Genomic DNA, 144179 nt, shown 5'->3' on the forward strand with positions numbered 1-144179 from the left:
AGGAGAAGGATTTTGGAGGACCAGTTATTATTTAGCCTCCTCTTTCTAATCCATTGGCTTTTGACAGCTTGTAGTTAACACCTCCTGGATCACTTCCCACCTCAGCCCCCGCCGCTTCATTTCAATTCACATATGTAGGCTCCGAGACGAAGGTGTCTGTCACTGCCATTAATAATGAAATGTGCAAAGCAGGCAGGACTGAGACAAATCTCACAGGATCAAAAAGCCTCCTGATGTGCAGAATAAAAGATGTCTTTCCTGCCTTGAATGATTGTAGCTTGGTATCAGACAGAAAGCAGAACATATACTTGTGTTCCTCTGTCATCTTCACCTGCAGAGTACTCACACTGACTCCTATATGTTTCCAGTGTTTGAGGATGCTTCAGCTCTCTCTCTGTCTCTCTGTCTCTCTCTGTCTGTTATTTTATTCTGGAGGTGGGTGGGATGTGGGATGCTTTGACGCCGCTTTTGATTTTTGTCTCTTTTGTTTTTGTGTTGCTCTACAGGAAATATTTCCAAAATGACACCAATAGAAAGGGATCCATTAAAAAGGAAGTGTCAGTTTTGCAACCCTCGTTGACGAATGTAATTGTTAGCTTTAGCGGCACTGCTGTCGGGTAACTACAACCAAATATTTATACAAATACTCCAGAATGATCTTATTTCAGGCCAAACTATTGCACTTTCAGATTACAGTCCATAACCGAGTTTACAGCGTTCATGAATCCGTGCCCAAAGTTTATGCCTTGGTTCACAATACACCCATTAAATCAGCAGGTTTCCTGCCATGGGAGTCAAATACAGTCAAACACAAGATGCCTCCTAACATGCAGGTTTATTACAAGTAACCACACTTGAGGATAACCATAACAAATCAATGTGTTTGAGTTAAGAGGAGGCGGTGGTTGCCAGAATTTCACCGTAATAAATACCAGTAGAACTTTTCTCTGCTATTACAGTAAAAGGATATTAGTACTGCTGATTTTGATTCCATATCATATTCTGACGTATAAATACCAGTTTTTACCATAGAAAGAAACACTGTTATGCCATATAATTAACATGAAACACGTTGTTACCATCGTTCGTAGCTATACCTACGAAAAGTAATGCAGTTGTAACTCAAATATATCTCACAAATCAATTTGTATGTAATCATGTAATCGTGAACCAGGAAGTATAAAGAGCAAACAAACGGCGCATAGGGAGCAAGCCCCCAGGAAGAGCGCCGGTCGTCGATCCCAACTTTCGTAGTGGCCAAACGGCGGTACTACAACTTCTGTGTCCGTCACGTGATGCATTGGGCCCAAAAACACTTTTTCTCGTAGACTTGCATTGGGTAAAGAGACGTCTGTAACTCAGCGGATAATTTTGTTTGAGGTGAATCAACTTCCCAATATGAACACTCTCATAGCCCTTATTTAAAAAATGTAGTTTTTAAAGTTTTAAAATGCACTAATAGCTGAATCCAGAGTTATTTCCCTTCCTCCGTTCATGTGAATGAGACCCAGACCGAGGCTGGAGCGTAAGCCGTGATGACGGCGTGACGTTGGGACCCCGTGACCGAGTCATTTGTTTATTTTGAAAAGAGTGGAGCGAAAACTGACGTATTGCTGGATATAAGTAGGAAAATGTACAAAAAATGAGGAATCACTTTACGTAAGATATCATAGGAACTGTTGCATGGGGATACATTTCATAAAAATGCCATACGAATAGCGTATAAATGGAGTTCCTCCCATGAAATGAGATGGTGTTTTACTGCGTTTATGGTGTACGAGAGGTTTGGTTTGATCATTTATGGCAGATGCAGGTTTTTCTGTCTAGTCTAAAATATCAGAACTTTATGTTTTCACCAGACTATCCAGCTCAAACAGGTGTTTTTACTAACTATGGTCAACTTTGCTGTTGCTTAAAGCTGCTCCCCACCCAACTATTCACATTTCCATCTGAATGTAGTGCAATTTTAAACTGGAGAAAATGCTAATTAACGTGCGTTTCCACCCACTCCTGCTATTCAAATACCAGGAGCTGGTCCATTGCGATAAACAGCTGGTGGACGCTAATTAAAAGAGCGACAGTCAAACCTCAAACAGAGGAAGAACATGTAGGAAACGTGATGATGTTTCATGTATTAATGTGAGGAAGGTGACAGTCTCCTCGTGTTTTCAGTCTCTTCTGTGGACGTTAAATTCACATGCTTTATGTATATCATCATTTATTCACTAAGTCTGTTTCCATTGCACTTTGTTGCATTTTGCTTTTCCTCAGCTAAGTGTAAAAACGTTTTCAATATTTTGAGTTTTTTAGAAATTGAAAATGCAAAAATCCACAACAAATGCACCGAATGTAAAGCAAGGGACGGTTTCAACCCACGACGGTCTTGAACTTGTGGGAAATTGCATCCATGAAGGCTGCTAAAAACAGAAATATTAAACAGTAATGGCCACTAAAAGAAAGAAGAAGAAGAAAAAAACAAAAGGAATGATGAGATTATTGTTTAAGAAGTCAAGCTAGCGTCTGCGGCTGAGTGTGAAGTTACTGTAAACCGATGATGCGGCGCTCTGTTCTCGCGGCAAAGACCCTGACGGCCAAAAGCTCATGTTCTGCTGCAGCTTAAAGAGATAAAGCTGAAATAACCCATCGCTGCACTCATGAGCTGGGCTGAGACGAGGACGAGGAGGGAAAGACAAAGATGGAGGAGAGGAAGTGAAAGACGTGGAGAGACAGAAGCGAGTGTTGGACTGAAGGAGACAGACAGACTGAGAGTTGAACTGCAGGGAGAATGAAGGAGGTAGAGCTACAGAGAGAGATAAGAAGAGGATCAGGCAGAGAAAGCCTGGCAGCGGTTTGGGTCTGTATATATGTTTCGCTCTCTAACTCCACATGTCAAATGGGTTGGACCTGCTCTTCCCTCCCAGGGCCCAGAGTTTGCCTTTCTTTACGCCCCTCAATTTCCAGCAGAGCGGAGTGTGTTTTTCCACTTCGCATTAGGGGATGATTCACTGGGTCTGCTGCGGTTTACCCTCAGCAGGATTAGAGCTGGAAGGCTTCTTATTATCCTCTACCGTTTGAGCTCCTTCGACTGTTAGAAAGAGCAGTGGAGCTTAAGACAAAATTACCCCCCCAGTGCCTTTTCGGATGGCAACGCTCCGGCCTGGAAATGGCCCTGGGAGGAGGCTGGCAACTGGGCGAAATGGGAAGGAGAAGGTTGTGATGGGGCGTCGGTGTGTGTGTGAGGGGTTGTTAGGATTAAATTTACTGTATGCAGCGGGACGGGGCAAAGTAGGGAAGGGCACTGAGGAGGAAAGAGACTGCAGGACATGAGCTCTATATGCTGACAAATGCTCGGGACAAGAGATTTATGGTGAGGAGTGACGGGAATAAGGTCACAGCCAGCGCAGATCCTTCTTGTGGAGTAGAACAGTTTGGTAACCTAGAATATAATAAAACCCTCAAACTGAACTATTTTTTTTCTTTATGAACTGAAAGACTTTAAGTTTTTGTTCAGAAAATAATAAGACTTTGGACTCTGAGAAACGGTCGCATAATTTTCTAGCAAGTTTTGTGTCACAATCCAGGTTTGGATAAAGGAGGGGAGATGACATAGAAGTTGTAACTTAAAGAGAAATTATACTAAAGACAAAGCAAAACTAAGCAGGTGAAAGTCTGAGGAAAAAGAGGGAAACTCGACTGAAAATAATCCAGACTTGCAGCCATAGTTATGAGCAGAAATTTACAGCAAATGCATGTCCTTGCAGTTCTGAATATCCATGAATTGCAGGGTAGTTTTAAAATAAATATTTGCTATTATTTGGATTTTTATGCCTCCGTGTCGGCAACAGCCGTGTACAGAGATATTATATGTTTACGGGTTGTCTGTCCATCCGTATGCGTGTTCTTCTCGCAATATCTCAGGAGCCTCCTGGAGGGAATTTCATCGAAATTTGTCAAACATATTCACCTTGAACTGATTAGATTTTGGTGGTCAAAGGTCAAAGGTCACTGTGATGTATTTCTGTCCCATTTTGGTGATATCTTGGGATCACCTTAAGCAAATGTCTTCAAATTTAGCGCATATATGTCATTATTTTGTGTTGTTAATTGAGTTCTAATAATAAATATATACATACATTTGCATAAGCAGCATATTTGTCCACTCCCATGTTGTTAAGAGTATTAAATACTTGACTAATCTCTCTTTAAGGTACATTTTGAACAGATAAAAAATTAGCGATTAATCACGACTAACTAAGGACAATCATTTAATCGATTAAGAGCCCTACTTAATACATTAATTGAATCCTTAATTAAGTTAAAATAGTCAAATTAAAGCTGCATAAAGCCATTTTTGACCAGTAGAGGGCAGAAAGACAAGCCGCTCCTCACCCTAAAGAACATCCAATAATAGTGTTGCCTGATGAGACGAGGTCGGAGGTTAGAGAGCGTTTCTCTAAACTACTGATGAGGAAACTTTGATCTGACGCAAGATGGAGAAACACAACGATTTGTGAGGCCTTTGCGGACTGTTGAATGTTAAAATAAAGAGAGACAAATTAGAGGAGAATTCCCCGGTGTGTAATTGAAGTGTTCTGCTCAGCATGCCGAGGATACGAAAGTGAAAATGTAAATCCTGGGAATATTACTAGGCTCATCTCCTGTGCAATTTCACTGTTGAATGCCACCCAGCAGGTAAGCCGGAGCTTCTTTTCTTTCTTATTTGTTTTCCTTGTTATCTTTCTTTTCTTTACATTTTCCTTTCATCTTTCCTGTTGCCTTTTTCCTGTGCTCACTTTGATTGACACAGGCAATTAAATCGAGATGCCTGTTTTGTAATTGATTGATCCCCATCCATTCGCTCATAAATGTTACAGTGAAAGCAATCAAATGGAACGATTTCTGCGAGTTGCTACCGAGGCTCGAGGCTCAGGTACAGCCGGCAGCGTGTGTGTGTGTGTGTGTGTGTGCGTGTGTGTGTGTGTGTGTGTGGGATGAGCTTTTAATCAATGCTTGGAATTATCGCTGCAAAACAAAATAAATCGAGCAAATGAAGCACTTTGAGGGGAAAACTGTAATGAAAAGTGAATCAGCTGCAATAACACTTTGGAGGACAATTCGGCGTGTGATTGCAAATTTAAATAGCTGCTTTATCTTTTGAAGGACTTACATTCCTGCCACGCTCCAGGGGGTTGCATAACGCTCTTATAGCCACCAAAAGAAGCAGTTCATTATTACAAACTACTCTGAAATGTTTGCCACCCAGATGTTCAGAAAGTATCATTTCTTTTCTTGCATCTCGAGGAAATTTAGTGACAGAAGAGAAGTTATTTTTTCCTTTTTATTACCAAGAATACAAAAAATATCTACATTCACATACCACTTACTGCAGCATGACTGACCACAGAGATTTCAAGTAAACTTCAAATTATCAAAATGTACCTTCACTTCTTTCCCACTTTGTAAAATCCTTTTTTAATCTTTTGGTGTTTGTGTTTTGCTGATTTTTTTTCATCCAAAATGTCTTTTTTTTTGTACATTTGGCACTTAACGCAGATTATTAATGTCTCTGAAGTCCACAGGAATCGGAGCCACGTTCGTGTGGTGGCAGCAGAGAAGCAACACAGCGTCTCCTGCAGGACGGATCGAGCCTCGGTGCCGCCGGACTCTGGTTTGGCACGGCGGTGGATCCGTAACGAAAGGCGACTCGGTCATGTGCTCGTCCAGGTGAGTGACGTTTGACCGCCTGCTGGGATGTGTCCTCTTCCCCCCCAAAAAACAATATCTTCCCTCGTGTCCTCATGAATGAACTGCTTCATGTTTTTGGGAACAAAAACAGAGTTACGATACAAATAGCTAAAAAAAATAATAATACGATAAACCTGGAAACCCCACATGGGATTACAGCATCGCCATCTCCTGTGCACGTCATGTGACATTTAGACGGGAAACAAGAACTTTTACATCATGTATGTTACAACGTATATATGTGATCTTTTAAAGACTTCCTTACATAGCGGCAGTTTAAGTACAGTGTTGGTTCGAAGTACCCAAATAAGTTAGCAAAAAATATAAATACAGCACATGGAACGAAGAAATAAATTAAGACCTGCCACGGATGAAACAGAAATTGCAGCTATGACTTTCGTGGCTCGGGTCGTATAAAAGCTCAGAACAGTGGATCAGCATTTCAGAGTTAGTCTCCTGTGCTGCTGCGAGTATTCGGTCTCTCTCTCGGTTTCATCTCTGGCATGAATCGCTCAACACTTTGAACCAAAGGGGCTCTGCCTGTGGCTGGGTCAGGCAGGGGAGTAACATGTGCTTTGAAGCCGTTCCTTCGCAAGGGCCTCGCAAGGCTGCCAATCCAGCCTCCAGTCTCTAAGGGGAGATTTAAAACCAGCTCACACTGCTGCTGCTGCTGCTGCTGTGGGCATCTCAGGCCTTCAAGGCTGTGGAGAATCGAGGCTTCGGCAGGAATTCAAGTGCTGACAGTCATGGATATGGTCGCGAGCACATCCAGGCTTTGTTGTGCACACGTTTGTGTCACTTCTCTGATGGTTTTGTCTCTTTTTGTTGGTGTAATTTATCTCAGATTAAAAAGGCAAAACGGTTCTGCTGCTCTACCACATCGGAGGAGTGTTTGTCTCCAGCACGCCGTACATCTCGGCCAGCTTTTTAAAGCGAGGCCCCCAGTCGTTGAGATAGTCGTACTCGTGGTCCGTGTTGGACGTCCCCGACTGGAGCGAGCTGAGCGACTCTGCCACCGAGCCTTCCCCCTCGTAGGCGTAGGTCTGCAGGGAGTCGTAAGGCGGGGCGCACGGGTCCATGTCGGCGTCCAGGAGCTTTGCCAGCACGTATCCGTGAACGTTGCTGTCCCCGCTGCCGCCGCCCATGACGCACGCCTGAGGGACGTAACGCGACAGGCTCTCGATCTCCGGCAGCATGTCCTGCCTCATCTTGCCCAGGTGGTGGTGCGCCTCACGCGGGTTCCACATGGCGGCGATGTCGAAGGCCTCGGTGTCCTCCTCGCCGCCGCCTTCGTCGTCGTAGCGCACGATGTTCTCGTGGACGTTCTCCTCCTCGTCGCACAGGTAGGGCTTCTTGCGGTGGGTGCGCAGGGAGAGCATGAGCAGAATCATCACTGGTCAAAGGAAGAGATTAGAAACAGTCAGCAGAGAGACAGACAGGATGGATGTCAAGCTTCTTTAATTTGTACTTTCAACAAGAAGCAACACAGAAGCACACATTTACTAATCGTGAAACTGTCAAAAATGTCATGTAGTTTGCCATTAACTTGAATTTCCAGCCAGGAAACATTTTCCTGGTCAGACTGGATTTTAAACTTTTGTAGCAGAATGTAAACGTCCTAACCGAGGGCGAGCCTCGGGGCGGCAGCAGGCCCGGATTAAAATCACTGCAGCACTTTGTTTTACACCTTGACATTTTGAGTATTCCTCATACCTCCACTAGAGTCAAATAATCAACATTGAAGAGGAATATGTTTCACTTTAACCACATAAAAATAAGATGGAAAAGGGGAGTGTAGCACACTTTGGTTTGTCTCAAAGCAGAAAGTCTCAGTAGAAAGTCTCTGTTTGTAAAAGGAGATACCGCGGGAGCATTAAGGCATCTCCCAGTGTGACATCATCCGTGCCGGATTAAATATGGGTTTCTTTCTGCATCCTGGCAAAACGTCTAGCGTTCATTAGCACCAGCTGCCCTGTAGCATCGCACCGTCTCCTCCCCAGGAGGCCGATATGGGCCCGCTTTATCTCTCCCTGCAGACCTGTAAATGTGAGCGGAAGGGCTCAGCTGGTGGACTCACGCTGCTCCACCGGGAGGCAGCGACACATTTAGTTAAAACATCTTTGCTCACTTCAAGGGTGAGCTCATCGTTTTGAATAGACGAAAGATTTCATCCATTATTCAGTGGTCTTTGTTATATCATAATATATCAAATGTGCAATTATGTGGTGATTATTCATGCTTTTTTATGTGTTTAATAAGCTGATAACTTATAACAGAAAACCTTAGCACTTTTTAAAAAACAAGGAACCGTTTGTAGTTTTTTCGGGGGATCTATTAGCAGAAATGAAATATAATATTCAGAACTATGTTTTCATTAGTGTCTAATCACCTGAAACTGAGAATCATTGTGTTTTTGTTAGCTTATAATGAGCTCTTCATATCTACATAGGGAGCGGGTCGTCTTCACAGAGTCCGCCATGTTGCGTTACCACGTTTTTACGTTACCTGAAGTTACCCGTAGTTTTCCTACATGCTTGTGAAACTGCGGTAACGAGCAAAACCGTGGTACCGCCAGCCGCCATCTGACTTCCGTTGCTCCCAAAGTAGTGTTATTACGGTAAGGATGGCCTCTGAGCAAGGAGAACAGCGTTACCACGGTTTTGCACTCAGCGGCTCACGTTACCGCAGTCTTGGAAAGGGAGGAGTGAGCGGAGGGGTACTCAGTTGGTTGCAATCTGCAACCACACCACTAGATGTCGCCAAATCCTACACACTGTCCCTTTAAGATGCTGTTGTAGTTAAATGGTGGAGATTATCTTGCTGAACAAAATGTGTAAGTATCATGAATGTTTGTTTGCCACCGAGCTGATTTTCTGCAATAATCCAAAACCCAATGGAACAATCCCATTGGCTGTTTGTCGAGGGAACCCAGGGCGATGCTAACTTCCTGGTTGGCCTATAAAAATCCGTCATCCCTACAGCACTCTATAGGTTTATATGTTGTATTTCGTCTTTTGTAAAGAGTTTCTTGATGTTTGTTCTTGATATTTTTTCTGTTGTGTGTTAAAAAATAGTATTAAATCTGCCACCGTTATCATGATATAACAGAACGCCACTGACTCCTCTCTGCAGAGACCTCACAGCAGCAGCAGGTCGTAACTCACCCAGCAGGACGAAGATGCAGGCCAGGATGGCGATGAGCGCCCCTCTGCTGAGGCTCGCGGGCAGACTGTACGCCTCGGCGTTGCACGACATGACATTGCCCTCGTGGTCGCAGCTGCACACGCGGATGGTCAGCGTGCTGGTGCTGGTCTGGACCGGCTGCTCGCCGTCGGAGATGAAGATGGGCAGGTAGAAGATGGTCTGGTCCTGCTGCGACCAGCCTCCTCGCCGCGTCAGGATCCACGCTGTGTTGTCTGGAAGGAGACAGAGAGGTCAAAGACGGGTTAAACAGATTACAGGGGTTAGGGCAGGTACAGGACAGAGTCACGGGAGTCGGGGGCGATGGTGAGAATTGAAGATTTATACAGCTGTGAAGATGAAGATGAAGGTGCTATCAGTGGCAATTTAACACCAGTTAGTCATCGCTTGTTATTCTGAGACATAATTATTACTGTCAACATATAAAACCAGAGTTGAGAAGACTGACTGTCTGTCTGCTGGTATCTGGTGCAAAAATACTGAATCCTTTTAAAAAATGTGTTAATTAATTTGAGTTTTTAGTTTTTAGTCACAAAATATCAAGATCAGTTATCAGTTATATTATTCCAGAGCATTTCAGTTGAAGCTTTAAGGGCTTTTCGCCACTTGAACATCAGTCATGAGAGATAAAGTGATGATTATGTCACATTTTAGTACCAGTACTGTTTCTATATGGAGGTCAAATTACTTCTGTGTGCTGTATTTACAGGGTTGAGGTGGAAGACTGAAGTACAAGAGGCGGTATAATGAACAGCTAATGTGGTAGGTTTCTATATTTAAAGAGATGAAACTGATCCCCGCCTGGGTGAAAACCAGGAATCTCAACCACTAGACCATATGATCTTATATAGGAAAGGAAAATATATCAAGAGAAATGTGCAAACACAGAGGACTAGGATTGTGTTTTATAGAAAGCTGACTTCACTTTAAGATTCTGTGAGAATCATAATTAATTGAAGAAACAAATCACCGGCACTCACAGATAAAGAGTCTTTTTTAGTTTATTTTGGGCAAACAAACTAACGCGTTTCAGCTTTAAGCCGTCATCAGCGTCTTATAGCTGAAACGAGAACGTTTGTTTACCCAAAATAAACCAAAAAAGACTCTTTATCTGTGAGTGTCGGTGATTTGTTTCTTCTGTTCTTACCACTACCTGGCACCTGATACTGTTCAAGATTGGAGACGTGCTCACTGCTATTTTCTATTTTAGAATCCTAATTAATTCCAAAACATACAGAAGTGAAGATTCACGTTTTCACGTCGGCCACCGTAGTTCTCCTACATGCTTTGTACAAATTTCAGTTGGTTGCAGTCTGCAACCTCACCGCTAGATGCCGCCAAACCCTGCACACTGCACCTTTTAAAGTCTTGGTTGTATTTTACTCTACTTAAGTAAAAGTAACAATACCACACTGTGAACAAACTAAAGTCCTGCTTTGAAAATAAAATACAGTATGTAAAATGTATCAGAAGTAAAAGTACTTGAAAAATGACCCCTGCGAGTGTAACATTAAAAAACTTAAATTTAACAAACTTAACACGGGGTAGAGCGGTCATCCTCCGACCGCAAGGTCAACGGTTAAATGCAAAGGTCAAATTTCATGCATGTACCTGTACGTGACAAATCTAATAAAGTAAAAATAAAACCTGGGTGAAAACCAGGAATCTTAACCGATACACAATATGTGAGATATTTCTCGTACAGTCAGTCAGATTTGGAGGAAATCAGCTGTATGTTTTCCAGTTTAAAACAGCAACAGGGTGCTGTACTTTCAGAACAAACGGAGCTAAAGCTTTCAGAGTCTCTGGTGATGGAAGATCACCCTCTTCCTTAAGAGCAGTGCTATAATCAAACTGGGTATGTATGTGCTACTGTACAGGCCAGTAAAACACAACTATATCCGGCTCCTTACAGTCCAGCTGGACATCAGTACACTAACGTTTGACAGAACAAACCTTGGTTGTCTCTCAGGGTGAAGTTGGGGTTGTTGGCGGCCTCTGGAGCCAGACTGTAGTAGAAGTGTTGTCCACCCAGCGGCTCATCTGGATCCACTGCCGTCACCGTCTGGATCAGCTGGATTACATCACATAGAGTCAGATCCCAGCGGAGGAAAGACACTGAATACATCTTTTATAGCTTTTTATATGTCAGATAAATGTAGTGGAGTAAAAAGTTTAGTATCTTCCTCTGGAGTTTGGTGGAGTAGAAGTATAAAGCAGCATAAAATGTGCCTCAAACTGTTGTCATATCAGATGTTTCTCACCTGTCCTGCTTTGGCGTTCTCACACACATAAGCCTCCAAGTAGTGCGTCAGCGAGGGGGGATTATCGTTGACGTCGAGGACCCTCACAGCCACCGACACACTGGAGATCTGTGTGGGGTTATCTGCAGGAACACACACACATACACTCATTGGTCAGGAGCTGTATAAGATGCATTGATGGACTCAGATAAATGAGCGTGTGAGGATCCTGCTGAGCTCAGTTTGTGTCTCCCTTAATCTTCCCCTCATTTACAACGAGCCCGCGGGCGGCACATTAGGCCTCCTCACGCTCAGATTACAATTCTATTATTCTCCATTACCAATCGGCCATTTGCATATCTTAACCAGCTGTGTAATAGGCAATAGAAACCCAATTAGTGGGCAGTAACTACTTTCTCAGGTTTCATCACATGATCGATCAATCAATGGCGTGACTTTGGCTCTGGAGGTCGAAGCGGGTGCGTTCACTGTACAGTATATAGTAGAAGCACTTAAACATCCAGCTCGAGTCAAAGTGGTGTAACTTTGCTGACGTTTTTTTTACGGGAGGGAAGTGAAACCAGCGGTGTGAAAATCTATTTGAGTTAAAGTACAGAACGAAGCAGCTCAATTAAAATGTGAATATTGATTCAGCTGCTTTCACATTGAGAGTTTTGTTCCAAATGAGCTTCCACAAAGAAGGTGAGGGAGGAGAGAAGAGAGTTTCAACTGGGATTATTCACTAATCCTCATAATAACACACAATAAATGATGACTTTGCATTGCAATATAATGCCTTTTTTTCATCAAAATATGCTCATTATTATGACTTAATTCTCATTATATGACTTTTTTACATAAAATCTCAGTTTTGAAGTATTTTATAATATATATCGCAGAATTACTGGATAGTTTTCTCATAATTAGGAGATGTGAATCTTCTAATAATGAGATTTCTGAGATTACGATATCATTTTTTTCTTTGGTAAATGCAATGTGCTTGTGTAATATCGTAATATGACTCTTGTAAAATAACTATATTATGGAATTCAGATTAAATTCTCATATTATGAATTTTGTTGTAAAATTTCAACTTAATGTCATAATATAATGACATTTTTAGATTTAATACTGTGACTTTTCGTGTAGAATTATAATCCCCATATATATAGAAATTAAATAAATAAATAAATAAATAAATAAATAAATAGTGAGTTTATTCTAAAAATGTCTAATTTCTCAGAAATTGCATCTTTGTTCTCAAAGTCTGTGGTGCAAACACACTGAATGCAAAAAGCCACTCAGTCCTATCTAAAAGTGAAAGAAAGTGAAGAGAACAGAGTAACCTGAGCGGTAACGAGTGAACAGAATAACTTTTGTTTAGTTTCAAATCAATCAGCTTCATTTTGTCGCTCTTCTTTCTCTCCGTACCTTCCGACCTGTGCCCTCTCTCCTCGCCCTCTCCGTCTCCGTCACATCTTTAATTAGCCGCCATGCGAAAACTTATTTAATTAGTCATTAATTCAATTACCGTGTGTCTACCAAACAAAGAGACAAAGAGACAAACAAAGCAGAGGGGCATGAAGGTGACTTTCGGTGCTACCAGCTGTGTGCAGATCTGCAGGGCAGCTCCTGCTCTACATAACACAACCAACTCTGCAGGAGTTGTTTTCCTAAATCACTGCTTCTGTGTTTGTGTTGGTTTGTATTCACCCATCTGGTTATCCATGAGTCTCATTGTTATCATGTCACTTTTGTCTGTAACTGAAGACCTTTTTTCAGTGGAAATCCTTGAACTTTTGTACTAATTTGGTCCAAACTGTAATCACCAAAATAAGTTTAGTTTAATCAAAAGTACCTCCTAGTGGGAACCAGTGCTGACAAATAGATTCTACTTGCTGAGTAGCCTCCAAAATGTTAAAAGTTGTAAAGAAACAGTCGTCTTTAATCTCATTTAAACGGCACATAACCAACTCTATGCCAGCTTGTGGAAAAAGGGATAAAAAACACTTCTTGTATCTTTGTTCAAAAGAGTTTACAGGGCGATGACGAGCTCAAATTTACACAAATATATCCAAAAGACTTTATTCTTTATTAAGAAAATGGAAAAATATGCTCAATAGTTGCAGTATTATTGTATTTTCTGTATGTTTGTGGACAAAATGTGCATAGAATTCAATTTTCAGTTATACTTTAAAGCCTCTCTTTCTTAAATAAAGTGATAAAACCAGACAGCGTAGAAACTTATTCCTAAAATCAAGCTTATTTTTCTCGATTCAAATGCAGCTACGTGCCATATTTTTCCCTATATATAGACAATCTATCTATATATCTATCTAACCATCCATCCATCCATCCATCACTTGCACTGGCATGAAATAAAGACAAACACGATTGTTAGATTTTGCATGAGAAAGCCTGTGCGTGCGTGCGTCCGTGCGTGTGTGACGTACTCATCTCCATGGCGAGGACGGTGATGTTGTGCCAGCCGATCTCCTCTCGGTCCAGCGAACGCACCGTCATCAGCGACCCGGAAGTGATTTCGATGTAGAAGAACTTCTCTGGGTCACTGGATCTCTCGATGGAATACCTGGCGAGACACAAAAAATGACACGTGCCATGTGAAGTATATCAGTGCACCTTTGTGTGTTTCTGGGAGCTTGTAATCCTGCCTGGAGGGGGAGAAGCGCACACACACACACACAATCCAGCATGTGCACCATGTGTGTATCTGTGCGATAAGGCGTCAGGCTGGCAGCTTCTGAAGGCACAAGAAGAAGAAGAAGAAGAATGGGCTCCAGATAAGGCTTAATCACAGTATCTGGCTCCTCTGCCAAACTGACGCCGGGGATACACAGACCTGCAGCACTGGCTCGTCTCCTGCCAACACTCTTCTGAGAGCCACATGCAACACACACACACACATACAGAGGAGCACGTAGAGCACACATCCTCTTCCAGGCTGTGGAGCAGATACCGGTTTATGCAACCGTGAGGTGTCCCGTGTGTTCACACATGGACTCAATCCACCTGTAGCTGCTTCACTCTGCAAGAAGTCAAATCACTTCCAAGAGGAGAATGATTAGTGGATTGATTAGAGAATAACAGCCCGTTCTTATTCCCAGGGCGTCAAATACTGACGCATTTGATACCGCCGCACAAGGCGCCCTTTAAACAGTAAACAGTAAACGCTCAGGGAAAGGGCTGTGGTGACGTAGTTTAAAGAGCAAAAGAGACACACTGCGTGGGCGGGAGGCTTTGCTGTTTGTGTCCCTTGTGTTAGGTTTTACTTTTGATAAGTCCATTTCTGACAAGAGGACTTTCTAATCGGCTGGTTTTCTCCAGCTCCTGCTCAGGCCCTTGAACTCTCCTCTCACTCTGCAGACCTGCCATTCTCCAACTGTCCACTAGAGGTCCTCACACTCTCTTGCCAGTTCTGGTCACCTGACATCCACTCCCAGTTGCACACCTGTTTCCACTTCCTCTAATTAGCCCTGCAGTACTGGCCCTTTCCCACCATGTTTCCCAGACAGGCTGAGTGGACTGGTTGTACTGGGACCAGAGAGGCAGAGTGGACTGGTTCTGCTGGGACCAGAAAGTAGACTTTCCATTGGGAATGAATGAGCAGAGGAGCTGAACCTGGATCCCACTGAGGAGGACTTCAGGTGTACAAGAGTGGCCTTCAGACTGGTGAGTACAACAACACACTGTGATATGATGGTTGATGGAGCGTTGTATGTGTGCACACACTAGTGTTTTTGCTGTGATATGTGTAATATGTTGATAGCTGCAGCTGCTGTGGAGCTGATATTGTTTCTCTGTGCTGTCTTGTTGGTGATGTTTCATTCTGCTGTTGATTCAAGTGGCAGGTTGTTTAATTTCTATCTCTTCATAACGCTGCACATTAACATAATGCTGCTTGTTGTTGCACCCGCAGCGGTGTCCAGCTGTTATTTATTGTTGGTTATTTTTTATTTAATTGTCTGCGTTTTGTCTCTTTTCTGGTTAATTCTTGTGACGAAGGCTGTTGTTTATTTATTATTGATAATCAGCTGTATGCACAGGCTGCAGAAATGGAATTAATTGTCGGTTTAAACATCAGGGCTCTGTGGTGTGATGTGTTATAATGTTAATGTACCGTATTTTGTAGCCTAATTGTCATCTTAAATTAAATAGTTTGCCATATATTACATATATTTTTAACCCCTCCAGTCTCCCTTTCACTTTTTACCTTCTGACAAGATTTTACTTGAAGGGAAAACCTGAACTGAACTGCCTGTAAATGACCAAATTAATCGTTTAATAAAATTCTGGTAACTTTAGCAGTTGTGTGTGTGTGTGTGTGTGTAGGGTTGTTTGCAGTGTGTGTGTTTCGGACTGTGTGTCATGACTGGCACATCCACAGCTGCCAAAGATCTCCCTGAAGGATCTCTATTAATATCACTCCTCCACAGCCGTGAGGAGGGGCTGCTGTGTGTGTGTATGTGTGTGTGTGTGTGTGGATGTGTCAGATAGCAGGTGAAAGTGTGTGTGTGTGTGTGTTCAGATCTATCTGCCAGTCATGCTGCCGTCTGTAAAGGACAGAAAGATGTAAAATGGAAATGAGACAGACACAGAGAGACTGAAGGTCACCTGCTGCTTGTTGTTATCTGTCATCTGATGTTGCTGCAGTATCTCAGCTCCTCACTGTCACCCTGAACTGATTCCTCCACTATCTGCTGCTGCTGCTGGGACTCTCCTCCAGCTCCAAATCTGCGTTTCTTTTTTTTTGTTTAAATCTCTCTTCACTGATTCACCGCCAGAATACAGTGCCAGCTCTGGGGATTTAGCTGCATCAGTGCTCTGATTCTCTCTCTCTCTCTTCAGGAATGAGAGAGTTGTTGGTTTATTGTCATGAGTGGAGCTCCTCGAGCATCAGAGGGTTCAGAGCGGCGAGTTCCAGCCTCGGGGTTGTCCCAGTTTTCTAGTCTAAGGGGTCAAGAGATATTAATGTGATTGGAGGAGGAGTTGAGCTGGACTCTCTGGAGGCGGTGACAGAGAAGAGGTTGGTTACTTGGACCGAGCGGCGCAGGAGATCATTCCTGCTGGTGGCCAGAAAACGTATTAACAGTGTGGACATCATGTGGACTGGGAGGCTGCTGAGGTCTTACTGGACTCACAATTACATCTTCTGTAACGTCTGACACAGTGCAATACATCTATTTAACTTATAATAACATCCAGTTACTGTCATTTGTGCACTTGGATGCATGCACATGCTTAAAGGGCATACTTTTTAACTTTTTAACTCTTATGTTATAGGCAAACTTGTGTTTGACATTTGTTTTTTCCGTGTTTGCATTGTGCTGCTGTGACGTGCAAATTTCTAGTGTTGCTCCCTCTTAGACGATTAGTTGTCGTTTTGGTCTTAGTCGACTAAGATTTCTTTGGTCGATTTGTCATTTTTTTATGCTTCTTTCATGCTGAAAGACTTATGTCCAAGAAACTCCCCCTTTGGGATATATAAAGTATCTATCTATCTTAAGGTGGCAGAGAATAGGGACAGACGAGTGCATTTTCTTCCTCATAAAACATTTGCAAAGCAGATTAGTATTTTAAATCCATCATTGTTTGCATCCATGGTTACTGTCTTGCAGTCTCCTTCTTCTCTGACTTTGCTGGTGCATTGCTGCACATCTTGGTGCGTTACCGCCACCTGTTGATCAGTGGAATAGTGTGTACTCGCACCACCATGCTATTAAGTCAATATATAGTATGTCAAATGTATTTTTCAGTATGCAAGCCAGCATGCTTTTCTGGCTATTCTGACCCACAATCATCTGTACAGAGGATGTATGAGCAAGAGTGTCAAAGTTCAAGGCGCAATGTTATGATGAAGATGTGTGTCCCAACTGTAGGCATACTGCATGCAACAGTACGTTCTTTGTGAGGACAGCTGCAGTATGTAGTAAAAGTGTGCCACTAGAGGTCAAAAACTCCCCGGGGAATCTTTAAGTGTCCAACTTCCAAGTGTTTCGTCCTCAAAAGTCCTCACAATGTAGTGTCCATAGCATGTGGAAATCCCATAATGCAACAGTTTGCTTTTAGATGTGCAAATTACAGTGATGTGACCTGTCAGCGAAGGGGAAATGATGAAGTGTGTAAAATCTCAATTTCCTGCTCACTATTGACTGTTTGTTGAATAGTGAATGAGGAGGAAATTCCGGACACAGCACTTCTAGATAAACTGCTGAGTGTCCGAGCAGACGAGCAGCCACCGTGCCATCATCCACATCCTCATCATCCTCATCCCGCGGACCACTCTTAGCCCCTAATGGAGGCTGTAGAGCGGACAGCTGGGACGGGGTGCAGCCCGTTGCCATGTGAAACACTCATTTACTGCCGCGGTCATTGATTCCTTCGGATGATTAATAGCCTAATTAAAGGCTTTATGTCTAATTAGTTTATGAGAGGTGCAGTCTGGACAGTAAACCCACCACGCAACATCTGTTCTGTTAGAGCACAAAAACATACTCTCCAATCATTGAGAGGAGTGAAAGTCCTCAGCCTCTCGTGTCTCTGGGTGTTGACTGATTGCTGGACGGTGGAGCGTTGTTATTAACATTATTATGTTTGTCCTCCGTCAGTAGTATTTGTCCAGACTGGGGAGCTCACATGGTGATGAATGAAACCTCGGTCATATGTGCAGTTGTAGCCTCCTGTGAGGAGTCATGATGTGATGCTGCTCTCTGCTGGTGATCAGGTTACATTACATCTACTGTACAGAGCCAGAAAAAAACTGTCAGCCAACCCACAGTAAATTACTCTTGATTGATAAATCAGATGAATGTAATGCTCTAATAACGGTTAATTAGCTTCACAGCCTGTCCCAGCATGCATCTGGAGTAATACAGGAAAACATCATTCATTTTATTTGGATATTGATGATGCATATTCTGCAATCAGCTATTATTATTATAGTGACATTTCAGATTGTTTTGTTGTTACTGGCATTTTTAATTGAAGGAGCAAATCAATATGTTTTCATGAGCTCTTTATTTAATTTGTTTGTCACTTTAATTTCATTTTCGGACAACTTACAGGTGCAGAAGCTCATGAATGCATCATTGTCAGGCAGTCAACTCTTATCTCTGAGATTTCAGAGCCTCTAAGCTGCACTTGAATTCACCATAAGTTATTAAAAGATGTTTGAGATACTTTTTCTACTGCATTTATAAAATACAATATATATGTACTGTGATGGTTTAGCTAGATAAAGTAGGTTTCCATGCTGTACCAAAATAAATAGAAAAATTGTCTGTAGTAATGTAACGTATATGAGACTTTTGGGGCTTAACATGCAAAAAAAACAACAAAAAAACAGTTTGATCCTGTAAAACTGATAAAATAAAACAGACTTTTGGTGGTTGATAGCGGCGTTCTCCTATTAGACTTTTGAATACAACTAATACGGAACACAACTGTGTAATTTTCATGATTTATACTTTGCTGAACAATTCATTAAGACCATCCCCACACCTGACAGGAGTTGTGCTTTTGAAGTTAATTTCTTTGGTGTATTTATTGGCCTGGTTTGGACTATAAACTCGCAAAACTGAAGCCAAATGTGGAATCATGTTTCTCTCTATTGTCTCTGTGGAAGCAACAAGGAGGTTGAAAACGAGGAGAGAAGCTGTAAAAACCACATGAAGCCACGAAGGTGTTGTTGTTGCCACGTCTTCCTCACCTCACAGTGTTGTTGGCAGCATCAGGGTCCCTCGCCGACACCGTCCTCAACACCGTCCCGATCTCGGTGTCCTCCGACAGCTCGATGTAGTACGCCGGCGAGTCAAACAGCGGGGGCTCGTCCACGTCGTCCACGCTCACGTGCACGATGGTGACGTCCTTGAAGGTCCCGCGGAGAGCAGGGTCCAGGTGTGTGTTGGCACCCTCCACCTTCAGAGTGTAACTGGGCTTGCTCTCAAAGTCCAGTGGCTGGAGGGGGAACATGCATAAATGAATCATAATGAACGTTGGCTGCAGTTTTAAACACAAGTTGACACTTTTTGCAGTCAGAATTCGCCTTTAAAAGAACTCTCAACTGTAATTCCTTCAAGAAACACTTGAGTTTGTGCCAGTTTGATGGTTAAAAAGAGACTCTCCTGCAGAACTGTACGTACAGTAGAAGTGCAGCTCTGCATTCAGAGAGGAGGTAACCAGTTATGCCAGGACAGACTGATGAAGAAGGCTCCGTAACGGCAGAAAGGTTGAGAGATCAAGACAAGTGTTTCTTCAAAAAAGTGAAAGCACTGATCAGTAAAAGCATTGTTTTTACACACTGACACTGAACCTGGATCAGACTGAGGAAGACTTGAGGTGTACAAGAGTGACCTTCAGACTGGTGAGTACAACAACACACTGTGTTATGATAGTTGATGGAGCGTTGTATGTGCACACACTAGTGTTTTTGCTGTGATATGTGTAATATGTTGATAGCTGCAGCTGCTGTGGAGCTGATATTGTTTCTGACACTAAGAACCAAGAATTTGTTGCAGACAGCACTTTACAAGTTATGTAATGTTTCTACCTCTCAAGGCAAAATTAAATTTCCAGATTTTTAAAGGGGGTCTTGTGACTTTCTCCCTGTATGACCAAGGAGCTTTACAAACCCAGGCTATCTCTCCTTCTTTCATGAAATTTATCATAAATCACAAGTTCTATTAGTTAAACATGCCTCAAAGTGAGATGAATGCATGATTTGTTTTCTGATAAGAGGAATAATGCTATTAGTTCGTCTGTGTACCTTTTTCACTGTGATGATGCCGAAGAGGTTGGTGGGGTCGGTGCTGATGTCAAAGGTGTCCCTCCCATCTCCGTCGATGATGCTGTACTTCATCTCGGCGTTGACCCCGATGTCCCTGTCCTTCGCCCAGATGCGACCCACCACTGAACCCACAGGAGCCGACTCTGGGATGCTCATCTGATACAGTCCTGAGGAAATGAATGAATGAGCAGGGTTATCATCCATGTCATACCTCTTCTATCCTCTAGAGAGAGCCAAACCTCTTCCATCACCTCTACAGCCGCTCTCTCCCCCTCAAAAATCACATCTCAGACAGCTTAAAATAAATGGCTCCATAAACGCCTCACAATTGGGTTGTATACTGTCTCGTGGGCCGGCTTCAATTTCATCTACCGTTTAACCTCAAAGAAGAGGTGACAGCTGCCCAATTTGTGGCGCTCCCTGCAGTCCAAAGTGAAATGCCTGCACATTGTGCTTGACAGAGGGGAATCCCTGAAGCTCTTCACAACCGATCAAAGTTTCATCGAAGTGATGGCGTTAATTGGTGGGGGACTAGTGATGGAGGTGGGCGGTGGGTGTTTGCTTTGTCTCGGAGCGGAGCCACCCGTCGGCCAGGAAGAGATGACCGCGGACAGCTATAGACAACCCCTGACCTCAGGAGGACGGTAATGAGAGGAGCAGAAATGAGGATAATCAAAGAGACAGCATGGGGCGACTGGTGGCTGAGAGAGGATGGGGAGGGAGCGGAGGCCAGGGGGTAAATGGACAGGGACTGGTGGCCAGGAGTGGACAGAGGGAGGAGGGCAGAGGGGCGAACGGCTTGGATGCTCCAGAGAGACAAATGAGGTGTCTAGATGTGGAGATGTGAGGTCGGTTAGAGGGCTGATTCTCACCCATACAAAACAGTAAACTCTCACTTTGGATAGCAGCGTTCACACATTACACAGGCAGACATTTGCAGCTGAAACAAGCTGACATGTCAAACCACAAGTCGAGTATCAGCCCTGAAACAAAACAGACGGATGCTTTTGAAATTACAGTGCAGTTCAGTGTCATTTGAGGGCTTCGGCTTGAGGTTTGTGGTGCGTTTTGAAGCCTCGTGTAGGGTTAGAGATCTAACAATGCATGGTACAATATACAATACAGGGTTCACTGTACACTCATGATCACTTTAAAGGAATACTCATGATATTTTTGAATGAAAACAAACTGATTATTTAAATTAAGTATTTAAAGTGCACATTTTTCTTTTGGTGCAAGATGCAAATACAAGAATCCCTTACATACATGTAAAAATAGAGCAGCTACTTTACAATCAGAACTTTATCTGCATAATGCTAAACTGAATAATAAAATATATACATAATGAGAATGTCCTCATGAGGATCAAACATCTCAACTTTTTCCAAACACTACAGGTGGCTTTCTTTAAGACTATAAACTGATATTCGATTCGTCCTTTAAGTAATTTTTCAAGCAAAAATGCCAAAAATTCAGCGAGGATTCGCTGCTTTTCTGTTTTTTTTTTCTCGTTGTCAGCTCAATATTTTTGGGTTTTGAACTGTTGTTCAGACAAAATAAGATATTTGAAGATATCACCTCGGACTCTGGGAAACTGTGATTGACATATTTGACAAAAAATAAATAATCTGCAGATTAATCGTTAGTTGCAGCCCTCATGCAAACAATAATATGTAACTTTTAGGAGTCTGATCAGATTTAGTAAATATTGAGATCCATTTTTTCAGCTCCATGATGCATTTAATCACATTTTTGTACAGTATTGTGATATATTATGTTACGATATAACCCTGGCTGCCCTGTTTCTCTCCTGTTGAGAGAAACTTTCTAAAACTTTTACATTTAGCTTCTTTTATCAGCTGTAAGAGTATCAGGAGGGATTAGAGGAAGGTGATGTGGGTTCAGGTAGAGCGGGAGCAAAGTGAATCGGGGAAAAGAGAGAAGAGAATAATAGGACAGTTGTGCAGTAAAGAGGAACTGTTAGTCCGTCTCTTACTCTGGTCAAACATGGGCGGGTTGTCGTTGATGTCGCCGAGCGTGATGTTGACGGTGGTGGTACCGGCGAGCCCCCCCAGCTGGCCGCCCATGTCTTTGGCCTGGATGGAGACAGTATAGTTTTCTCTGGTCTCCCTGTCCATGTCTGCCAGGGACACCCGGACCACGCCTGAGGAGAGAGGAGGGGGAGAAGGAGGGTAAGAAAGGGCAAACACAGACACATGAGGTGACTCAAAGGTCAGCAACACAGAGCTGGTGACTCAGATTAGGGTCATGTGTCCGAGCGATGGCGTCCTGGAATGTCACGCTCTCGACGGACCGGACAAAGAGGCTGCATGAGTGATTCATAATTAAACTTGTCGTTCTATTCTACTTTTAAAGTAATGATTTTAATCACATGGTTTAAAGCTGTAATGGACAATATGGTTTAAACACAACTTCATTATCGGGCTGCAAAAGAGAAAAAACATCTCATCCAAACTGAATGTCATGTATTTTATCACACTTTATGCTACTTTTGTCCAAAGAAATGTAAATTTTTCTGCACAACATACAATGACATCGGGAGTTATTAGGGCAGTTATCTTGTTTGAGTCCACTTCTTTTGTTTAAAATAGTTAAAATAGAAGCATTTCTGCAGGTAAAACCATGATTATATAAACGGTATCGAGTGGACATGAGTTAACGTGTGCATATGTGCATGACAAAAGGTACATGCTTGCATCCAAAATAAGTGAATCCAAACTTTGACTTGACAAACTTTGCTTCTAGACGACTAAATAGTTCTCATGAAATAACGGCACACTTCATAACGAAGCTATTGCTGTGGATGTAACCTGCCTTAACTTATCGTCTCGTGATACCAGCCAATCAGAGATGTCTGCCTACCTGTCTGGGAATCAGGTCGTGTCAAAATGCCAAAATTGAGGCTTCAAAACGGCAGTCCACAAACCAATGGGTGAAGTCACATTGACTACGTCCTTCTTATATACAAAGTTGTTGCTAGAATGGCGAGAACAGCCGCTCTCAAACCTCTGTGCATGTGTTTCTGCTACGACCAGCACATGGCTTCTCCTAAAGACTTGGATTGGTTCTGCTGTGCAGGTTTTTCTTTAAACTCTACACTTGTTTCCATCCAGTTTTAGCAACGAGACCAGGGAGATTGTCTTCAGTCTCTATTAAGCAAAGGGTTTAGAGACTGACTTGTGAGTCTAAACCTGAACCTGGTGCTTAACCTTCAAGGATGTGTGCTTTCAGTTTGCTCTCCCTGTTGCCCGGGTCCCATCTGTGCACCATCATCACCAGTGTATTATTACCAAACACATCCAGACATAGCCAGTTTTACACAGATGCAGCAGAATCCAACCAAGGTCAAGTGATGCTTTGTGCTGAGGAGTAAGAAAAAGGAGTGCATGTGTGGGTCTGAGCAATATGTGTTAACGGTTTTACATTGTGTTCACACCAATAAAATTCCAGTGCTGTGCTCATCGGCGAGTCAGGGAGGCTGATTGATAGCTGTAGAGCCACTAGTGTTTCTGTGATGGATGAAGCTACGGCAGCAGCAGTCTGACTGGCTGCTGATGGGCAGCGCAGCCCGAGAGCTTTGGCAACAGATTTCTGTGCTGACAAACAAGGAAATGAGGCAGCTGTGGTAAAAAATGGCCAGTGGCTCTCTGCTTTCAGGAATCTAATGGATTTATGGAAGTGCTAGGTTGAGTTATGAACGCTGTTGCCCGTGTGTGTGCTGCAAAGTCGCAGTTCAAGCTTGAGGAGTTTAAGCTACTTATTTACAAGTTTTGTATACTTTATTTTTTATTGCTCTAATCTTACTTGATTTTTTTCATATACACTATATGGCCAAAAGTATATGGACACATACACATTAGAAATATATATATATACTGGTCTATCTGTAGAATATGTTACGGAGATGAAAAAAAGTAAAGTTAAGTAAACTTGTTTTTAAATCAACACTTCCTGCTTTCATTTCAAAATAAAAGCCCTCAGGTGTTTTTTCTATAGACAGAATCCCTTCATTTGTTAACATGAGGCTTTTATTCTGAAATATGAGCAGTCAGTGCTGTGGAACACGCAGTCACTTTGAGAGCTCCAAGAATTGATAAAGTTTGGGGTTTAAATCAACACTTCCTGCTTTCATTTCAAAATAAAAGCCCTAAAGCGGGTTTTCTTTGCACAGAATTCCTTCATTTGTTAACACAAGGCTTTTATTCTGAAATATGTGTCGGACAGTGATGTGGAACAAGCAGTGACTTGGAAAGCATCATAAATGAATACAGTACGGAGTTTTAACTGTGGATTATTACTATTATTTACTAATTACCACACGTTTCTGAACCTTTCTCTGTCTAAAATAAATATAAATTATATTTATCATGAAGTTAAATGGCCATTAAAAGGCAAACTCTATGCAGAAAGAAAGGGCTGACAGCAGCAGCAGAAACACAGCTGACAGGCAGCTGACACGCAGCCGACAAGCGTCTAGTGTGAACACAAGACTCCTGCATCACGCAGCCACCACGCGACGCAAACGCCACGTGCTCCTGATGCGGGTAGTGTGCCCACGGCTTTAGCTGACAAGATTGATACCACTCTCATGTTTGTGCATTACTGTAAGTATGAAGCTAGAGACGAGAGTTTGGTTAGATCTAGGAAAAGATCATGGTTTGCATTAAAATTAGTACGTTAATCACGGAAGTTATCTCAGGGTGTGTATCTTGTACTAAAGTAGGTGTGACCCTTCTCACCGGTTCCATCTCAGCATTTAAAGGGAATGTATGTACGTTTTTACACGTATAAATGTTTTTTAGTCATTCTTTATTGCCAATGTGTGAACAGCTTGTAACCTATAACCTAAAAAATTTGACTTTCCGTGACTCTCTGGGTTTCCTCTATCAGCCTGTAGGCTGCTTTTAATGTGAAGAATGCGGAATGTTTTTTCAACGAATGTGACGTCATGTGCACTCGCGAATGCCTTTAGTCTCATCAGCTCTGCTACAGGGCTATCAGTGTGCAACCATAGCTAACGTTAGGTTAGAAATGGAGTACGTTAACGCCAACAAACGACCGGCCCCCACCACAACTCAGACTCCAACACAAACTCAAGTTAAGCACAAAAAAAAAAGTTAGATTTTGCAAAACAGGAATGTGATCGATGTCGTGGGGGGAAAACTAGGATCAACATCGGCCGGTCCTTTGATACACGGATGGACCTTTTGTTTGGTTTTGGGTATCAAAACGGACTCCGTAAGCTGACTTTACCGCCATGCATGTGAAATATGTAGTGATATTGTGGTTTTAGCTGGCTAATCAGTGTTGTGTGTGTTGCCTCATTGGTTTGACCGATGGTCGCCCGCGTCTACGTAATGTGAGCACATGTGAGTTGACTTAACGGCCACAGGTGTCACTGTTAACAAGCAATTTCTGATTCCTACATAGAGCCCCTTTAATGTAGAGTGTTGTATCAATCTGCTCGTCTAACTCAACAAGATGAAAACATTAGTAATGATATATGTTTTGAATTACTAGAATAGTAAATTACTATAGCATTGTTTGGCAGCAATGTGAAGTATATTCGATTTGTCGTAAACAGACATAAAACTTGCAAAATCATTGTCGTGGTCCTTCAATGACAGACGGATCTATTTTTAGGGGATTAAACCTGTTGTTGAACCACTCTGTCACATCACCGCGAGGGCCTGCCTGTCTCATTCTGTCCTCATTTCCATCAGAGAAGTCAGTTTGAGTTTAGCACATCTTTCCATGTTGAGTGCCACGAATTTGAGTTATTGCGAGTTACAACAAAAGAGCGCCGTGTTTCAGACGAGTGTTCGGTAGTCTCGTAGCAACAACGGGAGGCATGCTGAGCTTCCCACATTCAGAGCCGGTTGGTATACACAGGGGCTTAAAGTGTGGACTGCTAAAATCAGACTGTGGTGCAATTACAGTGTTAGAAACGAGGTGGGGGGAATTAGCAGGAGCTGTCAGCAGAGTGTTAGTAAATCCTGACCCGTCGGTGCTACTGTCGTTTGTCGACATTATCGGGTCATCTGACATCATTCACACTTATTACAAATTCATGTGGAGCTCATGAAATAGTTAGTGAAGTTTGAAATCCATCAGACTCGACATGTAATGGATCAAAACGGCGGTTGCCGTGGTTACAGATTGAGAAGTCGTACCAGTCTTGGCGTCCACCGAGAAGTACGGCTGGCCCTCCAGGATGCTGTAGACCACACGAGCGCTGTTGCCATACGTGGGGTCGTCGGCGTCTGTGGCGGTCAGCTGGATCACAGATGTTCCTGGGAGAACAAAGGAGGCGAAGATGAAGAGGGAGAAAAGGAAGACGCCAGTCATCTACACCAATATCAACATGAAAATCAAAAGAAATCATTTTGGGTGGAGTTTTTCCATCTGTGGCTGGAGCAGCTCCAGGAATTAACTATGCTCATTTACTTCAGAGTAACCACAAAAAAGTTGGTTTATGAATAGTGAATGAAGCAGATGGAGACGAGCCTGTCGGAACAAGCGACAACTCTGCAGGGCTGTTATGTACTCTGGTATTGTTCACCAGCCACTCCCTTTGAATACAAACACCGCAGACATGCACAAGCAACAGTTTAGTTCCTGTCTCCATCCATCTGGCTGCCTTCATCCCCCCCCTGCTTACCTATATTGGACATTTCGGGTACAGACGCCTGGTATGGCCCATCCAGGAACTTCGGCTCGTTGTCGTTGATGTCCTGGATCTTCACGATGAACTGGGACTCGGGCTCCAGAGGCCTGTCCGTCAGGCGGTTGCGGGCCTGGGCGCGGAGGACGTACTGGGCCCTCACCTCCCGGTCCAGCCTCTGGATGGCGTGGATGTCCCCCGTGCTGTCGTCGATGGTGAAGGTGGTGCCCGCGCCCTCACCCGTCAGAATGTACTTAATGGACCCGTCGCCTTTATCCATGTCTGAGTGGAGCTGTTAACAAAGATAGAGGCAAAAACATTTTATTCCACAATGCATATTCTCTAGGAAAAGATCCACTTTTCTTTGTTGTTTCTCCGGCGTTTTGTGAGTAGCATGGGACAAATAAAAATGTTCAAATCTGTACCCAAACTCCTAGTAAAGAGAATGCAAGGGGATCAGTGACTCTGCCAACAAAATGCACAGAAATGGCGAGATATTTGCGACACGTTTGCATGTGCATGACGCTGCCTCGCATATCCTACGTTTGTTTGGAGCGCTCGTTGTGTGCGTTTACTTGTCCAAAGGATCCGTCCTTTCCACACTTCCCATCCATTATCAGACAGTGTGAAAGTGAAAGCGTTTGTCCAATCAGGTGCTGAGTGCCTATAGTGGCAGCCGCGTCCAAAAATGCGTCTGTGGACACGTACCCTTAGTCAGAAATGAACGCAACGCATATACGACGTGAACGCGTGGCTAAAAAGCAGAGTATCTCCGGCCTAAGTGTGACAGTGATCACAAGTTGAAACAACAGGAATATAACACATGTGCAGCAGTCCTAAAGTATTAGTACAGCGACATGATTTTGAGGACATTTAATTAGGTCACATCCCCTAATTTTAGAACAATGCAGCAGCACAGTGATCCAAAACATCCAGACAAGACTACCAGTGGAAAGTTCTTCTGTCTGTCCAAGTCAATCACATGATCTCAATCCAACTGAACATGTGTCGGTGACGTTGGTCGCGATGCAGGCCCCGTAGAGCATTATACCGAGCTGATTGCTGTCGATGGTCAACAGAAAATGAATCTACAATTTATGATATTTGTCAACAAAAATGCAAAGCAATCTTTGGTTCAGTGTGAGGATGCTGCTTTTATATAACTGTAAATTGATCATCTTTAGGTTTTGGACAGTTGATGAAGACAGACAGACATTAGTATGCATAACAACTTTCTGTTTAAAGGTGCAGTGTGTAGGATTTGGCGGCATCTAGTGGTGAGGTTGCAGATTGAAACCAATTGAAACTCCTCCCGTGTGCCAAACGTGTAGGACAACTATGGTAACACAACAATTCCTACTTCATGTTCATCCGATGTGGATATGAATACCCTCAAATTAAAGCTGAACGTCACCAATTAAACCTCCACAGCAATTTCTTTTTTCAATTCACTGTGTCTCACTGTTCCTAATACTTTCCATTTAGCCGTTCAACATGCTACAACGCAGAGTTTCCATTTCAAATGTAAGATTCTTTTCAAATGCTAAATTGGACGAAAGTACGTGCACATGACAATGTTGTCAACATATTCATTCTAGTCTTATTAAACCAGTGGGTAAATTAACTGTCGACCTCTGCGGGTGGTGTGCGGTTATAAGCGTACCTTTAATACTGTAGCTGTAAGGACACATCTAATCACAGCTTCTAGCCTGTTTTGTTGCCATGGGCCCTGCAGTGCAATCAGGAGCCTTTTGTGGCCTGTGAGTGCAAATGCCAACGTGTTGATGTGCAATCACTCCGTACTTTGTACTTAAAGGGTCTCTGCATATGATGAGTACTTACTGCCATCACACTGGCAAGAGCGGAATTAAATGCCCCCATTGACGTCTGTCTGGTATATAATCAACCCACAGCACTGACAACACCCCCCCCCCCCCACACCCCCGTTGACTCTAAAAACACTCTTTTTCAAGATACTCGGCCTTTACGTCGTCTGAGACCACTAAGTGAAATGACCAAGCCGAGGCTGTCGAAACTGCTCAAAGTTTTGCAGCTACAGCACTCGTTGTTGTTATTCCGCTGATAGTTCAGCATGCAATCTTCACAATACCTATCATTCCCCGAGCAGCCAGACTATACAGGCTTCTCCTATCTCTTCGGACAACGTGCCCACCTGCACTCTCTCCCTGGAAAGCGCCGCGCATGCCGAGCTCGGCCCAGAATATATTTTTTAATCAACACCCCATTGTGGGCTTCAGCCTCGTGTCTCGCGGTGATATATCTCAGGCCGGTGCCTTGCCTCCGCCTCGTCCGCCTTCTCCTGCACTGATCCGTCCTCACCGCTCAAACCTATGAAAGGAGTTTGACACTCAGGCTATCAATTACCTGCTCCGTCTCAAACCTCCAAGCCCAAACCTCCGACATCACCGCGTCTCTGAATACTAAAGCTCCTCGACAGAGGAGTGGCAAGGTAGGCTGAGCTGAGGAGAGAAAAAAAACCCTACAGTACATGTTTCCTCTGCTTTGTCACATCCTACAATGCCTTTTTGCCTTGAGTGGCTCTCTGGGAATCAGCCCGGCTTGACAGAATCACTTATTTCATTCAGCAGGAAAAAATCAGGGTGGGCAGCTTTAAAAAAGAACCAGAGAGGAAACTGTGAATGGGAACGAAGAAGAAGATGGAAGTGAATATGCTGCAGCGACTGTGAGCAGATACAGTACAGCACGCGTGATACCCTCTCGGGACTTGTTACTCCTCTATCTGGTCGGACTTTTTGGAATCTGGTATTCCCAGGCGGTGGAGGGGAAGTTATTCCAGAACACTAATTAGGAAGGTTTGCATCATTTCCAAAGGGACATTTTTCGGAGGATGTGCAGCGTTTTTAAATGTCGACGAGGAATACCCCAAATTCCCTCAAAGGTCTGGAATCAGTGTTTTAAGATCAGGGCTGCATATTTTCAGGACTTTGGGACTAGTGAGTATTTTAATGAATCCACATACGAGCACAGGGAGATACGTTCTGATAGAACGCTTTGCAGGAATCACGCTTTATTCACTCAGGTGCCGTTTTCAATTTGCATTATCTGAATTCCCAATTTATGAATGACTGAATGATTGAATGAGGGGAAGGCGTATAAATAGCCCAACATTATAAGGATATTCCGCTTGTCATGATAACGCCTTTTAGGCTTTTTGCTTGTCATTTCACGCCACAGGGTTAACATTGTGAAACGGCTTTTTTTGCGTTATTTAACACCACTTTGTTTCTGTGAAACGGTCGCGGTTATGTTTAGGCAACAAAACCACTTGGTTAAGTTTAGGAAAAACAACGTGGTCGGGCTTAAAATAAGTACGTAAACGCTGTTAAATACTTACGTAAACAACGTAACAGAAGTACAGAAAACACGTCAATAATGTTACTTCAAAAAAGTCAAGCAGTCAATCTCACTATCTATTCTACATCACTAGCTCTGAGCGTAGCATATTTACACGGATGCGTTTGCATTGCAGTCAGTACAGACTACATGGTGTGAAATGACACGCCAAAAGCAAGAACGGCGTTGTGATTGCGCCAAAAATTACTTACAATTTGCTGTGTCATTCATTGTGTCACAGTGTCACACACTTTATAACTGTGTTTTGAAAGGTGCTTTATAAATAAAGTTTATTATCAGGGCTGTCAATCGATTCAAATATGTAATTGTGATTAATCCAATGATTGTCCGTAGTTAATCAAATTTTTTTTTGGTTGAAAATGTACCTTAAAGGGACTGTAATTAGGTTTTTACACGTTTAAACGTGTTTTAATCCTTTTTATACCAATTTGTGAACAGGTTGTAACTTAACCTAAAAGAACGAGACCTTCCGCATCTTTCTGGGTCTCCTCTATCAGCCTGTAGACGGCTTTCAATGTGAAGAATGGGGGACATTTTTAATTTTTCTTGCTGTAAAATTCAACGGATGTGATGCCATGCACGCTCGAGAGTGTCTTTTAATTTCAGCTCCACTTACAGGGCTAACAGTGTGCAACCATAGCTAACGTTCGGTTAGAAATGGAGTCCGTTAACACCAACAAACAACCAGCCTCCACCAGAACTCAGACTCCAATACAAACTCCACGGATATACGTGTAAAAACTTACATACAGTCCCTTTTAAAGGGAGATTTGTCAAGTATTTAATCCTCTTATCAACATGGGAGTGGACAAATATGCTGCTTTATGCAAATGTATGTATATATTTATTATTGGAAATCAATTAACAACACAAAACAATGACAGATATTGTCCAGAAACCCTCACAGGTACTGCATTTAGCATAAAACAATATATGCTCAAGCCAACAGGCGACAACAGCTGTCAGTGTGCTGACTTGACTATGACTTGCCCCAAACTGCATGTGATTATCATAAAGTGGGCATGTCTGTAAAGGGGAGACTTGTGGGTACCCATAGAACCCATTTACATTCACATATCTGGAGGTCATAGGTCAAGGGACCCCTTTGAAAAATGGCCATGCCGGTTTTTCCTCGCCAAAATGTAGCATAAGTTTGGAGCGTTATTTAACTTCTTTCATGACCAGCTAGACTGACAAGACAAATAGTAATGGATTCTTTAAGTTTTTTAGTTTCATTTGATACCAGTATCTTCACTCTAGCTTTAAAACTGAGCCCGCCACAACCTAAAAATCACAAGTTGCGTTAATGCGTGAAAGAAATTAGTAGAAACCAATTCACTGTCACTCACATTTAGTGAGCTTTAGTACCGGGACACTTTTTAAATATATTCATAATTTTCAAAAATAATCATAATTCAAACGGGATATTTTTGCCGTGGCGCTTTCAGGCTCGAACACCGTACACATGTGATTTAAAAAGCTTCACCAAAACCCACTCTTTTTAGTGATGTAGTTTAGTTTCCAATTCCAACGATTGTTGTCTCCCTGCTGATGATGCCTGGCCTTACAACTATTGATCAAATGTTCAATTCACTTTAGCGACCGAGCGATCAAAGTGCTCCTTTGTCAGTATTACCCCCCCCCCCCCCCCCCCCCCGTCTGCTCTTTTCAGAGACCGTCAGTTGTGTTGCAGACGTTGCCGTCCACTTCTGTGGAGCCGGGGGCTGACCGACTGAAGCCTCGGTTCGAGTCAATTAACTCAATCACTGCTGTCTGGCTCTGGTTCAAAGTGGACAGAGGAGAGGCTGTCTTATGGACGCAGTGCATCCAGGGATTAAATTGCATTTTTTGTTGTTGTGTGCAGCGGTTGAAGAGGTTTGCCTCTGCCCACCCATGATCTTCTCTTTTGCATTCATGCGTTCGTCTTCTGTCAGCAGATGACCTCCAGGCTGCTGATCTCCCCTGTAGATCTCTTAGTTTCTAAGTTACTGGTTGAAATCTCTTTGAAACACCTACACCGAGGCAGCCGCCAAGTGGAAAGGTCATGCAGAAACACTGCCCCCCCCGTACCAGGCCAGAAGCCTCTACACTTTGCATCTCTCCAGGTTATACAGTACCTTTATGTGTGTGCATATTCATACAGTCCATCATGTAGGCAACACTGACCTTTCCAATATAAAGCGGTTCCAGTCCGGTGTACTCCTCCAGGACAAAGAACTGGTTCCACACCCAGCCTCTCTTCACCCTCTGGAGCAGCGCCGAGCTTCCAGCGTTTTCCTCCTCCGCCGGCTTACCCAGAAGGCCTTGAGGCAGAAGGGTCAAAATGCAGAGTACCGCGGGGAGCAAGGTGCCGACAACTGCTGGAAGATGCAATCGGTCTCCCATTGTTAAACACGGAGTTGTATTTGAAAATCCTCTTTCTTCACGAGTGCGGTTGTTTCCTGGTTCTTTCTGGCTACTGTTGCCGTCCTGGAAGAGAAAAAAAAGAAGACAGATTAGTCTCAGATTTGTCCTTTTGGACAACGCCGTCCTTTTGTCGCATACTGAGCCCCAGTCTGTGTTGCACTGTGGGATACCTGCGGATGACACATATTCGTCTTTTCTCCTGCCTCCAGATTAGCCCTCTACTACTGAGTTTTTGTTGAGTTATAATGAGCCTCCCGGCTGAATGAGGGGGCTCCTCTTATGCTGCCGACGAGGCCACGTGGAGGAGGAGAAGAGGTAATGTCAGAGAAGAAGAAGAAGAAAGGGACAATAGGTACGCGACAAAACATTCACTCGCTATTACAGGCCTCCTCACAAACCAGAGAGGTATAAATATAAAGGAGAAGACTGAGGATATCAAGGGTGTGTGTAACTGTTACATCCCCGGTGAGGCAATTAGCTTAGTTTGGAATATGTGGCGGCAATTTGTGGTTTTAACGGGGAGTTATGTGCTGTAACTATTTCTTGGTGAACAACAGCGAGGAGTCTTGTCGCCCCCCCACGAGGTAACCAGGCAACCAACCAAACAGACAACATGCGTAGTGCTAATTAGTTTGGTTTATTTTGGTCATTTTCAACTTGTACAACTCACGGATAAAAAACAAATAACATGTTTGAAAAGGTGTAGGCTGAAGCCTTTTTACATTAATATTAAAATTAAATTTCACAAATCTAATGAAGTGTATACACTGAAAAATAAAAGAAACATAATAATTATATATATTATTATATATCTGAGAAGTGAAGCCAATGCTGAAGTGCTTTAAACTTGCATTCTCTCTAACAGCCAGCAGGGGGCGACTCCTCTGGTTGCAAAAAGAAGTCTGATTGTATAGAAGTCTATGAGAAAATGAGCCTACTTCTCACTTGATTTATTACCTCAGTAAACATCGTAAACATGAGTTTATGGTCTCAATCACTAGTTTCAAGTCTTCTTCAATACAGCATGATGTTCATTTAGTAAATTATGGTCCCATTTAGAGTCAAATAGACCATAAAGCAGGGGATGCTTTAGGGCGTGGCGTGGCTCCACCCTCCCGTGTCACTTCTGGTTGCAAAAAAACAAGACGGCGACGGCCAAAATGCTGAACTTGAGGCTTCAAAACCGTAGTCCACAAACCAACGGGTGACGTCACGGTGACTACGTTCACTTCTTACAGTCCATGGTTGATAGGTATAAACTTTGGAGACAGCCGAGGTAGCCGTTTCCCCCTGCTTTCAGTCTGTATGCTAAGCTAGGTAACAGAGTATTCGTATCAATCTTCTCAAGAAACTCTCCGCAAGAAAACAAAAGTATATTTCCAAACATTTTTTGATATCCGAGGTAGTTGTTGACAAAAAGCTTGCATCAACAACATCCTGTTGCCAAATCTCCAGAAAAATTTCCATAAAACTTTGTAATGGAAACATAACTTATGTCACTTCTCGGAAGCCTGCAGGAGAAAACAGAAATGATTGCGAGCTTTTTAAAAGCACCAGCCTCTGCCTCTTTTTCCCTCCAGCTCGGGACAATCAGGCTTTTCACAAAAAAGAAAAAGAAAGAATAGAGAAGTGACACCACAGTCTTTCCCTTCCTCCTTCCTGTTGCTGTCATGAGGAGAGGCGAGCTCCTCCACACCTCCTGTAAAAGGCCCGGGGGTGTGATGTTCTCAGATTGTAGTGTTTCTGTTAACACCCCTGCTCAGCTTTACTCACACCATGTTCTACAAGTTCCCTTCAGCGCTGCACACCGCTCATTACAAGTGTTCTGTGTTTCTTTCTTTCTATATCTCAGGTTTTTGGAAGGCCTCTATGGTATTGCCTGGTTAGATTTCATGCCTCTAAATACTACCTCCGCTGCATCGATCGTTTTAATATGAACGTTAGAGGGACCTTTAAGATCAGCGAGGTCAAATCCACGAATTTCTTGCAGGAGATGCTTTTTTAAGGTATTGATTTGGAGCTAATCAATACCTCTTCACATGCAGCGCATGGCCTCCTCTTTCCATCTGCATCTTGTTTTTTATGTATTAGGAGGACGGACGCATCTGCCCGCTCTTCCTGCATTAACGAGCTCGGGCGGGGGGGGGGAAATAGGCAGATTTATGGTGAAAAGGCAGAGAGAAAGGAAAAGAAAAGCTGTGGGGCTGTTAGCAGGGGGGAGGCGGAAAGTTTTCGGGCTGAAAATAAAAAGCAGCGGAAGAAAGAGAGACTGTTTGACTCATGAGCTGACTCCATTATGTTTTGTAAGAGAGAGTGCATTGTGCTGCTGTAGACTCTGAATCGCCAAACTCAGTTAATCATTGTTGAAGAGGCACAAAAGGCATGGAAGGGTGGGGGGGCGTGGCCGCTTTGTCAGCGGGAGGCTGGGCCGAGTGTGTGTGTGTGTGTGTGTGTGTGTGTGTGTGTGTGTGTGTGTGTGTGTGTGTGTGTGCGTGTGCAGGCATGTGTGTTTGTGGGCCTCCTCCTCTGCTGCTGCTTGGCAGGACGGGTGACACTTGACCTCGCTGCTCCCCTCTTTTCTGCCTATTCAAGCCGCCTGGTTGCCATTATGAAGTAAAATTAGCTCCCTGTTCTTCGCTCACAAACCCCTCGGCCTCGCCTCTCAGCTCCCCCCTCCACCCCCCAAAAGGTCACGGCTTGCACCCGAGCATTTTGCTCCATTTTGTCGTCCCTAATGAGGTGACATGCGACGTAATTGTGCTGGCAAAACATTTCACACATCTCTCTCTTATGGCATTTCACTTGTTTAAAGAGAAAGCAGCTGGCGTTTGCCTCACAAGCTGTGAATGGGAGAGACGAGGGGATGAGGAGCGAGGCGGAGGGTGGAGGAGCAATCATATGACAAAGCCTAAGGCGAAGACTTAAGGTATTTTCCCACCGAGCTGAAACACTCTGCCCAGTGGAAAATCTGTTTTTGGATTCAAAAAGAAAATAACACAATTTAGAGCTTTTAGTGTGCGACAGTAAAAGAGGAAATAAACTGAGAACGAAGAGGAACATCTGATTTTTATGTTTGTTTTGAAAACCCCTGAAAGGAAAGATGTTTGAGAGGGAGGAGGAGGAGATTGAGTGATGGAGGAAGCGATGGTGATTGTCAGGAGGGAGCAGCTGGATGAAAATGACGGACCATATTGTTGTATCATCTTACTCCAAATCCACCTGCTGCTCCATTAACTGCAACAACAGACTCCATCAAACTGCTCCTATATGACAAACTGCTACAGTACGACTGACTGACCACCACTGAGCTGAGGCGGCATGTAGTATAATCCCACTATAAACTCCACCTGCTCAGATTAATGAGTCAGTAAACGTATTCCATCCCTGTGCAATAACTTAAAGAAACACTCTTGGATGTAGACTACAGACTGTTATGTGTTAAAAGTTTGGATTGGATGCTTCATCAGACTCTTCAGATAGTTCCTGATTCAAATCGTGCAATCATTTTTCTAATTTTAGACTTTTATTTTGGTTGCTTGTGTTCAATTAAAATTAAAAACTGATGCATTTGAGAAGCTCAGCTAGTTTTGGGAATTTAAGCGTTTTTGTAGGAAACGCCACATTCCTCAAAGTAAATATTGAAAAAAGTATTGGTTTTGTACCCGTAGCCATGTATCTGTGTCAAAAGATTCTTCATGATCGATACCCATACCTAATATTTAAAGGTGCTCTCAACATGGCGATGGCTGACCTCCGCTAACGGTGCTAACAGTGCAAACAACGCTAACAGTGCTAACAACGCTTACACGACCACACCGTCGGTCGGGACGGCGTTATCAGCTGTAACCTCCGTATAAGTGCAGTGCAGAGCGGCGCCAATTAGCTCGCCAGTGGGGCACGCTCACATGCACAATCATGCACTAAAAGGAGCGACTTCGTCCTCTGCTCAGGTAGACATTATTCCATTATATTTTTACTTAGCAAATAGGTGTCTGCAGCTTTGCCATGCTCTGGATATCGTATAGAAAATCTTTAAATAATAATAATACAAAATGAAATATTGCAAAACACGTAATAGAACTGTTATTTAGAGCTGGACAATCAGTGAATTAATCAAAAATGCAACTTTTCTTCATAATCTTTTCCAGCAAAAATGCCGCAAATGACCTAGTTTCAGCTTCTCACATGTTAGGATGTGCTGCTTTTCTTTGGTTTATGTGAAAGTAAACTTTATATATTTGGGTTTTGGACAGTAAAAAATTGCATTTTATAGACCAACTGGTTAATTGATGAGGGAAAATCTGGAAAATAATCGTTAGTTCCAGTCTTAATGTTATCAAAAACCTCCCCCAGACCTTTTGGTCCCATTCACTGAGCGAGGTTACCAAGGGCCAACTCAGTGTGTGGTGCATTAGTGTGGGTTCGCCCTGTTTAAGTGCTATGTGGAGCATTATTAAGTGTTAATTTCACAGTGGCCATGTCTGTGCTCCCCTCACCTCGGCTCTAAAAAGGAGGCCTCCCAGACTGTGGAAAAGGTCCTTAAAAACTGGGTGGACCCATGAAAAGGGTTCCACCCACCCTGGCAGGGCCAAACGTCACGGCCAATTTGTTAACCACAATTGATTCTGCACGCCGGATGCCACCGCGAAGGAAGGCTCCGTGTATCTCCGACCCATGCAGGCAGAGAGAGGCTGCACATCGACGCACTTTGACTTATAGATGCAGAAGCGGCGGCGTGAGAAAGTGTCTTTCAATAAGCCGAGCACAATAAGCCGAGCGGGGTGCTGTTGCAAAAATGTAGAAGAATCTAATTTTCGCTTCCCGGGCCCGAGTGCCGAGCGTGACGAGCCGCATTCCTCAACCGAGGGTACATTTCTGAATGTTTATTTACTTATTTACACGTAATTAAACTCTGCTGCTGCACCAACTTTTAATAAGCAGGCCATCCCCGCAATGTGGCCTCTGGGTGTTTTGTGTGTGTGTATAAAGACGGAATAAAGTGACCAGGTCTTCTAAAGCAAAGGGGTCTCTATACCGTCAGCGCCTGCAGCGGCGACCAGATCCTCAGCCTCCTCTCGGGGAGAGATGGCAGCCTTCAAAGGCAGAGCCGGGATCAGGGAGGTGTGCATTCTGGCCAAACTCTCTCAAGATCACACAGTTGTTTGTGTGTGGGTATGAATACGAGTTCTCTGTGGATGCACAGCATGCCTATGTATGTGTGTGTGTGTGTCAGTGCTACCCTCTATTCGTCCTCATTCCTCCAACCCCGTCCCCCCCTCAGGACAGAGACGCTGGCATGGGGCAGGCTTTGAACCTGCTTCTGTCGTGCTCTCTAATTGTGGGGAGCTCCCCGGGCCTCGGCATGTGCAGCTGTGTGCGCCGCCACCGCTGTGCCGTGACAAGCGCCTCCCTCCCTGCGGCTCGCTTACTGTAAGGTGTTTTTAATTACTCGTTCCTCCCTCCACTCTCTATCTTTGCCTTTGTGTGCCGGGTTGAGCTTCAGAAGTTTAGGGGTTTCTGCACCCTACATTCTCACCCCTCCTCTATTTTCTTTTCTGTGTTATTGTATCATTCAAACACTTATTTTTAGTTCTTCTTCCTCTCGTCCTGGACCTCCTCCTCCTCCCCGATGCACATTTAGTTCATTCATCGCTCGGTGCAGGCCGTAAAAGGAGCCTTGTCATTTATGGAGAAATCAAATCACACAAACTGGCATTCATCCCAGCCACTGGTGCATGGAAATGATGTCACCATGCATAAGCGTCATCTGGAAAAGTTTGCAATCAGTGTCACTCCGCCGCAATTAAACAGCGGTGTCTTGAGGATAGATCCTTTCAAATTAATATCCTAATCTCTTTTGAATTTTTTTTTGTCTAGAAGGAGAATTGGATGCTCAGTTTTTATCCGCCACGTGGCTGCAGCTCCTCCATTTGACTCTTTCCTGCGCTGGAATTTGTGATATCTCATCCCATCACAGAAACCTGAAAGGTGTTGTTAATACGGAGGCTTCTTCACCGCCTCTCGGCTGACACCGATAATGGTTAGAAAAGTCTTGCTGCCCCAGCGACAGCGCGCCAATCTAGTGTCTTATTTGTCGGCTGGAGCTTACAAGACAGGCGATAGCTTAATGGGTTTTATAAGGGGAAAAAAAAATGAATCTGTTCTCATCTTGAGAAACTAGAACCTTGGCTGAGGAATGAGGTCTGAATGCCAAACAGAGGTCCATAAAAAGCAGATAGGCATTCCTCTCCTTCAGCATGACTTGTTTGAAGTAGCGACAGTGCAGACGTGCTGAGAATTGGAGCCACGCTTTTGAGTCTGCAGCTCGTGTTCACAAAAGTTTTAAATGTGCCACCAAACCCCCCCCCCCTCCTCCCGGCTGAGGCGGAGGCTCTCCAAAATATTCACCGTGACCTACTTTTGACAGCCGGATATGTTTGTTCCTCTAAACACTGTTTATCAATTAACACAGAAAAATGAGCCATCGATTCAGTCGCAGTAATGAAACACTTCTAAACCCTAAACCCACCTCGTGTCTTATTCATCTCAGCACCCGGAGACGTTTCAACGCTCAGTTACAGCTGACAAATCCCCAGTCACCCTTAAATCATCCTCGCCATTCACTGTTTACAGCTTGAAAGTATTATTGGCGTTTCCTCATTGGTACTATACTGTGTTTCAAAACATGACCGGTGAAAGTCAAGGATTTTCTTCTTTTTTTTTTTAGCAAAAAATTCCACGCCTTACCTTTTTCAACTTTATTCCTCTTTCTCAGTCCTCCTTCTGTGGAAAATGCTCTTCTTCTCTTATCTCTTTGTTCTTCTTCTCCCTGCACGCTCCCTAAATTTCCCTTGTAAAAGTTGTGAAAGCCTGCAGTGCATCAGTTTCCTTAAAGTCACCTTGAGTCCGTGCGCTCTCTAACTGTCCTCTTTGTAAAAGTTTCCCCCCCTCTCTCCATCTATATATAAGTAGGCTGTATCTTCTCTTGCTGCCTTCACCGCTGCCTCTCATAGCTGTGTCTGCACACTCTCATCCCCGGTGTTGCCTATCTGGGGACCCAATCAGACTAAAGGACCAATTGTCCCTCTCTTTACAATCAGTGGGACGGCCTCCCCCCGGCTCCAGTGTAATCCAGCCATCTACAACCTCAAGCATGGGAAGGAGCAAAGAGGTGGAGAAAGAGGAAGAGGAGGGAGTCGTAGGGGGGTAGATTGACAGCGGGATAGGGGTGAAATTACAGCGAGAGAGAGGCGGGGGGGTTGGAAATCAAAAGAGGTGGAGTGAAATCAGGCAAAGCAAAAGGATGGAGGAATGAGGAGAGGGAGACATGAGGTGGTAAGATAGAGAGCAGTGGAGGGAAATGCTTCCTGAACGCACCCACTAAAGCATCTCAGCGTATTTGCAAGTGAAAAAAGTGACCAGCGCGGTCGGGAGTGTGTGACGGCTCCGAGTGTGTGGAGATTGCTGCTAGTTCAGGGTCCTTGGATCACTGACCAGCGAAGTAGAAAACGCAAAGGATAAGGAGGACGGGGGGTTTGGAAATCACCTTCACTCTCACGGCGGCCAACCTGCCCTAATGTATTTTAATGAGTCGGCGTTGTACGCGGCTGGATATGTAGAGGGATTTATGGGCATAAAAGATGAAGCTTTAAAGTGCATTATATTCCGCTGCTCGCCCAGTCAGAGTCAAAGCAATTAGTTTTCCAAATTGGCAAAAAGATCCTGAAAAATTAGGCGCACGCCAATACACACAAAGAGCGCGGCGGAAGATTAGTCATGGTCACGGAGATCTGATTCCTGTTTAGCACTGAGCGAGGAAATAGCAGTGTTTCATTTAAGCAATCACGGAATTAATGCAGCAAAAAGAGGTTTTCAGAGTCGAGTCTCTCGCATAGTTCTCCTCATGAGGGAGAAGGACTGGGAAAGTGAAATCATATTGGAGATGTACTCAACCATGTTTAAACAGAAATGAGAATATATTACAGAGAAACAAGAAGTGTTCTAGGCGGCTGCTCGGCTTCTTATTTTGTATTTTTTCATTACATAGTCTGAGCTGTTTTCATATTATATTTATAGACAAAATAAAGTGATGGAGCTCCAGATATCAGCTCGCAAACTTTTTGAGTTTCCCCACTATTCATAGCCAATTGGGACGACTATGCTCTTTTTTTTTTATTTCCCTCCACTCGACAGCCCTTTGACTCTCCTTAATCTTCCTGACAGAGTAATTTAGTTTGTTGTCGAGCTCTAAAAATACAGATGAAGGCTGTTGTCACCCGGCGAGCCAGATGGTCAAAAGGTTGTACTTCTCCATCGGTTCAATATGTTTTTTCTTTCTCCCACTCTGTCCCTTTCAATATGTCTTCTTTCACATTTGGCAGGTCATTCTTCTTCACCACTGCCCCCCCTGTTCTCCTCCCTTCCCCTTCCCCTTCACCGTCTTTGTCTCTTTGAAGACCTGACTGGTTAGCGCCCCAGCCAATCTGTCAGCGAATGCTTGACTGGACCCCCAGAAAAAAAAAAAAAAGGGCAGGGGGCTCCCTCTTTGTCGGGGCGGGCCGCAGCGAGGGTGGCATTCAGGCCCATTGAACAACACCTTCCATCACTTGTGGCAGAGCTGAGGATAATAATTGGCAGAACAAATTGAACCTATAGGGCTTATGGAAGGGCCTCTGTCCGTCTTTAAAAGTCTGTTACGGTGGTAGACGTCTGGAAAACAAGTCCCTCAGGGTCCCTTCACAAAGGCCCAGATCCGCCGTAGAAATAGATTGGATACAGTTATGTTCTGCGTGTTGCCGGACTTTGGTTTTGGGATAATATGCAGGACGTCGTAGGGACACGGTGCTTTCACGCATCGGATCGAGTCCGCCTCCTCTTAAGGTTGAGGGCTGTAAGTTTATAAAGGCCGTGACTTGTTCTTGTCACCTCAGAGTACCTTTTACCAAACAGACTGTTCTGGTCTTTCATTAGGAAAGCAGATTTCATGGTTGTTAGAGTTACATTTCCTCTCTGGACGAGCATCCTCTCAATTACCATTTTGGTACCACTCCATTAGTCTTACATATTAGCTGCTTTTCCCCCTTAAGCAGTCATTTGTGACTGAAGTATCCACCTGCTCTGATACATAGGCAGTGGTACAGTTATCAAGTACACAGAATTCACTTTATATAAAGACAATAAGGTGGGTATCTTAATATAGGAATGTGATAAAGGCAATGTAGAGTCACATTTTCCACAATGCAAGCTAAAGGTCAACACACACCAGCAGCGCCCTGTTGTTAATATAAGCCCACACACTGTAGTGGCACTAACAATGACTTTTTATTATCTTTTCATGGATTTATTTTATAGCCTATACTGTTGAGTTTATTTTAGTTTAGTTTAATTTCCCAGAGCATCCAAGGCGACGTCTTCAAATGTCTCCAAACCAACAATCCAAAACCCAAAGGTATTTAAATTACTGTAATAGAAACGCAGCAAATCCTCACAACTGAGAAGCTGGAACCAGAGAAAGATTAACCGTAAACCAAAGACTGTCTATGGTAGAAACGATAACATCGCTGCTGTATTAATGCCTAGATGACGTTATTTAAGTGTTGATAGAGCAGCTACAATGTTAGCAAAGCCTATCCCCGATCGATCCAAACTCCATTCAGAAAACAAACATTTAAAAGTTGTTTACTTGTCGTCTTGCGGACAGACCCGACAAAGCATGAATTACGACTTTTTTAAAAATCTTCATCACGATGTAGTTATTTCAGCATCATTTTGATCCGGTTATTGCAATTAAATCACAGTGAAATTCTGTATTTTGGGTTCGTACTGTTGTAGTAAACTATTAATTCAGCCGACGAGTGCTTTACTGATGGATTACGTTATGAGCCCAGACACGATGGCGGTTGGTTTTCCGACGTATCGGGGACTTCAACAACGCATGTACAAAGCAGCAATAGTGGTTATTTTGGCCACGGTTGATGACACGTTGTTGGTGTCTACATGTACGTTCCTCTCCGGCGCATCTCAAATGGTCAAACTCACGCGAGTAGAGCTTGGCGAGGAGTTTGGCAGGCTGGCATTTGCAAGCTAGTTTAAGTTAAGCTGACGTGTTACTGTAGCTGCGTTACCGTAAAGTCAGTGATTTCTATGTTTCTACAACTTTCTTAAGAGAAACGAGACATTTAACTAGATATGTTATATATTATAAGACGATTTTATTGGCATGATTGAAGGCCATAACACACCGGAGCGTTTTTTTTTTCGTGCAGTTAATTCACACGTCAATATATTTTTTCTAACTGTTGTTTTAGTCCTGAATACTTTCACACAGAACACAAATATTGCGCAGCGGAAAAGCAACGTATTTTTTTTTCCCGTGTCGTTGTGTAAAGGTCTTTATAGCAGTTATTAAGTTGATCATGCCTCAGCGATTGATGGAGTTTCCTCCTCTCCTCGTCCCTTTCACCCACAATATCTTTTTATTTAATAATCAGGAGCAGCACAAACTTTTCCTGATGGCTTCAAAAGCACCCTCAACTGAAAACACGCTCCCTAAGCTATGACTAACGTTTCAGATGGTCCAATCAGTCTAAAATCTGCACAACTTGATAAAAACACCAACTTCAGAACCACCAAAAAAAGCCTCGCATTGGTTCATCTGTGTAGATGGCCATTCAACACTGACATTTCAAAGGTCTGTGAGAGCAGAGGATCCTCCAAAGAATAAACAGTCCTGACCCTCTCTACCAAGATTGAAAGTTAAATAAGCTCTTAAAAGTGCTGTGCCTCCAATAGGCAATTAAAAATAATGACAACAGCGAGGACTTGATGAAAAACACAGCCCAGGAAGGTAACACCCCCTACTCGCCGTGTGCCATTCTTTACCCTCACTTTATCACGTCACAGCCTTCAGACGGAATAACCTAAACAAAATTCAGCCGGTCTTATCGAGCGTGCCACTATGCCACCCCGACCACCACTCCGGGAAAGCATGAAAGAGGGTTGGGTTTCAGAAGATCAAGATGAGAGAGCGCCAGAGAGAGGGAGCAAAGCCTCCATGTCATCTAAGATGAGAGAAGCAGCTCTCTTCCCTTCTGCCTGAGATTAAAAATGGCATGGAGCAGAACAAGCCCGAGTACAAAGAGCTTCTTCTGTGTCTTCGGGGGTGCGCAGTCGAGCCTTTTCATGTCTGATTTTTGGCTACAGGTTCGAAACAAAGAGAAATTAGACTGCGGAAGTTATTGTTTCTTTGCTGAGGGAGAGAAAAGAAGGTATTTGTATACACAAGCCAAGTTCACAACTGAAGCAGTAACCTTTACAGTAATTGGTGGAAAAGACAAAAATAAGATGTTTGGCCTTAATTGTGAGACGGCAAGAATTGGCACAGGGTTGAAAGAGTGAACCGTGACATTAACTGGCTGCCTGGCATCATCTGGATCCCTGCTTTCTGCGTGCTGTTGTCTCAGACAAGCTCTGTCTTTCAAGATCCCATTTTCCTGGTGACCTTTTCACCGCCCCCCGCCCCCTTCCTACCCTCTGGTGTCTGAGCTACGGCACCTCGGCAGGGTATTGACTTTCACTCCGCCGTGTTAAACTTTGCCATCCACGTGCGGCTCGTTGCGGAGCCTCCGCTGTGACAAGAGGCGGCATTCTGTTTGGGATAAAAGGCTCCCCGGGCTGTTTGATGCGGTATTCCAGCGGGGATAGGGAGGGACTTGGCCTTGATGAGCTGACAGGAGCTGAGGAGACGTGGGGCCTCGGAGCAGCAGGACCACAAACCTCAGGCACATGTGTGCCTTGCTCTGATATTTACCCCTCCCTGTTCTGTCACTCCCTATAACCCCCCTGTACTCTCTGCTCTGTCCCGGCGACCCTGCCTGTGCTGCTGAATGTGAAATGAAAGACTAAAGTAACTTTTGAAGTAGCAATTAAAGGGGGGGGGGGCACATACGTCGTGACTGGTGCAAGCTACAAACACAACATGAAATGCCTGAATTATGAATGTATTCTGTCTGGGATGTGATTCCTGCTTAATTATTTACATGTAGCCAACAAAAATGACTGTGGAAAAAAGAAAGGAAAACATGTTTCTACAAATGAAAAATAACATTCCAGAGTATTTTAACTCGGCAAGTTTTTTTTGTAACTTGAGCATTAAACGTAATCAAACAAGATATGAGGTTCAAAGGGCCGGGTAGTGAGTGCACGCGTCTCGTATCAGCAGGTTTGCAGTCTAGGTCTCTAACCCCGCTTCCCAGAGTCAATAGAATAACAAGTAGGGGGGAACGTGCGCGCTCCATTACACAGTTGGTATGCGGGGGGTGTGTGTGTGTGTGTGCACAGGCAGCCACGTCTAACCAGAAACAAACACACACAGGATAAATGTCTCCTTTGTTGGTTTCCGTGTGTTTATAGTTCCACACTGATCCAGTGATCAGAGGAAGAAATAGTTCAGCGGGGGTTTAAACAACACCGTCCGCCACTCGCCTCCCACCTCCAGACAAACCTGGCTTATCACAGTGGAAAAACCAGCGGTTCCTTTCAAAAAAGTTTTTCTTTTCCAACTACATAAACAGAATAAACGTAAACAGAGGAAAGGAACGGGAGTTACAGCAGGAAGAGAGGACGCGGTATTTACTCCATTAAAGTCCTAACTCGTGCTACACTGTAGATGAAGCCGTTGCCCAATCTTGGCCAATTACTCGTTAACTGCTGGTGCATGAAAAAAATCAATTAGGATAGTTATGAAGTCCTCCTTCCATCTGGAGTCTTACTCCCAAGGTCTGCAGCAGCATGCTCGGTTGAATTGTGCGGGGTAAAATCATTTTTTTTTCTCTGTCACCTGGCAACTAAAAGCTTCAAAGGACCCGTTCATCTCAGAAGGTCTTAGATCCACAAAACCTTTGCTTTGCCGGTTTCATTCAGACAAACCCACCATCTGGGGGTCGAAATATCTTGGACTGTAGACCGTGAACCCTTTTACCAAAGAGCATGACTTCCTCCTCTGTGCACTTACAGTGATTATGTTGAAGACTCCCATGTTGGTGGCTTCACAATGTGCTGCAAGCATAAAAGGTGCATGTGTTTGTTTCATGTGTGGCTTTGTAAGCAGCAGTAGTCAGTCAATGTGAGCGTACGCCCGGACAAAGAAGAGAGCATTAGCATTAACACTCCCGTATGAACACAAGAGGATGGAGGAGGGATGACAAGTCAGAGGCAGAGGTAGGTTACAATAAACTGTGTATTATATCATGGTTTTAAAAAATCTGAACGCTTAAATGAAACAAAACTGATCAGTTATGACCATTGATTGTATATAAGAAGTGAACGTAGTCTTGTGATTGAAAGGTCATGATTGAAGGTCGTGACATCACCCGTTGGTTTGTGGACTACGGTTTTGAAGCCTTGAGTTTGGCACTATATTGTTGTTATTGTTGTTGCAACCAGAAGTGACCCCAGAGGTTGGAGCTAAGTACAACCGAACGCTGAATAAGACTTTTAGGCGATAAAACCGGACAACTCCGGTAGCGACCTTTCAATCACAAGGTAGCCCCGCCCTAAAGCATCCCCTGCTTTATGGTCCATTTGACTCTAAATGGGACCATAATGTACTAAATGAACATCATGCTGTATTGAAGAAGACTTGAAACTAGAGATTGAGACCATAAACTCATGTTTACAATGTTTACTGAGGTAATAAATCAAGTGAGAAGTAGGCTCATTTTCTCATAGACTTCTATACAATCAGACTTCTTTTTGTAACCAGAGGAGTCGCCCCCTGCTGGCTGTTAGAAATAATGCAGGTTTAAGGCACCTCAGATTTGGCTTCACTTTTCAGAACTGGATGCAGTCGCCTGGTTATGATTCCCAAAAAGCACCAATTTCAGTTTGCAATCATCAAATGTCAGAGGGTTTCTCTGGTCTTAAGACATTTTGAATTACTCTTATGCAGACATTTCTTTACTTCAGTTTTGCTCAATGCAGATAAAGTATCTGTACTGAGTCACAGCAATGCTTGGAGCTTAATGCTAACATTAGCATGCAGGTATTTGGTCAAGCTTTACAATTCATCATCAGGGGACCATGAATGTCTCAAACTAATTTCTTGGTAACCCATTTACATTTTTTTTTTTTTTTACATATTTCACTTCAAACCACAAATATCAACCTCATGGTGGCGCTGGAGTAAAAATCAGGGTATCACCAAAGTCATAAGGACTCATCCTCTGGGGACCTTCAACATACCAAAGCTGAAGGCAATCCGTGCAATAGTTGCTGAGATATTTCAGTCCAGACCATTCTTATTCCGAGAAAAAAGAAGTCCTTGTCCTACTCAGAAATCTGAACTCAATTTGGGTTTTACAAGGACACTCTTTGATACACATTATTCACAGAGTTTAACAGATAAATCTGCTTGTACAAAAGCACCCTTATTATTTAATTAAGAGATTCTATTATTTTCATTTTCAAACCAAACCTTTAAAAATGTGAAACTTTAAATCCGATTTCTTATACGTAAGACAGCCACAGCTTGTTTTCAATCCTACTTTATCAAAATATCCCAAGTGTATGGAGCTATGAACTCCTTATGTTGTATCTTATCGCATCATGAGCTGATTGTGTTGTTACGCTGCTGCTGGAGAGACCGATCTCGAGAAAAGGAGACAGAGAGGGGAGCAGGATGAAAAGATGCTCTAAGTGGGTGCTTGATTCAGAGTAAAATCTGGCACCTGTTTTTCTAGCTGATTTAATAATGATCCCATTAACGCTACGCTGGGGTTGCAACACAGGGGTTGGTGACACACTGATCTGAAATCATCTCTCTCTGACTGCTCTAACGACGCCACTGCTGTGCTCAGCCCCACGGTGGAGCAGCGTCCTGGGCTGCTGGAATCCGGAGGCGTCTGAGAAACATCGCCATCACTTATTCCTAAAAGAGAGTCATTTGTGTGCCGGATAGACAGCCACGGAAAGCAACGGAGGATTTTAATACCTCATTTACGGAGCTGACAAAAACTATCCCAAGAATGTGGAAACATTTGGTATTGACGAAAGTAGAAGAAAGCAGGCCAGCGCTCCTAAAGTCAGAATTAATTGCCATCACCGCCGCCGCTGCTGCTGCTGTGAATGAGGTTTTGAAGATGTGACACTTCTGGGACTGATCTGGGCATTAACCGCAGGAAAATAAAATCAGAATTCATTCCCCATGCACAAAATAGGATAATGTGACACCTCCACATTCACCGAATCGACATCTACGAATGTAGTGGAGACGCTGTAGCCAGGGAGCCAGAGTGACATGATATATTAGGAGCAGAATATCCGTTTGTGTCAGAGTATTTTAGTTCACGGCTGGAAGAAGTGACCCGGTGTAACTTATAGTGCGCGCTGCAAACAAACCCCTATTCCTACCGCAGTATGGGTACATTTCATTACGGAAGACAAATGAAGTTTTTATTCTGCAATGGAGCGATTTTCATTAAAGGTGCAATGTGTAGGATTTGGCGGCATCTAGCGGTGAGGTTGCAGATTGCAACAAACTGAAACTTCTGCCTTGTGCCAAGCACGTAAGAGAACTACGTGAATGTCCCTATCTATAGGCGATGTTTGGTTTGTAGTTACATGTTCATTTCACAAAGACAAAGTTAAAGTTGATCTCTTTCTTTACTTTGGGTCGCCGCGGCATATCCTGTTTTGGTTGTTTTGTGTAGTTTATCACACGCACGTACACACATACAGTAGGTTGCACGTTGGCATCCATGCATCCATCGACAGAACTACTGGCTGGACATCTAACCGTGAGTAACCTGATGAATGAGCGGAACTTCATTTAATACAAGCCTTGTTGTTGCACGTTTCTTGGTGATAGAAATATGGCTTAAAGGAAAGAAGAAGAAGGAGGAAGCCATATATATATATATTCTATTTCTGCTGATGGATCACCTGAAATGCTACACATTGTTCCTTTAAAAAGCAACTAAACAGCAGCAAAATATCTTGTTTTTTTGCTCTTTTCTGTTGGTTCAATTTACCTTTCTGAAGTGATGTAGAAGTGTACTCCAGGGTGTGGTCAGTACGCTATGACATCACTGTTAAAGGACAAGTCCAGTTTGATAAAACTTGTATTAGATTTTCCTAGCTTTGGTTATAAAAAGGTCGTGCCCATCAAGGTGACCTCGCTATGAAGTCCTAACAAACTCTTAACAAAGTCAGTTGGAGTAAGAAACACAAGCTCAGTTCAGACAGATTATCTAAACCACTCTGTTTGGAGGTAAAACTGAAAGTGAGTACACCCCAAATATTGTAATAGTCCGTTGTTTCACAGGAAAACTTTGTTGCGTACGGTAGATCAAAGTTTAACCAAGAAATTGTCTGTAATTTTTTCCATCTGCCTTCATTTGTTTTGTCTAAATAAGTCTGTCTATCCTAGATGTTTGTTTAAAACACACATTTTTTATTTTCCATAAATTTATTTTCCTTTAGTGAAATGACCACACAGTAAACCTGGGATCGGGTATTGTTCCAGCATGGAAAAGGCCTACACATCGTCCCTGGTCTGCCTAGCAGGTTAATCCAGGAACAGTCTCTGCTCTCTAATAGATGACACGGTTGAGTTTTTTCAAATGTCATTTTTAAATTCTGTGAAGACAACAAACCTCCTCATTGTACTGAGATGGTACCAGAAATGTCTGTTTAGAATCTGCCTGGAATTACCTGCATGGCTACCTACCACTAGAGGTAAGTAAGCTGTTGTGTTTGAAATGATCTTCCATCTACATGTAGTCCATCTGCACCTCCTCCACCATTCACCCCTTCCTGCTGAACATTCTGTTCCCGGACGTTTCGTTGCAAGTTAATGAGGCTAACGAACGTAGCGATCGGCCCCTTTGACAACTAATCGTCTCATGGAGGCTGACGGCCCGAGGTGCAACACACACATCAACTTAATGTAACTCAGATCAAATCCATACCGTCTATTTCTCGCTGTCAGGTCCACATATACGTACGCACGCGTGCAGAGTGCAGAGTGTGGCGTGCATCTGCAGAGCGCTTTAAAGCCTGACTAAATATCTTCTGAAGAAGTGGAGGAGCTCTCCTGGGATGCAGCAGCCTGGCCCTGCCACTAAAGGTAATAGGGTCAGACAGCTGCATATTAGCCGTGGATCATCTCCTTTGACACAGCCGTTGATCTCAGTGGCGGCAGCAGCACAGAGCCCATACCTGTACCTGCAGGCATATCTGTGCACACTGCAGAGAGAGGAGGTGGAGGGGGGGAGGAGGACGGTATGTTAAAGCAGCGGGCAGTGAGTGGAGCGCCTTTTCCCTCCTCGCTTCCCAGGTACACTTCACGCCTCACATACTCTCCGCGCAGCGCTTCCCTTTCGAAGACATCCTCAGTCTCTGCATGTGAAGGATGGCAGGTTTGTTTCTTGCAGAAATGCACTGAAGCAGGTGTGCACACACTCTTATCGTCGGCTACACTCACTCTAATATTCAACACCTCCCTCTCCTTTCCTTGCATTTTGTTAGAGGAGGATAAATCCTGGGAAGATGGGGAGGTCAGGCCATTCATTTCACAGAACAAGAACAGATCAGACTGAGAGAGCTGCGTCTCCCCAAGACCCCTCATATGAACAAGACAAACACAAGGTCGGTAATTAAAGATGTAACAAAAGCTCTGTCAATTGTTCCTCCTTGTCTCCGCCGGCACATTGCCTTGCATTACGGCACAAAGCTTAGTCTGGCGTGCTAAAAAACTCCGTCGCCCCTTTGAGAGAGAAAACAGCACTACGGCTTCGGTGTTGTCCTTTTGTTTCAGGCTTCACGATATCAGCGATGGAGATAATAAAATCCCTCAAAGCGCGTAGTGATTCATATTGCATGACTGAACAGGTTGGGATTTGAAGTCTCGCTCAAGGACACTTTGACAGTGCACATGGCTGCTGATGGACGTGTGCTGGCTGTAGAGGAAATTGAACCTGTGAGCAGATTTCAGTTCTTTGCTACAAACATTTTTTCTGAGATGGAGCTGCTCTGGAGGCGGAAATAATCTCATTGATTACGTTAAACCTCAGTGGGCAGAGCCAAAGACCGGCGGTGTTTCATAGCGTGTTGATGTTACTCACAAAAGACTGGTCAGAATGATTTTTTATGTTGGAATTTATTTAGTAGTTCTATCTTCTCTCACCTTCACTTTTTAGACATTTAGGATTTGTGCAATTAATATCTACTGGCGTTAGTGCCGATATGTTCCTTTAAAATGTTGATGACTGAAGGACAGTATGTTACTGCACTCTTCTTAATCCATCATCCTTCACTTACAGTACCTCTCATTAAATAACAACGGATGTGTTTTTGACATCTCTCAAATGCTCATGCGAACAGATTTTATTTCATGCACTTTGCTCTATCAATCCTTATCACCCCTAGGTGTTAGTGGGAAACATTGATACCTGGCTGAGAAAGTCTGTTGCGCCTGTAACCAAATTTAAAGGATAATCCCGATTTATTACAATTTAGATACTTTACTTTTGTAGGCTAAGATTAACCAGGCGGCAACCTCCGGGGTCTGAAAAGTGAAGCCAATGCTGAAGTGCCTTAAACTTGCATTCTTTCTAACAGCCAGCAGGGGGCGACTCCTCTGGTTGCAAGAAGAAGTCTGATTGTATAGAAGTCTATGAGAAAATGAGCCTACTTCTCACTTGATTTATTACCTCAGTAAACATTGTAAACATGAGTTTATGGTCTCAATCACTAGTTTCAAGTCTTCTTCAATACAACATGATGTTCATTTAGTAAATTATGGTCCCATTTAGAGTCAAATAGACCATAAAGCAGGGGATGCTTTAGGGCGGGGCTACCTTGTATTTGACATGTCGCTCTACCACAGCGTTTTACGGTCTGGGAGTTGTCCGCGTTTTCGTCTTAACTTAATTGTAATGTTTTGGTCACTTAAAGATTTCTTGTTCAGCGTTCAATTGAAGTTAGCTCCACCCTCTTGTATCACTTCTGGTTGCAGAAAACCAAGATGGCTTCGGCCAAAATGTCAGACTTGAGGCTTCAAAACTGTAGTCCACAAACCAATGGGTGACGTCACGGCGACTACATCCTCTTCTTATATGATTAATTGTTGTTTTCTGGCCACTTTGGGGCACCGTAGAAAGCTTGAAACACAACAGTGACATTTATCATGTTTTCATTTTGATACGGCGTCTGAACAAAGATGCAGAAATAGATAACTGCAGAGCGGGTGGGAATACAAATAGTAGTTGTGGTGAAAAACATGCACACATGTTCTTGGTAGTATGTCTTTCTGTTGCCACAGTGATAGCAGTCTTTCTCTTTCACGTTGGGTCATTGTCTCCTCTCTGCTAGATCTTGTTTCGTTGCCTTTTCACTGAGCCGCATTGAAAACCAGTGACACACAAAGAAGCATTGTCAGAAGTCCTTCCCTCAGTCCCTCCTGCTCGATGGAACAAGAGGTGTCTGTGTCGAGATCTTGTTACGGGAGTTATGATCTATTCATAACAGCCTGCACCCCCCGATGTGCTTCTCAGGTAGATTTTCTGCTTGTGGCGACGGATAAGTGGGCTGCCTTTGAGCACAAGTAACCACATATCGAGCCCTGAAGTGGTGTAAAGTTAGATATTAGGGTGCTTCTTAGAAAAGAGGAGAAGGTTGTAACGGACTCCTCTTGGGTAGATTTCATGTTCCTTTTTACAGTATGTCAGGAAGTGTAGGACTTTCAACTTACACATGGTCGACATCACGCCCATTTCAACTGTGGTTTGACAGACATCTACAGTTATCTTCTATGAAACTGCTCACGTTTCATGTGTCTAACTGTAACCTCAAGCAAACACGTGACTATATTAGAGCTGACAAAAGACTTCCGAGTGCGGCTTTCTCCAAGTACAAGATGTTACTGTACATGCAGCTTGCCAATGTGTACTACTTCCTTCCTGGAAGATTTTTTACGATATCGATATATATTATAATGTGGCAAATGAAGGCAAAATCACACAGAAAACAGACTGAAGTTCAAAACAAATCTCTGAATCATTAGTTTGGATGATGGAAATGTGTATAAAGATGACTCTATATGGTCATATTGTCATTGTTATGGATTGGATGTCATTTATTTTGCACATGGCACGCTGCATCCGCTATGTGACATCACTATTCTTTAATCATTTTGGTATCTGTAACAAAACTCAGACATCATATTAGCACAAAACTGATAGAAAATGTGGAAAAGATAACCATCCCCGAACATTAAACAATTTCACGTGTATACACGTCTTTAAACTCTATTATTGGTGAATAATATTGATGATAGCCCTGGTTCGTAGTGGCCTAGTGATCACTTCAGAAATCCTCAAATCCCACAAATGTCTTTTTCAACTCGCTCGTTACTCTGCTCATTAATGAGAAAGATGTTGACAGGATTTTAGAGAGACTTAATTGGTGTGATGGGAAAGTGAAAGCTATTAATATCCCATGAAGTTATCTAAGATGAATTAGTCAACGTGTTGATGAAGATGTTGCCATGGAAACCTTCTGAACACACCAGCTAAATTTTTGGACAGATGTTAAAGAACCAGTCCAGCCGAAAAGAGGCATCACATCCTTTGTCTCACTCCCAACTCGTCACATACTGCTGTTGATTAGGCAGCTCCCCTCGGCATCAGAAACCGACCCGTGGAGGCACCCGTTAGGTCGACAGTCGGAGGAAGTGACGTAGTATTAATAGCGTGAGTGCACTCAGGGTGGGCAGGCGGGAGGGTTAGAGGTGGATGGGTCAAACAAACACAAGACTTTCAACCAGGAGGCCGGTGTTCGTGACCCATGTGAAACTAAAAGTAACGTTGACTTATTTAGTCACGTGAGTCGTTAGTCAGTGAATTTGACGTCAACCCCGACCGTTTCCTAACCCTAACCTTAAGTGGTTGTGTTGCCTAAACCTAACTTCCTGTGAAAATGGAAGTTTATTTTGAAAGGATACTATGCAACGAACGTATATTGACATGCCGTCCCCGGTCCATCCAAAAGCGTTGATCTCCGATACCGAGGGACACTGACCAAGCGACAACCATTCACAACTACGGGCAATTTAGAGTCAACAATTAAAGTAACCTGCATGTCTTTGGACTGTGGGAGGAAGCTGGAGAGCCTGGAGAAAACCCACGTAACACGAGGAAAACATGCAAAACTGCACACAGAAGGACCTGCTACCCTCTTGCTGTGAGATGACGGTGCTAACCGCCGTGCCGCCTCTTCATTCATTCATTCATTCATTCATTCAGCCGGTAAATTCTCAGTCGTAAGTTGCTGATAAACAACAACCACGAGGTCCCTTTGAGCAACACTCCTCATCCCTGCTGCTGCTCAGTAGTCAGCAGGAGAGGACTGTATTTGCAGTTGCCAGCTCCTGGATATGAATGTAACTGTGAAAAGGCTATAGTCTGGCCAGCAATGTTGTGGTAACCTTCTCAAAAATAGTACAAAAAAAATCTCATGGGCTTGAAATTTCACTGAGAATGAATAGGATTTTGTAAAGTCTCAAATAATATGCGTGCACAATATCGACATGTATTATATTATTGGTTTAAAATGTATTTAGAACGCCTTATTAGCTAAATGTCTTGTGATAAATTGAGAAAAAACACAAACAAAATGAGGATAATAACATGAGGAACATCAGAGATATGACTAAAGCGACGGAGTAGCAGGGGCCAGAGTATTGTTCTAAGTGGATCCACAGTGTCCAGAACACAGTGCAGAGGGGACGAATGAAAACAAGCGACGGCAATAACAGCAGATTTAGAATTTTAGCTAAAGGTGATTGGATATTTTCTAATTCGTTGGTTTTAGTATAATCTAATGCGGGCTCTGAGAGTAATAAGCAATTACCGTGTGTTTATCCCCACAACTCAGAGAGAACTAATCTGCACTCAACAGCCAGGGCCAAAAATAATGAAATTAATTACGAGCATTAAGGCTATGCAACTGCCAGAGAAAGGTAGAAATGTAATTATCCACATTTGAGACAGAAACCTCCCTGTGTTTCCCTTCGCTCTCCGTCTCATTGTGTGAGTCTGTCTAACTATTATGCTTCCTTTCTTTCTTGCTCTTTAGTTCTTTCTTGATGGGCAACATCACCCACTGGTGCACAAAACAAAGAACGAGAACTGTATTTCGGTTTTGGAAAACACCCATCTCGTAATTTTAATGGTTTCTAAAACAAATTTTAGCCTTGAGTCAATTTATAACAGTTTAGAAAATTCTCATAACAAGCAAAACGGCTTTAGAAACTAATACAATTATGATTGTATTCATTATGATATCACCCAAAGGGCAAGGCATTTTTTACCTGGTTTTAGGAAAACAAGATTATAAGACTCAATTAAAACTAAATTACTTGCTTATAATGGGATTATAATGTGGTGTCCTGCAAGCGGGTTATGCCACATTGCACTATGATGCGGTCGTGTATCATCAGGTGGAGAGTAAAACCATTGAAAATCAGTTTATATAATATTTTCGTTGCACCAAAGTGAAGTCCACAAACATTTCTGGTCCAAAAAAAATCTATATCAAGTGAGTTTACTTTGCTGATATTAAGTTTTTATCTTTTGTGACATAAAATCAATCTCTATAAGATGCAATTATACGTTTTGTTTGCCAATAAGTTCTCATATCAAAGCAATATGCCAGACTTCCTTATTGAACCGACGGAGTGAGTCATCAGCTTTAAAGAGCACCAAACCATGAATAGAAGTTGACTGAAAGTTTTAATAAGCTGTTCTCTCCTGATGAGAGTTTACTCTGGAGGAAACTGACTTCATGTGATGATTTTTGCTTAAAGGAAGAGTGTGTAGGATCTGGCGGTATATACACTCACTGGCCACTTTATTAGGCACAACTGTTCAATTGCTTGTTAACACAGATAGCTAATCAGCCAATCACATGGCAGCAACTCAATGCATTACGTCATCTAGACGTGGTGAAGACGACTTGCTGAAGTTCAAACCGAGCATCAGAATGGGGAAGAAAGGGGACTTTGAACGTGGCATGGTTGTTGGTGCCAGACGGGCTGGTCTGAGTATTTCAAAAACTGCTGATCTACTGGGATTTTCACGCACAACCATCTCTAGGGTTTACAGAGAATGGTCCGAACAAGAGAACATATCCAGTGAGCGGCAGTTGTGTGGACGGAAATGCCTTGTTGATGTCAGAGGTCAGAGGAGAATGGGCAGAGTGGTTCGAGATGATAGAAAGGCAACGGTAACTCAAATAACCACTCGTTACAACCAAGGTATGCAGAATACCATCTCTGAACGCACAACACGTCCAACCTTGAAGCAGATGAAGACCACCCGGTACTAGCAAGGTGTACCTAATAAAGTGGCCGGCGAGTGTGTATCGCCTTGTTAAGTTGACCGTTATCATTCTTTTGGAGTCACGTTTGTGTCCACCTAATGAATGGAAGTCCAGCATCCGCTCTCCTTTTAGCTTTGGTTTGGTCTCCACCAACTTTAGTCGCCAACTTTACTACTTACAAGCGACCCCTTTCACAAGTTTGATTGTTAATATAAAACATACTGATAACAGGGTTGCCATCTTTGGTTACCTGGCTAAATTGCAAGTGCATCACATTTGCAAGTCATTTTGCACACAATAAGAACGACGTTCTTGCCTTTGCTGCGTCGTTTGTACGTCATATAGTCTGCATTGACAGCAATATAAACACATCCACGTAAATATGCTACGCTCAGAGCTAGTGACGTAGAATGATTAGTGAAAAAGAGTTTATGGCGGGCGGGGAGGTGGTCAAACAAACACAGGACTTTCAACCAGGAAACAGTTTTGTTGCGTGGCGTAAAAAAATGACACTGGAAAAGAGGTGTCAGTGATGGCATGATTTGGCGTGAGTTTGGGTCTGTTTCATTGTTAATATAAAATATAAGATTCAATGCATTAATATTGATTTGTGGAGTTTTAAACATAGATAAAAAAGATACTGCAGCGACATTATAGAAACATTAGGCCTTTAAAAAACAACATATTGACCTAAATCTAATTGTAATGTCAAACTAATGAAAACCGTGAGTCCTTTTAACGGGAAACTTAAATTCTAAAAGTCACCTTTGTTTGTTGTAGCTTTTTTTGGTCTTGTCAAAAGGAGGTTGTTGTGTTCCTCCATGACATCACAAGTCGCTGTGGTCAGGTTAACACCAGAGAGGACAAACCCTCTCCTGTTACCAACCGGTCCCTGGAGCGTAGGGCTTGGTTGTCATGGGAGACAGGATGTAGCGGCCTTGTATTACAGCGGGCAGCAATTGTGCTGAAACATGACTCTGCCTTCGACGGCTATTGTTCTCATTCCTCACACCTTGCTCTAGTGGGAGCGGAGCGCCTCGGGGAAGTGGATTCTACTTTCACCGGTGCACCAGTTCTCAGGGATATAGCAGCTACTGCCTGTATGGCCTGAAATGAACATCCACTCTCCCACTCACATTCACTCACACACTTTACCTGCTCACTTACTCATTTCGACTCACAAAAAAAGTGCGCTCACACTCACAAATCACACGCTTCTCTGATCTCTGCACATCTACCTCCGGGCCGTTGTGATCTTCACAGACAACTAATTTTCCCTGCGCATATTTCACACCTGCCTGACAAGAAATCTGATGCTAACTCATTTGCAGAGGCTACACCTCCTCCATCCCTCCCTCCATTCTCCTCCTCCTCCTCCCTCCAAGCCTGCTTCTCCATCTCACACTGTCTTTTTTCGAGGCGATGTGGAGCGTGGCGCGGCGGAGTAATCGCTGCCTACTTGACCCTGACGGACGTAGTCTGGGGCTGGTTTGTGGTGTTAATGGTTTCTCAAACAGTGTGAGGGCAATGAGCAGCGCTAATGGTGCTATCTCACATGGTTTACGCTCCACAGACGCACACTCAGACGCACACTCAGACGTATATACACTTCACAGTCTTTTACCTCTCAGCCGCCAGCCTTTCATAATGTCCCAGGTCTCAGAGTTAATAACTGGGGGGGTAGAAGTGTAAAGAGGGTCTCAACATGCAATGTAAAGATCTGTGTGCACAGATAATGGTGTGTGTTTAATGCCATGGGCTGTATTGTGAGCCCCCCTTGTGTAACTGCACAGAATCAGATGCAGGCTTGTTATTGACTGGTTAAATAAAGAGAAAGGGCAGGCTGCTTTGAGAGAAATTGTGAATGCAGTTTCCCATTAACTTGCTTGTGTGAATGCATCCCCACACCGGGAGGAAAAGCTCACTGCTGTGTGTTTTTTCTGCTGCTTTTCTTTCAGAGGACAGGGAGAAGGGGGGAGAGTGAGAGTGAGTGGGTGATTGAATTAATTATGTTTTATCACCTTTTAGCTGATTGAAGTCTACCTTACTCCCTTCAGACAGCTTGTGTTTGTGTCTTCGCCGGCGCCAAATGGATCGGGCCTGTCACCCAATGCAGGCGCTGCCATCTCTGTTGTCAGAGACTTGGACTTTCAGATCTGAGCGTCGAGGCTGTGTTGTCAGTTGGTGTCTCTGCTGCTTTTGTGTTGTTGTTGTTGTTGGTGTTTTTTTTTTTGTCTTCCATTCTTTTGTTTCTCTCTCAGTAATTCATCTCCACCAAAAAATGAGTGCCGGGCCCTGCTGTTCATTACACACACACAATGATTTGTGGGAAGGATTTCAGGGTTTGCCTTGTGTAAAGCCTTGTGTGTCTGTCTATATAGGTGTGCTGCATGATCTGATGTTGTTTACAGAACCAGGTGTCTGTCATCTAACCAAAAAACAAACACAAAACAATATACCTTTTGACTGGGGCTGTAACTAGTGATTATTTTTACCATTGACTAATCTGTCAATTGTTTCTTTTTGGATTAATCGTCACCCAGAAGTGCCCAAAGTGAGGTCCTAAAGTGATGATTTATTCTTACAAACAGTCCAAAATCCAAATATTTTCAATTTCTAATGACATAAAACTGAGAAAAGCAGCAAATCACCACAATTGCGAAGCCAAAACGAGAAAATGTTCAGCACTTTTGGCTTGATGAATGACAAACGATTGATCGTTGAACGAAATTTGTTTTTGCCTTTTTGTCGGTCAAATAATCGATTAATTGTTTCAGCATTACTTTTGACTTCCAGCTGAACAAAATAAATAAAAAAACACATTGACTGGCTGTATGCATAGATAGAAACATGAATATGTATATAGAGTATTTCAATAAATAGCTAGATAAATAAATACAGTAGAGTATGTACTAGTAGTTGAGTGCAAACATTTGAGAAGATACCTGCTTCAGTGCTTTCAAAAGCCTTTTGAAAAGCCTCAAAAGCTAGTAAGTGGACCTTGAGATACATTTTTTGAATCTCAATCTATGCTAGTAATTTATTTGTCACAATTTCAAATAGTGTCGCTACACCAGCTAAGTCAAATTAGTCACAAGGACAAAATAAGATCTGATACTAAAGGCAAGATGAGAACCAATATACCAAAAATGTTAATAAAAATACCAATAAATCATTTAACAATTCATTTAAACTTTTAAATACTATTGCATTGAGCATAGCTTGACTTTCAGAGCATTGTTCCATATTCATCAACATGACAATCCATCAGCCTCCCTCTGCCTGTGTTCTCTGCGGCACAGTGATAAACACATGTCGAGACTTCTGCGCGTCGATGCGATCGATCGGCTGATGGATCACGCCTGGGGATGAATTACACACCGCTCACAATAGCCGGCAATTAGCTTAACGAGGAGAGGATCGATGTATGAACAGCTAACCAGAGAGAGGCGGGGAGGAGGAGTAAGTAAAGGAAACCTGATGAGTGACTGTACAGACAGAAGAAAAGTTCCACAGAGAAGGAGTTACTTAGATGTATTGGGTGCAGCGGAGGGTGATGGGGGGAAGCAGGAAGCTACCCTCGTAGCTGACATATCCTTAACTCAGGATCACAATTCCTCAGTGCGCCAGTCAGTATGTATGCTAATGTTTGACATATAAGTTCCTGGAAGATATTGTTTACAGAAAGCTGCAGGGAGCCGGTGTCTGCATGCTGCAGAATTCAAACTTGGGGATATTCTCCCTTTACATACAGCTCATAGGATTTGCCTGTTTCATGTGTCTCACTGCACTTAAGCAAATAACAACTTCTCAGTAATTACACACCTGCTGTATGTGCATAGCTTTGTCCTAATTCTCTACTGCATACTCATACTAAGCAGGCTATATATGTTTATGCATGACTCTAAAGATGTCAGTTTGCAGACTCAATCTGCCTGATTTTAGCTGCACATTTATGACACTTTGTCGCCTCTTCATTCAGACAGGAGTGCAATTGAAAACGTATATGCTGTGGTCATGGAAACGCTCTGATTAGCAAATTAGTATGCAGTACAAACTGTACACTATCAGTATGTAGCGCGGAATTGGGACACACTTCATGACTTTTAAAGCGCCTGAAAACTTGATTTAAAATCTTGTGTGTGTTTCTCTATGACATTTAATATTCATGGCTATAGGCTACAATCGATAAGCAAAGCTTCCTTGGCTATTATTTTATAAGAGTTTGAGAGGGGACACCCCAGGCAAAAACATGCATTAGTCAATTATGAGATTTTAGGCTATTTTACTTCCATAACATGTCTTATGTCCGACTAGTGGAAAGAAAACATCCAAAATACACATTTAGGTATTTATTTGTGTCTTTAGATTTCAGAAATGACACCAGACGGTGGAGCTAAGTACAACCGAACGCTGAATAACGCTCTGTCCACACAGGGAATGTCAGCAGCCACACAGCCAGCGTGAGCAGTGTGGCTCGGCTGCGTGGCTCGGCTGCGTGGCTCGGCTGCGTGTCAGCTGCGTCTCTTCTCTTCTATTTTTACTGTGAGCCGCTTGCGGTTCACAGCAACAACATACAGTGAAAGTGATCTTTTGACAGTATATTGACATAATGTCAGCAACATTACTACGGTTTCAATGTCTGTATCTGTAGAATATGTCAACACTTCCTGCTTTCATTTCAAAATACAAGTAAAGAAATAAAGTTTTCTGTAGACAGAATTCGTTTGTTAACACAAGGCTGTTATTCTGAAATATGTGCAGAACAGTGTTGTAGAACATGCAGTGACTTGCAGGGCTCCATGAATGAATAAAGTACCAGTTTCTAACATGTTTCTTTACCTTTTTCTGTCTAAAATGCCACCTGAGCCAGACCTTTTTTAGAGCTCTGTGGAGATACAGTATGTCTGGCAAGACTAGATTGACAGTGGCCAAGCAACTTAAACAAACAACCTCACAACTGTCATCACATTTTGGTTCAAATGTTGCTAAATTCGGATTGGTGCACAAAGGTATGTGACATCACTATTTCCTAAACCGAACCCCGCCCATTTCAAATCAGTGAGAAAAGCACAGACAGAATGTCTTTCTCCAGGAAAGCGTGTGTTCATGTCGAATCCCGTCACTTACAGAAAATAAGCTGACTGAGAAAATATATTTCAAGGGCCTTTAATGGATGTTTGTCCTTAACTTTCCACACAGAACTTTTCATACACGAGCTGTTAACTGCTCTATAAAAGTCATCCTCCCCCTGAGGATGTTCTTCACTCAGATGACTCGGTGCTGCCCACCTCTCGCCGCATCTGCGTGGCACTCGTAATCACAGGAAAGCGAAGCCTCCCGGGTATTATTATGACAATGACATTTTGCCAATAGAAGGGCAGGCAATCACAATAGATGTTTCCATTGCAGTAAAAATGATTTATAGCAGCTCTCATAGAAATGATGATCCAGAGAGGGCATGTTAGCGAAGGAGGATAATGGCACCCCCGTGCACGACTCCGTCCCCTCCACTATGGAGGTGGTGCACAGCCTTGACTGGCTCACAAACCCCTGCTCCCCCCCCGGATGACTGAGCCTCCTGGCCTTCACATAGTCTATTTCTCCCTCAGATAAACGCATGCTATAAATAAAAAGAGTACAAAGCCAATCACCTCTCTGTTTAAAGAGAAGTGCCACCTTCCCACACACGAGCTCGTTTGTTTGATCTAATCTCCCTAGTTTGGTCTGGGGCCGCTGGTCTGCTGTTGGGCTGGCCCGCCCGCCTGAATGATTGTTGGAGCCTGCTGCTGCTGTGTTTGTTGGGAGATGGAGCCCAGGCTGTGGGTGGTATTTGCCATTTGGGGATTTTCAGTGCTGTAGACCAGATGGCCGTCAACCTCGTGTTGATCTTGGAGCGGGATCTTGCCAAGACCGCTTCCCCCTCCGCCCCCCCCCCCCACTCACAGCGGAATAAGAAGAATCGAGATGTTAAACATGCGCCCTGCCCCGAGCTCCTGGCTCCATGATACCACAGAGGGATTATGTTTGTATCTGGCCGGGCAGCAGGAGCTGGTATCGGCTGTAATAGAGCCCAAAGGGAGTAGGGACTGGCACAGTGATGGGTTTCAACTAAATGACACAACCAGAGGGCCCGAGGGTGCCATCTACTTCCTTCTCCCTATTTCTACTCCCCTCTAGTTCATGACTAGTTCTCTCTCATTTGAACTTTATCTTTTATTACAGCATTAAATCCTTTCATTTCATATTGTCTGAACATGGATGGTCACTAGTTCAAAAATAATTAGAGAGCAACCTGTGTCCATCATCAGCTGTGTGTCTAATGCCGTGTCTCCACTGCAGATAGTAACCCCTCAGTGTAGGCTGTAACATCATAACATAACTCGCTGAATCATTTCAACGGCAACCAAACAGAGGAACGTCTGCACTTTGTCAGTTGTACGTTGTGGTTTTGCGAGCTGACATTTAAAAAAATCTGGGTTGAGTGAATTAAAAGTTGCGGATACTATTGACGGTAGCTTGGCTAAATTAAAAACGGCGGGTTTGTGCAGGATTACCCGTTTCATGCTAGTGACAGTTGTGAGAGAAAATACCATTTCCCTTTGTATTAGCATTGTGTAATCAGATTTATCCGAATGTTTTGGGAAAGTAGAGGCTGTCCTAGTTTAGATATATTTGTTATCATATTCGCATCCGCACTCTTTCAAAACATTATACTCACCAGTAACTCTTTTAATGAATCTTCCACTTAGAGGCAGGGCAGAAGGTGTGGGTCACAAAGGGGAGTGAAGGCTAAATCAAGATAAGGTGTGGGTCACAAAGGGGAGGGAAGGCTGAACCAAGATTATAAAGAATGATGTAGTGAGGGAGCTCTCTGTCTTTGTACACTGACTTGTCTGCTGTATGGACCCAAATGCATTTGCTTAATAAATGGTATTTTCTTCTCAACTGAATGACCAGAGACTTATTAAATAATTTCTCCAACATTTTGGGGGCTCGTCCGGGATCCTAAATACCCCTGTTTCTCCTCACCAACAGAGACTCATCTGATACACGGGGGAGTCTGGGACTCCTAACTGAAAGACCTCCGCCCCGGTGAAGTAAATTCAACGGTTTGGAATATTGAGAGGCCGGTGAGCGTTGGTGGAGACACACAGGGTGACAGGATCTCGACTCAATACGGGCATAAGAGAAGAATATTAAATAATTTCTCCAACACAGTTCTCTCTGACCAATCAGTGGTCTGCAGTGTTTTTAACTCCACTTTCCAGTATCGATACCAAGAATGTAGCGGTTCCGTCGACAACTTTTTCTAATGGAAACACAAAATATATTGTTCTAACGTTGAACGAACTGGACTGGACTGGACTGTGTGGTGGAAACGTGCCATTATTCAGATGTCAAGCAGCTCACCCTATCAAACCACTGTGGATAAGCAAGATAGCAGATGAAACAAGGATTAGGACATTAGAACTATACAAATATCTCGTGGACTCAAATGCTCAACGAATCCTTGTACAACGGTTCGTATGATATCTTGCAAAAAAGTTATTCCACCTTTTTCATTCGTTTTCCTACGAATATCCAGCAAAACGTGTCAATGTCCACTCATTACATGCATACAGTCTTTTCAAAATGACCTTCCGTCTTCACAGGAAACAACTTCCTTAGGTTTAGGCAAAAAAAATTACTTGTTTAGGTTTAGGAAAAGATCATGGTTTGGCTTGAAATAACTCCAGAAATGGCGTTACTTAAGTACGTAACTTATATGACAAATAAATCAACGTTGACTTCTGATTTCACGCGGGACACGAACGCCGGTCTCCAGGGTGAAAGTCTGGTATTTTTTGACCCATCCATCCACCCTGACCTCCTCCATACGCTCCCTTCGCCGCTAATTGATATTTCCTGGTTCACTATTACGTTAATTTCACAGGAATTGATTTTGTGGGATTTACTCAAATTACAGTGCATTACCTTCTGTAGGTATAGCTGTGAACAGTGTATATGAGACCAGCCTGAAATGCTTGAAATTTTAGGAGCTATGCTTCTTCGCTTTCATGCTGACAGATGGGAACATCGATACCACTCTCATATCTGTCTGCTAAAAACCAATCTGGAGGCAGGAAACTGCTCAGCATAAAGAGTCTGAAGACTGCAAACAATGTCAAGAAGCTTGTTTTTACACTTATTTTGTACAGTTTAAACAAACAAGATATCACATGTTGATTAGAGAGTTTAGGAGGAGCTGCTAGACTATAACCGCCTCCTGGATGCAGCTTGATATTTACTCTATAGGTTTCAGAGTGGTATCAATCTTCTCATCCAAGTCTTGGCAGGAAAGTGGATAAAGCACATTCCCCAAAATGTTGTACTCTTCCTTTAATCATCAGCGGAGAAAGAAGGAAATCTGGTCTAAATGAACGACATAATCTTGGAGGGTCAGCGAGGCTAACTAGCTTATCTCCAAAACGTCTGGCTAAATTATCTTTAAATTCCACAAAAGCTGCAGCCTCTCTACGGGGCTTTACGATCCTCCCTGAAGCTCTGCTCCGGCAAAATGACACCGCATGCACGGCTTCAACCACTGCTGCCAATTATTTTCAACAGAGACTACTCAAAAGGTCACTAGATTACTCATGTTATGTGCTAATTTTGCCCGTCTGTGACTCCATAACATAATTATTTATATGTAACTTGCTTTATCAATTTTCACCCCTCAACAATATTCATGTAAATCTGTTTGTGAAATTAGAGGTAAAACTGAATATAGGGACGATGAACTCACTCTGTACTAAAAAATAAATCTGTTGGTAACACTGATCTTAATTGTATGTAATCAGAACTGATAGAAGATGTCGCATTTTCTCAAAATTTGTGTCTGAAAATGGGTGAACAACTATTATAGATGGTTTGGAATCAATTGTAATACTAAAACTAAAAGTATAATCATATAAATTTTGACCTGACTTCATGCAATACAGAAGACTATGATGAAATTTGAGGAATACTGCCACCTTGCTGCTGTACTCTTCATGTTAGTCGAGGTATTTAGTGGCCATTAAAGTGTAACTTTGGTATATTTCAACTTGGACCCTATTTCCCCATGTTTTTGTGTGTCAAACTGACTAATGGGGACAACTTCTGAAACTGGTCCAGTATTGAGGGAGAAAGCTGTATACGGCAGCTGCTCACAGGCTGCAATATGGTGCTATTGGGGCAAGCTGGCACTGTGATTTAGGTCCACTAAAAGTGCTTGTTTTTGCCATGACAGGCTCTGATTGTTATTATAAGTGTCTTACAACATTATGGAAAGAGTCTCGCTCAAATAGAAGTCTCGTTCTGAGTTCTGAGTGTACGGATATTTAGATTTCACAACGAGACTTCTCCTTGAGCGGGACTTGGACACAATAACAAACAGTCCAGATCATGCGAGATGGTAAGAAAAAGGTCAGTCAGTTGGACACAAAAACATGGTAAATAGGGTCCAGGGTAAAAAATATCAAAGTTACCCTTTAAGTGAATACTTTGGTTCTTTGGAAACTTTCTAAAAATAACTTATTTTTTCTCCAAAGAGCAGCTCTGTCTCTCAAAAAGTTGTTAAACTACCAATCTGTAACTAAACACCTGAGAAAAAAATGAAAGTGAAGCCCTCTAACAGTACATGGTATCATCTGCCTCTTCAGATCCTCCACTGCTGTCCGACCATGATTACATCTTCACTCCTCATTTAGTCCTCTGTCCACCTCCCTCTCCACTCAGCCATATAATAACTGCATTGAAAAGAACAGACGCCATCTCCCATCCAGAAAGCTTAGCTCGCTGTTTCGCTGAGCTTCCTGAATTAGACATGAGTACGCTGCTTTGCTCTCCAGTTGCAATCCTTCACCCTAACCCCAGAGCCTGTCGTCCAGCCTGCACCGAGTATCCCTCATTACGTGTTATTCCACATGCCATCTGCTGCTGGCGACGGGGCCCGTATGCAGCTGTGGCACTAGGATGCACTCTAATGTTGACCTGCACCTCTTCAGGCCAGGTATTTCCGGTCCTTGAGAGGCCTGTTGTGCCCCTCTGATGCTGCGTCTAATCTATCTGGTAATATGAGGCTTTCTCTGCTGCCGAGGAGCTGAATCTTCCATCTCCTGCCTCCTGTCATGTCTCATGTGAGGTGGGGTGAGAGAATATTGGGTCTCAATCCCTTCTCAGCACGTCTGAAATGGAGTAAGGCTGAAGGGAGAGCAAATGGATAAAAGAAAGCTCAGGACCAGAATGCCGTGATAAGTTCTCTGATCCTCGTCTGTCGGGTGTTTTACAACCAGCAAGCGTGACTCATCTCTGACTTTAATCGATCGGTGAGGCTCCCTGTATCATGATAGTGAGAAAATGATGATGATATATGAAAATAGAACAAAAGAAGGCAGAAAGGAAAAACAAACAAATAAATATATAATAAATAATCTAAAATAAATAAATAAGGAAATAAAACATTTTTGAAAATAATAATACAAAAGCAATGCGGTTCTCCTGTATTTTTAAAAATTGAAAAGATCTAAAATAAATAAATGTAATGATAATAAGAAAAATAGGAATAACTAAAAAAAGATCCAATAAATAAATGAAAAAAACTATATATAGAAAATAGATGAAATAAATAAGAATATGCAAAATAAAGTTTGATTAAATAAAAATAAGAATATATAATAATTTTATTTAAATTAATGAAAATTAAAAAAATAAAAATGATAAAAAAATAAAATAGATATAAAACTGAAAAATGCACTGCTCCTGTATTTTTTAAAATGTAAGTAAATTATTATAAAAAATAAAAAAGGTACAATTTATAGAAATAAAAAAGTAAAAATAAAAATCCTAATAAATAAATAAATTTAAATAAAAGAGTACAATTTATAAAAAATGAAAGACTGAAATATATACAAAATAATAACTGCACAGCATTTCCCAGCTGTATTTTTGTGTACGGATGAATATTTCCATCCTCAGTCCATCCCCGTGTACCAACATCACTCTCACAGTGAGATCTCCAAACTTTCACTCCCAGACTTTGAGCGTCTCAGATCTCCACATCTCAGCACTGCTGCTGGTGTGAGGCTCAGGATTTGAGTGAAATTAGCATAATTTAGAGTGAGTGTTCCCCAGCCTGCAACCTTAAACTTCTCCAATATTTAGCTTCCCTCTGTACTCCAACTTCCCCTCATCTCGCCCCGACACGCTCTCCCATCCGTCATGTGCATGCACGCACACAAAGCACAACGTTTCTGAGGCTTGTTTTTCTTGTTGTTGTGCTCCGTAGAGGAAAAGAGATGAAGAGGAGGCAGAGCAGATGTCAGGATTGATAGCGAGCTTATCTAAACATCATTGATTTTCACACTTTCTTACTGGGGCCAGCACAGGTTGATTTCCTCTTCCGATGCCAAAGCATTTTACTGAGTAGCCAGGAAACTTGTCAGAGTGGATGAAACTGATAAGAAGACACAAAAAAATCTGTCCACCCACACCTTTTTCCCGCTCCCTTCAACAAGTTTTTAAAAGACAAGAGAAGGCTACTTTTCACTTTGAAGCACGACTCATCAGTGTGTTTGTACATGTGAGAAGGAAGAGGAAAGAGAAGTGGACATGGAGCAGAGGAAGAAATAATTGGCCACACTGCCCGTGCGTCCAGCTCTAAGCCCTGCGTCGACTACACTCCTGCTTCGGTTAGTGTTTGACCTATCTACCCATTTAAGAAGCTCCATCTAGGTCCATGTACACCTACTGAAGCATGAAAGCCCTCTGAGGCAGCGTGTTAGACAGACGGAATAGGGAGAGGTGCAAACGGGGCATACGAATAGGATAACAGGAGGAGACGAACAGAGGGAGATCTGGAAAAAAAACAGAACCCATCTCAACAAACGGTTCAATCTAGCAGCGGAGTCTTCAAACTTTTCTTAAAACGAGAAATATCCAGCCGGTTGGGTGAGATGAGATCACTGTTTTCTCGTTTGAGTAGAGTCAAATGATGCAATCTAGATGCCACAGCCAGATAATATCACTTGTTTTAAAGAAAACTGTCGCTGCCTTTTAAAATCCACTGACCGATTGTTTTACTCATTCTAAAGTGATACCGTCGTCTTCGCCGTCTGATTTCACAAAAAAGATCCTCAAATAAAGCGAGAGGTACTTTGCCAGGTGCTGAGATTTGTGGCTCCCCACCAGCCCACTTTTATTCTCAAGTGTTTCAACATTGGAGGCAGGTGCAATGTGGTGCAACACAAGCCAAAAAACAAATAAGATGCTGTTTTGCTGCTGTTTTTTAACCTCTTACCATTCTCTAGGGGCGGGGACAGGGGATGTTCAGGGGGGAGATAGCAGGTCAACAGTAGATGTCACATAGACGTGGTGTACATCATCTGAAAGCTGGGAACCTGAAGAGTAATTAGAGATGCAGCTCAGCACTGTTCGTCAAGTTGTTCTAGCCATTAATCAGAAATAGAAACAAATGAATGAATTAAAATAAATTGAAAGTCTAAGGGAACATTGTGATAGAAGTATATGATGGTCATCCCCATGCTCTATTATGTCTCTATCATTTATTACCAGACTTGGTGCTAAATTTAACCATTTTTTACCACTGGAGAATTGATAAAAATGATCAATAATCCCTCCAAAATAACTGATTAAGACACCAAGACTTTGAGGAACACCATAGTAAAAGCCATGCTGTGATTTGGTATCAAAATCTTTTGACTTTTGGAGATTTCTGCAAGAATTGCCTTTTTTTTGGTGATTGAATAGCGAGCACTTCTGTTGTGTAAACTGCTCAGAAACCCCCTTATTGTCAATCTAGCTAGGAAAGCCATCCATCATCTTAATGCTCTAGTTCTCTAGTTTGTGGCTGTAAAGTTTCATGAGGCTGTGATTATCCTAGAGGTCACCACAGGTCATTTTATACAGCAAGGTCAAATTACAAAGAAATGGCCTCACTACAATGAAATGGCTACTGTGGGGACTAATGTGAATACAGTTGGGCTCATTGGATCCACAAGAGTCTCAGCTTCACAGTGATACCCAATTTATGTAACTCAAGACTGTTTAGGGACCCCAGTATGCAGAAATATTCAAACACAGTATTTTAGAATAGGCGGAAATAACACATTAGTACTGCATGAAAGAAACTGCATGTGATTATCATAAAGTGGGCATGTCTGTAAAGGGGAGACTCATGGGTACCCATAGAACCCATTTTCATTCACATATCTGGAGGTCAGAGGTCAAGGGACCCCTTTGAAAATGACTATTAACTTGGGAGCATTGTTTACCAACAACGTGGCATGACATGGTTGATACTAATAGTAGCGACTAGGCCCGCTGGCGGGCTGTTTGATTTTTAAGGTTTTAAACACTGATAAATTCCTAGATTTGTTTCACATAAATAAAACTCAAACATAAAGAGCTCTAAGATCATTTAAAGCCTCTTGAAGAAGATTCTAGTATAGTGGACCAGTGCCCCCCAGAGCACGAAGCCATCATCGAAAGTCAAATGGACTCCCAGTGTGTCTCCGTCTCCTCACCTCAAACCCAATAACTCTCCCCTCTGGAGGTCCGGCTGAAGCTCTCCCTCCCCTCCCATCACACTATTTATCATTCCTCCGCTCAGATGATGTATTCAGCTGCAGCTAAGACGAGTGCTCGTAGCCAAATGCCAAGGATTGTCTCTGCCGCCTGTTGTGTTTACTTCCTCCTCCCGTACCCCCGGTGACACGTCCCATCTTTAAAGTGCAGCTTTGACGGCGCATTTGTTCGACATGACAACGAGGGTTCCCCGCCCCGAGGCGAGCGACAAAGGAGCCTGTACAGGGATCACGCTGTGCAGGCTCACCAGTGTTTGCACACATTTGTTTGTGTTTGTGGCTGCGTATATGAATTTATGATTATATAGCTGCAGGTTTGCTGAGCTGAGCTGTTTATCCTGCTCATTCAAGTGTTTTGTGAAGGAGAGTACTACTTTATTAGACTTCTTTCAAGGTCTTGAGCAGGATATCTATGACTGGTTTATACTCTTGACATATGTATAATATTAAAATGCTCACCTGCCAGCGTGAGAGCCTTGGCTCTATATATTTTAAATCTCGCCTTCTGGATGCGGACCATATAGCGCCGTGTTAACGTGTTTTCCAGCATTTCCTGCTTATTATGGAGTTAAAGCAAGATTCACCAACATTTCTCCTCCTAAATGCACCCAGGGCTCCGAATCCATTAGTGGTTATCACCTCAATCACACCGGGAAAGGGAGGCAATCTTCTGAGCAGCAAGGAGTATGTGAGGAGGGGGGTACGGTGCGGGAAGAGGGCGGGGGGTTGGCCGAGGGGGGGACCAATTCCCCCCTCGCAGGGTTAAGAGAGGCAAGACATGCTCCACAGAGAAAATCACTCAGCCTTATTGTGCGGACTAAATCAGAAACCATTGCCGCCCCATCCATCTCCCTCAGCTGGCACTATAGGTGGAGATACTCCAGTGGGATTGTGCACGGACGTGCATGCCTCCGTGTGCGTTTGTGTTGTTTTGTGTTGTGTGGAAGTGGGAAGAAAGAAGGGGGAGAGGAGGGGGGGGGGGGGGGGGGGGGGTGATGAAGAGTCTTAAAAGCCTTAAGCTTTACTTCCTGTCTCCTGAAATCCACAGCTCCCATGAATCACCATCGCTGCTGTTTTTAGCCCGATTACTTTTCTTTCAGTGCTCCACAACTTTCATTTCTACATGAGCCTTTGGAAAAGCACAGCTGAGCTCCAGTTTATACTGCTGGTCACTGGAAAAAATAACAAATAACTAGGAAGTTGTTGTTTCAATTTGACAACATTTGCTGGAGGATAAAACTCATATTAACTTCAGGGTCATGAACGCAGCGTTGGAATCACGCTGCTTCTGTTCTGGCAGATCAAGGGATGTTGCTTTTAAAACATGCTTCTTGCAGGAAAGTGAAAATTTAGCTCATACTTAGATGAACAAGTTGTTGATGTGGATGCTAGATGCTGCTAGTTCATTTATTTTTAGCCCCACTAGCCTGATGGCGTTACGGATGGCGGTGTCGGTCAGTTGGTTGATCGGTCAGATATTCATGATGCCCACATGATGAAAAGACTTTGGTGATCATCTGACTTTTCCTCTAGCGCCACCATGAGGTTGTGGTTTTGAGTTAAATTTCTCGACAGCAGTCATTCATGTTCCCATCAGGATGAACTCTTAACATCTAGCACTCATCATCAGGTCACATTTTTTATTTGTCCTAATTCTTTGGTTTACCTGCAAAACCTGCAAGGTTTATTCTCACTGTAGTGTCCCTGGCGCGAGGGTGCGTGTGCCAAAAATGACGTAATCATGTAATTTGCGTAAAGCGTGAAGGCTGTCACGGCACCGAAAAAAAGCAAATAGCTTAAATTAAGAAGTAAATAATTAATTAAATAAATAAATAATGAATGTCTCAGGGTTTTAGGAAACCGGACAACTCGTTTTTTAAATTATTTTTAAAGGCAGGGGACCTTAGAAATCTGCATCTGAAACATTTTGCCAGCTGAATCAAAATTGTTAACAGGATATTTTACCTTTCAACCTTCGTTTCATTAGAATACATTTGTTGTTCTAAATACTTGACTCCTTTCTTTACAGGGAGTGTCTAAAGATGATAAAGTATGTCCATGAATATTTATTATGAGTTTACAGTTACATACAATTCCTCTCCGACATTGAGGAGTTTGGTCTGTGGTGTTTTTACCGGTAACACTCGTTGACTTGTTGCTTCTTCACTGAACAATTTGTTTGTACGCCCCCTGGCAAATACTGCAATGAACACGCAGAGCATAAATACCTTCAGTGCATGCTTGAAGCTCGCTATCTGTGGAGACGCCACGATGTCTCGCGCGAGTATAGACAAGGTTTAAGTCTTGTTAAAAAAATGCTTTTATCAGGACAAAATGAGCCTCCTATGAAATCCCATTGCATGTACTGTTTACTATTCTTCCTGAATAACTCTTGAGGAACGCTTTAAGTTGTTGGTGAGGTTCTGCATCAGAAACCTTTAACTGTACTGACATTCAAACACAGTATTTTGATCGTAGACCCTTTCACAGACTGCAGATAGACACACTGGCCGCTGCGTGGGTCAAACCTGCTGCTTTTTTTCAGTTTTCTCCAACCTTTCAGCCACCTTGCCACCGGCAGTTCATTTCCCTTAATCTGCAGGCAGGTCAGGGCAGAGCAGGGCAGTGAAGTTACTGGATGAAGATATGGCTGATTGCTCCCCGGACCCTAATTTCCTTTTTAGTGGTGGTGGAGAGGAGTCAATTATAAACTTAAATAGCTAAACTTTAAAAAGTTGCCACCACTTAACGTTGATTGCACGAGCTTTCCATTGTTTTTAAAAGAGTTTCCTGGTGTATTATAATTGCCTGGGTAATATGCGGAGCCTTTTATCCCACTCATAAAAGCCAGCCACATTAATCAAGTTGTATTGGTGTTGGTGAGCTATAGGAGATGATTGGGACAATAAGTGGTGCGTGTCTTTGAGAGACGCGAGACTCGGAACGTGTCAGCCAAACAAAGTTCCCAACCATTAAATGTTACGACGCCATACCTCCATTAAAAATCGGGATATTACTCATATCCGAGCATCGGAGGAGGGAAAGACAAGTGCCAAGTGTTCTGTGAAGTTCATTCCTCGGTGTCAGTCTCACATCTCCGGTAATTGTCGAGCAGGTCATATATGGAAACGGGAGAAGGGAGGGGAAAAATAGCTTCCTCAAAAACATGGCAGGTTTAATTTGTTAGCTTGGATGAAAATTGGCCGGTGAAGAAAACAAACGACGGTTACATGGGCCGATGGTAACAATTCGTCAGAGGAAGATTGAGGAGCCAGTCTGGAGATAGCTCACGTCTCCATAAATCATGTTGACAATTGACTTGAACTGCAAGAGGAGGAGGTCTCCCATAAAGCGAGCCTGAACAGGCACTGATATAGGACGTCTCTCCCCCACAGCCCAGAAATAGAACGACAGCTTGATGCATCGAGGTTGGCCTGTGATGGCTGACTGAAACACGGTCTGCACGCTCAGACCGTGCACGCTTTAGAGTGGTAATCTGTGAAGGGTTTTCACTTAACTTTGGCGCCATCTTTGGTGCCGTGTTTCCATCGCTGTTGTAATTATTTTATCTTGAATCTTGACAAACACACCAACCTAGCATTCTGTTAATGCTGAGGAAGGAGAGACCTTTAAACTGTGGTTCAGACTCAGAGTCAAAACAGTCTTACGTTGTGGTTTGACCCAGTGGGAAACCTCCGGCTCTGAAAAGTGAAGCCGATGCTGAAGTGTCTTAAACCTGCATTCTTTCTAACAGCCAGCAGGGGGCGACTCCTCTAGTTGCAACAAAGAAGTCAGATTGTATAGAAGTCTATGAGAGAATGAGCCTACTTCTCACTTGATTTATTACCTCAGTAAACATTGTAAACATGAGTTTATGGTCTCAATTAAGTCTTCTTTAATACAGCATGATGTTCATTTAGTAAATTATGGTCCCATTTAGAGTCAAATAGACCTTAAAGCAGGGGATGCTTCAGGGCGTGGCTACCTTGTGATTGACAGCTCGCTACCACGGCGTTGTCCGGTCTGGGAGTTGTACGTGTTTTTGTCTTACAACTTTAACCCTTTCACAGTGTGTTTTCACTTCATGAAAGTTAATTATAACATTTTGGTCACCTAAACATTCTTCATCCGGCAGTCCACAAACCAATGAGGTGACTACGTCCACTTCTTATTTACGGTCTTTGGTTTGACCATGGTTTGACTAGTTGCCTGCAAAGTAATTCAGATCCACACACCACACCTCTAACGCCTGCAAATGCCAACTGAGCTTTGCCAGATGACAATAAGCAAAACTTAATCTGTTCCTCTGGCCATTAGGAGTTTCTTCTTCTTCCTCTATCAGGTCTAATCTCTCTCTCATCTCAGTGCTCTCATCTTTCTGCATTCTCTACCTCTGAGCTCTCTTTGTTGTAATGCAGAAGCAGGAGCAGGGCAAACTAAATACATAAGACTGAAATAGGTTTGCCATTTCAGAATTATTTATATTACTGTATATGTAACACGAGTTGTTGATAAGATCAGTAAATGTGATGTGATGACTAAAAGTAGAACTTTGATATCCAGCATGACTCTATAACAGGAAACAGTAATGTGATTACAGTGCTTTCTAATGCATTACTACCAACAGAACAGACTACAGATCACTTCTTCTGCTTCTCACTCTGTTGTTTCCTCTACATGTGTATTACAAGTGCTACACCCAGTCGAGTGTGTAAGCTTCTACCTCTCCCTCACTGCCTCCTCGTCGGTGGCTCAGAGAGCTTGTGTTTATGCGGGTCTCACCAGATGTTGATTCAACCACTGAACAGATGACAGACTTAGCCAGCAGCCGAGGAGACAAATCCACAGTCCAACACTCAGCAGGCTTCTACTTCGCTCTTTCTCTGCCTGCTTTGTTTACATACGTCTGTCTGTCTCTTTCTTACTCACACCATATCAATCTGACTTTTTTTTTTCCCAACTTGGCAACACTCGTGTGGATTGTCTACAAACAGAACCACACACACACACTCTGTGTCTCTTCCTCTTGTGTCTGATTCCTTTCTTACGAGACAAAACACTGTAAAGTTAAAAATTATGATTTCAAGACAAAAAGACAAAGTGCAGTACATGTTGTTAAGTCGTACTATGTGGAGCTGCGTAATTGTAGGAGCAGGGAATAAACTGCGCCGTAGCGGTTTCCTCAAGAGAAGTAATTTACTACAGTTGCTCTAATAAACATTCAGCCATAAAAACAAATCCACCCGGCAACGCCAAATGTGTAAAGCTGTCGGTGTTGAAATGACAGATTAGAGTGTCCACTAAGCAAATAAAACATGAAGGTTTGAACTGGGGTTCTCTCATGATTATGAGTGCCTCCAATTCCCATTACAAAACAAACAAAAAGGAACGTTATTATTATTATTTTTTAGCGGTTTTTGGCTGCTTTGAACCACCGGAGAGTGAACAGGAAGGGATTCAGTGTTTTGTTGAAGTCTAGTTCAGAATCTTAAAGCCACCCGGTCGGTTCTCAGCCTGCAGCCGTCTCCTTGATTATATCTAATCTTTGAAATAACATGTTGTCATCTATAGAAAAAGTCCATCCTAGAACACCTAAACCTCCCTGCTGAACATCTATCTCTTATTATTGGGTTGTCTATTTTTTTTCATTCATGATCCATAAAATAGCAGAACCCCACTGATAGCAACATTTTCAGCCATGTGAAGCATCAAACAGAGAAAAATCCATTGTAAGGCAGACCAATTTCTCAAACAACAACGGGTTCAGTAGACCGTGATGCCATGCAGCTACAGGACATGGGCGCACTACACGACTCCCATTTTTTCTTGACTGTAGCTCACATGTAACCCACAGCTGCATATACAGCACGCTGTCTGCCACTTGTCAGAAACATATTCTGGGGAAATGTCAGAAATGACAAACTGAAGTTGACGTACACGAGCCAGGCGGAGAGGAAGTGAGTTTACCTGAAAAAATAAAGGACTGAACTTCACGCTCGGAGTGCTTCGGCGTCCTTGCATCTCCAACTCGATTGCCATTCACATCGCATGTTAAAGTGTGTAAAACAAGTTAATTTCTCTCTCACTCACTATGCTCATTCGCCTTGAAATAAATCAAGAGAGGGAACTGAGGCGCATTCATTATGAATGCATCCCTATTCTTGTATGTGCAGCCTCTCCTCTCCTTGTTCTTAATTCGTGTCTGGCTTTTCAAATATTTAAAGGTAGGATTTAAGAATTGAAGTGACTGCAAACACAGATCCCAGGGCCCACTTGACAAGACGAGGTATGTTGTTGTACAAGACAGGCACTTACTCAAACATATGGCCACGAGAGCTCGGCACTGAAGTTAAGATGGGAAGCCAAACCACTGCGTGTCCCTGACTGACATTGCTCCATTATCTAGCACTGAGATATTCATAAAATTCATTTTTGCTGTACTCTTAGATATGAAAGAGTAAGCACTGATTTAATAATTTGCAGCTCAAAAAATGGCTTAGACAACCTTCTCGTTTTAACAAATTTGTTTTCACATTTTAAGACATTTTTGTTATGTTTTTTTTCAATATATTCTCATACAACGGTTTGTATGATATCTTACGAAAAATATATTCCTCCTTTTTCGTTAATTTTCCTATGAATGTCCAGCAACACGTGTCAGTTTTCGCTCGTTACACGTATGCGGTCTTTTCAAAATAAACTTCCGTCTTCACAGGAAACAACTTCTTTAGGTTTCAGGCAAGAAAACTACTTAGTTAGGTTTAGGAAAGGATTGTGGTTTTTATTTAAAATAACTCAAGAAGTAGCGTTACTTCAATACGTAACAAAAATGCGTGACAAATAAATCAACGCTTACTTCCGCCAGTCTCCTGGGCAAAAGTCCGGTATTTTTTGACCCATCCATCCGCCCCAACTTCCTCCCTAGGTGATGTTTGCTGCTCTTTATACTTCCTGGTTCATGATTACGTGAATTACAAACAAATAGATTTTGATTTTGATGAGTGTCTGATGTGAAAGGGGTCGCTTAAACCAACAAAGAGTTATCACCCAACTCAGCGAGACTTTTAGCGTTTCAGCTCAGTACTTCTACTTTATGACCCACAATTTTACTCCCTCTCATCAACCCTGTTTACAGCTACAGCAGGCAGCTGTTTTCTGCAAGAAAAGCTAAACCCACTGTAGGCTACCTGTACGGCACCAAACGGCAGACAGACAAAGTTAGCGACTGGCAGGTGAACATAGCGGAGCATTTAGCAGTTAAAGAGACAGATATTTCTCTCGGGAGTTGGTGGAGACCAAAAACAGAGCAAAAAGTAAAATTAATATTGTATTTAAATGTGTCAGGTGGACAGAAACATGACTCCAAATGAATAATAATGTTGCTCCAAACCTCCTGGATGTGTATAAAGGCAACTTTTAGTGTGTTTGTTATATCAACTTCATAAGCTGTTTACATGTTGTTCTGCTGCCTCAAATGTCTCAAATAATGATATCCTAGATGTCTAGCAGCTATTGACCCGCAAATTATCAAAACCATGCTTGCTGGGAAATGGAAATAAATTCTGCCTCATGTTTTCCACGAGTTTGATTTCATGGCGACCACATGAGACACTTAAATGTCCTCGAGAGACATGCGAGACCCTGAATAAACTAGGAAGAAGAAGCGATCCTCCCATCTTACGGGGAATTCCTGTAGACAGCTGATACTGAACTCTTGCTGTGGTTATTTCCTCACTTCACTCCTCCTCTACATCTTCCATTCTGTCTCATCTGCCGCTACAGTATACTCTCCTCAACTGAAAAAAAGAGGACACAGGTAATGATATTTCAAAGGGGAGTACAGCGATACCAGGAGGAGGGATGTGAGGGAGGACGGGTGTTGAAGTGTGTGTTTTCAGGGGGGTTATGACTGCTGTTGAGGGGGATAACGCTTCAGAGTGAGATCAAACGACTCCTCTCTGTTTGTGTGTAGAGTTGGTGGTGGTGGTGGTGGTGGTGGGGGGGGGGGGGGTGTATGGATGGTAGATGCCCCGCCCCACCACTCCCACCCATCACTGCAACAAGGCGTCGGTGATGTCGGCCCCATCAAACAGCATGAACAACAAGGGACTTTGGCTCAGCGTGAGCAAATAAACAGCTTCTGACTGCTCTTTCACTGGAGCGCAGCAACACGTATCATTCAACTGTAATCATAAATCCCATACGAAGCTTATACTTCTTTAAATTTAATGAAAAAATTGGTGATTCCTTGCAAATTAACATTTCAATTTCAGCTTGGGCAGACAAGTTATTATATCAAAGAAATTACGGTTCAATATGTCAGGCATTAATTTGTTAAGCTTGATTTTCATCTAATTTATAACTAATCTAATGGGTTTTTACATGCACTCTAATACATTAACTTTTCATTTGTTATCCACAATTACATTGAAGAAGTAATAAAACCAAAATGCTTGTTGTGAGAGGATTTGTTGACTTGTTGTCCCTTTAACTGCTAGATGCTCCACTGTGTTCACCACCTTGTTGCTCACTTTGTCTGTCTCTTGTCATTTGTTTCTGGGCAGGTAGTGTACAGCGGGTTTTCAGGGCTTTTCAGCTGAAAACAGGAGGTGAAAACAACGCTATGAGAGCGGTGAGCGTGAACCAAAACAGTGAGCTTGAGGAAGGTATGGAGCTCCTACATAGTCTGATTATAATTGTCTCTGGGTTCATACAAAACATATTGATTATAGCTGCTTTAAAATCCCAAAAGCCATTGCTTAAACAGATGGATGTTGTTGTATGTTTGAAGGAGGTTGTAATCAGGTTTGATCTCGGTGTAGTTTGGCAGGAGTGGATTCAGTTCAATTTCCAGTACTGTAAAGTTTTATTTTTTTCTTCTCTCCTGCGTGTCTCAGCAAACAGCAGGAAAGAAACAGATGTGAGACTACTCTGTTCTGACTTTGTCTTCTTTGTCTACTCTCTCGTTATCGATCGGATGCTTCGAGATATGGAAGAAAAATCATGTTTGAGGATAAAGCTCGGATAAAAGCTTTACCAGCCAATCAGAGAGCAAACTGTATCTTACACTGCAATATGTCTTCAAAACTTGAGTCACCTCTCCTCCAAGACAGGAAAAATAAACCTCACTAAACTTCAATCAGATGACTGTCGTGGCGTGACGCTCTCACTTCCCTCACAGCTGCAGATGATGCGGGCGATAACTTCAGTACGGGGCCCCTGTGAAATGTGTACGGTATGCGGGTATATATGAGTGTTTGTGCGTATAAGCAGAGCCAGCACTCGGCACCTGATCTCCAGCTTCTCTTTCATCCCGGTGCCTATGGCTCGCTGCCACGGGCCCGTATCATTTAACACACTACACCTGTTGGGATGAATTTGATACCTGAAGATAATGGATTGGAGTTCAAGGGGGGAGAGTGTGGACAGGAAACTTTTCCAGAGGTCATATTTCATGAGCAATCTGCGCTGATGCAAACACACCCGCCCCTACCCGCCCTCACACCCACATGTATTCACAGCTTATGGACAAAGAAATGCACACACACACATGCTCAAATGCAATAGTAGCAGGTTTCACATCAAGCCTGGACTGGAAACCAGTTACATGAGAACACAGATCTCAGAAAACACATATTGTTTTTCTTTGTTTAATGGAAAATTTGGCCATAAGCCAATGAAGAACCATAGCTTTTTTGCAAAGAGCGCCACAAAGAGGCCGTTTTTAGATAACTCCTAACATTCTCACTCATAAATGCTGAACTCCTGCAGAACGATTAACTTTATCCTGAGTTGACCCTACCTAAATCCCGCCCGTTCTCGCTCTGTGCTCCAATAAGATCTGAGCAGCTTGGAACCCGGCAGAACCACGGTCAACTTTCCCCTTTCCTGTTATACTTGGATATGCTACATCTGTTCAAAGGTAACATTACTATGGAAGTCACATTACGTTGTATATAGTTGCAGTTACTAAGGAAAACTTTAATTTTGTTTTGACTGTGGCGACGAAAGTGTTTCTGAGCACCAGAGTTCCTTTAGAAAACCTCTCATTTTACTGCAGCAGGGTGTGACAGTCTGCTCCGCTCAGTCCTAGTTCTGGTTCTCCCATGCCCCCCTTCCCTCCATCCTGGGCCTCCAGCAACGTGGTGTTGGCTCCCAGCGGCGACCGGCAGAGCAGCGCTGCAAAGCTCTGCTCCTGGCTCCATAGGATCGGTCAATTGCCTGGCTCCATATACATGTATCAGTAGAGGCCATGCCTCTTTACGCAAAACAAAGCTACCGTCATTTTGAATTTTTTGCAAAACCTTTTTACCACTTCTGCGACTCCATATACAGTAATGTTTTGTTGATATGCCATGTAGTTTATCTTAAAACTGGTTGCAAAACTCTTTTTCACTAGAGCTGCCATAACTTTTGATTGCACTGTGCAGTTACAGTAACATTTTGATGACACTCGTATATATAAACTTTGTGCAATCCTGGAAAACTTGATGGTAATTCTATAGATGACACGATACATTTAAATGTGCTCATAAGTAACATTTTCTTTTGTAAATATCTTAAAATTTCCCACACAGGATTAAGAAATTGTCCAAAAATCACAACAATTGTCAGCCAACCAGCACAATTGTCTATATTTATAGCATTTAGTTATTACATAATTAAGGTATTTCAATAACTAAAATAACAATTTTCATGTAATGGTGTTGGTCTTAATGTCCTCCGGGTTCCTCGTAACCAAGACCTGACTTGCGATCTGAGTCGGGCTGGGTCCAAATTATATTCAGCGTAATCAGGTTGGGAAATATCGAATTCTTTCAGTCTGTGTGTCAATCACATGGTACATAAAAATAACGCAGGACAAAGTTTATAAGCTGCAAAGTGCATGGAAAAATGTCATCTGCTTGTAAATTGGTGGCAGATGTTTTTGCCAAAAATGGAATTATCTGTAATCCTTATATAATTTCCCTCTTGCTTGATGAACAAGTTTGGACAATACGTCTTTAACCGTGTAGAAAAAGTTAGTAGTACAACTTGAGTGGGTTTGTTGGGGGAAGTTGGTTGTTGAAATGAAGTATTATAAAGCAAACAGTAGCTGGTGGTACAAGAGGTCAGTACACAGGCTTTGTATTTTCATTTGCTGGTGGGTTGATATAGTAGCTCTCCAGTTGTGGCTGCTCATTAATCGGAGATACATTATGCTGCGGCTGCATCTACCGCATTCTGAATTGGGTCTAGTTATCCTCGGGGCCTGTTTTGAATGAGGTCTGACTGTCCTTGGATCCCTTTCAGATTGGTGTTGGACCCATGAAGACCTCTGGCTTGATAGAGGAATGCCCTCTCTGAGCAATTTCTAATAATCCAGTGGTTTCTTTGAACAATTAAAGTAATTAAACACACAACAGAGGCAGATACTGTATGTTCTAAATGCATACATACAAAATCCTGAATGGCTTTAACATTACAGATTGTGTTCCTGTCAGTGCTGGTCCAAAGAGCAGTGGAGATAAAGAGAGAGTATAGCCTCATACTGTGTGCTGCAGAGTACAGAAACCTAATGGATCTCTGGGTCAGATTTATAGCGGCTCATCTCCTCCATTGCTATAGGAGAGAAAAAAGTTGACTGGAGCTCACCGACTCCAGAGACTATAATTCATTACCCACTGCGCTCCGTTTTATTCAGCCAGAGTACATTGGTGAGTCTTGGGCTCCTTTTTTTGGGCCAATAAAACGTAATCACTGTCTGCCAGGACCAAGGTCACACTGTATTCCTTATGCAATGTGATGATTATCTTGGCCTTCGCTGAAGGTTGATTAGCTGTTTATTTTCCACCAATGCCTGAGAGATGATTGTTAAAAATTAAATAGATGGTGTTTGGTTTTGATGTAATTACGGACCAAAGTTTGCGCTTTTATATTTTAGGTGTTTTTCCTGGTGCTCTAATCCAGAGTGTGATAACTGAGTAGGTAGGTGTTTGAACAGGTTGACAGTGAGCACATTTGCTGTTGCATGAATTAAGCTGGTGACATTTCATTCGGAGGACAGCCTCCTCGACTGCTCGGTGTCCTCTGTTGGCAGAAGTGAGGCAGTTTGACATCATTCTGTTTACTATTAATCCTCCAATCCCATCGCAGAGTGCACTGCCTGGACAGCCCCTCACCCAAGCTCTGAGGTCCAGCACTGGGCTAGGTGGCGGTTATGCCAACCCGATTTCATGGGAAAGCATATAAATGGCATGAAATGTCATGTCATGATAACGCATTTTAGGCTTTTTCTTTGTCATTTAACACCACATCATTACTGTGAAATGGCAGCATTTAGGTTTAAGAAACAGAACCACTTAGTTAGGTTTAAGAAAAACATCATAGTTGTGCTTAAAATATGTGCGTAAACAACATATGGAAAACACAAATGTCACTTTTTTGTCAGGAGTCTGGCGGCTTTGAAGAGAGCATAGATACGTCTCACTTTTCAGTTCAGTTTCCCGTCGGAAAGGGCTCTCCGAATGGCGAGGTAAAGCAGTGAAAATATATTCTAAATATAGCGTACACTTTACTCAGACAGCCCTATCCGACAGGGTACTGAAGCCGTAATATCGCTGTCTTCAAAGCCACCAGACTCCATTCATAAAAACATTTTACCTCACAGAACATGGAAGTACCTACAAGACTACACTTCAAAACAACCAAACTAACCCCTTTCAGTTATTTACAAACTTAGCACAGCTATTGTTGACTCAGCTAGCATTCACATTATTTATAACTTTATTGATTACTTTGGTAACCTGTCACTGCTTTTTGCTAACGGCTGAGTAGGCATTTCCATTTGAAAAAAACGCAGATGGACCCGCCGTTTACACAGTGTGAACCTGTATGTTTATGTCTTGTATTGAAACACAGTTGTAGCAACGCTATCTTTGGACGATGGCGATGTGTCTGCACACTGCACTGACGGACAGCTCTAAAGATTTACAGCAAACCAGATGGCATCTAACTGTCTTTAACCTCTGTCATTCATGTGTGGTTTATTGGTGATTTGTCATCTCGATCATTAAAATGAGCAGTATGAGTGCATACAAATAATGGCAATCATCGTTTGTGGACTGTGGAAATGAATAAACACAGGCAGTGTTTTTTTATAGGAATCCCCAGTTGTTCAGTGAAAACTAGTTACCGTGCCACAGTTAAAGCCAGTTTGGCACGAGCTCAGACTGCTCTGCTGTCCACAGTGAGGACTACTGAGAGAGACAGCTCATCTCTCAGATCTGCTTCATTTAGAAATTGATTTTTACATGCAGCCTTGAACGTTTGAAATTTCCTTCTCAAAACCTTGTCAGAGCAGGAGAGGGAAAAGGACCAGGGCGAATCAATTCAAATTAATTTCAGAGATGAGGTGTTTCTGTCTATTACTTTAAGCAACTATCATTTTGAATGGCCTGAGAGTCGGTCCTGGTAAAAAAAAAAAAAAGAAAAAAAAGGAGAAATGAAGTGAAAACATGATTGCTTTCTTCAACCCAAGAGGGGGGTGGAATAATTCACTGTCTGAGTTTAGAGGGAGTTGCAGGAGAAGCTTAATGAAATGAAAACTTGCATCTTCTGGTGCGTGATCAGGCTCGGGCTTTGACAAATTTGCTCCGACTAACACACAAACAATGGCCCGTGCGCACGTATGAATTACACACATTATTGTACACACCGAGGGGAAAAAAGAGAGAGGAGGTGTTGCTTGTGTTTAAAAACTCAGCATGTCACAGGAATGAACTTATTACTTGCTGTAGGTGTTCTTTAAGGCGGAGGAGTTGTATTAGCTGTGTTGGTGCGGACAGTTTAAATTAGTTGTATTTTTAGCTGCCTCAGTCCATTTGTCCACCATGTGCCTCTTCATTTATAGGGATAGTCCGGGTGTTTTGAGGTACTTATCCATAGTAGGTGTATCACTTATGGTCGGCGTGCTCCACAGCATCGAGAAACTGACAGGAGCACCCGGTGTTGTGGACGGGGACGGCAGAAAAACGTGTTTAACCACCATATATATCTGTCAAACTGAACAGAAAGTGAAACATATCTATACTGTTTTTGTCATCTGAGCCTGCTGGTTTTCGAGAGAGCGTTGATAAGTTTGACTTTCAGTTCAGTTCCCCTGTTTGAATGGAGAATAAAAAGGGCTGTCTGACAGTGATATAAAGCGGTGCAAATATTCTAAATATATAGTGTATACACTTAAACGGATATCGATTGCTGTATTGATATATGGCTTTGCTCCGGTGCCGGTGCTCCTGTCTGTTCCTCAATTCTGGTGGCGTGCCGTCCGTTATCTACTGTAAGTAATTCACCTACTACGGATAAGTACCTCATACAACCCCACTTCATAACACCTGAACTACCCCTTTAACTTGTGGTGCTATAAACAGATGCTTCTGGAAAAGTGCTGCTTGTGACTCATTGTGGAGAGATGGCAGCTGGTTTTAAAGTGCTAAAACTGTTAATATTTCTAATCCTTTGCCACAGATATGGCTTTTCAGAACAATGTTGGACAATGTGTCTTTAACCATTTAGAAAAAGTCAGTTGGACATGTTTGGATTGTTTGGTACAGATTGGATTGGTGGTTTTGTAAACATACGGAAACAGCTTTTCTGACAGAGCCTGCATTGAAATGTTCTATTATACTATTCATTACTTCCCATTTATTTGAAGAAAACAAGGCAGAAATAATAATTTTATGTGTCAAACAAAAATATTGGTCTTTCATTGGTTTATTTATAGTGTTCAATCCATAAAAAAAGACTACTTTCTATTAAACATCTGCACGCTTTCTATTGTGGACAAACTGGTTACCTAAGTGATGGGTGAGATTCTGCAGCGTGACACTCAGCAAATTGACCAAAAGGATGCATTGTAGTCTTTTGCTGGTGTTGAAGTGGCTACAAGAGCCCCGAGGTCAGTCAATCCATCAGCAGCTCAGAGCTACAGCTCCAACAAAAGGATCCGCTCTGCTACAAAGTACTACGAGGTTGTACAGAAAACATACATCTCATTTTGACACTTGTCCATTTCCTGTCAACTGTGATTCTGCCCCGAGGGTGGTTTTCATGCACATCCACGGTACCACTCCCCAGTGTCACATATCACTGAGAAAATGTGCTGCATAATGATCAAATGAACCAGAAAAAAAAGTTTTTTCAAAGGAACAAAAGCTAGTTGGAGGTAATATGACACCAGCCTCTGCTGGAGCGTAACATGGCAGGTGTACAAGCGCTAACACACCGCCACTGACGCCTGCCAGGCTTGGCTGATTGACATGACGTTGTTTCCCAGACCACAACAATGCCGGCAGGGTCGTTGTTATTCCGCGTGCTCTCAAAGGCGCCTTCTGGTATCCCATAAAGCACCATCAGGCCCTGCAGTCATTCAATTAAGAATTTACTGGGCTATTGATTCCACCACAAGCGAAGTGTCTCACATCCTAGAAACAATAAGGAGCCTTTTACCAGCCTTTTACCTACAGGGGAGATGACTTGGAAAGGCATGTAAAAGACTTATGATATATCCAGTGAGCACATACAACAAATCATTTGAATCCAGCTTTCTCTAACTTTAGTCATCCCCTTCTCTAAAACGGTACATTTATATTCACTATGACCTCTTAAATAAACTGATTAGTTTAAGAAAACATTCAAATTGAACTGTGCATAGTGCTGGGCAGGTATACCTGATAATTTATCAGAGGTTTTACACTGAAAACAGCTGCAAGAAAAGAAATTGATGATTAAAACAGTACAGCTGCGGGCTGTAAAACCAAAACAATAAGCTGAAAGATGCTAAAAAGCCCCATTAGAGCAACCACTTTCACATGCAAGTCATGTCATCCAATGTTATTATAAAATGATTTATTTTAGTTTTCTTAAGTTGCGTCTTTCTTTCGCTCACTTCCAAAACAAAATCCACATCATGACGCACTAGCCAGATCAAGATCTTTACGTCAGTTGGCGTTGGTGCTCGTGGGAAATTCAGTATTCATTCCGGGAAAACACTCCCGCTTTTGTCCACAGGGGACGCCAAATTCAACACAGAATTCACAAGTTACTCACAAAAACTTAAAGCTGCAGTGGATAGAAATGGAGCAAATAGGAGGAAAACAACCAATCAGAGCTGATCTGGAGTCTGCCGTCCAGCTGCCGTCTATGAGAGCCGGCTGTCAATCACTCGCAAACTCCGATCAAACGGTCAAACTAGGCAGCGCTGATCAAATATGAATCAATATTCTGTTACTGTAATGCCTATTACTCTCCTCAAATGTTGTCAGAAACATCTTGTAGTGTACTGTTGTAGCTGGAAAATTAGAAAGTTTGTGACCCGACAGCCATGTTGAGTTCAGTTGAAGCAATACCAAGCACCGCCCACCAGCCAGAGCACAATAGGAACGCCCTCTCTCTCTCTGAAATGACCTGTGAAAGGTTGTTATGGAATTTTTGCCCAATGATGCCAAAAACCTTCTGCCTACTGAAGCTCTAAATGTTGTCACGTCCTTCTGTAATTCTGAATAAGAAATGCAAGAAAATACTGAATACACAGTTTAGTTTTTTTCTACTGCATTTACAACATTTCAGTGTGACATTAAAACTGCAAACAACCTGATTTCACACCCCTACCGGCCTAAAATCCCCCAAATTCCCATGAATGTCACAAAGCTTTCATCTATTAAATCTCCCGTGACCCTCAGCCGATGCACCAAGGTTAATAAACTTTGGGTTCGGGGCTACGTCTTTGCCAAGAAGAAACCCTTTTGATAGACACCCTCCCTCAAGAATCCCACCATATGTGTTTGTTATTCACTGCAGAGCTTTACAGAATACAACTGTTGATGCAACACGAGTGGAGATGATTATAGGGCCAATTGAGACTACTGTATAATGAAAGCGAGGGGGGACAGCGAGTGGAGAGTTCGGGGAGGAAAGAAGGAGAGGGAGAGCGTAAGAGAGTAAGAGCGGCCAGGAGAGAGTACATGTAGATGCTTAATGAATTCGGTCACAGCTCCGCACAATGAAATCTTTATCCGTGGGGGATGAGGCAGGGGACTTGGCAGAGCCCCGTTGTATCTCGGCAAGGGTGAAAAATAGAAATCCCACTGTCCCCTGTTGGCTCTCCCTCATGTCAGCTGCCTTGGTTACTGAGTTGGCTGCCAGCGAGCCCCCGCCACTCCAGTCCTCCATCCCTCCTCCTCCTCTTATTCCCCTTTTACTCTCCCTATCTGTCTTTCTCAGTCCAACTCTCCTTCACACTATTTCTTTCTCTGCCTCCCCCCCTCCTGCTCAGTCAAACTCCCCTGTTTCTCCCACAGACTCTCCCTCTCTCCTTCTGATTATTTCTCCTCCTTCTCTGCTCATCTGTTCTCCCTCCTTTCAACACTCTAATCTACTTTACCTTCACCATTTTCACCACATGTGGCTCAGTCAAATGAAACAAGTGGAAAACGCTGCAGCTCACCCCAAAGTCAATAAATGATGTTCATGATTGCAGCACATAGACAGAGAGAAGACACTCAACAGCAGCATTCAAAGACTTACCTTGTAACAGGTTGTTCTGATCATTGTGTGCAACAAATCAATACATGATGGGGGTTTTATATTAATCCAGATGTAAATCACATTCACCAGTTGAGGTGATTTTATCAGATGCATATTAAACAAATGAATCCTACCTTTTAAAAGCTCTCAAACTTCTCCTCCCGTGCAGCCAGCACCATTTACTGCAGTTTTCTCACTTTGTTTAGTCTTCTCTCCTTGACGTGCCGGTTTCTATTTCTTCCAGAGGAGGCTGATCTTTTGCAGAGAAGTCCAGCTGACCCCCCCGTGCAGGAGACAGGAACAAAAAACACCAGAGAGCAAGAGCTGGCACCTCCTGATCAGCTCCTTCCAGCGCTCAGGGTGAGAGAAGTGTGAGACAAAGTAATCTTCAGGTGAAAAGACACCCCTCCTTTCCCTCCTGCTCTCTCTCTCTCTCTCCCCCGCCTCTCCCTCTGTTGCCCGTGTCCGCTCTACCTGCTCAAAGCGTTGTGGACGAGCTCACACAGCAGCTGCCTCTCCAGCTCTCCCTCTTGTGTCTGAGCGCTGTGCTGTTGCTCCATCCATTCCCCTCATTCCTCTGCCTCCCTCCCTCCCTCTCTCCCTCCATCCCTCTCTCCCTCCATCCCTCTACGGCTCATGAATGTTTAGACACGGCAATTGTAGCTGAAAGGCACTGAATTAACCCGCAGAACTCAAAATACACTCTTTCGCTCCACTCACTTTACCCCAGTTTTTCTTTTGTTCTCGCTTATAGGGCGACCTCTCTCACTGTGTATGTGACCCTCCTGAATAGTACAATCAGTTCTTTTTAGGGGGAGTGATAGTCTATTAACTTTGTGGTCCTGCTCTCCACTGGATTTTATCAACAGACTGTCTGAAGCAGGGATAAAAGATTATGGTCTAACATCCATGATGAATGTGCAATCAGGGACGCCAGCCCCGTTAGATCAGAATGCAGCGCACATGAGCACACATTATAAGAAAATTGGCTCATCAAATAATCATGAGCAAAACAAGAAATGTGTATGATGAATAAGTAAATATTTACCACCCCTCCTCCCTCGATTAATTAATGATTAATTGTCCTTAAACTAATTGGAGTTAATTGAAGATATTGAGCCATTGGAAAACAGATAAAAATCATCCAGCGACAGTAAACTGGTGGCGTCCCCGCAGGCTGGGGAGCGTTTCCGATGAGCTCAGCGGCTGGTGTCGCATGAACCCAGAGATGTTCATACGTCACCAAATCAAAGTCAGAGTCCGGGCTGGAGTCTCTGTAATTGTGATTTGATTACTACGTGATTACTGCCAATTACATCTTCCTTTCTATAGAAATGCAATCAGTCAACTTTATTGGCCAATTATGTTGACTCGTACAAGTTCATGTGTCAATAGCTCTCAATATAGGATTTTAATGGCATGTAGGAGTTGTCATATGTTCTGCTATTGTTTGCATAGTTCAGGGATAACTTTTCTGGAGCTCTTCTCAGTTTACCTTGAACGGCAGCTAGATTCTCGTGATGTCATGAGGTCACATTCTGAACAACAATGGCAGCTCCTGAGGAGGTTAGCGTAGATGCTGCTATAGCATCAGTTCTATCAGAACTGGAGAGTATTTCTTAATCGAAAGAAGAGCAAAGAAAGGCACTGAAGGTTTTTTTTTGATGGAAAAGATGCTTTTGATCTTCTCGCGACTGGCTCGGCAAGAGTTTGATTGACAGATGGTTCATCCAATCACGTGCCAAGTATTGTTTTGAAAGTACCTTCCTGTTTCCAAACAGTTTCCAATGACGGCTTCTCAGTTGGCGGGTCAGGTTTGTTCTCAGTAGGTTATACTAATGCTGCATTATTGTAATATTGAATTTACTATAATTAAATTTCTGACTTGTAAACAGCATTGTTAGCAACCACTGTTTGTGTCGCGTGCTTTAAGTTTCACTTTCACGTTAAAATCAGCTGTTCATTCGTGTCCCGTGTTCACAACGTTCAGTTTCATTTTCACTTTACAAATGTAGTAATTTTAAGCCCAACCATGTTGTTTTTTTCCTCAACCTAACTGTTGTTTTGTTACCTGAACCTAAAGTGACGCCAAGGGTCGTGACAGAGTGGCAGTATTTGATGAGTTGGGATGAGAACGTGTTGTTTCACAAGCTGCTGGCATGTTCTCTCGATCGTGATTGGTTAAGCAAATGTGTCATCTCATCACATGAAGAGTTATTGCAACAAACGCAAAACAATAACCACCATTTGGCTACTGCAGATGTGAATGAGAGCAAAGTGAAAGTTCACGTTGGACAATCGATGACGTCCCGAGTCCCGTTAAGAGTTTAGAGAGAAGAGGATGTATCAGAAAATATGACAGCATCGGGGTAAGTTTGTGGTACACCACATGACACTATTGGGAAAAGATTTAAGCAATATTAATCATTAATCAATCAGTTAGTTTGTTTGTCAGAAGGATTACGGAACAATTACTCGCCCCATTTTCATGAAACTTGGTGGAAGGATGCATCACGGGCCAAGGAAGAACCCTTTCAATTTTGGAGCGGGTCCGAATCACAGGGTGGATACGCACATTCAATTTCACTTATGGAAACGGCCTTGGCGGAGGTCTGCCTCCCAAGTGCCCTTCTAGTTTTAGCTCTGTTTTGGTCCCCACCAACTCTCGATCAAGAGTAGCTAGTCGCTAACTTTGTCTGTCTGCCATCTGGTGCTGGCCAGGTAGCTTTTTTGCTAAGAACAGCTGCCTTCTGCTGCGAAAACCAACGCCATGAGAGCAGTGAGAGTGAACCAAAATAATACATAAACAATGAGCTGAAAGCTGCTACAGAGCTGCTAGCTGTTGATATAAAAATATTGTTTTAAAGTTTTGGTTATGGGTTAGCTGCTGTAATGAAAATCCACCTCATAAACAATATCATTTCAAGCTACTGTACGATGACCACAGCAAAATGTATTGCAGATTGTATATATTAGCTTCAGGCTAGTGCTAAAGTTGAGCTAACCTTGCTGAAGAGTTTGCTGAGCTGGATGGAGATGATTCAGAGACTTTTTACATGCGTTACACATCACTCTTCTTCTGTTTAGGCTTAAGGCTGATTCTGAATGCTAAACTGTATTGGTATTGATCCCATTGAAGTCACGCTGTGACTAACGCAGCTTGACGTGTGTTGATTTGACGTCACACACCTGGCAGGTGCACAGTGTGATCCATCATCAAGGATAACAGAGAGGGTTTTTAGAAAATCAGAGTAGCTTTAATCCCATACAGTTTTTGGAAAGCTGTTGTCCCTAAGCCTTTACCAGCCAGTCTGAGTCATGTAGACAATCAATAAAAACACAAGCAGCAGGTCTAACGTCAATCTAGGGCTGAAGCAAAGGTGGTGCCTCTTTCGGTTTCTTCTCTAATGAAGCTGAATGCCATTAAAAAAAAAAGTAAAAAGACAATTACCATCAAATCTTGGTGTGAATTATCTCCACAGCTATATGATTTCCTGCTGTCCTCCTGAGGGCCAACGTGATTATGTTAACAAGGAGGCCATCTGCATCATGGCAAATTACTGCACAGTGCAATGGCAAAAACAAATGAATCAACATAACTGTAGTGACAGACACAAAATAGTGTAGGAAAAAAAGTGTTTCCAGGTGTTTTCAGCTGAGTAACATCGAGATTGTGTATATTTTTAGCATACGCACAAAGTTCTATGCCAGTATAAAGATTAAATTGAGTATTTGGAAGAAGAAAAGAACAGCTTAGAAGCTCAATTTGAAGAGTGCTACTGCTTCCATGATGGTCTTTGGAGAAAGTAGTTTTCAGGTCTGGATTGGCCCACACACACACACACACACACACACACACACACACACACACACACACACAGCGAGAGTGCGTGATTGATTTCTTCGGTTTATCCCCAGGAGATGAGAAAGTTTGCATGTCTCGCTCCCTAAACCTATAAATCACATTGATCAGCCGGGATAATAAGGCCATGCCTACACATCCCCAGAGAGTGAGATGAGAAAACAATTAGAGGAGCATGGTAACAGAGTCAGAGACAGAGATGAAACCAAAGTAAGAGACCTAGATAGATGGAGAGATAGATAGGCAATACAAAAAAAATGAAGGCAAAAAGGAAAAAAGTGCAAAATGAGGATTATGCTTGTATGAACTGTCAAAGGTGCAGAAAGTGTTCGGGAAAGAAATCATTAAATATAGGGCAGAGCAAGTTCTCATATATATCTTTCTCACACCGTTGCTGACATTTTTTGGTAACCCTGACCTACTTGTTTTGACCTGTGGATTCCATCGGATCCTCCTATATCCTGGATAGGATGAGGCAGGTTTTCACTTCCACTTTCTACCCTCAATCAGTTCACACTATGCAGTGAAAACACGTCTAAGTTTAAGGATAAGGCTTTACTAATATTTTAAGTTATTGACACCAAAACAGTGAAGTAGTCTGATATATCTTCTTCCTCTGTGCCACAGAGCTCCGTTGTTGTCCAAAATCTATTAAAAACACATCAATGAGCATCTCTGTTGCACTGGGTCACATGTTCCTTCATTACCATGAACACACACACACTGTAGTTTATTTGAACATTATCAATCCCTCATACACCGTCCTGCTCCAAATGTGGATTAATCCGCTGCTAAAAATAGTCCCCAACAAATGAACTTTTGTTTGAGTAACTTTTGATAAAAACTACAGTGTGAAATATAGAAAGCACCTCATAAAACGAAGGAATCTATCCAGAGCTGCTTCCTGGATACAGATCAGACGGCAACTTTCGGTTCTGAAAAGTGAAGCCAATGCTGAAGTGCCTTAAACTTGCATTCTCTCTAATAGCCAGCAGGGGGCGACTCCTCTGGTTGCAAAAACGAAGTCTGATTGTATAGAAGTCTATGAGAAAATGAGCCTACTTCTCACTTGATTTATTACCTCAGTAAACATTGTAAATATGAGTTTATGGTCTCAATCGCGAGTTTCAAGTCTTCTTCAATACAGCATGATGTTCATTTAGTAAATTATGGTCCCATTTAGAGTCAGATAGACCATAAAGCAGAGGATGCTTTAGGGCGTGGCTACCTTGTGATGTCACTTCTGGTTGCAGAAAACCAAGATGACGACGCTCAAAATGCCAAACTCAAACCAATGGGTGATGTCACGGTGCTTACGTCCACCTATACAGTCTATGATACAGATAGTTTTACTATGCAATGTACAACTAGCATGGGTGTCATATTCACTGATTCATAACAGTTTGGGTTAAACTGCTGATTTCTTTACACCTGTCTAGTTGCATCTGAATCGCATCGGATTTTTCAGTGAATCAAATAGCTCTAGTGTCCAGTGCTCACTGATGGCTGTTTCCTCAGCTGGAAGAAACGCGAGCCAATCAGAGCTTTATAGGTGTTAAGAATGGGGACGTCATCATCCAGTCCAGTCGTACGAAAAGGTGTATGAATGACCCGATAATGCGCAAGGCAAAAGCCTGCAACATGAATGCTGTTCTTGTTTTTGGCTACCTTTAGTCCGTACTGCTACACTCAGAGCTAGTGACCGAGAATAAAAAGTGAGAAAGACTACTTATGGCAAGCGGGAGGGGAGGCGGATGGGTCCAACCAGGAGACCTTTTTTTGAGATTTTTCCGGTGTTTTGTTTTGTTACATTAGTGACGTTTGTGACATGTTTTCCATGTTGTTTGCATATGTGCTTTACTTAGTTTACATACTTATTATAAGCCCAACCATGATGTTTTTCCTAAACCTACCTAAGTGATTTTGTTGCCTGAACCTAAGTGAGTGATTTTGTTGCTGGTACGGCACCTTCAGACAAACGCGTAATATTCACGCCTCTGCAAGGCAAAACATGACACTGACACCCAATCCTCTGGTGGCGGGATTATTACACACTTTGGCGTGATACCGGGTTGCATCGTCCTGTGCTCGAGCCAGACTCCATTCAAAATGTAAATAGAGATAAGCATGAATGAGATCGACATAGATATACAAATTGTTATAGGTCGACTTACAGAGGTAACAACTGTTAAATTAACACAACTCCTTGATTGACCTAAAAAACATTAAATTAAATTCTCTTAGCAACCGCTACCACAGGTTCTGCATTGACTGATAATGATGTCTATAGGACGGTAACGGCTAACATGACTGAATGATAAAGTGAAAATCTGAAGCAATAAAACTGACAAGTTAACTATGTATATAACAACTGATAAAAAATGATGCACATGTGGCAGAAGGTTATTGAATTACAAACTCTCCCAGTTTTCTACCATTTCCTTTTTGTTTCATCCACTGTTCATGGACACAGCGGGTTCCTGGAGGGGGAACATGGGACATGCCAGATGCCCTCTTCAAGCTGTGGTCGACGGCCAAATCACTCGTTAGAATTGACAAGTGGGTAAAGTCTCTGTGAAGCATCAACGGGAGATAATGAGAGACAACAGTGACCTAAAAAAAAAAGGAAGAAAAAGTAAAAGTCTACCCTCCCATTCTGGACTGCTGGTCAATTTCATACGTGAATGATTGGAAGTGAATGACAGCGACAGCTTCCTAATTGTCAGCTATATCTCTTCAGTGTTTTGTGACTAGCTGGCGGTTTGACAGTGGCTTTTGGACTGCAGTCGTGCAAACTGCCATTCGCGCTGTGATGGACATGTGCAGTGGCTGCTGGTCCTGGTTGTCTGATTCATGATTCAGCTCCTTGTTACTGTAAGAAGCAGCGAAGAAAAAAAGGACTGGACCTGTCAAACCGAGCTCTGCACTGGCTGAGATGGCTTTTGCTTTCAGTCTGGCAGTGTACTTGGACTAAGATATATACAATAAAATGTTTTAAAATGCAAGCAATCACATTTGAATTACAGTAAAAGCATTTAGCAAGCTGATACAAGCTCCCAGAGCCGGTACGAATGAGAGGAACAGGAAGTGAAAGTGTCAGTTCTACTGTAAATATTCCTCTTACTAGATTATCTTACTAATTTATAAAGTACATATTATTTGATCTACAGAGAATTTTAAATTAGAGGGATGAAAAGTGAGTCTTGGCCGTGTAGTTGGAGGATAAATCCAAACAGTTGTGTAGCGCGAGAAACAACTGAGCCACCGGGGAACCATATACGGCAAATTAGGTTGGGGAGCCTCGCACTTCTCTATATTGAATCACTGCAAACACAACTGTCACATAAAGTTTGTCATAGTTTGAAATACCAAACAAGACACCGCCGCGAGAGCCCGCACAGCTGCTGTAAATTGTTGATACGGTCCGGCCGCCAAACAACAATGGCACAAATTATTTAAATGACAAACCAAATGTCGCTGGGAAGGTGTTCCGAAATCTGTCAACAGCATGCAAGATTGATGTGTTGTTGGTTTTTTTTCGGCATCTTGAACCGGCGGAGGAGGGAAGAAAAAGGGGCTCCACCAATTTCTTTCATGACAGTTAGTTACCATTCCCTCAGTTCCCATCTTCCAGCAGATTGTCTAGTCTTGGCCTGATGAATAATTTGGATGGAGTGCCGCTTACTCGTACGCCGAGAAAACAGAGAGGGGGACACTGCTGGAGAGGTGACGGTTCGGACCACTTTTGAGGAGAATCAAGAGAACATCCGAGCTGAATTTTGCTCATGACCTGATTCTAGACTTAGTCAGCGTTCTGTCTCGCAAACCAGATATGCAATAACGTGCCAGTCAACAAGCAAATGAACTGGATTGCCTTTTTATTTATTTTATTTTTTCCTCAGCCAAGTTCTGTCAGTCTGCTCCAAATATCCCAGCACGACAGAATGAATGTGTGTTTGTGTATTTATTTATATGATGGACCCCTGGCAGAAGCTGCTGTCTCACCACAGGGACCGTCTCTCTCCTCTGCGGCGATGAGATGTGTGAAATGTGAGATGCCTCTCTGAGTGATCCATACATGCTGTGCACATGAGGACGCAAATCGAATGTCTAACATTTTATTGGGGTAAGTGTTGCACGGTGGATCAAATATACTGGAGGTAACGGCCAACCACTGCACAATGGGAGAAAGTCTAAGAGCAGAGATTTCCATTGTCTTTTAATTCACACACTCTGGACTGCAAAGGACAGGACTATAAATCTTTTCCCTTCATGTCCCCGTGGATTTCTTTGATATAAGGCACCACAGACTGGGCAGGTTCAACAGGAGAGTGATGTGAGAGGTTTACTGACATCTGGCTACTGAAGAGTTAGAACCACAGGAAACGATCACCGCTTGTTGTTACTCGGGGCCATCAATATGCAAATGTGTCCACTGCAGCTTAAATTATGCCAACTTTCTGCATGAAGTGATCATCTCTCTCATATTAACCTTTTCAACCCCTGTATTACAAACACGTGTTCCGATCATTGTTTAAGCCCTCGGTGTCTCAAAGGGGGCTGTAAAAACGTTGCTCCTTCACCAAGCCGTTCTCTTGGTCAGTGCCCCTCGGCGTGTGATACCAACGCACCGAGGCACCCTTGATGTAAACCCATCTTAGTCATTATTAGACAGTAAGAGCAATTCATGTAGTTTAAATAGCAATAAGGTCAAACAAACACAGGGCTTTCAACCAGGAGACCACTGTTCATGTCCCATGTGAACCCAAGTCAATGTTGACTTCTTTTACCTTACTTATACGTAACTTGTAAGGGATAACGGACTCCGACGCAAAGCGGATCTTCGCCCTGCATCGCCCTGAAAGGGTTTATTTCACAACAATGACCCGCTCGATGTATATTATCTTGCTTATTACATGGCTACTTACTTAAGAAATCAATAATTTGACACAAAAATGGTCCGCCAGAGTCTGACATCAGAACTGTCTTCATGGCAACGGTGTGTTATACATAGCAACGGTCTGCTATACATAGCAATGGTGTGTTATACATAGTAATGGTGTGTTATACATAGCAACGGTGTGTTATACATAGCAACGGTCTGCTATACATAGCAACGGTCTTTTATACATAGCAATGGTGTGTTATACATAGCAATGGTGTGTTATACATAGCAACGGTCTTTTATACATAGCAACGGTGTGTTAGCCATAGCAACGGTCTGTTATACATAGCAACGGTGTGTTATACATAGCAACGGCCTTTTTATACATAACAATGGTCTTTTATACATAGCAACGGTCTGTTATACATAGCAACGGTCTATTATATATAGCAACGGTCTTTTATACATAGCAACGGTGTGTTATACATAGCAACGGTCTGTTATACATAGCAACGGTCTGTTATAAAGAAATAACAGACCGTAGAACGCCGTGATTGACCAATCGGGATTGAGTATTTAACAAAGCTGTGTAATAAGCATACTTAACGCCTACCCAAGTAGTTTTATTGCGTAAGTAAACCTAAAAACGAAGTAAACCTACATGGGAAGTTTATTTGAAAAGAGACTCTATGCATGTAACGAGCGGGAAACTGGACACGCCGTATCTGACACATCCAAAACTGACGCTGGAGGGGTACCTAGAGCGTCATAGTTTGAAGCTTAGGGCCAAGTGTCAGTATTGGATGAGTTGGGAATGATAATGTGTTGCCTTCACAGAGAACAGCTTGGATAGATGGAAATAATTTTAAAGTTTTCACAGCAGAAACGAGTTCATTGAAACTTTTCAAACCACTTTTGCAACTCCATTCTCAGTCTCTATCCAAACACTCATCATTTTGCCAAAATGTTGCTCACTACAGTACACTGAATTCTCATGCATAACCCTGTTGAGGTTATCAGTAGGTGCTGGTGATGCGCGGGTCAGGATTTTTTAATACCCGCACCGACCCAACCCGTTATGAGAGCCAATCTGCACTGCCCGACCTGCAAATGAATGATATCTGATACCTGTATGATATACTATGAAAAAGTTATTCCTCCTTTTTCGTTTGTATTCCTATGGCAACGTGTGTCAATTTCCACTCATTACATGCAGGTTTTTGCATGTAATGAGTCACACACAGCGTGTTTTTTGACCCACCCATTCACCCCGACCTCTTCCCTTTGACGTGTTCACCTATATTTATATTTCCTAGTTCATTACGTGGATTACACACAAGTTCATTTTGTGGGATATATACAAATTACAGTGCATTACTTTTCATATAGCTACGAACAGAGCATGAGTCCAGCCTGGATGGTTACATTATCTGGGAGAGATTACAATTACTGCATAGTACAGTATGTATGTGCATCCATTTGCAGACATGTTTGACCTCCTGTTGCACACAAATTACTATACTTACTGCTCATTTATCCCTGCATCATTATCACCTACACAAATGTTCCGTTCATCCACCGTACAGAGCAGATAAAGTGATTGAGATTCAGATTCTGATTGCCAATTAATGTCACCATTCCCCCCCCACCTCTCCTCCCAGTCATCCTCTCCCTCCCGGTGTTTTCCAAACTGGCGAGAGCAGATGTTGACCTTTGGTTGCTTTGCACAGGGGGATGGGGAAATGAGTTGTGTTATTAGGCCACTCCAGCAGTTCACAGATTGTATGTGGGTATTAGGTGTAAATATTTCATGACTGTAAATCACATCTGCACCGGCTGTTAGGATGGATCCCCAAAGTTGATGTGATTCATGCATATTTTGATGCTGGGAGGTGATTTGTAGGAAAGGGTTTCGCTCTGAATATTGCTGTCAGGTACATTTTAATCAGCGATGCTGCAAACAGTAGTTGGCCAGGCTGGGCTTTGTACTCCTTTTGACTAAAGATAATCAAATAAAATGAGTTTACTGGAGATGTTTTTTCTTCTTCAGGGAATTGATTGTGAACAAATGAAACACACTAATTGAGTGTAGCTTTGTACTCAGATATTTCTTTTTCTATATGCTAGGAAAACATGACTAATTCATACACATGGCTTCTTATTAATAATTTCACTGGCTGTTATTAGTGCTTTATTTTCCCTATAGCTCTATTGACAACTTCTTACTGTATCTGTCTGTGTTATCTTATCTTTTAAGCTCAGTTGCCAATATTTTTTTTTCACATTTTGTCTTGTTAAACAGCCTCTTCTTTGGCACGTTTTGGCTCTGCTGTGTTTTCTGCATCCGGCATGACGCTGCCGTGCTGTGATTTAAGGCAAACCTCGCGGCCCTGGCTGCCGATTAGCTGACCGCAGCGTTTGGTCTGATTAGTCTCGGACTGATTGTTGTGCTTCCAGAATGCTTTTAGTGATGAAAGAAACTGTTGATTTTGCTTCCACCTCTCTTATGTAACATAATCACGGCTGTTGAATAACTATAAAATGTATGTGATGTGCCGCTAAGCCCCAGGAGAGGAGTGACAGTGTACATACTGTATATAGTGTGTGTTTTTACGATGGTACAGAGCGTGCTCACAGCTGGCTGCTCTCAGCTGGGGCCTCGCAAAGTCACGGAACGCCCCTGTGTCCTAGTCGATCCCCTCTGCATCTGTCTCCACAGGGACGGCAGCACTGTAGAGGACTGCGAGCAAAACAAGCGCCCCCCCTCCTCCTACTGGAGCAGTCGCTCTCTGGATTTTCTGACCCAATAGGCTTTGAGGGGAGAGCTGGTGGTAGAGTTGAGCTCCCTTGGGATTACCCCAGCTTGGGTTTTTGGCTCGGCTTGAGACAGAACCCTGGAGAGCTTTTGGGTTTAGCATGTTTGTGTGTGTGTGTGTGTGTGTGTGTGTTTTGTATAGGGAGAGCAAGTATGGTTCTGTACATCTGCCACTTCCTCCCAAGGGAAACAGCCAGGAAGGTTAGCCTAGTTTTCACCTCCATCAGGACACTGGAAGAGTCAGGAGTTTATTCTCATAATGTCTATATGTGTGCATTTTGTCGTCCCACCCACTCTCCATCCAAAGGCGTAGTTTTGGTTTGATCGAGTATTAATAAATGAATAAATAAATATGCGTATTTCCTACATTTATATCCTCTAGTGCAGTGTCCGCTTTAGCAAAAGTCAATGGAACATGAATCATGCGACAAGATTACCTATTTCCGGCTTGGTCCAGAGATGTTCTTTACCAAAGATTGCTAAAACTTTGTCAGAGAAGTAGCAAATAATCTGGTTTGGACACAATTCAAAACAGTGTAATATCAATCTAGACGCATATGGGCGCGGCTTATATGGATGGATTCGTCTGGACCCACAATTTCTATAACGAACAATAGGTATGCTACCTCCATATTGTTATTATACTTGAAAGTTTAGTTTATCTGAGAGAAGGGACAGTGTAAATTAATAGATAAATATGGTATAAAAAAATGCCAGACTTGGCCAAAAGGCTGTTTTTCATCTTTGGTCACAGATGAAACACCAAGGTGTTACAGAAAGCTTCCTAACTTACATCAAACACAGACACATAAAGCAGGGCATACAGTTTAAAAGTCTTCCTAAAATACATCAGAGCAAAAACATAAAACAGGGCATGCAGTTTAAATGTTGGAAATGGACAAACAGTTGTTAAAAGCAGTAGAAGCAGTAATGACATAGACAGTATATAGCTACATATAGAACAACACTGCAGACAAGCAGGACGTATAGACAGCAGCAATACAAAGAGAGGTTAGTGCTGAGGTGTGTATGTATTAATCATCCATTGTTTTAATTGCTTACTGAAAGACCTGAACTGAAACTGAAAGTGTTTAGTTGTCTGATTATAAGTGTCTGATAACATTATGGAAAGGACCCTACAGAAACCTTTTTTCTACCATTCGCTCGATCCGGTCTGTTTGGTATTGTGTAGAGGCTTCTTCTTGAGCGAGACTCTTTCCGTACAACACATTCTCACTTCTAACGTGTCAAATACCGACGCATGGGGTACCCCTCTATTGTTACTTTTGGACAGACCGGGGACGGCGTGTCAATATGTGCTCGTTACATGCATAGTGCCCTTTCAAAATAAACTCCCGTTTTCACAGGAAGGCAACACAACCACTTAGTTAGGGTTAGGAAACGGTCGTGTTTGACGTTAACTTCACACTAGCGACTCACAGGACTGACGATACCAAGGACTCACATGACTCACGACAACGTTACATTTAGTTGCATATGAGACATTAACACCATTTGTTGAAAGTCTTGTGTTTGTTTGACCCATCCACCGCCCTGAGCAGACTATTGCGCTACTAATACTATATCACTTGCTCTGATTGTCGAATAATGTCGCGAGTGGGTTTACATTGGAGTTAATTGAAAGCCCGGTTCGTCACATGCTGTCACTAAAGGGTGCCTACATGCGTCAGTTTCCGATGCCGAGGGGCGCTGACCAAGCGGTGGTATTTGACGAACTGGGACTGAGAACGGTTGTTCCATAATGACACTTATACTAACAATCAGAGCCTGTCATGGCAAACACAAGCGCTTTTATTGGACGTGAAACGGTGCCAACTTGCCCCAATAGCACCATATTGCAGCCCCTGAGCAGCTGCTGTCTACAGCGCTCACCCTCGATACTGGATCTGTTTCAGAAATTGTTGTCCCCATTAGTCAGTCAGACACAAAAACATGGAGAAATAGGGTGCATTTTAGTTTCCTTTATAGATACCTGATACTTTCTGATGGGTAGTGTATCCAGAGGATGTATTCATTTTTTTTTTTTTTTTTTGTGAGTCACCATCCATTGTAAAACACATGCGTTCAAACTGACCACAGCTGCTTTTGTCTTTGAAGAACAAAACTGCCAACTCCTAATAACCACCTTTCAAGCCTGCAGGGGGTGAGAATAGAAGGCATTTTCTTTTAGGATGGAGCGCAGGACTTTGTCAGGTATCAAACTTCTATTTACTGTAAGCAATAAAACACTAAAACAAGAGGATGCAAGATGGTTTGGTTTAGTATATGCAACAGAAAAAAAAGATGAACTCTCAGCAGGATTAGAGATGTATGTGTATCAGGTGTGACTGCAGCAAATTTCCTGAAAACAACAAAAATTGCACTGTGTCAATAAGACTGTAATTACTCCCTGAGAGGAAGATGTGTTTTTTTTCTGAGGCAGAAAAATGTTTTTCTTCCAGTAATTATTAGTAAACACCCTCTCACTTCTCCTTCCCCATTGTAGAAGATTGACAGGGAAAATAAAGTGCCTGTTATTGTGATGCCCCGCAACATTTCCGAGTAAAGCCTGAATCTTTTGCAATTAAAACAAATGTCAACGAGGGAGGAAGAGAGAGAGAGAGAGAGGAAAAAAGCGGTTAATTGAAAACATAAAAAGATTCCTCAATTATTTCTGGAAGGAAATGCATGATACAGGTTGTGGAGGGAAATCATTTTAATAATTTGCATCATTAGGCAGGAGGAAAGGCATGCTGTGCTGCGTTCATTGTCAGAGTTCCAATGGAAATTTGTGCCATTCTCAGCAGGGAGCCGCATGAAACATCACCAGCGTATCTATTGTTCTCATCCATCTGCTCTGGTCTTAGATTGTGCTTTATATTACCGACAACATACAGTAAATCTTCAAAATACAGTACAGCACAATATTACCAGAGTTTTGCAATCTTCCTGCAGAGATAAATTTGTCTGCAAGTTGAAATTGCCGCGGCCATCAGAGGAGAACCTTCTCATGAGGTGCTGCACTGACGCACAATGCAAAGCGTCTCCATCGCCCGCAGTGTTTTGGTACAGAGCACCCCCAGCCAGCCAGAGAAAAGCATCACTCCCAACTGTTAAGAATGCAATCCATAAAAAGCAATCTCCTTACATCTTCCATTGCCTGTATGAGTGAACAAGGCGGTCACCTGTGGAAGAAAATAAAATGACTGCATGCGCACAATCAGCCTGATGGAGACATCGGAGTTGGTTGTGCAAACACACACTAATGTCAGCCGCTATAAAGTGTGTACATTCACTGTGAAGGCATAACAAAAGTCCTATGATGAGTTGCAGTCGCTGTTGAATTGCATGGAGTTTATCAGAAAGCCATAGATTTTCCAAACCAATGGGAAAAAACATGCGACTGTGTGGCTTTATTTGAGCGTGTCTACAGCCAATTGTTTCTTTTTTAGGCTGAGCGGAGACGGGCACATGTGACCGGCCGGGGTATGGCTGGGTACACCTAATGTACAAATTTATCTTACATTTTCGAGATACTGTGTCACAGGTGACCTTTCACGGAAAAGGAATAATCAGGTTGTTTTTTACTTTTGGATTCGGCTGACATTTCCTCGTATCAGTCAGATAGCTTTTGACATAAAAGCCAAGGGAACATCTGCAGGGACCTTTTTCACTGTTGCAGAGAGAGAAAAAAAAAAAAGAGAATAATAATGAGAGGAAACCGTGAAGCTTTTTAATGTGCAAATACAAGCAGAGCTGTGACCTGTCTTTGGCAGACTTTCGCAATTCACTGTAGAGACATCATAATAACAAGGTTTCTCTAAAACAAACAACAGAAGAAACAGAGGCAGTTTCTGTTACCCAGTCGCTTGTCTTAACACATATTTCAAGTCTCCCAAGAAAGTGGAAAAATAACAAACATGTATTTGTTTTAGCTGTTTACGGAGCAGAGCTAGATGCAACACTTCCTATTTTTTGTGAAACACAATAAAGATTTTTCCCACTGAAGGAAACATGAGAACAAATAAGATATTGCACCAGAAAGTAATGTTGTAATAGGTGTAGTCAGGGTACTTTTACCTTCACTTCTGCCCAAACCTAACCCAAAAACAAAGCTTTTCACCTTCTAAAAGGCAACGAAACTTCATCATCTTCGCAATTACGATGTATTTTACATGACAAACATGAGAAGTGCAGTTCTGGCTTTTAATTGTATGATAAACCAGTTAGCAAAGGAATTTAAGAGTTTGTGCTGTCTATGAGATTGTGTCATCTTAAAGGGAGAGTTGGGATGTACAGAAGAATACCAATTTCTTTTAAAAAAAATTGCTGTTGTTCCCCTTTACGTAAGGTGTGGAAAAGATCGGACCTCGCAAAGATAGAAAGTACAAGAGTGTACACACATCGGTGTGGTGGAAGTTACCTGTGGTTCCCTTTGAAGTTAAGAAAGCATCATGGAAACCATAGATTCAGAAGAAAAACAACCTTCGACTTGAATAGAGGGAAATACATTTCAAAGAGACTTCTTGAGAAGGAAACTTTTGTGTGGGAGCTTCTTCTTAAAGGGATTCAAAAAGCTTTACAGAGCTGATGACACAACAAACGCTTTACATAGTTTGTAAAAGTATTTGCTTCATTCATAATTTTAACAAGATAAGAATATTAAAGAAGAAATGGTCTCGTCAAACCAAAACATTGAGTTGAATATTTGAATTTGACTTCTAATGTCATACTTGCTTTCAGATTAGCTCGCTAACTATCGTGCCAGCTTGGTTACCTGTGGTTGCTTTACACGTGGCCCCCTTGACTTGCAAGCTGTAGCGGCCCCTCAAGAGCAAGCGTAGACTGTAAATAAAGATGGAAGACGCGTCTCCACTTCCTTCCAATGTACTAACATGAAGCCAAAATATTCCGGATATGGGCCTTGCTATCTTTCGCAAACAAACACAAGACTTTCAACCAGGAGACGGTGTTTGTGTCCTGCGTGAAACTAAAAGTAAACGTTGACTTATTTTATCACGTACGTCATTAGTCATTGGTATCATCAATCTTGTGAGTTGTTAGTCATGAAAGTCGAGTCAGTAAAGTTAACGTCAACCACGGCCGCTTCCTAACCATACCTAAGTGGTTGTGTTGCCTACACCTAATTCTCTGTGAGAACAGAAGTTTATTTTGAAAGGACACTATGTATGTAACGAGCGTATCTTGACACGCTATCGCCGGTCCGTCCAAAAGTGATGCAAGAGCAGTACCCCGTGCATCGTGCAACGTGTTGACCATCTGCTAACTTAGAGGGGGATTTATGAGCTATACTGCAGCCAGCCACCAGGGGGCAATCCAGGTGTTTTAGCTTCACTTTTGGGGAGCTGTCACATCATCCATATTTATATACAGTCTGTGGTCAGCACCCATGCGGTCTCATTTAAATGAATAATCGGGCAGTGCTAACGTCAGTCTGAACACAGCATTACACCTTGCATTGAGGTGCTTGGTGCCTGCAGAACCCTTATTACTCGTGCTGTTACAGCAACCTAATCTGCCCATGAAGATCAATAAACCTTCTCTGTATTTCTAAAGCAGCTATTCCACTCTCTTTATAAAAGAGAAATAAAAAAGCTTACTGCAGGACAGTTTAAGGTGCAATGCATCCAAATGTAAACAAAAATCTGTGATGATTCAAACTCTGGAATACATTTGCGGGTGAATAATCCTCAAATGTATGGTAGAAAATATCATTTTGGGTTTGTTTCATAGAGCAAATAAACAGGGAAGGTTTCTTGGCAGATCTCAGGAGTGGACGTTTACCTGTTTTGAAGCAGTTAAAGTGTCTAACAAAGTAATTCAGAGAAGATACAGTATTTGCCTCGGGGGCTGAAGAGCTGCAACGTAATATTCCTGCCGATGAAAAGCTTTTCCTCAGATGAAGCTAGATTCCAGGTTGGCGGGATGCACGGGGGGAGGTTAATGTGACATGACGAGGTGCCCGGATGGGGAGAGGGAGGTTCTGGGGGTTTGTATGGCCTTTTGGTGATGATTGGCTCTGTCAGCTTTCCAGGCTCCCTTGTACTGAACATCCAGGAAGGAGAGAGTAACGCTGATTGGCTTAGACTTTGCAGCCTGCTACCTTTCTCCCTCTCCGAGCATCATAAGAAAACACACTTGAGATGAGAAATTGGAGCAGATGATGTTTATTGTACGATGAGTGGAAGAAAGTGTAGTGAAATGCTGGAAAAGAAGAAGGTGCTTTACATCCACAAGGACGTGAAAATGCACATGCGCTTGCAATGTGTAAGCTGGGCATTGTCATGTGTACATAATGTTAAAGTGCCCTCAGATGCAGTTCCTCTATTGGCCACCATGGTGCTAGCTCAATAATATCTAACATTTATTTTGAGTTGTGTTTCTAGTCACCCGATGAATGCAAGTCTAAAATTAACTTGCATTCTTGCTCCGTTTTGGTCTCCACCAAGTCCCGAAAAAAAGCAACACATTGTTGGAACTGATTTAAAGAGGTGCTGATTGAACTTAGGACACCAAGGACACATACCACAGCATTTATGGCCAAAGCTTGTAAATGCCATTCATGTCAAAATCCAAGTCGTAATTACAGAGATTTTTCCAAAAGCCGAAAGTATTACGAATGCCTGAAAGGACAGACGAACAATGGACGTTTCACATTCAACAAATACCTTTGCTCAAGGTAATAGCATTTCATGGATATAGTGCTGTGATGCCAATGGACAGCTCTGAAATCATACAACTGTCTCCAGTTGTTGTAAAGATGGGAATCTGTCCCATCACTACTGAATTATTATTTTTATTATTAGTATTAGGATTATAGCAGCAGACTTGGTGTGTATTTTGGTGTTAAAACTGGATTTGGGTCAGGTTCAGGAAGAACATTCGTCTTAGGCTCGACCCAAATTTCTGCTCCCATCAGTGCTCTAGAAGTGGATATTTCCTCTGCAGTCTATATTTAAAAGCATTAGCCAAAATAATCAGTGCTTTACTGTAATTTAGTTCAGTTTGGGAAACCCTGGCCTCCCTGCGGAAAAAAGGCTGAACAGTAGGCTGGTAAATTACAAATCACAACTAATAGGAATGAGAGGAAATAATGCCAACAGAGAGCAGCTCTAGCCGCGGCTGTACAACGCTCTGTCAGTGTTTGTCATTATAATTCATATAGAGTGGGAGGGAATTGTCGAACTCATGTTAAATAACTTACAGTACCTCCAGGAACTCACAAACCAGCACAGATGTTGTCCCTTTCTTTTTTTTTAAAGACAGAGTAATTCTTTTTGTTTGAAAATAAATTATGAGAGGAGAGAAAAACCTAATTGGAGTTCCTTTCTCTTGATGCTTTCAATGGGGACCTTGAAGCTGTGATCAAAATGCCAGAGGCAGGCGGCATTGCTGGGAAGACAAAAGGACTATGGGAAGAACGAGGAGTGTGGCAGCGGAGGTGGTGGTGGTGGTGATGTGGGGGATCTGGCAGACCTGTGTGTTCATTTATAAAAAAGAAAAAAACACCTCTGCAAGCCTTAGAGTAAGACAATAAAGAAAGCAAGGCGTGGAATTAAACGTGACACAACAATAGGCAGCTGGATGTTATTTTGATTTCCAGTGAGAGGGAAGTATGAAAAGGTCCTCCTGATAGTTACGGCTGATATTATTAAATGTATATACAGGCTTATCGATTTCTTTAGTTTGGTTCAGGTGAGTACCTTTCCATCTTTTGTGCTTTGACCTAGAACTACAATGAGGGCCAAAACATGTTTTACCGTGAACAAATCCCATGAAAAGAACAAATCCAACAATGTGTTCCCTACCTTGACCGTTGCAGCCCCCGAGCCCATTGTATCCTATTGAAGATGAAAATCTTAACAATAAATGCTTCACAAATATAAAATGTTCTTTTCAAAACAGGCTTAGTGAGTTTCTAAAAGGCTTTAGCAAAAGATACTCAAACAGGAGGAAATAGTGCATTTGTTTGGGACTATTTTCAGGGGCGGATTAATCCACGTTTGGTGCTCTAGAGAGTATTTGTGGCAGCAGGATGAAGTACGTCACCCAGTGACACAGTGTGGCTCAGTGATGTGTTTTTAATAGTGTTTGGACAACAATAATTTGGTGTATTATTATATAGCTGTTTCCCCCTGATTCCAGTCTTGATGCTAAGCTTTGCTAACCACGTTCATCTCCAGTTCCATACTTATTACGCATAGACATGATGTGATTGATACTGATTGTCTCATTTAATTCTTAGTAAGAAATTGAATTAATGTATTTCCCTTTGAACGGCCAGTGTGAAGGATTTGGCGGCATCTAGCGGTGATGTTGCAGGTTGCAACCAGCCGAAACTTCTCCTATGTGACAAGTGTGTAGGAGAACTATGTGAATGTCCATATCTAGAGCCAGTGTTTGGTTTGTCCCGGCTCTGTGAAGAGGACCCGCTCCCTACGCACTGTAGATATAAACAGCTCATTTTAAGATAACGAAAACACAATGATTCTTATTTTCAGGTGATTATACACTAAAGAAAACATACTTATTAATATTTTATTCCATTTCTGCCAATATATCCCCTGAAATGCTTCACACTGGCCCTTTAAGACAGCACTTGTCAACAGAAATACCGGACTTGCGCCCAGGAGACCGGCGTTCATGTCCCGTGTGAAACCAGAAGTCAACGTTGATTTATTTGTTACGTAACTGACCTACTTAAGTAACGCCACTTCTGGAGTTATTTTACGCCAAACCATGATCTTTTCCTAAACCTAACTTAGTGGTTTTGTTGCCTAAACCTAAGGAAGTTGTTTCCTGTTAAGACGGACATTTATTCAGAAAAGACTATGCATGTAACAAGCGGAAATTGACACGTGTTGCTGGACGTTCGTAGAAAGACCTGCAGCTCTTTCATGAACACCTCCGCACCTGATGACATTGATGCTATTGAGGATGTTGATGACGATGATACTGAGGATGTTGTTGATGTCGATTAGGATATTCATGATGATGATGATAGATGTTGTTGATGTTGTTAATGATGAAGATGCTTCTATCCACCCTGTGCACCGCCTGTCGGCACCTGTGTCCAAGCAGACTTGAAGCTGTTGATGGCGCTTACTCACGTTGTTCCATCCTATGTACTGTAGATCCTTGTTTGTGTTGTACGAACTCTCAGATGTACGTCACTTTGGACAAAAGCGTCTGCTAAATTAAATTGTATAATTGTAGAAAAACCAACAAAAAAGGTGGAATAACTTTTTCGTAAGATCTCATACGAACTGTTGTATGAGAATATGTTGATAGGATTGGGGCAAGGGCAGCCTAGAGTACCAAATATATTGTTTTTTTGTATTGTATTGTATATTTTGTAAGTATTTCTTTGGAGACTTTACAGTAAAAAGATGATAACCGACATGCAAAAGAAACTGTCGGCATATGCTGTACACCTGTTCATACGCACCACTGCACTTCTGGTCCAGTCCCTTTGGCATGGAAACCCACAGGCAGGCTGGTGAACGTGACTGTGTGTGTGCAGTCAGACAACATAACCTGTTGGTAACGTTAAGGAGAGACTCGATATGTAAATGGACAGTGTTGCCTACTGAAACTTTAAAGTTGATGGCAACAAAACAAAGTTATTTAATCATTAAATTGGACTAAATTAAATTGGGCTTTAATTACATTAGGCTTACTTTCACAATCAGATTTTATTAATTTCCTCCTTTGCCAAAGCAAACCAAGCTTTTTTGTTATGTTTGTAACTTCTCCATCAAAGTAAGTTATAAAAAGTATGTTTCATGGTTGAGTGTATTTTGAAATAGGAACTCATCGTGAAGGAGAAGATGTTCAGAACATTTGTCGGCTCCATCTAACTGCTTTTTGCCAAAGTAAATAAGATAAGATAGAGTCCATTTGTGCCACATGATTCAAAGTCACTTTAGTGTCACCTGAACTGGCAGGAAAGCCTCAATTTAAAACCCGAGGTGGTCCGAGAAGTCATTCTGACACATCTCTCAGTGACAGAGCTATTTACTGTCCTCTTTGCAGTCGGTCTGACCGCAGCGGAGGCGAAATTTTCATCAGCGCGTTGCCCTGCCAAAACTGTGAAGGATAATTTCCCTTAATTACACACAAAGGAAGCTTTTGAATCCGACCGTTCATTTCTCCGTCAGTCTAATGACACCCTCCGGAGAGACTCCTCCATCCCCAATGGGGTGTTCAGAGGACTGTCATAAGTTCAGAAGAGTTGCTTGATAAAACATCAATTTGTTAAATGTACGTCACTTTCAGCTTTGGACAGTACAGACTAAAAACTTTGACTGCTGTCAGTACGCGGGGCCTGAAACTCCTCAATCGGCAACAAACACAAGACTGGAAGGAAGGAGAACTGGATAACAGTGAAATTTAATGATCACATGACAACTTTTATGACCTTAAGTATCTATTAGTGTTTTGTCTGTGCCATGAAGAAATACATCCATTTCCTCCGTCCGGATACTGTAAACTGTGCTGAGCAGAAAAATAAAATAATAAACACATTTCCATTCAATACAAAAAATAGACCATGTCCAGGACAGCAAGGAGCAATGGCTGAGCGTGCTTGTGATTGCCTTGAAAACATGGAGAACATTTGCATATTGAGTGGAATTCTATTATAACATCCAGTTTTTGAGGACCTGTTTCTAATGCTTTGTACTCACAGCACTTCCCTCCCATATGCATAATTCAAACATACATTTTACTGTATTGCCCTGTTGGTGGGCATTCCCTGACAAAAGAAAGAAGGAGAAATTTAATAACAAAAAGGATAAAAAGGTATATATGCAAAAACAATAGTCTGAGCATTACATTGCAGCCAACACTGAATACGTTTTTGCACATTAATATTCCACTATTATTCAGAATGTGACAATAGTCTGAATTTGATATTGGTCATGTTAACAGCATATTCTGTTTGGACAATCTGAATGGAGGGATTTCTGATTAAGACGTGAGATATGCCGATATTATTCAGGTTTTAGGAGCATTCTTTATACAGCTCATTTGGAATATTCGTCTCAATTGGGGTTTTTCTACCACAGTTTGCAACACACGGCCTCCAACACAAACAAACTAGATGACAGCTTGCAAGGCCGGGGTGTACTGTAGATTCATGCCCAAAAGAAAAGCCCACAAGAAGAACATAGTTTTGCAAAACTTGCGGAACGGGGACAGCGAGGATCCTCCACGGGAGCAACGGGGCTGAAGTTGAAAAAGAGGGGACATCAAAGTTATTTAAAGGACGTAGTCACTATACATAAAGGGAAAGTTCATTTTTTTATTTTTCCGAACAACAGTTACCCTTGACACAACACATCAATCATACCTGACAACAACATGCACAACATACACACAGACAGCCACAGTTGGCCACAAAACACATAACGGATTCTCAAGCATGGATACATAAAATTCAAATTGTAAAAAATACAGGGAGAGTATCCCCAAATAAGTCATGAAATAATAAGAAGAAGAAGAAAAAGAGAAAAAAAATAAAAATAAAAATAAATAAATAAACAAAAATATAATAATATAATAATATATATAAAATATAAATAAAATAATCTTAAAAAAACAAACAAACAAACAAAAACATTTCAACCTCATGGTGGCGCTAGAGGAAAAGTGAGGGACCACCAGAGTGGTTGTGTCTAGTAGGCAACCCGTAAATGGCGGAAACTTGTCTGATACTACTGTCTGCCTGAACATACCCGTGTTTACCCTCTGTCTGAAACGCTCCGTTTTAGTGCATTTCAACAGAATTGCAACAGAATTGCGTTGCTAGGCAACAGTTTGGGTCCATGTTTACTTCCTGTCAGCTGATGTCATTCACATACACTGCAACAGGAAATAAACTGGGACACATTTAGAATGTTTACGTTTAAAACTGTGAAATGGTCTGAATATTGTATTTTTGTGACATCACAAATGGACAGAAATCCTAACAGCTTGTTTCAAATGCACAATTTCTGAATACTGACTGTGTGTATTTCTCCGTATATTGAGCGTTTTGATACTTTCACAGTATTTATATAGCACTTGAACCTGCTTTATGATATAAAAGACATTTCCCTTTTTACAATAGGGGACCTTTAATCAAGGTCAATGCCTAAACTCAACTATTCAAGGTTAATACCTAACCTTAACTATTAAAGGTCTCAGGACTCGTGACCTCAGTATTGATAAAATCTTGACTGTGGCTCCTGCCTGTGAAATTAATCTTTATACTCCCCATTATATAATAACAAAACCATGTTATACTGATGTGGTCATTGATTAAGCCAATTAACTGCTTAATTAGCTCATAATTTAACAAATAATAACAACATCCCTTCTGATTGGTATAAGAACAATGTGCTGTCAGGACTAAGGAGTCACAGAAGTTTTGGGATGAATCAGGCAGACTTCCTCTCGAGCGTGAGCCTGTAGTGAGCGTGATGTTCCTCTCGTGTGTCGTTACTAAGTTATGGTGTTTACAAAAATAAGCGCGCGCTCAGACAGATGCCACCATTACCGCGTACCATGTGTCCCGGTGACGGGACGTAAAAACCACCAGCCTCTCTCCAGGAATAAATGAACCTGAGGATTGTAATTAAGCTCAGCCTGCCTTTTATGAAGTCACGTAGCAGAGGAAGAGATCTTTAGTTAGAGCAACAAACCCACTTTCTCATCTACATTTTGCCACAGGAATTAAATTAACATCAGTATTTTCATTTTTGTTTTCATTTTGTATTGAGTGTGTTGTTTATTAAAATTTTATTTTTCAACTTTTCTGATAGTATAACTTCTTTTGAACAATCATCTATGAAGTGTAACTTTTCTGACAGGAGAGTTTCATAAACATATTTGATTAACTTTATGTCTTTGGTGACCATTTAATACTGATGGAGTGAAAATCATCTGTGTGTTTATTCTCTTTGTGATGATAAATGCATTTTGAGTCACTGTGGAATAACACGAACAAGCTGAATATTAAAAAGTACTTCTGGGAGTAAACTTTCAAGAACAACGGACTGCTGCTTATGTAGATGAACATGCATATGCAATGACATCAAGGGAGTTCAAACTCTTCTCATTTCTTTTTTCATCCCCTTTTGAGTTGTTAGGAACTTGCGTGTGTAATTCAGCGAAAAGCCTCTGATTAATTAACTGATTAATTCACCTTTTAGTCGCTGCATTCGGCTTCACATCACACACGACACGATGCAGGATACATGCGCTCTAAGTGTCTGGAGACTAATGGGTTTCACAGCTATGAACTACACTGGAGATGATTCATTTTGTCCCCCCTCTGCTTGTTTTATCCTGATGGCTGGTTGTATTTAGTGAGCATGGAGGGAACATTTTTAAATAATGAAGTGCAAATCTGCATGTTTCCCACTTATTTGAATATGTGAGGGGCTGCAGGGCTTCTTATTATTCCTATTGTCTGTTTGCGCTCACCTCACCGAGAGTGTCGTTTTTAATGAGGCAAACATGATCCAGGTCTTTGCTCCGTGGTAGCTGCTTTCTCCTCTCGTACATCTGTGGGGCATGCAGTGAAGAAGCTTAACAAAAAAATATGCCACCGCCGCCTCTGGAGCTTCTCTCTCTTTTCTTCTTCTGTTTTAAATCTTCTGTTTTTGTGCTTCTGAGGCCATTAGGCTCAGAACTGGAACAGCAAGATGAGGAAGATGAAGACATGATGTGAAGAAGAAGGGGGAGAGGTAGAAGTTGCGTCTGCATGGAAAAGGGCAGTGAAAAGACTTGAGGGTTCAAACTCTGCTGATGAGATGCAGATTTCTCACTTTGCAAATCCTCCGCGACTCACTTTTGTCTCCCTCTTCCCACGAGCATCCCAGCATTTTATTTATTTTTGTTGTTCTCAGTGTAAGAGATCGTTACCCCGGCAAACCCCGACGCTACTGTGTGTTCGGCCCACAATCCACACCAACAGAGAGAGAATAAACGCTTTCATGCTTCTCTAAGAGATGTGATGCAATGCCATTTTATCTTTCTGAAGGGAAATCTGATTGAAATGATCTCACAAGACTAATGTTTGTTTCTTTTCGGGGGTTGTTGGAGCTGGATAAGCAGCTGCATCGTTTTCATGTTCAATGGAGAAACACAGAGTTCTGTGCTACTGCTTCAAATTAATGAGAACCTCTTTTTTTTACCAAATTTCCTTTAATCAGTGCCTTTCCTTGCTTGTTTTCTTGTACGCGACATACTTCATGATACGCAGCAGATGGTCGAGACACAACCGCAAAAAGAAGATGTTGACACTGTAATCTGGCGATTAATAGCAACAGTTATCTTATGAAAACACTGATGCTTTTAACTTCCTTTTGCACTCTCTTTTCTCCAGTTAGCAATAAAGAAATGGTGCAACACTGAGACTTAATTTAAGGGTGGAAAAAGCCAGGGGGAAAGGATGGTAATGAACAAGTGGAAACGGGCATTCAGAGGGGCTCCTGGGTGCATCCTTTACTTACACTTTATTTATTTATTCCCTCAGTAGGGACAGAGAACAATGAATGATCTGCACCAGATTGCAAATTTCCATCTGCAATTCCTGAGCAGATTTTATCATTAAAAAAAACAATCATAACAAGATTGTTATTGACTTCAAACCATTATAATTACTTTCATACAGAGGAACTGAGCGCACTACATTTGACGTTCGCTAAGCCCTGCCCTTTTGCTACTGTTGCTATTTAACCTGTCAAACTATAAAGTGGTGGAAGACTTTGACCAATCACAGATCATTTCAGAGAGAGAGCGTTCCTATTGGCTACGCTTCGGCTGGTGGGCGGTGCTTGGTACTTCCTCAGCAGATCTCAACAATCTTTCTCATTTTACAGCTAAACAGTACACGACAAGATGTTTCTGAAAACATTTGAGATGAGAAATAGGCATTACAGTAACAGAATATTGATCCACATTTGATCAGCGCTGCCTAGTTTGACCGTTTGGCCGGCTCTCATAGACGACAGCTGGACGGCAGACTCCAGATCAGCTCTGATTGGTTGTTTCCCTCCAGTCTGTGAAATCCTGCAGATGCCGTTAGGAGCACCGGAGGACACAGAGGCACATGATTTAGTTTTTCAGATTACCAGTCTCATGCACTACTGTCAGGATATAGAGACCGTTTTATAAAAATAATAAGCATATTTGCTCCATTTCTACCCACTGCAGCTTTAAGGGTCCTGGTTTATTGGTTTGAAAATATGGTCAACCTACACTCTAAGAAAAGAATCTGTAGAAAAACAGATAATTTCCTCGCAGAAAATTACCAGTTAATGTTTACAGACATTTTCTTCAACCCTAAAACGTAAATTTCTGTTGATTTACAGTATATCCTCCGTACCGAGCCAAATAGCAGGCCTAACCTTTACATTCAGGAGGGAAAACAGACCTTAAGGCTAGCATTTGTACGTTACCTATCGGTCTTTGCGACGCCTAAGGCTAAATCTGGGGCTAACTCTACCTGACGTCCACTGAAGTCTAAAATATAAGCATGGGGAAAACACAAATTACAATACCAAACTTGAGTCAGCAAAATATTCCTGGCGTATCTAGTAACGTTAACGGTCGACAACAGCTGAACTAAACAACGAAACAGCTTTCCAACTAAAACGATACCGAGCTAACGTTAAGTCCTTCTCTCTCCAAATCTGAGATTTGAACTAAACGTTGCCGTGTGATGGTCTCTGCCTCTTCCAACTTTCGTGCTAGCAGAGGTTTTTGTTCCCACAATGCAATGCGTATTTAAAAAATACAGGTAAAACTCCTGTGAAAAATCGATAGAGAAAATTCCTTCATATTAACACGGTACATTGGTCCGTCTTTTTACCGACTTTTCTTGGAGTGTATGAAAGTATCCAGGACCGGCTTCCACACAGCAGAGATATACTACACAGATTGTAAATGTTTTTTTTTTAAACATGTGAACCCACAAACTAATAACCTCTTTACACTTTTGTTCTTGTGTTTTGGGAAGCTCATAAAAAGGACACCTCCCGACTCTGTAAACACTAAGTATGCCTGAGGCCTATTGCTCTTTACTGCAGCCCCGTGCACACTGATTCGGTTCAGAGTTGCAGGAGTATGGCGAGAAGGAACATCTCTGGCAGGCTGCTGCACTGAGCTGAGACATGGAGGTCTGAGCCTGTGATAATCCCAGTCCAAATGTCTCCCTTTTGTGCAAACAAATCCCACTGATAGGGCCAATTCAGAACTCTATGAAGAACCACAGGCGTCAGATTTCTCTGAGTAAACCCTTATGTGAGAGGGAGGACTGGAAGGACATGAAAGCACCGGCTTCACTCGCCTTTCTCCCTCCTTCTCCATTTTCCCCTATCTGCCCTCTGCTCCCCTCTCTCTCACTCAAGTGTTTGCCCAACATCCTTTAATTTGAGGTATTTTGCGACTGTCTCAACCGTGGTGAGGAACAGCTCTGCAGCGTTCAGAAAGCTCTCCAGAATCCTATGAATACCCGTGTTTATGCTCTTTAAAAGGATCCACAAGCAGCACCTTCAGCGCATCGTATGCAGAGAAAGCAGCTCTCTCTGCTGCGGGCAAAAGTGTCTCGGAGAGCAAACTGTACCACATCAAACAAAACATCACAGCGTGCTGACTAACAGGCCTGCTTTTTGGCATTTGCCTGCTGACATATTTTCATAATTCATCAGTCATGATTGGTATAATTGGATTCAAAATGATTTTTATTGTTAAATTTGGAAAGAAATCAATGTTGTTTGATTTTACAGCCGCCCATTTAAATGTGATTTGCATTCATTGATGACACTCAGTGATAATAAAACACAAAAAGAATAGATGTTGATTATAAACAAATTGCAAAAACAGAAACAAATGTATTCAATGAGTCCCTGGTGACCTTTTATTTATCTGAGAAGACTGAGAAGCTGCTGATTCCCAAATGATCTTCCCGCATTGTAAATTATTTCATTTTAATGATCAATGTTATTCAACATAGAAAAACAAAAGGTCTCCTGAACCCACAAATGTTTTATAAGGTTTCAGGATGTCATTCTCCACAAATAGTGGAATGAACTACCAATGGCCCCAACATGGAGAGTCCCCTCGACAAGCCTGGAAATAAGAATTAGTTTAAAATGAATTTTAAGTTATTAGCATCATGGACGGATTACTGAACGGGACTACTGGGAAGAACTTCTCTTGAAGTTACTGCTAACATTTCTTGTTGGGAAGTCACAAAAAAAAAAAAAAACTTCCAAAAAGAGATGCAAAACTACCAAAAAAATATGCAAAACGACTACAGTGAGATGCAAAACTACCAAAAAGAGATGCAAAATGACTACCAAGATACGCAAAATGACTAAAAAGAGACGCAAAACTACCGAGTAAAGATGCAAATCTACCAAAAAGAGTTGCAAAATGACTACAAAGAGATGCAAAACTACCAAGAGATGCAAAATGACTAAAAAGAGATTCAAACCTACCAAAAAAAAGACGCAAAACAACCCAAAAGAGATGCAAAACGACTAAAAGGAGATGCAAAATGACCAAGAAAAGATGTAAATCGACTGAAAGGAGATGCAAAATAACCAAAAATAAATGCGAAACGATAAAAAAGATAGACAAAAGGACCACAAAAAGATGCAAAATGTCCACAAATAGTTGCAAAACAACAAAAAACATGTCTCTTTGAATCTGTGGTTCTTGTTCTTATGTAGGAGGGGTTGGGGCCCTTTACATGTCTGGGCCCATTGTCTGATAATCCATCCATAATTAATGTCACAAGTAAATCAGTATTGTTGGCGGAATAGTTTGACAGACTTTTTTTTTGTGTCCAAAAACAATACTAGAGCCTCTCGGATTGTGCAGACTAAAGCATTTCCATTGGCATTGTGTCCGTTGTACAGGCACACATTACATTGCCGTCACCACCACGTATGAGTTGTTAAGAGGTCATGGTCATTTCACATATTTCTATGAGATCAGTCAGGTTTTGTGCCTTGCTAAAGACTCCACTGATTATAGGTCTCATAGGTCTAACTTTCCTCGCCCACACTTTCCCAGTAGTTCCCAGCAACCTGCCGTTCATACCTCTGTAATCTGCAGCCTCCCCTGGCCGGGCATCGACTTACACAATAGCTCTGCAGTATGCCGAGACTGCGTCTTCGGCCTCAGAGAGCTTTATTGCCTTTCTCTCAGCACACCGAGTTCTTCTGAAGCTGCAAAACAAAGTCCTTTTGATAATTACAGTCACTGTCATTTGTTTGTGGGGCCTCTTGTGATTTATCCCCTCTGAATGCTTTTGATTCATCATTGCTCCAAAACATTAGATTAATTCCCTGCTTTGGCAAGCAGCCTGCCAATTACTTTTAGGGTCAACCGTAATCAGCACAACACTCTTGTGCTATTGTGTAGATTAGATGAGAAGCGTATCATTAAACAGGACAATAGAGAGGCTGGCTGAATGACCAAATCAGGTTGCCTCTCCAGGAGGATTGGTTTTAATAAACCCAAGTCGAGGTCACGCAGAAAGTTTTTCTAAGTCCAACCCGACCATCCAGTCTGGTCTGCAGGTTTTCCTGTGGCACCGACAGCTTGTGAACAGGTGACGGGGTTATTATAAGTCTCGAGCAGCTGAAATCCGACAATAATTTTGTTTGATTATGACAAGCCCAGTCTGTCCGGGCTCATGCAGAGTGAAGCGGTCCAAGGCTCACCAAGTTCTGAGAGTGATGCTGGCAAACGCTAATGGGAGAGGAGAAAGACAGAGAAAATGAACTGGAAGAGAAGTCACTTTTACTATTAACTTCCATTCTTGGAGGCAACTTAGATTCAAGCAATAAAGGAATTAATCTCACAGTTGAAAATCTCAAAACAAATAGTAAAGAAATTATAAATTGGTTAATCCATTAATGGAACATTTTCAACCAAAAATCACAAACATTTTGGCTTCTCAAAAGTGATGTCTTGCTGCTTTTTTTCAGTTTTGAATCACTAGTCTAGTTTCCATTCAACTGTCGAGCAAATTTCAAGCGAACCTTTTGAAATGTAGGGAAAAAGGAAGTGTGAATTAGGCGCGTTTCCATCAACTGGTTTGGAGCGAATGAACTAGGCTGCATAGTTTGGTCAGAAGTTGGCGGTAAAGGCTACGCATGGCTGTAATCTGCCAGTAAACAGAGTAGAAGAAGTAAAGGTTGCAAACCGGAAATGAAACGAGTCGCCTTGGCCATCTAACCATCTACAAGAGAAAAATGGAAAGAGGTCTTCAAGAATTTGTTTCTATTGGGCAAGTTTTAATTGTTCTTTCATGTCAGCTAGTATCGGCCATGTTTCATTCTGTCTGGAGATGAAGACAATATAAATAAATTATATATCCCAGAAGACACAGAAACAGCTGATCAATTATGTGAGTTAAATGTTCGCTATATCAGAACTTATTCAGCAAAACACATTTCCATATCCCATTTCAGCTCAGTCGCACAGCAGCTCGTGAAATAGACACAAATCTGATGTATTGAATCGTGGACATAGACGGGAAGTTCACATTTTTTTCGTGATGGTCAGCACAAACTCAATTTGTGTTTAATCCATGTAATTGTGAAACCGGGAAGTATAAAGAGCAGCGAACGCCGCGTAGGGAGGAGGTCGGGGTAGAATGGTGTGTCAAAAATGTTGCCCAGGAGACTGGTGTTTGTGTCCCGTGTGAAACCAGAAGTCAAAGTTGATTTATGTCACGTAACTTCTGTATATTAAGTTACAACACTTCCAGTGTTATTTAAACTCAAACCGCGTTCTTTTCCTAAACCTAACTAAGTAGTTTTGTTGCCAAACCCTAACCAAGTTGATCTTTTCCTAAGCCTAACTAAGTAGTTTTATTTTGAAAAGACTGAAACGGAAATTGACACAAGTGTTGCTGGACAGTTGTAGGAAAAAGCATTAAAAATACGTTGTTGAAAGTCGTGCTGAGCGTCACGAAAAAAGGAGAAATTTGTGTCTATGTACAAAAATCAAATAGATTCAATTTCGTGACAATTTCACAACATGCTGTGAAACTGTGTGGCCCATCTAGCACATCAACTCTTTATCGACGAAGGGAAAAACCACCTCAAGCGAGCGTAAAACCTTTTTTGCACAATTGAGGAAGTTTTATTGAACTTTGCCGTTTCCATACAGCTTTTCTAATTTGAGACTTCAAAATGCATATAAAAATATGCTGATGGAAACACGGCTATTGTATATGACCAAACAAGCAATTTGAAGACACCCTGTTGGGATTTATTTCTCTTTTCTGACATTTGATAGACTAAACAATTATCGTATGATTGAAAAAACAAGCCTTAATCTCAGAAATGCCCAAATACGTACCTTCAAAAACAATATTTCCTGTACTGTATTCACAGTGACAGTTGCTGTGCAATCAGGTGGTGTCTGAGGCTTTGCCTTCATGTGTGCGACAGCCATCGGTGCCCTATCACGTATACTGTGAGCAGCTTAGTTGACAGTCTGTACTGCCCTTTGCAGGCAAGATTTGAGAACTCCTGTTGTTTGATCCCCAGTTCAGTCTGCAGCTCACAGTTTTTCCTGCTGTTGAAGAGCAGAAGGAGGCACATTGCTCATAAACCAGCCTGAAAGATTTGAGTTTCTATTGCCATCAATGGAATGTTTTGACAGTCACGTGATCCAGAAGCTCATGTTATAACTGGGTGATAAGATTGATCAAACCAAGTTGGAGTCCAGAGTTTGTTGTTGACAGCGTGGAGATAAAAATCATAGCGCGTTTAAAGATTCTGATCTCCTGCCTCCGTCTATTCGCTGCGGTTGTTCCCTTTAAGATTATTTCACACGTTCTTTGGACTTTAAATCATGACGGTCGACATTAGAAGTGTGTGCGTGAGAGAAATAACAATAAAAACCTGTCTGAAAAACAGAGAGCAAACAGAACGATATTGCACTGTGCCACGAGAGAGAGTATTATTTTATAATCCAGTTCATCCAGGTCTCAGTGCAAAGCTGAAGTTCATCTCAGAGTTCACTCACCTCTCACAACTCTCTCTGCAGTTTACACTTCCTGTTGCTCAAGTCTCTCCAACCACCATTTCATCCAGATTTGGATTTTTCTGACATTTCTTTGTCTGTTATCATGTAAATTACAGCACAGAGGAACAACAGATTGTTTATTGATGGATGTTCATTTCCACTGTGGTACAAATGTCATTCTAACACTAGAAAAACAACATGATTTGATTCTGAAGAACCCTGGATTACATAAAAAAAAGCACCTCTAATTCCAACGTTTTCTAAAGTACACTGTTCGACAATATCTTTGACTGTAAAAGTGCAGTACAGCTAAGGTTAGGGAAACATGGCGGTCATGACATTTCGTTATGGGTAAGGTATGGTGAGGGTTTGGCAACAAAAACCCTTATTTAAGGTTAAAAGATTATGGTTACAGTAAGCAAGGAGCATTAACTGCTGTCTTACAAGATGCATAACGCGCCCATCCACCACCACGACCTCCACACCTTTACTGTCTGATTCACTGCATAATGGGAACACTACAGTACAGTACTACAGTGAGCATTGGTATTATCCAATATGAACGTAATCTGTAGGATACTGGGCAGACAAACGCAACAGCATGGTTGTGATGGTTACTTTAAAAATGTATACCGTTACAATTACTAATTACCTTTTTTAAAAAATGTAGTCAGCAACTTAATCCAAGAATCACCATATTAAAGTAACCTGATTCTTTCCGTTACTTTTGAATACTTTATTTTAAGCAGTATGTTTGGGAATGTGCCGTTACCTGCCGTAGCAAGAAGATAACTTAACGGCAGCAGAGAAAACATGTAGGCAGACGTTAGAGAGGGAAAATATGCTGGTTTGATTTGTTAAATACAGAAATAAAACCACTACTAGTGAAACTACGCTCCAGCGTCCGTCTGTGTCTCTGGCTGCAAACATGATTAGCAGTATGCACATTTAAATGTGTGCCAACAACTTTGTTAAGTATGCTATTCACACTTCACATGCGTTTTCACAACAGGAAGGCGTAACTTGCACTGTGACTTGTACTGTGTGTGATGTTGTTCCCCTGTTCTGCTTAACATACTAAATATAATGAAATTTCCACCCAACATTAGAGACCATTGTGTGAGACTCGTGTCGTGAAGTGTTGTAATGTATGCGTATACGTGCAAGGTAGTAGCCTACATTGTTTTAAAATGTATTTTAAAATTGTAATACTGCTGTTAATCCCCATTTTTTTCTGTAACTGTAACAGAATACAGTTACCTTTTCTTTGTATCCTAATTACGTAACACTGTTCCGTGTATTCTTTTACTCTCAAAGCCTGCGCAAGAGTTTGGAGGTTTGTGTATCACGTATTATCACGAATTAACTTCATGTCTTTGCTTGGTCTGTTGGTCCAAAAACTAGTCCAGTTGGTAAAAGGTCTGTATTTGTTAGGCTCCAAATCTATAAAAACTTAAAAAATCACTTACAAATTTATTTTTTTACTGCCAAAACTGATGTACAGAACACTCAGGTTCTCTGTTAGATAATTATACAATTTGACATGGGGTCAAACATGGATTTAGTTCTTTGGATGCCAGTGTTTTGGGTTTGAGTTCTTATAAACAGGTTATTATGCTTATATTATAGAGTTGAACCATCAATAAATAGATTTGATGATGGGTTTCAGAAGCTCTTCCTTGGGATCTCGAGGCGTTCTCAAACCAGATAGGATATATAATCCCTCCAGCATATTCTGGGTCCACTACAGTTGGACCTGTGATGACCCTGGGTGCCGTGTTGTTGGGGCCAATAGCTCTAGGTATAGGGTCTTCCATGGCAAATTGGTCCCAGCATGGTTGACCAAAGTTGGAAGTGATTTAAAGAGTTCTTTAAATTGGCATCTTACGAATGGAGCAACCATGTCTGGAGTAGAGAAAACGTTACGGCCTGGTAGCTGGGCATGCTCCCTCCATGGGTCTGCTGCCATGTGGTTCCACCACCTGCAACGATAGACATAAAGGTCTGGTGCCATGTGGGCCACGGGGGCTAACCCCCAGCTGTGACACTGGACTCAGATTTTATAATTGAATGCTTTGAGCCCTTTGAGTCTTTGCATTAGTCTGTATATCTGTCCCCAGCTTCAGTAAACACAGATATTACTACATAAAGAGCACAAACAAAAGTTAATGTGAAATGTAAATTAAATTCTTTAATGTCTCACATATTCTGTTTCCTGAGCTAAAACTTCCTCAGCCCAGCACTTTATCTGTGTATATTCCCTACCCCGCCACCCTGTCAGACTCAAAGCTAATATATTATTTTTTTTTCTATCAGACTGTCAGCTAGTGGAGGCTTTTTTCATCAAGTCGGCCAAAAAAGGCTCGAACAGAAACAAATCAATGCAGTGAAACTCTGTTAGGATTGGCTGGGCATCACCTCTCATCAGTATTCCATAATCATTCGCTGAGTCTAGAACCGAGCATTGGCTCCTTTAATTGTCCCTCTGCAGGCAAGAGAGTTTAAAAAGAAGAAGAAAACCACCACATTCACAGAGCTGTCAAGAAGAGAAGAGAGTAAATACAGCCAGCTATCACTCCAGCTCCTTACACAACCCATTATTTATTGGCCTTGCAGATGCCCTTGCCTGGGATTGCTTCTTTTGCAGCCCTCTCTCGCCTACTCCATCACACATCGAGTAAAGTCATGATCCAGCTGGGGTTTTTACTGGAGCCGTTGGCCTCAAAACATGCTAACCCAGGGCGTAGTATTTCAAGCTGACATGTCGCCCCCGGTGCCGTAATCAGGGGCTCCGTAGTGCCAGGCAGCTGGTGCCAAAGCTGGTCCTTCATCTCGACACACTCAGCATTTGAATACGCGCTTTAAGCAAACATCTATCCAGCACAAATTTTGAAATTCAAATGCAGGAAAACACCTGGTCTTTGGCAGTTGTCAATTATAATTCAGCCAGAGGCTCATTAGTAAAATTACTTCTCTTAACAGAGATGAAAGGACATTTTCATAATAAAACCATCATGTTTCAAACACAGGAGCTCATTGAGCACGCTTAGCAGAGCACATCATACCTACCATGAGCTCAGACTGGAGATGGTTGAGTGCAAAAAAAAAAGAAATTTGCACATACACACAGAATAGTATTCAATTCAAATGGATTGTTCAACACATCAGAGCCTTTTGGGGAAAAATTGCATGACAAACTCAAAGAAACTGCGAATAATTAACTAAATAACTCTTTACACTTATATCTTTATTCATGAAAGAGGAAAGGCAGATGCTCAAGGTAACTTTACATTGTAAAATTTGTTAATTCTCAAATATAATAACGAAAGGTACACATGACAGCAGTTCTGCATGTTTTTAAAGGTCTGCATTTTTCATCTTTCTGCTTTCAATAGAGAGAGCCGAAGTACTCCAAGATACTTGAGAAGTTGTTTTTTTTGTTGTAATTTCTCTGCAATGAAGTCTTTTATTCCACAGAGTAATAACAGCCTTTAATAGCAGCTGACATTTGCCTCATATGATGACTGCTGGGCTCTTAGAGCGTTCCAATAAAGACCTGAATCTTTGTGTTTAATGGTGTATTCACTGGTGAGGTGTCAGGTCCTCTTCGGAGTCTTAATTAGTGGTTTGTAAAAGGCAGATGCAAGAAAGGTCGACCAGTTCAGGCTGCACACATTATGGTACAAATACGTACCGAGTGAATCAGGAGAAAACACATGTGATGCCTGATACGCTACGTGGGAGGTAAAAAAAAGAAGCTTTTTTCCAACAACTCACTGGAATAAGTGTAGTTAACCTTAACTTGTTCTTCTGTGAAACCCACTCAGGGTTTGATAACATGCTATTAATTCAGCATTTAATCAATCTATTTAATATCTATTCTAAAAGTCTATTAAAACGTTATGAATCCCCTGACAAATCTAATTATCAGAGAAATGTCAAAAGCTATGAATAACACACTGTTGAGCACACAATGCAAGTTTTCTATTTAGCTAAATGACTGAATGTTTAGAGAACACTTTTTGCTAATAAAAATGCTGTTTTAAAATGAAAACGATCTCCGTCCAGACGAGCGTTTTAGGGCCGTTTCAGAATAAATCTCCATCCATACTACCACGCCTGAAAACACATATCACATGACCATTCATGTACACTGGGCATGCATGTGCCGGTGTGAACAGGAAGTAGCGCTGAACACGGGAAATGATGCAGAGCGCTCAAATATTAGCTTTCTTCCTGTTCATGTAGGCAGTAGTAGCATTATATTATAAAATGCAGAATTTAACTGCACAACAGCTGCTAGCGGAGACAACAAGGGCAGCAACGCTTGTAACTCGGTGTCCATGTTAACATTAACCACTGGTGGTCGAGGCCATGGATGTATTAAGAGAACTGGATACAGTGTGGAGGCGGGGCTTCGTTCATTCCTATGAAAGTTGCTCAGTGGCACATGAAGCCTAAATGGCTCAAATTCCGTGTGGAAAAGTTCCCCGGATCTTGGGCACGTGGAACAGCGTCCGCTCGGTCACATGACTCGGTCACGGGGTCCTAACTTCACGCTGTCGTTTTTTAAATAAGGAGTATTATAGTGTTCATACTGGGAAGTTGATTCACCTAAAAAAAAAAATCTGCTGAGTTACAGACGTCTCTTTCCCAATGTAAGTCTATGGGGAAAAAGTATTTTTGGGCCCAATGGCATCACGTGATGGACACAGAAGTTGCAGTACCGCCGTTTGGCCACTACGAAAGTTGGGATCGACCACCGGCGCACTTCCTGGGGGCTTGGTTGAGGCTACTGTCGTTTGTTTTCTTCCGGAAAAGGTTCGGGCGATGGGGCGTGATGACTCAGGGAAGGACACATCATGACTGATAAGACCCGATCAAGAAACAAACGTGGGCGTCTGCGTCATCATTTTCAAACGTCTCAGTTTTAGGGGCTCAAAAACGCCGGAGTAGTGTGGACGCTAAGTATAAACGTGGCAAAAAGTTATGCGTTTTAAAACAAAAACATATTAGTGTGGATGTAGCCTGAGAGTTTAACTAATCTGGATAATTGGTTTAGCTTATCACTGGTCGCTGAAGTCATACCACAACCCTTAACTCATGCTACAAGATTGTGTTCAATGAAATTGTATTTTAGAGAAATAGTTTGACATTTTATTCTTGCCAAGAGTGGATGCTGACTTGATGTCTGGTTTAATCTGTAGCCATGAACCTCATAGTGGAAGAGGAATTTAGCTCCCTTCTTTAGTGTCTCCAAGAGACTTTACCGACTATAAAACCAATACAGTTAAAACAAACAACTTTAATGCAGTCAGTTTAAGTTCACAGTTCTCTTTTCTTCCTAAGCTGACGGCAGTTGAAACTTGAACAATGTGAGGAATAATTGCCCACTTCAAGGTTCACACCGTTCCCTCCTCATCTTGACTTGAGGAGATGGGGAGCCATCTCGAATGTAAAAGGAAGACAAGGGGTAATTAACAAAAGATGGTGTAGGTTCTCCGGGGACAAACACCTCTCGCATAGCCGAAGGCTCATCTTGGGCGAGCTCGATGGGATTCTCAGAAAATGTCTCTGCATATAAGTGGACTTGAGAAGGTCACGCGGTACCACTGCTGTGTTGGAAAGTAGGCTACTTATGAAGATCTGGATAAAACCGTGTTGCCAACGCTTTTCCAATGAAAGTAGCTAGCGCTCGCTCCGAAAGGCGCTAAAAGTTGTCAGATGACGTAATATGTTCATTTGCATCATGCATCCGTCACGAGGAAACGCCACAGGATCACCAAAGCCATTAGAGGATTAATCGGGTATCATACGCATCTGTACAAAATGTAATTGCAATCCATCCAGTTGTTGAGATATTTCAGTCTGGACCGACCATCATGCTTTATATCATAAACTTGTATCTAAAATCTTAATCTAAAATAAATATACGAACAGTTAAGTACTTTAAATGTCTTTGCACTGGCAATTGTCAGTGAGCTTTACTGTGTACAAACAGGATACAGCATGATCCCCACAGTAAATAAAGCACACTAACTAATGCATGATGTCATACTGAGCCACAGCCTGAAGCTACTGCAGCCTCCTTCTGAACTTCCCAACAGAACTCAATTGAACACAAATCTACCACTAACTTAGTTAAGAACTCATGCTACTGTACACTGTTTGTTGAATAAATTGTCAATGTATATGATATATTGCAGTGTGATTTAAAGGCAAAATCAATGCCAAACTGGTTACTATGAGCTTCCCAATAGCATGTTTCGTCCTGCCGTCATCCCCTCCAGCTCTCAGAATACACTTTTTTTCATGCAAAGATTGAGTCTTATTTTCTTGTAAGATGAACTGCACTTAATATCAGAAAGACTGTGATTTTGGGACAATTTAATACAATTCATACAGAGTAGTAGGAGTACGCTATTGGCATGACAGTTTCTAGTGCTTGAAGTCTGCAGGATTTATTCTCTGAAGAGAAAATGCTGTACGGTATTCATTTCTATACGTTCTATGTTCTATACGTTTTTGACATCTGGTCTTCTTCTCACCATCCTGAATCCACTGCTGTCTCTCTAGACAAATTTATTCTTTGTGACATTTGTCAGAAAATGACAACTGTCTTTCATTAATGCTTTTTCATCTACTAATTCCCCAGCGTTCTCTGGCTGTTTTCCAACAGGGGTGAAATTGGGTGACAAAGTCATTTCGCTAAGTGAGAGTAATTTCAGCCGACTTAAAAAAAAAAAAATGATGTGTGGTCCTCATTTTTGTCTCGCATCCTTCTTGTCTTGTGTTATTGAAAGACAGAAAGTTTGGAGATGGATTTGACAACAGCCTAAATGAGTATCTTAAGTGCTCGGTCGTCGCTGCGAAAATAGAGTAATATGATGATGAATTTGAGTGTTTGAAAGATTAATTTGCGGTGGCTCTATTTTTGTCTTAAGGATTTTATTTTTTGTAATGGACAAGTTGTAGAGACACTTGGACCTGTCTCATCAGAATATTAATAACACTCCTAAATCAGCTTTTGTAGTCTCCTTGTAGAAAATAACTAAATGCCCTTCAAGTGTATGACCGGACTGCTCAGCTTCTGTCTGGCCAGGAAAGGTACAAATATTTGAACTCTATCTGATACTCGGATTTCACTCCTGAAGTACTTGAAACATTTGGTGTGCTATGATTATGATTTTGCATTCTTTAAAAGCTTTTCTTTAAGTTTCTGATTTATTGCAAGGGCATGTCGATTATTATTTTTATTAGAGGTTTTTATATCATTCTGTAGCTTCCCAGTGGTGTTCGTTATATATTAAAATCCAAACATTCAAATTCTGGTCGAAGTACGTATGTTTTAGTGTCAAAATGCTATTTTCTCAAGCCCTTCTAAAAACGTTTTCCCACGTGACTAGACGTAGGTTTCTGCATGATGACATAACTACATACAGTATATACAGTGTACCATACGATAACTTAGATGGCGTTCGGCACGCTCACAGTTTGGAGAAGCAGTCAGGATATCTGCTGTGTGGACACCACGTTAGTTTGGATCTAAAAGTCACACAATCGCTTTTATCCGATGTGGATCTGTGACATGGTGCAGTGTGATCTGAGGGGAATGGAGGTGTCCTCTATTGATACAAGATGTTGACCTCAAGAAGAAGAAGATCAGATGAAATAAGGGACAGATGATTGAGTATTTTATACTGACTGCTGCTCCAAAAGGCTTCGTAGATGACAGTTAAGACCACCAACTAAGAGCCAGAAGTCATTCAGACGTGAGTGCTTTTTTTATGTGGTCGTGTTCTTACTGTGGCGGCCCACCGTGGCAGAGAGGAAGTCACAGATGAAGTGATACTATGGTAATGATGCTAAGATCTACCAGCTCATAACCACACTGAGATAAAGCATCTACCTCAGGTCTGCAACTGAGCTTTTCCCTGCTTTTTGCATTTAGCCTGAAGGCGTTCTCTGCCTCTTGTGAATGATTTTTATCCTAAAACTCTGCTGGGAAGTTGTATTGACTCACCGTACAGGCCTGAGGGTTCGGTACCGGTGCCCTGCTCAATTGTCTATATCTTATTTTGTACTAGCGGTACAAATATTGACAACAACATGCTTGTTTAACAACCTTATTTTCAACCAGGGGCTACCATCTCCTCGGTAGGAAAGCTAACTTTACACTTCGCATACCCACTTGTGCATACGTCACACACACAAGTACAAAAGTAAGTAGACACCCTTGTGTACTGGCCTGAACAGAACCCTAACCTCAACCCCATCCAACACCATCGGGATGAACTGGCTCACCGACTGTGAGCCAGACCTGATCACTCAGTGTCTGACCTCACTAATGCTCTTGTGGTTTAATGGGAGCAAATCTATTACATTACATTTATTTGGCTTTCCACTTGCATTTTTTTATCTCCACACACACACACATCAGGAGCAATTTGGAATTGAGTGTCTTGCTCAAGGATACTTTGACCCTACAATTAATAGCCGACGCCCTCTACCACCTGAGCTGCAGCCAGGTTTCACAATCTGGTGGAAAGCCTTCCCAGAAGAGAGGAGGCTGTTTTAGAATAAGACGATTCAGTTAAATAATCACATATTGAGGATTATCTTATAAACATATTCAGCGTTTCACATGTGATGGATGGATTGTCATGAAATTTGGTGCAATAACTTTGATGAATCAGGTCAAAATTTTAACTTATCCCTGGAAAACAAATGACACTGCCGATGGGAATGTCACATTTTAGCACGCTTACACGCCAAACTAAGAAATGGAACATGGTAAACATTATTGCATCAACATGTTGACATTCTGATGTTAGCTTTTAGCTCAATGTACCTCTGTGGTGCCATGCCATTGTTCTAATGATGGCAGAATGATGTAATCTAACCTTCCCGATTGCAATATTTGTTTTCCTATTATGGCGAATACAGACATCTCTTTCCCATCGTAAGTCCAATGGTATCACCTGACGGACACAGAAGTTGTAGTATCACCGTTTGGCCACTACGAAAATTGGCATCAACGACTGGCGCTCTTCCTGGGGGCTTGGTCGGGACCCACTCTACCCTGCCCCTAGTTGTCTTACCCTGATATTCTTACCCTAAACCTAACTAATCTCACTCCTCATGCCTAAATCTAACCAACCCAACCAACGAAGGCAACGAGTAATAAGAGGCAGAGTGGTGGGTCATGCCTTCGTGAAGGTCCGATGACGTCATTCTGCATAATCATTAACCATGTGCTGTGTTTTTGGAGCTATGAGCCTTCAGAACAATGGCAGTTTGTTTTCGGGATAAAGGCCTGGGACATTTTTGAGACTATTTGGGTTTTGGAACAATGGGCAGTCCCCACCACGGTGCCTAAAGACAGCCTCACAGAGCTGCTAGCATTGGATGATAATACGATTTTAAGGCACAAAGCTCATTTTTCTAACCGTTTGCAGCACAGCACACAACATAGTTTTGAGTTTAAACTTGACATTGCCCTAACACAACAAGCTAAAAGCAAAAACAGCAGTACTCACATCCTCATACATCTGCTAACATAAGAGAAGCAGAACTAAAATTTCACTGATGCAATCTGTTGCCAGCGTTAACTTTTCATTTCAGACATAAATTGGAGGGGGGACTGGTCTCAGTCCGCTGGATTGTTTTCTTTCTCGCTGTGTATCACACCACTGATCGGATTTTGAAGAAACAAAAGGGAATGATGCAGCTCACCAGTACATTATACCGTTTTTTTGAAATTGCAGATTAGCCTGCAGGGAGCCACTACGGTTACAGTAAACATTAAAACAAAGTTAGTGATTCATCCTCGGAGCTCATATGGGAGGATGAAATGTTTACTGCTATCATTACCATATAGTCTACAGCAATATACAGTATGAAATAAGTAACTAACAGTTTGTTTATGTCTTCTAAACAACCAGCAATAAGACTGAGAAAGTAAAACATGGGGAAACAAAGCCCGACAATTACATTTCAAACCAGCCTCGATACACTCATGACGTCATATTCATGTTGTTTTTTTTATTCCCAGAAGTCCTCATAAGTGTTGTTACATTTAATCATGTATGTGATCAATATACTAATCCTCTCATCTGGCCACAAATAAATTCATGTGACTTTCTGCTTGAGGGCGACTACAAAAGAAATTAAAATAATTAAACTGCTATCCTGCTTGGCCCATATTATCAATTGATCACACTGTCGGAGCAACCTCTCCGCACACGTGGGGTGAAATTAAATTGGGCTTCTCTCTGGAAGGAGCACAGGGAAGAGAAAAAAAGAAAAAAGAAAAACAGCTGAAACTGGCCGGCTAATTCTGGAGTTGGCTTGAATCAAGATTGCCCATTTGATCCATGGCAAGGTTTCAAAACAGTTCATCTCCCGAGCCATTGTAATTTACAGAGCCTTGATTACTGGAATTGGGAGGACACAGGCTGCCACTAAAACCTGATTTCTGCCTCTAACTCACTTGAGACAGAGTTAGACTTTCACCTGCACTGAATGCTCATTTGACTCTTTAGTTGCTCGCTGTGCAGCCTGATCTGAAGGTGACTGACTCATCGGAGAGTCTGCAGGGATTTTGTGGTGGAACTTTATTAGCATTAATTTACCGTTTATATGCAGTCACACTGCTTGTTACACTGTAGTTGTTTGAATTCATTTTCAAAGATTGTTTGTGTGTCAGAGGTTACCGTAAATACTCAAATAGAGGCCTTTACCGAGGCCTTTATTTGAAACAGCCGGCTGATGTTGGAGCCCTGTTTTATAAATATCTTTTATCAGATTTTTGTGAGAACCCTACATGTTTTCTAATCTCCTGTTTAAGCAGCTGTTTAATGTCAATACAAACCCAACACTTTCCTCAATGTTCGCCTGTTGTCTCGATTCATTCGGAATAAAACACCAGCAGCGTAACCATATCATACTCACCACTCAGCTGCTCTAGAAGTAACTTTTAAAATGCTCTTCAAAATCACTAATTAAATCCAATCTGTTCTCTTTTTGCCAATTTTTTGTTCGGTGCTTAACTACTTTCCACGAAATTAAACACTTCCTGAACACATGTTTCACATTAAAAGTCCTCCATGGTTCTAGGACATAATCCCCAATTGTATGAATTTAAACATGTGTTGGGAGTTAATGGCTTACAGAGGCACATCGCCCCCAAAGCTACGCCTAAAGACCAAAACGCTGAAGCTAATGTGCATCTCTTTATAAATACACATCTGTGATTTAGATGTGTTCAAAGTGATATACATATAGTGATACACATACAGTATAGCACATATAGCAAGTTGAAGAAAGGCTCAGTTATATTTACCTTGCATGGCAGCTGGATTTTCGTGATGTCACATTTGGCCGGCAAGCCTGAGCTTGGACCAATCGGCGTCCTGTGAGGAGTTATTGGCAGCTATACGGGTGTGGATTAGGGTGTGGCGACTGTTCATTCTAAACACCAACGGCAGCTCCTGAAGAGGTTAGCAAAGAACGCCACTGAAGGCTTTTCTCATAGGAAAAGATGTTTTTCGCGCTTCTCCAGACTGGCTTCAAGCTAGTTTCAAGTCTTCTTCAATACAGCACGATGTTCATTTAGTAAATGATAAATTAAATAGACCATAAGCAGGGTTATGCTTTAGGGCGGGGCTACCCTTCCATTGACAGGTCTCTACCACAGTGTTGTCCGGTCTGGGAGTTGTCGGCGTTTGCGACGTAGAACTTTTCACAGTGTGTTTTCAGTTCATTTTAAACATTTTGGTCGCCTAAAAATTCAGCGTTTGGTTGTACTTAGTTCTCGTGTCACTTCTGGTTGCATAAAAACAAGACGGCGACGGGCAAAATGCCGAAAAATGGCAGTCCACAAACCAATTGGTGACTTCACGATGACTACGCCCACTTCTTATATAGAGTCTATGCTTCCTACTGAGCAACAAGGACAATTTGCTCTGTTTCTTTGTAACTGTGTTTCTGTGTAAAATATCCAAATTGTTGTCGTTGCATGTGATATTGAAACTTTTTGATTAAGCCAGATACCAAGATATTTATACTCAAAAACCCTCTCAATAATATATAGTAATATGCAAACTATATTGTCCACAATATCTCTGTACTTGTACTTCCCATGTTCTGTAAAAAGTGCCCAAGGTTTTGTGTGATCTCCAATACAGGGACATATCACAGACATAAAATAACAGCCCACTGTGCTAACTGAATTTAACGCTCCTAATTGCACACACAGAATAATGTAGCTTAATGGGCACAGGCATAGACGTTAACAAGGCTTTAATGCTATGGCCCGGCCTGCTTGTGACAGTAAGTTGGGGGTGATTTATGCTCTCAGTGCTGTTGGTGAGCAGGCTTTTTTTTTCTCAGTTCAATGCCTGTTGATTATGGGGTTTCTTGCACATGAAAAGGAAAAATGGCAAGCGAACCATGTGTCTTATAATAGCAGCTTCCTGTATGCGCTCGGTTAATGGACATCTCTGCTCGGCCCGGATAATTGATGAGCTTTGAAGGAGATAGTTAATAGGTTTGGATGTGGTTGCTCTTGGAGATAAAGACCCATAAAACAGTCTTTACATTCAGAGGTACATTCGGCAGCATGCTGATTTGTTTTGCTTGATATCGGTGGAAGAGCAGCAATTCAATCAGCCCCAGTTTGTGCTTCTTATATATCTCCTGGCAATATTTGATAAACTTAAACTACTCTGAAGGTATTTCCTTAGTCCTTAAAGACTTTTCTAATCGGCTATATTAGTACAATACACAAAAAGCTACTAAAAAAGTGCGTTTGCCTCCTTCAAATGTGCTTTATAAAAACAGCAGCGGCAGTATTTTTTGATATTTGTCACCATTAAAAGCCCCTCACTTTCCCCCGCTGACGCAGCGTGATTCATCTACAGGTGCCTGTTGAGACCCAGGCCATGTAATGAGTGGTTACACGACACAGTGGGACCAGAGTAGCATGGCAGTTTTATTTCACATAGCAACATGCAGCGTTGTTTCTAGAGGGAGGTTGATGCTTTTGTTCTTTCTTTGTTTGGGAGAACATTGTTTGTTTGTACAGTATCGACATCCCCCGTCTGAAGCAGCTCATTTGAGCAGAAACACAGTTATTACCGACTGTGTTTTCAGATCTTTTCTAACCAGATTCCATTGATGAAATCCCGAATGAGAAGTTTGTTTCATATTTTCCTAAAAAAAAGAAGATAATTTTGGAATGAAAGCTTTCATATCCTTTTTGAAAGACCAACTGAATGCAAAACCAATTTAACCAGAAGTCATAAGCAGGAAGAGGCAAGAAGCAGTAATCATGAACAAGAGAGAAAGTCAGAATGCATAAATATGATCGGCAACAACTGGAAATTGCCCCTCAGCAGTGCAACAAGGGAAATTTTCTTTGTTGCGCTGCTAAAAGGTAATTTAGTTGAAATAAACTGGGAACTGTTATTGTTGAAAGAGGCACCATCACCTCCTTTCAATCATATCATCTTGCAATTCTGCCAACGATGTAGAGAATAATGTTTTTTATAGACTACATAAAATTGCTCCCTCCCCAATAAGCTTTGAAATCTCTCCTCTTCTTTCACACGTAGCTTTGAAAAGAGGGTGGATTTTTAAAAAGTGCCATGCCAGCTGCCTTTATTCAGGTAATTAATGCTTTCACTTTTATACTGATGAGCTCCCTCAGTCACATGGTGGGAGGCCATTGTGAGGGCAAGCTCTCTGTGCACCAAAACAAAACACGCTGCCAGTTACATTAGTTTCTCTCCCATTTCAGATCCCGGCCTTTATTTTTCTCTCTCTGCCGTCTGAATGTGCAGCACTTTAATGTGTTTTTCAACCTTTTTTTTCTTTTCCCCTTCAAAGATGCTCTGAATAAATATATAAATATACATATATTGTATATCAAATGAGCGCCAGCTGAGCTCTATGAAGCCAACAGAAACACTGGCACACACTGTCTTTAGATCAGTTACAAGGCCGAGTCAGATGTGCATCAGAGAATCAGGTTGTTAAATAGCCAGAAAAATGTTTGCATGCATTTGTTTTACATCTCCGTGGCGGTGACACACAGAATAACCAACAAAGTGAAACATATCCTTCAAACCCCCTGGATTTTTACTTAAGGAAAAGGACAGAAGTAGGCTTTGAGTATAAGGTGAGCTACTTTATATACTGTTGGGTGCAACAGTCTATAATTGTAAAAGATAATTGTATTTTAGAGATGATGATCGCATGTTTTGTATGTAAAATCTTAATTATTAACTATAGCTCTTAAATGTAGTTGAGTAGAAGTTGAATAAAATTAAATCACCACTAAATTGTACTTGTGTACTTAATTGTACCAGTGCTTCCCTAATAGCCCATGAGTATATGGGTCATGAGGTACTTCCAGTGTAAGCTTAAAGGTTAATAATACAGTAAATGTAAGGAGGAAGTTGTTGTGAAAGTGTTTTGTTTAATTCCCAACATTAAGCATGTGTTTACTGCGACTGAAAAGTGACGCTGAGGGGTCTGACAAAGCGTCAGTATGTGACTAGTTGGGATGAGATTGTGTCTGTATATACCTGTATTCACCCTCTGACTGAAACGCTCTGCTTTATGGTCCGTCTCTTTAAGACCTCCTCCTGAAAAAGCCCAGTCTGCCCTCATTGGCTTGCAAGAAAAATGTGGTGCACTTTTGCAAAGGTAGATCTCAAGCTGTGGGCGGAGACATTCAGATGCAACCCTGTCTCTCAGTTACGTTTTGAGGGAAACATATTTTCTCCTGGATTACAGTCGCAGTTTTAAAGAGTTTCAAACACGTGGTTAATGTGGTAAATTGAAACCAAACAGGGAATTAAAACCCATCATGGTTTGGCTTAAAAAACTACATTTGTTACGTTATTAAGCTACGGACAAAAATTAAAATAAGTGAATGGTGACTTTTGGTTTCTCACAGGACATGAACAACGGTCTCCAGTTTTTGTTTGACCTATCCACCACCTCGACCTTCTCTCTACGCAGACTTTCACAGACTGTGATTAGAATTTGTGATACATCAAAAATAAACGTAATCCAGAAGAAAATACGTTCCACCTGAAACGCAATTCACAATGCACATTCGTTGTATGGGAACGTAAGTTTTAGGAGACGGGGCTGTCAGATGGGGAGTTGATATATTCTACTGAGCCTGCATGTGACATAGGAAGGGGAGACAAATCTGAATGGCTTGTTGAATCACATGTTTTCTGATCAGCCCACAAACAACTGACTGGGTTGTCTTATGACAGGTGTAATATAACAATTAATAAAAGTGTCTATCTAGAATTAGATTTATTTCCTAGTTGTTCTGCCTGGAAACAAAGACGAGCAGAGGTCTTGAGCTGTATTCTAATACCACTTCTACTCCTACTTACGTCTTTATTGGAGCAGCTGAAGGGTTACAGTTGTTGGAAAATCAGCTTGGACAGAGAAAAGCAAGAGGAGTTGCAGAGAATCAGACAAATTAAATGTGCATTTAGGGATAGATGGAAGCTGCTTCTCGGGACTCGTAACATCACAGGCCTTAGTTTACAATTCGCCCAAGCTGTGGCGCAATAAAGGGATAACAAGTTGCGTCTGACCGAGCATGGTCCTCTGTAAAAAAAACAATGATGGAAGAATAGGAAGTGATCACACAAGCGAAATAGTGTCTGATTTGAAACAACGCGCCCTGCAGGAGCCGTGCTATGATAAACTCAGAATCGATTGTGACACGATTATGCTGTTTATTTGCATTTAGATAGTTTTATCTGCTCTGCAAAGTTGATTCTGACGCGTTCGGGTTGTCGTCCCAGTAAGAACATTAAAGGACATTTCCACATCTGGTGAAAGAGAAAGATAAGGATTTTATGCAGTATTATGCAAAGATGTAGCAGGTGCTGTTGGATTAGCATATTGGTGCGTGGTGCGCGATGCAAATTAAAACCCCAAGTCGGAGGCATCAGCAGTCATTAGAGGTGAGCCTTTAACAAGATAACGCGTTCTCTCAGATCAATGCTGCAGAGATCATTGCTTGCTGCTAACAACTAGCCTTGTCTTTTTCCGAAACAGCTAAGCAACAGCCCCTGCTGAGGCAGTCGCAGAGGGGCTAAGTGATATGATTGCGCAAAAACATCAGATATATGATCTCCCCGAAAAACAAGCCCATTTATCTGCCTCGTTCTACTCCTCCTCACCTCAGGGTTTGTCCCTCTCTTCCGCCTCATTAATGATGTCAAAGTATGGATAACAGTGTGATTATTCCTGCCTGGCCCGGCTGCTCTTTAGCGCCTGCATGTGTCATATCTTAAATGACTCTTGATTGCAGGGATTTAGCCTGAAGGGAGCTAAAAGCACATCGCCTGTGTGGTTTTTTATTATCATGTCAGGGAAGAGGGAGGAAGAAAGGCCCGATGCTGTTCATCAGGGGCATTCAGACAAAGCATATTTAACCACAAAAGAGGGGAGAGAGGAGCCACGCAAATAAGGACGGGGCAAAAAATTTCTCCCGCCTTGACAGACTTAAGTAGCCTATTACACGATGGCGAGGCTTTCATCTATTACTTCAAGGAGGTAGAGAAGATAATCACCGCTGTTATTCCCCATCTGATGTGCCCCAAGCCACCTATTACCCCGTGGCCTGCAGCACTCTGCTGAATACAGAGAGAGCGAGCTCTCTGTCTGTGGCGGCGCGAAATCTTCGCTCGACATGGAGGGAGTGCAGCGGTTTTAATGCCAAAAAAAAGGAAATATGTGCCTGTGAGGATCTTCGTCACATCCTCTTGTGCAAAATGTAATATTAAAAATGACAACAATCGCTGCCAAGCTGTCACCAGAAATCTCGCGAACGCCTCGGGACTGCCTCATTATATTCCATCATCACGTATTCACCTGTATGGATGTTAATTAGGTTAACGAGAGCGGGGCCGTCCTCCACGTCGTCCCGCTACGCCGTTCGTCCCCTATCTCCCGCTCCAGCCTCGTTCCAAAGACATTGAGATATGAAAGAAGGATCATTTATTGGGTCATTAGTTCTGCTAATCAGCTCTCTAATTACAGGCCATTACAGTTGGGTGTCTGATGTATCCCCTCTACCCAGGACCTTGGACATGATGCACTCTGACACTCTGTCTCCCACAAACAAGCAGCTGTCCTGTGGCTGAACACTGGAGGCGTTGACCTTTCGGATGAGGTCTGCTTTTAGACAAATGAATCTCAGCTTGCATTCAAAGCGTGTTTCTTGCAGGTTTTGTTATTTCTTTGATAGAAATGGTTAGAGTTGGATCAGTTGAGAGCTTTCTTTAAGCTTTTTTTAACTGCAGTCAATGTCTGAAAATGCGAAAGTCTCAGTCTTCTTTGAGGTGAGCTGCAGGAATGTTTATTGGAAATGAAGGACTGTACTTGTAGTTTTGCATATTCTAGCAAATTAACTGTAAAGCAGTTAATGATAGTACTCTCACATGAGTGCAACAGAAAAAATATAAAATATAATGTAACACTCACTAGCCATGTCTCCTAAAAATGACGTTCCCACTCAACTAAATTGCATTCTCGCTTACATTTTGGAAGGAAACGTACGAACGTTTGTCTTTTACGTATCACAAATACATTTGTTAGTCTGTGGACGGCCGCAGCGAGTGACGTAGTACAACGAGCGATGCGCAGAGCGGTTGACGTAGTATATCAAGCGATCGTGAATGAGTAAAAATGTTTTTGAATAGTAATGGTTATAAGAAGCGAGAAAGTCCGATACTGGCGGGCAGGAGGGGAGGTTGATGGGTCCGACAAACACCGGACTTCCCCCCCAGTAGACCGGTGTTCGTGTCCCGTGTGAAACATAGTCATTTTAAACCATGATGTTTATTTTACAAAGCCTAACCCAGTAGTTTTGTTGCATTTTCGTTTTGTTTTGTTTCCATTTACAACATTAATCACATGTTTAAAACTGTTTAAAACCGCGACAAGAAAATATGTTTCCCTCAACGCGTATTTCGATTATGCAGTTTGCACTCACAGGGGTCATTTTTCAAGTGCTTTTACTTCTGATACCTTTTGCAGACTTTAATTTATTTTCAAAGCAAGGCTTTAATTTTTAAAAGTAAAGTATTTTCACAGTGTGGTATTGTAACTTTTACTTAAGTAAAGTAAAATACAACCAAGACTTTAAAGGTGCAGTGTGTAGGATTTGGCGGCATCTAGTGGTGAGGCTAAAGATTACAACCAACTGAAACTTCTACGGTGGCCGACATGAAGACGTGAAAGCGTGAATAGCTCTCTCTGGAGCCAGTGTTTGGTTTGTCCGTTCTGGGCAACTGTAGAAACATGACGGCCGGCTCCGTGAAGAGGACCCGCTTCACATGTAGATATAAACAGCTCATTCTAAGCTAACGGAAACACAACAATTCTTATTTTCAGCCGATTATACACTAAAGAAAACATACTTGTTAATATTATATTCCATTTCTGCCAATAGATCCCCCTAAATGCTACACACTGGTCCTTTAAAACGGTGCACCATGCATTTCAAAAGGCTTCTTTTAAACAGGATAGGTCTGTGCCCTGCAGGGACACTTCATTGTATCATTTCTGGCCTAATGTAACACTAAAAAGGGGCAACTGTTGGCACAAAGACCATTTGGTTTGCCTGAATTCCCAAAGTGCCTCTGTGATCATCCCAAGGGCCCTTCAAGTACCCCCGTGGTCATGAGAAGTGCTTCTGGGTGTCTGCGCTCCTGTGTTCTTATAGGACAAAAATGAACCCTACATTTTCACCCTAAGAAGGTGTTCACCCCTTTAACAACATAATATAGGACAATCCAAAATGCAAGGCATTATGGGTATAAGGAGGTGAGACTTTGCATCTAAAGGTGAGAGGGCTTTTCCTGTCAGGGCTCTGTGGGCTTTGGAACAACTCATCTCATCTTCATCTTTTAAATCTCCTCTTTAAAGGTGACTTTTATCCAAAGAATTTTATTTCTACCGTTCACTTTTGAATAACTTATATGCAGTGCCCATAAATTACAACTGTGCCCACGTACTGGATTCACAGCATGCTTTGATTAATGAGGACTTCCTCATGGCAGCAGATTTGTAGATGTGGAGATGCCCGAGACACACTCACTAACTGGTATGAATATCAAAGTTTGGGAAGTTACAGCAAAGAATGCAGATAAGTCCGTCATACTTAAGAAAGTTACGAGGAGTGGAATTAATCGGCTTCCTTTGGCTACCCCCTGCTGACAAAAATCTCTAACCTGGCGGGATGACAGCCAATCAAAACTAGAAATAAAAGAGTTTCTTGAGAGTCTGTGACTCACCTGTAATGGTGTTAAAAGTACCGTTTTCCACTGAGATGAAGACAGTTAGGTTTAGGCTAAAAAGGCACTTTGGTGTTTTTAGGTAGAGATCGTGGTTTTGGTTAAATCTTGATAAACATGTGTCTCGTGCTTTGAGTCACTTTCCCTTACCTTCAGCTGCTAAACATAACCATCAAAACACTTAACCCTAAGACACTCTGGCTCTATCTATCTGGCGTGGAGAGGAGGTTGTGTTGCTATGTCTCCACCTATTTGGTGTGGAGATGAGGTCGTGTTGCTCTGACTCTACCTATCTGGCGTGGAGACGAGACTGTGTTGCTCTGGCTCCACCTATTTGGCGTGGAGAGGAGGTCGTGTTGCTCTGGCTCCATCTATCTGGTGTGGAGAGGAGGTCGTGTTGCTCTGGCTCCACCTATTTGGCGTGGAGAGGAGGTGGTGTTGCTCTGGCTCTATCTATCTGGCGTGGAGAGGAGGTTGTGTTGCTCTGGCTCCACCTATTTGGCGTGGAGAGGAGGTCGTGTTGCTCTGGCTCTACTTATCTGGCGTGGAGAGGAGGTTATGTTGCTCTGGCTCTGGCTCTATCTATCTGGCGTGGAGAGGAGGTTGTGTTGCTCGGGCTCTACCTATTTGGCGTGGAGAGGAGGTCATGTTGCTCTGGCTCTATCTATCTGGTGTGGAGAGAAGATCGTGTTGCTCTGGCTCCACCTATCTGGCGTTGAGAGGAGGTTGTGTTGTTCAGGTTCTATCTATTTGGCGTTGAGAGGAGGTCATGTTGCTCAGGCTCTATTTATTTGGCGTGGAGAGGAGGTCGTGTTGCTCTGGCTCTATCTATTTGGCGTGGAGATGAGGTTGTGTTGCTCTGACTCTATCTGTTTAACGACGCCGGGGGCGATCCCGATCAACTTTACTGTCTTTCAGAGGATCTAACAGGTTAAGTTTTAGGGCTAGAGTGAAGCTACAGATATCATATGAAACTAGAAAACCTAAGGAATCCATTGGTACCAACCAACGTGATATGAATGTGATGTTTCTTTTACCAAACACATGGACCATAGAAAGATTGTTTGAGGACTTTATATTGATCGTTTTATGGAGGCCTAAAAGCATTTTGAGATTCCCATCTTTGCTCATACAGTATCTGATGAAATTGGGAATCCAGTCGGTAGGTCATTTGCAGAGACAGATTGTGTGACCGTTTGGTTTTTTGTTTCCAGTGCGGTGGTTATGTAGCAGATGGTGGACATTTTTTATAAGAACTGAATATAGGAATAATAAATAGGATATTGTTGTTTTTGTATGCACTTGCAGAAGCACATGCTGTATGCCCACGCACACAGTAGGAATCTGTCTTCATACAATTCAATTTCATACGACACTGCTGGACTCGTATTCATATTCGTTGGTGTCCAGAAAGACGGTTCTAGGTGAGCAGCTCCGACTCTGACAGACACTCTTATCGCCCAGTGATTCTATTACAATTAGAGGAGGATACTCAACAATGTCAATATAATTAATTCAATTATTAAAAAAGCCTGAGGCGCAGTTGGAAGGATATCAAAATGACAAAGCCTTGCAGAATGAAGGGTGTGCTGCACGCAGCGCTGCGAGAGCTCCAGGGTGTTTTCCTTTTTAAATCCAATGATATTTTGAAAGTTTCCCACAGGTTGATTGTTTTTTAAATGCCAAGAGAGAAGTGGTCTCAGGGGATAAGGCAGGAGGAGTTTTCACTTTGAATTCATAATTAAACCGCACAGCCTTTGGGTTTGGTTGAAATTAATTTTTGAAGGCCTGTACCAATATTTTTCAATCTAAAGATTATGGATTGAGCAGATAATCATTCTTGAATTTGACCATTTTTATACCAAAAATGACATGTGTTTGTTTTCTTTCTTACAAAAAAAACTTTCCTTTTACTGTAAAAAACATACAAAACATACTTTAGATGTCAAATGCAAACTGTGAGCATTAAAATTATTATTTTAGTCTTGATATCTGTCAACTCTCTGAGCTTTTGCTGTACAGTTTACGCTGAGCAATCTCTTAATTAAAGACTGACAATATATTGGATTTACACACTTTTTTGCATCAATGTGATGAAGCACCCTGATGTGTCAGGATTTAAATGGATGCTTTTAATGGGTTATACCAAATAATGACATCAAAATCTGGTTATTTTATCAATACCATTGTTTCTTACAATATTTCTTACTATTTATTTCTGACTCAAGCCCAACAGGCAACAACAGCTGTCAGTGTGTCAGTGTGCTGACTTGACTATGACTTGACCCAAACTGCATCATAAAGTGGGCATTTCTGTAAAGGGGAGACTCGTGGGTACCCATAGAACCCATTTACATCCACATATCTGGAGGTCAGAAATCAAGGGACCCCTTTGAAAATGTGAAAAACAATTAAAAATGACAGTTTTTCCTCACCAAAATTTAGCGCAACTTTGGAGCGTTAATTAGCCTCCTTCATGACAAGTTAGGATGACATGGTTGGATGGATTCCTTAGGTTTTTCTAGTTTCATATGATTCCAGTATCTTCTCTCTATCTTTAAAACTGAGCCTGGGACAACCAAAAGATAGATTGTATTAATGCGTTAAAGAAATTAAAGGCGTTAAAACGGACGCACCCCTAATTGTTGAATCAAATTCTAAAAAAATACACCGTATAAAACCTGGGGCATTGTGGTACTCAAGCATAGAGATACTGGTTGGTGTCTGGGAGTCTTGGCTCACTGGGTTAGGGGAACAGGTGTTTGAGGGGGATCAGTGGGGGCCCACATCTTATTTCTGCCCTGGGGCCCCCTCAAGTGTTAACCTGGCCCCTGGCTCCAGACTTAAACCCAAAGGAGACTGTGCTTTTGAGGTTGTGGCTCTCTCCCTTTGACCATAAGATCTGTGGACACTTTTTTAAAATCAGTTGACCCACCTCTTTAGACTCGCCTTTATTAAGTCTATTATTCCCTCTTTCATTGTGTCTGTTTTTTCACTTCTGTCTTCTGTTTTGAAGCATTTTGTCACATCTTCTCTGGAGACTTTATAAATAAACTAAGCAAAGAAAAGTGTTGATTAGTCAGGAAGGTGACTCAATCTAAGACCCAGTTTCATCACTTTCTCCAAAGTTTTATTGCGCTGGCTTTTCAAGTTGTTCAGATAGATGGCACTCAGGCGTTGATGGGAGAGTGAGGAGTGTTTCATGAACTCATGCCATGAATGAGAAGAAATATCCCTCTCCTCCTCTTACTCAATGATGTCATTTGTCACAAGAATCTCAATCAATACGAGATGCTTCAGCTCTACTGTAAAGAATGTGGCACTGATGTGGGGGTTCAAATCTCAGCTTTTCCTCACTGCAGCGCACATATCTCACTTCCAAATCGAGTCATTTACGAAGGATGTGGGACTGGTGCCAGGGCACGCCATCAAACGTGTCATTCAACAAGGAAATAAGGAGGGAAATAGATCCTGCATGGCGGAACGCTCTCATACATATTCAACATGTTTATTGTGAAAATGTGTGTATTGATCAGGCTGCCTGACCTCCTCAATCCCCCCCAGGCTCTGTTTGCAGCTTATGCTTTGCAATAAGGGCAATCAAAACAGGGCTTTGCTCGCTGTGAAATGCTTCCTTTTTTCTTCCCCGTGGCAAATCAAACTCCCACCGGCTTAACAAAGAGACCCTCCGAAAGCACGAGCATCACCGCCTTTTGTGTTCAGGGCCCTATTCGACAGGGGTGGTGCCAAATCAGGTCACAGAGGAGAGACGGTGCATTCACTGGGAATAATGGAAATGATCGCAATTTCTACACACACAGCAACCTCAGACAAAAGCCGCGAGAAATATTCCACCCCCTCTGTATTCCGATAAGAAAGGATAAAATGCTCCAGAAATTACTGTAAACCAAGATGTTTACTCATGTCTTATTGTTTGCATTATCTGTCAGTAAATATACGCTCGAGCTAAGGAAAGATGACTAAGGTGGCAATCTGTGATTCATGCATAATCTGTGCCTCCGGGCCCCGTGCATCGCATGCACCCTCATCCAAAGGAGGACATAGAGAATATAATATTTCAGGGTATTAACACAAATGCATTTATGCAGCATAAACTGTGAATTATAAACAACCGCTGCCAGTTGGAAGGTAAACAGACATGTTGGCGTCTTGTAATTTCAACATTTGTAGCAGTTCTGGGATGTGAAGCTGAGATGAGTTTGTGGGTAAAGTAGAAAAGACGGGCCGTCAAACTCTGTTTGTCTGAGGTTGATTAGGTGGTAAAGTAGCCGGAGGCGACAGCAGATAGCACCTTCAGGATGCCTCTTTTTCTTGAGTGGAGATGAGTTTGTTACTCACCTTTCTGTGTAGCGGATACATTAATATGTTGTGGATATAGTCAGACATTGTCATACTTTAAATATTCTTTTTTTATTATTGTTAACAGATCCCAAGTCTGTCCTGATCTCTCTTCTTCCTCTGTGTCATAGAGCTCCATTAAAACACATCAGAGAGCCTCACTGTGTCACTGGGTGACGTGTTCCTTCATCACCATGAACACACACACTAGTTTATTTTGACTCAATCCCACGTACACCGTCCTGCTGCCACAAATACTCACTAGAGCACCAAATGTGGATTAATCCGCCGCTGAAAATAGTCCCCAACAAATGCACTTGTTCCTCCTGTTTGAGGAACATTTGCTAAACACTACAGTGCCCAGCTGTTTTAGGACATTACTGAGCCTTTTTTAAATAAAAAAAAATAAACTTTACATGTGTGAGCTGTTTTTAGAGATTTAGATCTTCATGGGAATGAATGGGCTTGGGACCACAGACACAGCCGAGAAGTACCAGCCTCGGTGTCAAATACCGAGGTTTTGTTACGGCTGTCGACGTTCGATACGCCGCACAAGGCACCCTTGAGCGCCGTTATGAGACGCACCGGGCTTCCCATTAACTACAATGTAAACCCATCCACGGCAACAGTAAACGCTCAGAGAAAGTGCTGTGGTGATGTAGTTTAAAGAGCAAAAGAGACACACAGGGCGAGTGGGAGTGGAGGTGGATGGGCCGAACAAATACAAGGCTTTCATCCAGGAAACCGCTGTTCTAGTCCCGTATGTAAGTCAGCCCGTTCTCATTTCCAGGGCGTTAA

At 42.2% G+C, this 144179-nt stretch overlaps 1 protein-coding gene and 1 long non-coding RNA gene across 3 annotated transcripts; one reads left to right on the forward strand and one right to left on the reverse strand.

Annotated features, from left to right (window-relative positions):
- Window positions 1-5460: 5460 nt before the first annotated feature.
- LOC119480771 (cadherin-20-like) lies at window positions 5461-87588 on the reverse strand. Of its 2 annotated transcripts, none has more exons than XM_037757330.1 (12): window positions 87186-87588; window positions 32240-32542; window positions 26675-26969; window positions 26187-26306; window positions 21989-22156; window positions 19972-20159; window positions 18916-19163; window positions 13643-13779; window positions 11211-11332; window positions 10903-11020; window positions 8910-9161; window positions 5461-7138 (listed from the first exon to the last, which is right to left on the reverse strand). In XM_037757330.1, the coding sequence occupies exons 2-12, from the start codon at window positions 32456-32458 to the stop codon at window positions 6618-6620; spliced, it is 2388 nt and encodes a 795-aa protein (XP_037613258.1). In that variant the 5' UTR covers window positions 32459-32542; window positions 87186-87588; the 3' UTR covers window positions 5461-6617. The 2 variants fall into 2 exon arrangements, with proteins under 2 accessions (XP_037613258.1, XP_037613259.1); XM_037757331.1 differs by lacking the exon at window positions 87186-87588 and adding an exon at window positions 39227-39569.
- LOC119480772 lies at window positions 5588-11055 on the forward strand. The gene is made up of 4 exons (XR_005205000.1): window positions 5588-5724; window positions 8889-9096; window positions 9656-9708; window positions 10919-11055. It is a non-coding gene; the product is annotated as an uncharacterized LOC119480772 (long non-coding RNA).
- Window positions 87589-144179: the final 56591 nt, after the last annotated feature.

The sequence above is a fragment of the Sebastes umbrosus genome, chromosome 21 (genome assembly GCF_015220745.1).
Source record: "Sebastes umbrosus isolate fSebUmb1 chromosome 21, fSebUmb1.pri, whole genome shotgun sequence".
In the NCBI taxonomy this organism is placed as follows: domain Eukaryota; kingdom Metazoa; phylum Chordata; class Actinopteri; order Perciformes; family Sebastidae; genus Sebastes; species Sebastes umbrosus.

Coding starts and splice junctions, on each gene's coding strand:
- LOC119480771 (XM_037757330.1), bottom strand. CDS start 32,458: ATGGGAGACCGATTGCATCTTCCAGCAGTTGTCGGCACCTTGCTCCCC. Junction 26,307..26,674: donor ACCCGAAATGTCCAATATAG/GTAAGCAGGGGG, acceptor TTGTTCTCCCAG/GAACATCTGTGATCCAGCTG. Junction 13,780..18,915: donor GCTGCCAACAACACTGTGAG/GTGAGGAAGACG, acceptor GTGTCTCGCCAG/GTATTCCATCGAGAGATCCA.